The 144179-nt window shown below is 48.1% G+C and overlaps 2 protein-coding genes and 1 long non-coding RNA gene across 4 annotated transcripts; 2 read left to right on the top strand and 1 right to left on the bottom strand.

Annotated features, from left to right (window-relative positions):
• Positions 1-47231: 47231 nt before the first annotated feature.
• Positions 47232-61322, bottom strand: twnk (twinkle mtDNA helicase). 2 transcript variants are annotated; one of them, XM_038822320.1, is made up of 6 exons: positions 60760-61322; positions 56774-58156; positions 55200-55440; positions 51639-51746; positions 49450-49591; positions 47232-49024 (listed from the first exon to the last, which is right to left on the bottom strand). In XM_038822320.1, the coding sequence occupies exons 2-6, from the start codon at positions 58149-58151 to the stop codon at positions 48773-48775; spliced, it is 2121 nt and encodes a 706-aa protein (XP_038678248.1). In that variant the 5' UTR covers positions 58152-58156; positions 60760-61322; the 3' UTR covers positions 47232-48772. The 2 variants fall into 2 exon arrangements, with proteins under 2 accessions (XP_038678248.1, XP_038678249.1); XM_038822321.1 differs by having other exon boundaries at positions 56960-58156; positions 60760-61317.
• A 44-nt stretch (positions 61323-61366) lies between these two features.
• Positions 61367-78294, top strand: mrpl43 (mitochondrial ribosomal protein L43). Its single transcript, XM_038822322.1, has 3 exons — positions 61367-61582; positions 67034-67140; positions 77969-78294. The coding sequence occupies exons 1-3, from the start codon at positions 61452-61454 to the stop codon at positions 78199-78201; spliced, it is 471 nt and encodes a 156-aa protein (XP_038678250.1). The 5' UTR covers positions 61367-61451; the 3' UTR covers positions 78202-78294.
• A 609-nt stretch (positions 78295-78903) lies between these two features.
• LOC119979734 lies at positions 78904-118735 on the top strand. The gene is made up of 3 exons (XR_005463773.1): positions 78904-79883; positions 91375-91427; positions 118409-118735. It is a non-coding gene; the product is annotated as an uncharacterized LOC119979734 (long non-coding RNA).
• Positions 118736-144179: the final 25444 nt, after the last annotated feature.

The following is a 144179-nucleotide window of genomic DNA, read 5'->3' as shown; positions in this document are numbered from 1 at the left end:
GTCCAACAAACAGTAATGGGATGAATGACCAGCTGATGCAAGGTTTCTGTGTTGACTGAGGGAAGAATGTTGGTCAAGCCACTGAGAAATCGTTCTGGGTTTTGTTTCCAAATGGTGCCATGGGATCTTTAAAATCCACCTGAAGCATGGGAAGAGGGTTAATGTCACATCACCCCTCCCTCGGTACTGTGCACTGGGGTGTCGCGCTACATGTTCAATCATGAAGAGAGACCTGAATGTGCCGCCTTCTGGCTCCAAGGCATCAGGGGCTGGTTTAGCACACTGGGCTAAATCGCTGGCTTTTAAAGCAGACCAAGGCAGGCCACCAGCACGGGTCTCAGGTGCTGTGAGGCAGCAGTGCTGACTACTGTGAGTGGTCTAGTCCTGTTCCTAATTTCTTTATGTTCTTGTGCTTGTATCATTTTGCTACGAAATGGCTGCCCCCCCCCCCCTCCCCCCCACCACCCCCAACCCCCTTCCCCAGTTTCTGCCCTTCAAAGAATCACATTGATAAAAAGAGTTTCGGAATGCAATAACGGGTTTGGGATATACAAGCTTTCCTTTGTTAGGCTGAGATATTTCCAGATGCTGCTGAGGAAGAAAAGGGATCTGTGCTCACAGATGCTGAGTCCGCATGTGTCACTGTGTGACCTAAAAAGAACTGAATGTCTGAGACAGGATCACCCAATGGATAAGATGTTTAACGTTATTTTTATGGTGGGTAGGAAAGGCAGGGAGAGAAAATACAATCCTTCCAAAAACAAACAAGTCTAATACCTGGACTGAGATCTTGGTTCCTGGCTCTGCCCAGCCAATGTCTTCTCAAAATGAGCTTAACAGATTTTGGCACCATCATCAAGGCAAACGTTTTTTTTTTCTTTTACAGAAACTGCCTTCTGGAAAATTGTGAATGCAGTGTATAAAAAGGATTTGAAAGCTGGAATCGGCGTGATTTAAACATGAGGCGTTGGCCACTGGCACCATTCGCTTTCCGCTCTGTGTCTTTAACTCATACAGGCCCAGAAAGCTTCCCCGACGGGGACCACCAATATCATTCTGTCATCGCACCCATCCACAGTGATTCATAGCCACAATAACTTCCTAGCTCCTGTGGGCGGCGCGGTAGCACAGTGGTTAGCACTGTTGCTTCACAGCGGCAGGGACCCGAGTTCATTCCCGGCTGGGGTCACCCTCTGTGCGGAGTTCTCCCCGTGTCTGCGTGGGTTTCCTCCGGGTGCTCCGGTTTCCTCCCACAAGTCCCGAAAGACGTGCTGTTCAGCAATTTGGACATTCTGAATTCTCCCTCAGTGTACCCGAACAGGTGCCGGGATGTGGCGACTAGGGGCTTTTCACAGTAACTTCATTGCAGTGTTAATGTAAGCCTATCTGTGACAATCAAGATTATTATTATTATTATTAGGACAAAGACCCTTAAAATTCTGCAGCAAACCTCCAGCTCTCCCATTCCCCGTCCTGTGAGAAACTCGGCAGACCCCCCCCCACCCCGGGAAAAAGTGAAAATTCCAGGGTCAAAACCACTGCATTTCTCACAACAGTGACTTCAAAAATACTTCACCAGCTGTAAAGCCACCCCACGGCTGTTATATATGCTGTATAATGCTGGGCGAGTGGCTCACAAACAGAGATCCACAACCTCTGCGTCTCACTCCGCCTCTTACTGATTATGATAACACCTGCTCCTCAGTAACAGAACGGATAACCATGGGGAGATAAGTGGAGATTAATGACAGTTCCCAGCACTCCCGGGACTCCAATCCTTGTCAGTTGTCCAGAGGTTAATGGTCTTCTATTAGCCAATGGGATAATCATGTTCCGGTCCTTGACTATGGATTCACTCAACATAAAGGCACCACTTTCATAATTATCATGATTTGCCCAAGAATATAAGGAGCTCACTGGAATGGGTCGCAGCTAATGTTTCATTAAGACTTCATTACAAAATTCTCAAGCAATTTTCTCCATTTAGTCTCCATCATGGGGGGAAGGGTGAACAGACGAGTTCCCATTTCAAATTGATTGCAAAGCTCGGAATTGTGAGAATAGAATACGCTTCATTACAGTCTTACAGAAGCCTTGCTATAATGGGAACATAGCTAAGTAGATGAGTGGCTATTTAAAAAAAAATTTAGCGTACCAAATTATTTTTTTCCAATTAAGGAGCAATTTGCTGTGGCCAATCCACCTAACCTGCACATATTTGGGTTGTGGGGGTGAAAGCCACGCAGACAGGGTGAGAATGTGCAAACTCCACACGGACAGTGACCCAGAGCCGGGATCGATACCGGGTACTCAGCGCCGTGAGGCAGCAGAGCTAACCACTGCGCCACCGTGCCACCCAAGATGAGTGGCTATTAACTTCAGGCCCTTCTTCACCATTAGCTCCACTCCACATCACCCCTCCCCTAACCAAGTACCACTTACATACGAACTGGAAAGAAGGATCAAAGGAACAGATCCCCCCCCCCCACCCGCCGGCCTCAACACCCCCGCTTTATCCGTCTAATAGAGTCACAAGGCCTTGTTCGTCACCAGACCCTACTGCCCATGGGGAACAAGCAATCGACCAGGAGAGGCAACAAGACAGATTAAAATCCCAAGGCAATTAGAGGGGAGGAAGTAAAATCAATCAATGTTCATCGCGCGGGCCGGCAACCTGTACAAGAGCTCCAATATATCTCTGGGAACAGATGAAATCTGCAACATCGAAACTTTGCCCAAATATAATCTGTAACAATATCACCCGGAGGAATGTATTACACATACTTCAAGCATTTGGACGTGAAAGTGTGCGCTGAAGATTTCTGGCCTGAAACATTTCAGCCATCTTGCCTATGATACTTCATCCTCCATTTTGAATGACGAAGTGAGTTCTTCAAGATTAGGCTTTTGTGGTCTGAACTCAAAGTCACTTTCTCTGTTGCCTTTTGGACTCTCAGGAGAAAGTTGTATTCAATCACAGATGTATTTAATGCTAATGTTTTCCAGTTGAGACATTAAAAACTGAAGCCCTCCAAAGATGTGCAGGGTAGGTGGATTGGCCACACTAAATTGCCCCTTAATTGGAAAAAATGATTTGGGTACTCTAAATTTAGAAAAAAAAAACGATGCCCAACCTTTTGTTTTTATTTATGGGATGTGGGTGTCGCTGGTTACAGCATTTATTGCCGATCCCTAGTTGCCCTTCAGAAGGTGGTGGAGAGCTGCCTCCTGTCGTGTTAGTGACCCTGGGGTAACACGGACTGCAACTGGATGCAGTTGGACTGGAAAGCAGACACCAAACTTAGACGTTGGTTCAATAAGATTTATTGAACTTCAGAAACAAGGCACGCAGCTTGTTGTGGGTTGACACTCTACTACTCTAAGTATACTAACTCTAAATAACTAGATCAGGCTAGCCCTGAGCCACGTGTAGAAGGTGCGAACTAATATATACACCCTGACTGTCACTACAGTTGTCACCAGTGGAAAGAGGCGGAGTGCTGATGCCTCGTGTGTTTTATAGTAGGAAGCCCCCCCTCTAGTGTTCTGTCTAGTGATTGGTTGTGTTCTGTCCTGTGTGTTGATTGGCTAACCTGGGTGTCTATTACTGCCTGTCTTTACCTCATGATGTGTGTGGATGCATATTATGACACCTCCTTGAACCGCTGCAGTCCTGAGGTGTAGGTATACCCACTGTGCTGTTGGGGAGGGAGTTCCAGGATGTTGTCCCAGTGACAGGAAAGGAACGGTGATATATTTCCAAGTCAGGGTGGTGAGTGACTTGGAGGGACACCTCCAGCTGGTGGGGTTCCCAGGTATCTGCTGCTCTTGTCCTTCTAGATGATGCCGATCGTTGGTTTGGAAGGTGCTCTCTAAGGTTCCTGCAGTGCATCTTGTAGATGGTACACACGGCTGCCACTGTTCGCCGGTGGTGGAAGGTTTGAGTGTTTGTCGAAGGAGGACCAATAAAGCGGGGCTGCTTTTTCCTGGATGGTGTGGAGCTTCTTGAGTGTTGTTGGAGCTGCGCTCATCCAGGCAAGTGCAGAGTATTCCGTTACACTCCCGACCTGTGCCTTGTAGATGGTGATCAGACTTTTGGGAGGATCAGGAGGTGAGTTACTTGCTGCAGGATTCCTAGCCCTGCCCTGGTAGCCACAATATTAAGATAACTAATCCACAGGAAAGTTTTAAAGGTCCCACAGCACAATTTTCAAGAAGAGCAGGGGAGTTTTCCTCATTGCCCCAGACAACATTCACCCCTCAGCCAACATCACTGAAGCAGGTTATTTGAATATTAACTCATTCTTGCCTCTGGGACTCTGGTGTCTGAGTGCAAACAGACTGCCCACTGTACAACGGCAAGGGCACTTCAAAGGTACGCCATTGGCTGTGACGTATTTCGGGATGTTCTGAATTTGCGAAAGGGGTACATAAATCCCTTTTCTTTTGTTTCTCCTTTGTTTGGGTTAAGACTGTACAGGAATATTGAGGGGGTCGATTCTTTGTGTCATTAATTTGAGTGGGGAATATCAGGAAATCCCAATCTTGAAGCTGGATGGTTCAGCTCTCCCCACCACCCTTGCCTATTTCCAATCAGGCGACTGGAATTAGCACTGAATGTGAGGCCGTGTATTCCATCTCCGGGCCTGCCAACTCAAAATCCCTTCTTCACGGAATGCTAGTAAAACATGCTGCGCCCAGACTTCAGAACCAACGCCAAAGAAGGCGCTCCAGACGCCAGCGAATATAGTCACAGGGATCGGATGATCATTATGCTCAGTGTCTATTATACACCAACGTTTACACAATGAATCTGTCAATGCGCAGTTCCAACAATGTTAGCATGAGGACTTTGAAGCTGATGGATTCTCCTGGCTAATTCCTTGTTTGCCTGCATTAGCTGCCAGGCTAACCTATGAGTTCTCGAATTTCCTAAGCAGATGTCACAATTCTCTGGATTTAATTTCACATTCTTTCGCCCTTCCTTCTTTAATTCTCATGTGAAAGCCCATTCTGGTGATGTCCTGTCACTCATTGCCAAACGGAATTCCAGCAGCCTTGGGCTGAGCCAGAATCAGGTTCATGATGTGCTGAATTTGGACCGATCCAAACGCTTCGGAGCCTGAATATGCCGAGTGATTCAACCTGACATGCCCCCACACAGAGCATATCAGATTACTTTCCCGTGCTGCCATCTTATACATGGAAATTCCCAGCCAATGGCTTCAATCAAATTGATTTCTCATCTTTGATTTGTTAGTCCATTTCTAGTCCCCAATGGGGTTACCTAGTATAATGGCCTCCAACATCTGAATAATGTGGGCAGGCGGGAGGCAGGGGGGGTGGGAGCTATCTGCGGCAGAGCCTTTGAAATCCAGCCCAGTGACTCACAGAAAACAGAGCCAAGGGCTGACATTTCAGCCAGAATCTAAAACTAAACATTTAGACGCATCTTTCCTAGTTTCATGAAAATGTACAGCGCATGGAGAGGCCATTTGGTCCATCAGGCCCGTGCTGGCTCTTTGAAAGACTGATCCAATTAGCCCCACTACCTGCACTTTCCTCACAACTTCACAAGGGATGAGTGATAATGGAAACTCCTTTTTTTTTTTCTTTTTTAATAAATTTAGATTAGCCAATTATTTTTTCCAATTAAGGGGCAATTTAGCGTGGCCAATCCACCTACTCTGCACATGTTTGGGTTGTGGGGACGAAACCCACGCAGACACAGGGAGAATGTGCAAACTCCACACGGACAGTGACCCAGAGCCGGGATCGAACCTGGGACCTCAGTGCCGTGAGGCGGTTGTGCTAACCACTAGGCCACCGTGCTGCCCTGGAAACTCCTTCAATCAGTACAGACACTTCTTTGTTGCCAGCCAGTCAATGGAGCACAGGCTCTTGTGAAACCCATTCACAGATAAACCACCAGAGGACATTATACCACCTGCTTCAAATTTGATTGAATTCTTTGAGGATTACAGGGTCAACAGCAGGGTTCTGAGGAATGTGGAGGAACAGAGAGATCTTGGGGTTCATGTCCACAGATCTCTGAAGGTTGCCACTCAAGTGGATAGAGCCGTGAAGAAGGCCTATAGTGTGCTAGCGTGTGTAGCTGAAAGTAGAGCAGTTGATGTCGTATACATGGATTTGACTAAGGCGTTTGATTATGTTCCCCATGGTCGGCTCATGAAGAAAGTAAGGCGGTGTGGGATAGAGGGAAATTTGGCCAATTGGATAAGTAACTGGCTATCATATAGAAGACAGAGGGTGGTGGTGGATGGAAAATTTTCAGACTGGAGACCAGTTACCAGCAGTGTACCACAGGGATCAGTGCTGGGTCCTCTGCTATTTGTGATTTTTATCAATGACTTGGAGGTGGGGGCTGAAGGGTGGGTCAGTAAATTTGCTGATGACACCAAGGTTGGTGGAGTAGTGGATGAGGTGGAGGGCTCTTGTAGGCTGCAAAGAGACATTGATAGGATGCAAAGCTGGGCCGAAAAATGGCAGATGGAGTTTAACCCTGAAAAGTGCGATGTGATTCATTTTGGTAGGAAAAATTTGAATGCGGATTACAGGGTCAACGGCAGGGTTCTGAGGAATGTGGAGAAACAGAAAGATCTTGGGGTTTATGTCCACAGATCTCTGAAGGTTGCCACTCAAGTGGATAGAGCCGTGAAGAAGGCCTATAGTGTGTTAGCGTTTATTAACAGGGGGCTTGAGTTTAAGAGCCGCGGGGTTATGCTGCAACTGTACAGGACCCTGGTGAGACCACATTTGGAGCATTGTGTGCAGTTCTGGTCACTTCATTTTGGGAAGGATGTGGAAGCATTGGAAAGGATGCAAAGGAGATTTACCAGGATGCTGCCTGGATTGGAGGGTAGGTCTTATGAGGAAAGGTTGAGGAACTAGGGCTTTTCTCATTGGAGCGAAGGAGGATGAGAGGCGACTTAATAGAGGTTTATAAGATGATGAGGGGGATCGATAGAGTGGACGTTCAGACTATTTCCTCGGGTGGATGTAGCTGTTACACGGGGGCATAACTATAAGATTCAGGGTGGGAGATATAGGAGGGATGTCCGAGGTAGGTTCTTTACTCAGAGAGTGGTTAGGGTGTGGAATGGACTGCCTGCTGTGATAGTGGAGTCGGACACTTTAGGACCTTTCAAGCGGTTATTGGATAGGCACATGGAGCACACCAGAATGACAGGGAGTGGGATAGCTTGATCTTGGTTTCGGACAAAGCTCGGCACAACATCGAGGGCCGAAGGGCCTGTTCTGTGCTGTACTGTTCTATGTTCTATATTCTATGCTCATTGCACAATCCTGGAACAGACTTGATTCCTCTCAATCAAATCTAATGTCAGACGTTCTTGCCAATGAGGAAAATTACCAGTTAGTCTGAGAGAAACAAGTTCCACACAAGCACATACACACAAATACACTCTCACACTCACAAACACATGTAGATACACACGCACATACACACACATGCACAAACACACACACCACACACATGTACATGCACAAACATACACACACATTCACACACACACACACATACTCACACACACATACACACACTCTCAAGCACACGCATACTCATGCACACAAAGACATGCAGACACACGCGCACATATATGCAAACGCCATATGCATACACATACTCACACATACACAAACACACACTTGCACGCACATGCATGCACACATACATGCACATACACAAGTGCACACACACATGAACACTCACACAGGCACGCACACACACACATACCTACACATACATACATGCACACACGCATAAACGCACGCACACACATCCTCGCATACATATACACACAGACACAATTGCATGCATGTGCACACGTTTATGTGCAGACACACACATGTACACACACATACACATGCATATACACACGCTCCCACACAAACATACATGCACACACGCACACTCGCACACACATGCATGCACACATACACACACATGCACACAAATACACATGCACATTCACATGTGCACACCCATACACGCACACACATGCATACATGCACACAAACATAAACACTCACATACTCACGCACACACATACACACAGACACTCGCACACACACACACATACACGCATGCAAGTACGCACACATACACCCACCCACACATACATACACATACATACATGCACACATTCACACACGCACAGACATGCGCACATGCTCATACACAAGCGCACACACAAATATATGCACAAAAACACAAACACACATGCACATACACAAGCATACACACACAACACACTCTCAAGCACATGCACACTTGCGCACACACGCATATGCATGTGCATGTACATATACCCACATGTACACACACACACATATAGACACACACTCACACACATATTCACACATGCACACACACACATGCACACGCACACACACAAACACACACGCATGCACACACATACACACACACACTTGCACACTCACACATACACACACCTGCACACACACATACATGAACACACATATGCGCACATACACATACACATGCATACATGCACACACAAGCGCACACACACTTGCACACATTCACACACACACATACACACCACACACACTTGTATATACACACACACATATACATGAACACAGGCTCATACACACACATGTGCACACATATGCATGCACACACATACACGCACAAACACGAGCACACATACATGCACATGAAAACTCGTGCACAGGTGCACACACATATGCGCACACACCTACATGCACCCCTACATGAACACACACACGCACATACATGCACATACATACATGCAAACACACACACATGAACACATGTAGACACACTCGGACACGAACATACACGCACAGTCGCACATACCCGAACACACATGCATGCACACCTATACACAGACACGCACCCACACACATACACACACACAAACATGCACACACACGCACACTCACATACATACACACACATGCACAACACATTTGCACATGCACACACATACACACACATACATTCGCACACACACGCACACTCTTGCACATGCGCGCGCCCACACATTCACGCATACCTATGTGCACACACATATACACACTCGCACATGCACACATACATGAACACAAGCACACGCACACACTCATACACACACATGCATATACACACATGCACACACATAAAAGTGCACACACACATACACATGCACATGTACATGCAAACACAAGCACACACATACATGCATACAGACACACATATACATGCATGCACATAAGCACACACATACATGCACACACATACATACACATACACGAATGCAATATACACACCCTCAGGTGCACATGCACACATACATACATGCACACACGAATGTACACACACATGCGGACACACACATAGATGCACACATAGATACCCACACACGCATGCACCCACATATGCACTCGCACACACTTACACACACACACATACACTACACACAAACTGCACGTACACACACGCACACACACACTCACATGACACACATATATATACACAGACACCCTCACATGCACACACACAAACAGACACATACAGTCACACACAGATGTGCACATACAGCCACATACGCACACGCATATATGCATACACATATACATGCACAGATGCACCCGCACAATTACACACACACATACACGCACACAGACACATACAGACACGCTCACACACACACTCTCATGCGCACACATACAAACATGCAAAAAAGGATGTTCCTAATAAGTATAAAATACTCATCTGTTATGAATGAACAGCAATCATTGTGCTTGAACAATCTGGCATGTTCGATGGAAAGTTTTTTTTCTTCGAAAAAGGCTGGAATTATATTGGATCATTACTGATCAACCCTCAGCATTTGGACAGAGTTCATGAGAATTAAAGGAGTTACAGAACATGGATTCTCGAGAGCTGGCATTCCATTTAAAGGGGAAAAAAACACGGTCGTGATTTAACGTCCCCCAAAAAAAGACCCGTTTTGGGCAGCCCTGAGAATGACCCTGCTATCAAACGGGACATTGGTCTCAGCAGGAACGTCCCACCGAGGAATGCCCCGACCTCAATCCCTGCACTGACCAGCTCAGCTCAACAGCGCAGGAAGAGGTCGGGACTGTCACAATATACACACAGGTATATGATGGTGCATAGACAGACACTGACTGACACACTGAATGACCAATCAACACACAGAACACAGCAGCCAATCACCAGACAGGACACGGCCACTATAAAGCCAGAGGGCACTAGTTTTCCCGCTCTCTCGGGATCCAGCCTCTGAGACAGCCAGAGCCCGTAATCAGGGACATGAACATCCACCATGTGCTAGCAGGATAGTCTGGGCAGGTTAGGCATAGGTTTTCAGTCAACTTAACATAGTGTCGACCCACTGTGCAAGTATGTTTAACAGCTCATAGTTAAATAAAATAGAGTTGTACTTCTACAAGTGTTGGTAGCCTGTCTCAATCACTGCTCCAGTAAACGCAGTCCTCACAGACCCAGCATACACAACACATCAGGGACTCCATTTTTAAACACCACCCTGATCTCTCAACCCCCCTCATGCTCCCCACTGTGGCCTGCTCACCCCCCCCCCCCCCAATGTCTCAACTTACCTATTAGGCGATCCTCCAGTACACCCCCCCCCCCCCCCCCAACACCCCAACTCTTAAGGGCAGGGCACTGCAGGGTCCGATACCTGGCACAGGCAACCTGGCACCTGATAGCTTGGCACAATGGCAGTGCCTCTGCCAGCCTGGAAGTGGGCACCTTGGCAGTGCCTGAGTGGCAGTAGCAAGATGCCCAGGTGGGAGCGGGAGTGCCAGCAGACCATCCTCACAGAGCCTGCCCACCCGGGGACACCGATGGCCTGTTAAACCCCCCCCCCCCCCACCCAGTTGCCGTGACGCCAGGCCCACCTTTGAGTGGATCAGTGCTAAACGGCACCGTGGCGAGCTCTCCAGGCGGGGGTTTTCATTCCCCGGCCTCGGAAGAATTAGGTGTTGACATATTTCGATGAGCTTGACAGCTCACTTTAACGTGTTGACCTGGATCCTGCCCAGTGAGGGCCAGATCCAGATCGCTGCGTCTCGCGAGGTCCCGTTATATCCCACGAGGCATTCCGAGCGTCACAAATCTCGCGAGGGGCCTCTTGTTGGATTTAATGGCCTCATCGCATCACTGAGTCGGGTTCCACAACGCCGTTTGATCGTGTCTCATGAGTAAGTGGGCACACAAAGCAAGGTGCCCATCACCTGAGACAGGAGGGTTAACCCTTTGAGCGATACCCTCCACAGTAACTCACATGTAAAATATTAAACCCACTTCAGGGCCAGCGCTCGTCCTCTCGGTTGATGAGGTCATGGATATGCTGCAATATGGGGCTGTATTGTGGGGGTGCTGCGTTGTGCTTTGTGGGAGTGCTGCACTGTGGGAAGCACGCACTGTAGGATTGCTGCACTGTGGGAGAGCTGCATTGTGGGAGTGCTGCGTTGTGGGAGTGCTGCATTGTGGGAGTGCTGCAATGTGGGATTGCTGGACTGTGGGAGTGCTGCACTGTGGGAAGCACGCACTGTGGGATTGCTGCACTGTGGGAAGCACGCACTGTGGGATTGCTGCACTGTGGGAGAGCTGCATTGTGGGAGTGCTGCATTGTGTGGGTGCTTTGTGGGAGTGCTGCACTGTGGGAGTGCTGCATTGTGGGAGTGCTGCACTGTGGGAGTGCTGCGTTGTGGGAGTGCTGCATTGTGGGAGTGCTGCGTTGTGGGAGTGCTGCATTGCGGGAGTGCTGCACTGTGGGATTGCTGGACTGTGGGAGAGCTGCATTGTGCTTTGTGGGAGTGCTGAATTGCGGGAGTGCTGCACTGCGAGAGTGCTGCATTGCGGGAGTGCTGCACTGTGGGAGTGCTGCACTGTGGGAGTGCTGCATTGTGCTTTGTGGGAGTGCTGCATTGCGGGAGTGCTGCATTGTGCTTTGTGGGAGTGCTGCATTGCGGGAGTGCTGCACTGCGAGAGTGCTGCATTGCGGGAGTGCTGCACTGTGGGAGTGCTGCATTGTGGGAGTGCTGCACTGTGGGAGTGCTGCATTGCGGGAGAGCTGCATTGTGCTTTGTGGGAGTGCTGCATTGTGGGAGTGCTGCACTGTGGGAGTGCTGCATTGCGGGAGTGCTGCACTGCGAGAGTGCTGCATTGCGGGAGTGCTGCACTGTGGGAGTGCTGCATTGCGGGAGTGCTGCACTGTGGGAGTGCTGCACTGTGGGAGTGCTGCATTGCGGGAGTGCTGCACTGCGAGAGTGCTGCATTGCGGGAGTGCTGCATTGCGGGAGTGCTGCACTGTGGGAGTGCTGCACTGTGGGAGTGCTGAATTGCGGGAGTGCTGCACTGCAAGAGTGCTGCATTGCGGGAGTGCTGCACTGTGGGATTGCTGCACGGTGGGAGTGCTGCGTTGTGGGAGTGCTGCATTGCGGGAGTGCTGCACTGTGGGATTGCTGGACTGTGGGAGAGCTGCATTGTGCTTTGTGGGAGTGCTGAATTGCGGGAGTGCTGCACTGCGAGAGTGCTGCATTGCGGGAGTGCTGCACTGTGGGAGTGCTGCACTGTGGGAGTGCTGCATTGTGCTTTGTGGGAGTGCTGCATTGCGGGAGTGCTGCATTGTGCTTTGTGGGAGTGCTGCATTGCGGGAGTGCTGCACTGCGAGAGTGCTGCATTGCGGGAGTGCTGCACTGTGGGAGTGCTGCACTGTGGGAGTGCTGCACTGTGGGAGTGCTGCATTGCGGGAGAGCTGCATTGTGCTTTGTGGGAGTGCTGCATTGTGGGAGTGCTGCACTGTGGGAGTGCTGCATTGCGGGAGTGCTGCACTGTGGGAGTGCTGCAATGTGGGATTGCTGCACTGTGGGAGAGCTGCATTGTGCTTTGTGGGAGTGCTGCATTGCGGGAGTGCTGCACTGCGAGAGTGCTGCATTGCGGGAGTGCTGCACTGTGGGAGTGCTGCATTGCGGGAGTGCTGCACTGTGGGAGTGCTGCACTGTGGGAGTGCTGCATTGCGGGAGTGCTGCACTGCGAGAGTGCTGCATTGCGGGAGTGCTGCATTGCGGGAGTGCTGCACTGTGGGAGTGCTGCACTGTGGGAGTGCTGCATTGCGGGAGTGCTGCACTGCAAGAGTGCTGCATTGCGGGAGTGCTGCACTGTGGGATTGCTGCACGGTGGGAGAGCTGCACTGTGGGAGAGCTGCGTTGCGGGAGTGCTGCGTTGTGCTTTGTGGGAGTGCTGCATTGCGGGAGTGCTGCACTGAGAGAGTGCTGCATTGCGGGAGTGCTGCACTGTGGGAGTGCTGCACTGTGGGAATGCTGCATTGCGGGAGTGCTGCACTGTGGGAGTGCTGCACTGTGGGAGTGCTGCGATGTGCTTTGTGGGAGTGCTGCATTGCAGGAGTGCTGCACTGTGGGAGTGCTGCATTGCGGGAGTGCTGCACTGTGGGAGTGCTGCACTGTGGGAGTGCTGCGATGTGCTTTGTGGGAGTGCTGCACTGTGGGAATGCTGCATTGCGGGAGTGCTGCACTGTGGGAGTGCTGCACTGTGGAAGTGCTGCGATGTGCTTTGTGGGAATGCTGCATTGCGGGAGTGCTGCACTGTGGGAGTGCTGCATTGCGCATTGTGGGAGTGCTGCACTGTGGGAGTGCTGCATTGTGGGAGTGCCGCATTGTGGGAGTGCCGCATTGTGGGAGTGCCGCACTGCGGGAGTGCCGCACTGTGGGAGTGCTGCACTGTGGGAGAGCTGCATTGTGCTTTGTGGGGGTGCTGCACTGCGGGAGTGCTGCATTGCGGGAGTGCTGCACTGTGGGAGTGCTGCACTGTGGGAGTGCTGCACTGTTGGAGAGCTGCACTGTGGGAGTGCTGCACTGTGGGAGAGCTGCATTGTGCTTTGTGGGAGTGCTGCACTGTGGGAGTGCTGCGTTGCGGGAGTGCTGCACTGTGGGATTGCTGCACTGTGGGAGTGCTGCACTGTGGGATTGCTGCACTGTGGGATTGCTGCACTGTGGGAGGGCTGCTTTGTGGTTTCCTAAAATAAATAATGTTGGGCTCTTGGTTCCTGTTTCTTCCTTTTACCTTGATCCCTTTTCTCCTGATGCAGAATATCAGGTTGACAAAGAGCAGAACAATCACCTTATTGGGCACCAAATCACAACAGTAAGAGTTTCAGCACATTTCAACACACACACTGGCAGGTTTCCAACCACAGATCACAGCAACGTTAGATAAATGATCATTCATGGCAACCAGCAGTCTGAAATAATGACCATTCAGAACGCCCAAAGCTGCCTCACACAGCGTATTATCAGGAGTTCCTTCATGCTGTTCACCAACTCGTTTAAATATACAGAGGCCAATATTTTAGGCAAATAGTTACAGTCAGCAGTTCTATTGATGTGTGCAGCTGTATTTCAGTAACCTGGACATTAAAAAGCTGTGGTAAAAGAAGTGTTGGCCATTCATTGTGGATTGCATTTTTACCCAACCACGTGACATTTATATGAACTGAGATCACTGCTAAGTGAACTGTGCCTTTGAAGAGTGTGATTTGGCCTTCAGCTTGATGCAGTGCGATCATTAACTGTGCACCCTGTGATACGGGAACATTGGGCCTCTCCGATCCACACTGCTTTGTGGTGCAGTGGTTAGCACTGCTGCTTCACAGCTCCAGGGACCAGGGTTCAATTCCAGCCACTGTCTGCACGTTCTCCCCGTGTCTGCGTGGGTTTCCTCCGGGTGCTCCGGTTTCCTCCCACAGTGCAAAGATGTGCAGGTTAGGTGGGTTGGCCATGATAAAATTGCCCCTTTGTATCCAAACGGTCAGGCGGCGTTACTGGGTTACGGGGATAGGGTGGAGGCGTGGGCTTAAGTAGGGTGCTCTTTCCAAGGGTCGGTGCAGACTCAATGGGCTGAATGGCCTCCTTCTGCACTGTAAATTCTATGACAATGCTCTCTGTACTGATGTATTTATATAATCAATAGTGCTACTACTTACCAATTGCAAAACGTAGTGGAGCTCCGAATCTTAGTCTATTGAGAGTCAATCGTAAAAATGCTGTTTTCTTCTATGGGGCCTACTACCCAGGCCCTAACCTCAGGAAGAATCGAGGATGCGATCTATTTTTGAACAGGACAGGCCATTGTTGCCTGGCTTAGGCCTGTGGCCACAGGTAGCTCTTTGCTACCAAAAAATGGGCACAGGTCTGTGGCAAGGTGTCAGGCCTGTATTGTTTGGGACGGGGGAGGGATTGTCTTATGTGGACATGCAAATGACATGACCCTGAAAACTCAGCTGGGGTCAAGTCAGGAGTAGTGTGCGTTGGGTGGACCCATGTCCTGACCAGCACTCAATCCCCAACTCACATTGCTTTTGTAATCCATTGACAAATCCCATCATTTATTGTGTCCTGTTCCTGTTTTATTGGAGAGAATTTTCAGGGACAGGATATATACCCATTTGGAAACAAATGGACTCATAAGCGATAGATAGCATTGTTTCATGAAGGGGGGGTCGTGCCTCACTAACTTGATCAAGGTTTTTTTTGAGGAGGTGACAAAGATGATTGACGAGGGGAGGGCGGTGGTTGTTGTTTACATGGACTTCAATAAAGCCTTTGACAAGGTGCCTCATGGCAGACTGATACAAAAGGTGAAGTCACACGGGGTCAGAGGTGAGGTAGTAAGATGGATACAGAACTGGCTCGGTCACAGAAGGCAAAGGGTAGCAGGAGAAGGATGTTTTTCTGAATGGAAGGTTGTCGCTAGTGGTGTTCCACAGGGATCTGTGCCGGGGCCTCTGTTGTTTGTAGTGTACATAAACGATTTGGCCGAAAATGTAGCCGGTCTGATTAGTAAATTCGCGGATGACACCAAGATTGGTGGAGTGGCAGATGGTGTTGAGGATTGTCAGAAGATACAGCAGGACAAGAGATAGGTTGGAGACTTGGGCAGAGAAATGGCAAATGGAGTTTAATCCAGACAAATGTGAGGTAATGCATTTTGGTAGGTCAAACATAGAGGGGAAATATACCGTAAATGGCAAAACTCTTAAGAATATAGAAAGTCAGAGAGATCTGGGCGTGCATGTGCACAGATCTTTGAAGGTGGCAACACAAGTGAACAAGATAGTCAAGAAAGCGTACGGAATGCTTGCCTTCATTGGACGGGGCATCGAGTATAAAAACTGGCAAGTCATGCTGCAGTTGTATAGAACCTTGGTGAGGCCATATTTGGAATATTGCGCACAATTCTGGTCGCCACACTACCAGAAGGATGTGGAGGCTTTGGAGAGGGTGCAGAGGAGGTTTCCCAGGATGTTGTTTGGTCTGGAGAGTGTTAGCTATGTGGAGAGGCTGAATAGACTCGGACTGTTTTCATTAGAACGACGGAGGTTGAGGGGTGACCTGATAGAGGTCTACAAGATTATGAGGGGCATGGATAGAGTGGATAGGCAGGCACTCTTTCCCAGGGTGGAGGGGTCAGTCACCAGGGCACATAGGTTTAAGGCCATGGGGGAAAGTTTAGAGGAGACGTGTGAGGCAGGTTTTTTACAAAGAGGGTGATGAGTGCCTGAAACGCGTTGCCGGGGGAGGTTGTGGAAGCAGATACATTAACGGCATTGAAAAGGCATCTTGACAAACACATGCGTATAGAGGGATACGGCACAAGGAAGTGCTGAAGGTTTTGGCAAAGGTTGGTATCATGAACGGTACAGGCCTGGAGGGCCAAAGGGCCTGTTCCTGTGCTTTATTGTTCTTTGTTCTTTGTTCCAAATAGTTTCTATCTAAAACCCCACCGAGAAACCAGAGAAAGAAATATGAAATGGGAGCAGGAATAGTCCATATGGCCCCTCGAACTTACTCTTCCATTCAATGAGATTGTAGCTGATCAACCTCACCTCCCACCCTATCCCCATAGCTCCTTGATTCCCTTAATGTCCAAAAATCTATTCATCTCGGTCTTGGTTATACTCAACAACTGAGCATCAATGTTCCCTCTAAGGTGGGCAGTTGCACAGCAACCTGGAAGGTATAACGCAGTCCGCTTGCAGTGTGGAATGAGCAGGTTGCACACAAGAAAAGAACGGTTAGAGGGAACATTGTCGAGTAAAGAAATGGAAGAGACAGGCTTCCGATTCAGAACTCTTTATGCCGGGCTTCTGGTTAAGCAGTAAGGCGGGGATGAGTAGCAAACCTCAAGAGGACGTAATTCGGGTGAAAAGGGCAGGCGCATAACAGGCGAAAGTTGATGCAGGGGCCCAAGCGTTAGAGAATTTGAATTTGATTTTTAAAATCTGGAAATTTAAAGCTCTAAAATGGCTTCACGAGCCACTCAGTTATATTCAAATGTTCAAGGAGCAGACCACAATCCCAGGGTAATGTCCGATTAATGGGAATATGGAATCCAATTTTATTTGTGGCCCCTGCAAAGCATTTTGGTTTGAACCTAACCAGCCCTCACAAGGCCAACGTGCTTGGTTACTCCCGGCCTGACATATCCGTGTGATGAGGAAACAGAAAGGATATAGAAACAAACATTGGCCTGTTGGCTGTGGCCCTCAATCTCCCTGAAGCTTCGTGCAATTTCTGTTCTAAAATTCAGGTTCCCACAGCCCCAGCTCCAGGAAATATGAACATTCCCTCATCAGTGTCAGTCGTTTCCTGTCGATGATGCAGACCTTCCTCTATTCCCTCAATGGGTTTCCTATGTTTCCAGTCAGATATCCCCGAGAGTGAAAAGGCATTGATACATGTCCGCTCACTGTCAGATTGTTGGGCAGCTTGGTGAGCTATACGGGATTCACAATCACCACGCCCAAGCCAGCTTACCTTATTAACACGCAAGGGTCATTTCCCCAGCAATCTCTGCCCGTCCTGCAAGTTGCAGGTCTGCTACTTTCTTGTTCCGGGAGAAATATGCATTTCCTGGCCTGTTATGTAATATTCCACTTTTTAAAAAATCGAATAGGGAATCAAGAAAGTAAATAAGCAATCAATAATAATGATCTTTATTATTGTCACAAGTAGGCTTACATTAACACTGCAATCAAGTTACTGTGAAAATCCCCCAGTCGCCTCATTCCGCCGCCTGTTCAGGTACACGGAGGGAGAATTCAGAATGTCCAATTCACCTAACAAGCACGTCTTTCGGGACATCCGGGAGGAAACCGGAGGAAACCCACACAGACACGGGGAGAACGTGCAGACTCCGTACAGACAGTGACCCAAGCCGGGAATCGAACCTGGGACCCTTCCGCTGTCAAGCAACAGTGTTAAACACTGTGCTACCGTGCCGCCCCCAGAAAGTAACACCTTTATCCAGAGAATGATAAGAATGTTGGATAGGCACATGGAGCACACCAGAATGGCAGGGAGTGGGATAGCTTGATCTTGGTTTCGGACAATGCTCGGCACAACATCGAGGGCCGAAGGGCCTGTTCTGTGCTGTACTGTTCTATGTTCTATGTTCTAATGTGGAACTCACAGAGCGGCACGGTGGTGCAGTGGTTAGCACCGCTGCCTCACGGTGCTGAGGACCCGGGTTCAATCCGTCCGAGTCACTGTCCGTGTGGAGTTTGCACATTCTCCCCGGGTCTATGTGGGTCTCACCCCCACAACCCAAAAAATGTGCAGGGTAGGTGGATTAGCCACATTAAATTTCCCCTTAAATGGGGAAAAAAGAATTGGGTATTCTAATTTTAAAGTAAGAGAATGTGGAACTCACTATCTCAAGGAGTGATTGAGAGCAGTGGATAGATGCTTCCAATGGGAGGATGGATGGGTGAATCAGGGAGAAGTGAATATAGGGTTATCACTGATAGATCTAGATGAGGAATGATGAGGACCTAGATGAGGACCTAGATGAGGACCTAGATGAGGAATGATGAGGGCCTAGATGAGGAATGATGAGGGCCTAGATGAGTAGCGATGAGGACCTAGATGAGGACCTAGATGAGGAATGATGAGGGCCTAGATGAGGAATGATGAGGGCCTAGATGAGTAGCGATGAGGACCTAGATGAGGACCTAGATGAGGAATGATGAGGGCCTAGATGAGGAATGATGAGGACCTAGATGAGGACCTAGATGAGGAATGATGAGGGCCTAGATGAGGAGCGATGAAGAGCAATGAGGTCCTAGATGAGGAGTGATGAGGGTTCAAATGGAGTACAAACTGGAATCGATTGGTGGGTTGAATGATCCATTCCTGTGCTGGACGATCTATGTAATTCTCCCTCCTCCCTCTCGTTGTCCCAGGCTGACTGAGACTTTATCTTCCTGGACCAGTCTTTCAGAAGAAGGCTAATGATTCCAATTCATTGCTTTAAGAAGCGAGGGCAAAGGGGTTCTCCAGCTGTTCAGTCCAACACCTCCCCACCGCCTTCCCTAATCACTGCCTGATAAAAACAGATTAATTTATCTTGTAGTATTATAATATTATTATAATTATTATAATAGTATTATAATAGTAAATTATTTTTATTATTTCACGCTTTGTGAATATTCTGTAACCTCGAGAGTAGATAGAGATTGAAAGGATCACGTAGACAAAATAAATTGGACAAAGTTGTGCAGAAAGTAAACATCTGAAAAGGAGGTAGTCGCTTGTCTACTGAGTCAGTATGGGTGGAAGTCAGAAACAAGAAAGGAGCAGTTACTTTATTGGGAGTTTTCTATAGACCCCCCAATAGCAGCAGAGAGATAGAGCAACAGATTGGGCGGCAGATCTTGGAAAGGTGCAAAAGTATCAGAGTTGTTGTCATGGGTGACTTCAACTTCCCTAATACTGACTGGAACCTCCTTACTGCAAATGGTTTGGATGGTGCAGATTTTGTCAGGTGTGTACAGGAAGGTTTCCTGACTCAATATGTAGATAGGCCGACTTGGGGGGGGGGAGGCCATATTGGACTTGGTTCACGGCGCCAAGGTCCCAGGTTCGATCCCGGCTCTGGATCGCTGTCCGTGTGGAGTTTGCACATTCTCCCCGTGTTTGCGTGGGTTTCGCCCCCACAACCCAAAGATGTGCACGCTAGGTGGATTGGCCATGCTAAATTGCCCCTTAATTGGAAAAAATGAATTGGGTTACTCTAAAAAAAAAATTTTAATATTGGACTTGGTGCTTGGCAACGAACCAGGCCAGGTGTCAGAAATCTCGGTGGGAGAGCATTTTGGTGACAGTGACCACAACTCCTTGACCTTTACCATAGTCATGGAAAGGGATAGGAACAGACAGGTTGGGAAGGTATTTAGTTGGGGGAGGGGAAATTATACTGCTATTAGACAGGAGCTGAGGAGCATAAAATGGGAACAATTATTCTTGGGGAAATGCACAACACTAATGTGGGGGTTGTTTAAGGAGCACTTGCTGCGAGTGCTGGATAGTTTTTTCCCACTGAGAAGAGGAAGGAATGGTAGAGTGAAGGAGGTTGGATGACAAGAGAAGTTGAGCTTCTAGTCAAGAGGAAGAATGAAGCTTACGTAAGGTTGAGGAAGCAAAGATCTGGCACGACTCTCGAAGGTTACAAGGTAGCCAGGAAGGAACTCAAAAATGGACTGAGGAGAGCTAGAAGGAGGCATGACAAAGCCCTGGGAAGGATCAGGGAAAACCCCAAAGCATTCTACACTTGTGTGAGAAATAAGAGGATGATCAGAGTGAGAGTAGGGCCGATCAGGGATAATGGAGGGAACTTGTGCCTAGAGTCTGAGGAAATAGGGGAGGCCCTAAATGAATATCTTGCTTCAGTATTCACTAGGTTGCCCATGAGAACAGTGTGAACCAGTTTAATAAACTCAAACAGGTTGACATTAAGAAGAAGGATGTTCTGGACATTTTGAAAAGCATCAGGATAGATAAGTCCCCTGGGCCTGACGGAATATACCCAAGGTTACTACGGGAAGCGAAAGAGGAGATTGCTGTGCCATTGGCGATTATCTTTGCGTCCTCACTCTCCACTGGAGTAGTACTGGATGATTGGAGGGAGGCAAATGCCTGGGAATTACAGACCCATCAGTCTTACGTCTGTGGTGAGCAAAATATTGGAAAGGATTCTGAGAGATAGGATTTATGATTATTTAGAAAAACATAGTTTGATTGAAGGTAGTCAGCATGGCTTTGTGAGGGACAGGTCATGCCTCACAAGCCTCACTGAATTCTTTGCAGATGTGATGAGACACATTGATGAAGGTCGGGCAGTGGATGTGGTGTATATAGATTTCAGTAAGGCATTTGATATGGTTCCACATGGTAGGCTCATTCAGAAAGTTAGGGGGCATGGGATACAGGGAAATTTGGCTGCCTGGATACAGATTGGCTGGCCGAAAGAAGACAGCGAGTGGTAGTGGATGGAAAGTATTCCGCCTGGAGGTCAGTTACCATTGGTATCCTGCAGGGATCTGTTCTGGGATCTCTGCCCTTTGTGTTTTTTATAAATGACTTGGATGAGGAAGTGGAAGGGTGGGTTAGTAAGTTTGCTGATGACACAAAGGTTGGGGGAGTTGTAGATAGTGTGGAGGGTTGTTGCAGGTTACAATAGGACATTGACAGGGTGCACAGCTGGGCTGAGAAGTGGCACATGGAATTCAACCTCAATAGATGTGAAGTGATTCCTTTGGAAGGTCGAATTTGAATGCTGAATACAGGGTTAAAGGCAGGATTCTTGGAAGTGTGGAGGAACAGAGGGATCCAGATACATAGATCCCTCAAAGTTGCCACACAGGTTGATAGGGTTGTTAAGAAGGCATATGGTGTGTTGGCTTTCATTAACAGGGGGATTGAGTTTAAGAGCCGCGAGGTTTTGCTGCAGCTTTATAAAACTCTAGTTAGACCACACTTGGAATATTGTGTCCAGTTCTGGTCGCCTCATTATAAGAAGGATGTGGATGCTTTGGAGAGAGTACAGAGGAGATTTACCAGGATGCTGCCTGGACTGGAGGGCATGTCTTATGAAGAAAGGTTGAGGCAGCTAGGGCTTTTCTCACTGGAGCAAAGAAGGCAAAGAGGTGACTTAAGAGAGGTGTACAAGGTGATGAGAGGCATGGATAGAGTGGATAGCCAGAGACTTTTCCCCAGGGCGGAAATGGCTGTCACGAGGGGACATAATTTTATGGTGATTGGAGGAAGGTATAGGGAGATGTCAGAGGTCGGTTCTTTATACAGAGAGTGGTGGGTGTGTGGAATGCACTGCCAGCGGAGGTGGTGGAGTCAGAGTTATTAGGGACATTTAAGCAACTCTTAGACAGGCACATGGACAGCAGTAAATTGAAGGGGTGCAGGTTAGGTTGATCTTAGATTAGGATAAATGGTCGGCACAACATTATGGGCCGAAGAGCCTGTACTGTGCTGTAAAGTTCTATGTTCTATGTGATGGATTTATTCCTTTTGCCCCCTGGTGGCTCGTATTGGTATCTGTTTCCATGGACATTCTCTGACCTGAGTACCTCATAATTTGTTTAATTCTTTCACGGACGTGAGCATCACAGGCAAGGCTAATATTTATTGCCTGTTCCCAATTGTCCTGGAGAAGGTAGTGGTGAGCTACCTTCTTGAACTGCTGCAGTCTGTGTGCTGTCTGTCTCAGTTTGGTTACGGCTTGCTCGGCCATTTCAGAGAGCAGTTCAGAGACTCAGCCACATTGCTGTGTGTGAAATAATGTGTCGGCCACACCAAGTATGGACGGCAGAGCAGATTTGTCCTCCCCCGGAGACCCGAGAGGTTCTAATAATAATTGATGTCAATTTCAGATTTATTAATCAATTGAATTGAAATTCGACCAGCTGCCATGGTGGGATTTGAAATTAACGGGATTGGAGGTGGATAAATCTCCAGGGCCTGATAATCTTCACCCCAGTGCATTTAAGGAAGTGATCCGAGAAATATTCATTTTCCCAAATTCTTTGGACTCTGGAATGGTTCCTACAATTGGAGGGTAGCGAATGTAAGCCCACTATTCAAAAAGGGAGAAAGAGAAAAAACAGAGAACTATAGATCAGTGAGTCTAAGGTCTGTAGTAGGGAAGTTGCTGGAGTCCATTATCAAGGATTTCATAGCACAGCATTTGGAAAGCACAAAGTCAGCGTGGATTTCCGAAAGGGAAATATTGCTTGTTAAATCTACTGGAATTCATTGAAGATGTAACTAGTAGAGTTGACCAGGGAGAACCGGTGGATGTGGTTTATTTAACCTTTCAGGAGGCTTTGAACAAGGTCTCACACAGCAGATTATTATTGTTATGGGAGCGGTGTTTGCAGAACCCCAAAATGTATCATGGAGTTCAACCAACCTCCCCCTTTAATGTATTGTTGCTTTTGAAGCACACAGCTTGGTCTCCAGGTGTGGTATTACAATTATGGACACGTGAGTTTTTAAACACAAAACAATGTTTATTCCATGAATTCAACTTAACCGTTTAAATAAACATTGGATCACTTAACACCTCTTACTTCAAAGATAACCCCGAAAATAATACAACACTAAATAATCCCTCAAAATGTTCCTTCAAACCTCCAAAAACTTAACCCTTAATAACAGAAACACATCAGGTTAAAGACATTACTATTATGAGTTTAAATCACCCAAGTGATTCAGAGATAGTCTTTCATGGCAGAGATCACAGCAGATCCAGCTCACTGCAAACACAGACACACCCAAGCTCTTTTCCTCAAAACTGAAACCAAAAGCAGAAGTGAGCTCAGCTCAGCTCCCCCCACCCTCTGACATCACTTCAGTAATATGAGCTGCTGCATTTCTTAAAGGTACATCACTTAAACATCCATTTCTTAAAGGTACTCTCACATGACACCTCCCCCCAAGAAAAAATAATAAACCATCAACTTCAAGATGGTTTCATTTTTCACTTTTGCACCATCCACTAAGAAATGTACACAGTAAATATACTTTTTCGTTTCAGAAAAAAAAACACACGCAAACAGGCCTAATAATAAAGTCCATCTTTCACGTTCTTCTTCCTCCAACCAAAATCCTTCTCGATTGACAGTCTCTTTGAACAAGAAAGTCAATGCACGATCCATCCATTCCTCTATGCCTCAGCAATTCTCTTTAAAATTCGATACTTCAGTTCAATCTGATCACAGAGTCCCTTGCAATTCTCCAATACAGTGTTGAGATGGATAGAAAGCTGGTTAGCAGACAGGAAGCAAAAAGTTGGAATACACAGGTATTTTACTGATTGGCAGGTAGTGGGGTACTGCAGCGATCTGTACTAGGACCCCAACTGTTCACGTTATATATGAATGATTTGGACAAGGGAACTAAATGTATTATCTCCAGATTTGTAGATGATACAAAGTTGGGTGGGAGGGTGAGCTGTGAGGAGGATGCAGAGATGATTCAGTGTGATTTGGACAGGCTGAGTGAGTGGGCACATGCATGGCAGATGCAGTATAATGTGGATAAATGTGAGGTTATCCACTTCAGTAGCAAAAATAGGAAGGCTGGGTATTTGAATGGGTGTAAATTGAGAGAGGTGGATACTCAGCCAGTATGGTGTCCTCGTGCACAGTCGCTGAAAGTAAACGCACAGGTACATCAGGCAGTAAAGAAGATATGTTGGCCTTCATAGTGAAAGGACTTGAGTACAGGAATAGGGATGTTTTCCTGCAATTGTATAGGGCATTGGTGAGGCCACATCTGGAATATTGTGTGCAGTTTTGGTGTCCTTATCTGAGGAAGAATATTCTTTCTGTCATATGAGGCGAGACTAAGTCGGTCAGGATTATATTCATTGGAGTTTAGATGAGTGAGAGGGGATCTCATAGAAACTTAGAAAACTCTAACAGGATTAGACAGAGTAGATTCAGAAAGAATGTTATTGAAGATGGAGTCCAGAATTAGGAGTCATAGTTTGAGGATAAGGGGTAAACCTTTAAGGACTGAGGTGAGGAGAAATGTCTTCACCCGGAGAGTGGTGAATCTGTGGAATTCACTACCACAGAAAGTCATTGAGGCCAAAACGTTGTGTGTTTTCAAGAAGGAATTGGATACAGCTCTTGGGGCGAAAGGGATCAAGGGATATGGGGGGGAAGGCGGGATCAGGATATTGAATTTGATGATCAGCCATGATCATAATGAATAGCGGAGCAGGCTTGAAGGGCTGAGTGGCCACCTCCTGCTTCTATTTTCTAAGAATGTTTCTATGTATCCCCAGGACATGAGCACTGGCCTCAAGCTTACACATCCAGTGACATGATCACTACACCATCTCCCCCCTTCCTTCATGGGTTAGACAAACAATTTGATGCCAATGTCACTGACAGAGCCAACATTTATTGCCCATCCCTAATTGCCTTTGAACGGGTAGCGGTGAGCCCTATTCTAGAACTGTAGAAGGCCATGTGGTGAAGGGTACACTCACATTGCTATTGGCTAGGGAGATCCAGGATGTCAACTCAGTGAGAATGAAGGAAGAGTGACATTGTTCCAAGTTAGGATAGTGTGTGACTTGGGCAACTTGTAAGTGGAAGTATTCCCTTGTGTCTGCTGCCCTTGTTCTTTTTGGTGATAGAGGTCACGGGTTTGAAAGGTACTGGCAAAGGAAGTTTGGCGAATTCCATCAATGCATTTTGTTGTCCACAGAGAGAGCAATATAACCAACTTAGCTCGCATGAAATACAGTATAGGTACAGAGGAGGAAATTGAGGGTAAAACACCTTTCAGAATCCTAAGGCCATGAGAGGTGCTATATGAAGGCAATTTCTTTATTTTGTTACGACCAGCAAAAATATGTGTCAGGATTTGGTCTTTCTTTCTCACTCCTCTATTGATCGTCGCAGGGTTTCTTTTGTCATTTTTAAGGATGAAGTTTCAATGTCTATGTGTAACCATTTACGTGCTGATTGCAAACAACTCAGCCTACATTTCTTGCATTTAAACACAAAGGGGTTCGCTGTTATTGAGCTAAAATTCCATCGAGGTAAATATATAAATATATTTTAAAAGGTAGACCCACGTCCTAACCTTTGCGATGCACATAGATGCGAAATAATAAGTTATATAGAAAGACGTTACTTCTTCGCCAAATTAATATTTGATGATATAAGATTTTTAAAAAGAGTTGACTGTTTAAGAGTCCTTCTCTGGTATCCATAGCTGAGGCAGAGTTCTCCAGCATGGTCTTAAAGTTCAAGTGGTGTTGAGGCAGTTAGAAATTGCAATTTCTAGACACAGTGGGCGACACCCCCCCCCCCCCCCCCCCCCCCCCGCCCCCAGCCCGGGTCGGAGAATCGCCGGGGGGCGGCATGGATCCCGCCCCCGCCGTCCTCCGAATTCTCCGCCCCCCCAAAAAAAAAATGCCCCAGCGTGAATTGCGCCGACCACCCCGGAGAATGGTCCTGTCGGCGTAAATCAAGGTAGGTCCCTACCACCGAGACCCAGCTCCGTGGGTGGCCTCCAGGGTTCTCGGGGGGGGATCTGGCCCTGGGAGGTGCCCCCACGGTGGCCTGGCCCGCGATCGCGGCCCACCGATCCGCGGGCGGGCCTGTGCCATGGGAGCACTCTATTGTTCCGCACCAGCGGCTGTAGCAGTCCGCCATTGCCGGTACGGAAAAAACGAAGCCCCCTGCGCATGCGCGGGGATGACGCCAGTACACGTGGCGCTCCTGCGCATGCGCCAACTCGCACCGGCCGGCGGAGGCTCTTCGGCGCCGGTTGGCGTGATGCCAAGCGCCTTCCCCGCCGGCCGGCGCGACGCAAACCACTCCAGGGCCAGCCTAGCCCCTGAAGGTGTGGAGGATTCCGCACCTTTGGGGCGGCCTGACACCGGAGTGGTTCATGCTACTCCGTGCCACCGGAGTTGCCCGCCCCGCCGATTACGGAAGAATCCCGCCCCAGTCTCTTTTAAACTGTAATCATCTGTCCCAAACATAGAACATAGAACAGTACAGCACAGAACAGGCCCTTCGGCCCTCGATGTTGTGCCGAGCAATGATCACCCTACTGAAACCCACATATCCACCCTATACCCGTAACCCAACAACCCCCCCCCCCCCAACCTTACTTATTAAGGACACTACGGGCAATTTATCATGGCCAATCCACCTAACCCGCACATCTTTGGACTGTGGGAGGAAACCGGAGCACCCGGAGGAAACCCACGCACACACGGGGAGGACGTGCAGACTCCGCACAGATAGTGACCCAACGTTGATGCAATTGTGCCTGAGCTTCTTTCTGATTGAAATTCTCTATCTCTGTGGTGGGTTCCAAAATGTATCAGAGTTAGGGTCTTGAATTTGAGAGAGCAGGGAAAGAGTTGACGTTATTGTCCCATTGGCGAATTTCTTCTGGACCGTGTTTTTAGAAGCCTGGGTATCATGTTAAAGATATTTCAAAATGGTTATTCTGGTCACTTGATCTCTCTCCCCACCATGATTTCAGAAAGTAATAGATTAGCTCATGTCTGGATAGACTATAGCTATTGTTTTATGGTCTAGGTGATCATATTCTGTAATGTCCCAACAGTAGGTCTAAGTGGACGGTTCTTCTCCGGGCAAACACCTATCTCGCCATTGTTTCAGTAGACTTCCTACTTCTGCATTAAAGGGTAGCTTTACAGAATTTCAAATGAGCCAGTTTAATTTGAGGACATCTCTTAAGTAATTCTTGACATCAGCAGGTATACAATTTAATAGGAGATTGTCTTGGTAAGTCCTAATTGCAATTATCATTGAAAATTTCCAGAAACTGGCTAACGTGTAATACGTTACATGATGTAATACATCAGGTGATCCGTGGCAACCATCTTTTTAAATGTTTTTATTAAGGGGCAATTTAGTGTGGCAAATCCACCTAACCTGCACATCTTTGGGTTGTGGGGGTGAAGCCCATGCAGACACGAGAGGCAACCGTCTTAAGTCAGTGGCTTTGCTGGTTAAAAAATATATTTTTTAAGTAATTCTTTATATTTTATTTTCTTAAAGTATATTTTTTTTAAAGTTTAAATTTAGAGTACCCAATTATTTTTTCCAATTAAGGGGCAATTTGGCGTGGCCAATCCACCTACCCTGCACATCTTTGGGTTGTTGGGGGTGAAACCCATGCAAACACGGGGAGAATGTGCAAACTGCACACGGACAGTGACCCAGGGCCGGGATTTGAACCCGGGTCCTCAGCGCTGTAGGCAGCGGTGCTAACCACTGCGCCACCGTGCTGCCCTTTAAAGTATAATTTTAAAGTAATGGTGCTGGTTTAGCTCACTGGGCTAAATCGTCGGCTTTTAAAGCAGATCAAGCAGGCCAGCAGCACGATTCGATTCCTGTACCAGCCTCCCCGGACAGGCGCCGGAATGTGGCGACTAGGGGCTTTTCACAGTAACTTCATTGAAGCCTACTTGTGACAATAAACGATTTTCATTTCATTTTTCATTTCATTTCATTTTTCATAATTCAGTTTGTATACATATATATATATATATATATATCCCAGCTGATGAAATTAAAAATGAATGTAGACATGCAGTTACATCATTGTGATATTTTTTAGAGTGCGTTTCCCTCTCTGGACTATTGTGGCCAGACTTATCTTCTCAACCCCCTCCCCAGTTGAGATTAGCAAGCGGGAGAACAAGCGTGGGGGCTTGCTTAGTCTGTGTGATTTAGTCCAATGTATTCACCATTTGAGGGTTGAGGTAAGGACATGTTTCTCAGCTTCTTGCTCGCTGCACTTGCACATCGTTTTTAGTTTTTTTTAAAAAATATTATTATTCCAAAAATTTTCAACATTTGAACAATGTGCAACAACCCCACAAACGCCCCAACGCACCAAGCCCCCTTACCTCCACTCCCTCGGCAACCATCGGTAACCCAATTTCCCAAAGTGCCTGAACATCGTTCTTAGCGACACATTACAGTCTCAAGGACATTGATGGATGAACCAAGGCTGTGGGAAGGTGAAGTAATTGATCTCCAGATCGAGTATGTTGATTCAGCGGTGGCAGTGTGTGAGAAAGAGGGGTCTGTGTTTGTCTGCTTATTCCTGACAGGACTATTATTCTGAGAATGTGTCGCGCTGATACTTGAAGACACACAAAATGGAAAGGGGTGATTCATTGTCATCTTAAAAGAAATTCAAACATAAATTTCCCTCAAATACTGTGAAGAAAAAATTATGTGATCAACGCGATCTCTTAAAATTCATCTCTGTACCTGTACTTACAATAAAACCTGACTGCAAATCCTCCAATAATCACCTATTTTTAAGACCAAGTCTATACGCTTTTCTGACTGGAAATACGTGAACTTGGATTGCTGGAGAGGCGGCTCGGGACACCTGAACTGCACCTTATTATCACATAATCTAACGTGTGCAGTGAAGGGTGAAAATAGTCAAATATTGCGCACCAAGTAATTATCTGCATGAAGTCCTGAAGCAGACAATTTCTGGCCTCATGGTTTTGAAAACCCTGGGTTAGAAGTTTGATCATAACACACGAGCGTGATTTTTCATTCAAATAAATCCAGTCGACCAGATTTTCAGCAAACAGCAGATCTCATGGGCCGGGCATTCAGAGTTCTAGAGGTGCGTATGGCATGAGAATGAAGTTTTGGTGCACTTACACAATGAAAACATTTTCCTTATCCATACACCTCAGGGCTGTATGTGGCTCAGTGATTAGCACTGGGACCGCGTCGCTGAGGACTCGGGTTCCAATCCCGGCCCTGTCCGTGTGGAGTTTGCACATTCTCCCCGTGTCTGCGTGGGTTTCACCCCCATAATCCAAAGATCTGCAGGGTAGGTGGATTGGCCACGCTAAATTGCCCCTTAATTGGAAAAGAAAATAATGGGGTACTCGAAATTTATTTTTTAAAAATCAATGCACCGCTAACCAGTTTGCTCCTTCCCTAAAGGATCTACTAACTTTGTTTTTAATTTGTTATTTGTTTATGGGATGTGGGTGTCACTAGTTAGGCCAGCATTTATTGCCCATCCCTAATTTCCCTTCAGAATGTGGTGGTGAGCTGCCTTCATGAACCTCTGCCCTTCCTGAGGTGTAGGTGCACCCATAGTGCTGCTAAGGAAGGAGTTCCAGGATTTTGACCCAGCGACAGTGAAGGAACCAATATTTCCAACTTGGGATGGTGAGTGACTTGGAGGGGAACCTCCAGGTGGTGGCGTTCCCAGGTATTTGCTGCTCTTGTCCTTCTAGATGGAAGTGGTCATGGGTTTGGAAGGTGCTGCCTAATGAGCCTTGGTGACTTACTGCAGTGCATCTTGTAGATGGTACACACGGCTGACGCTGTTCGCTGGTGGTGGAGGGTTTGAATGTTTGTGGAAGGGGGAGCAATCAAGCGGGGCTGCTTTGTCCTGGATGGTGTCGAGCTTCTTGAGTGTTGTTGGGCTGCACTCCTCCAGGTAAGTGGAGACTATTCCATTACACTCCTGACTTGTGCCTTGTAGATGGTGGATAGGCTTTAGGGGTCAGGAGGTGAGTTACTTGCCACAGGATTCCTAGCCTTTGACCTGCCCTGGTAGCCACAGTATTAATATGGCTAGTCCGGTTCAGTTTCTGGTCAATGGTAACTCCCACGATGTTGATTTGTGGGGGATTCAGCGATGGTAATGCCATTGAATGTCAGGGGGCTAAATCCTCTTTTGTAGGAGACAGTCATTGCCTGGCACTTTTGTGTCACGAATGTAACTTGCCACTTGTCAGCACAAGCCTGGATATTGTCCAGATCTTGCTGCATTGGGACATGGACTGCTTCAGTTTCTGAGGAGTCATGAATGGTGTTGAACATGAAATTAAATGAAAAGAAAATCGCTTATTGTCACAATTAGGCTTCAAATGTGAAAAGCCCCTAGTCACCACATTCTGAACATTGTAAGGCATCAGCGAGCATCCCCACTTCTGACCTTATGATGGAAGGAGGTCATTAATGAAACAGCTGAAGATGGTTGGGCCGAGGACACTACCCTGAGGATTCCTGCAGTGATATCCCAGAGCTGAGGTGATTGACATCCTACCACCATTGTCATCTTCCTTTGTGCCAGGTATAACTCCAACCAGCGGAGAGTTTTCCCCCCCCTGATTCCCATTGAATCCAGTTTTGCTCGGGCTCCTTGATGCCATACTCGGTCAAATGCTGCCTTGATGTCAAGGGCAACTACTCTCATCTCACCTCTGGCATTCCGCTCTTTTCTCCATGTTTGAACCAAGGCCGTAATGAGGTCAGGGGCTAAGTGGCCCTGGCAGAACCCAAACTGAGCCAGAACCAGCAGGTGGTGCGGGAACCAACCAGAGAGAAAAACACATTTAACCTTGTGCTCACCTTGCATTTCGAATCCACTGTGACTGTGGATCCTAATTCTGAGCACCCAAAGGGCATGAGGGGGAAGGTTAAGGTGGGGTGGGATATCGAGGCCCAGAAATGGGAAAAACAGCAGGGCCTGTGATATCTCTCCCTGGTCCTGGTGGGCATTCTGAAACTGCTCAGTTTTGAGGCCTGCACACCTGGGCTAACCACAATCTGAGCTCTTTGTGCTCGTTAAGTGGCCCATTAGCTGCTCAAAAAGTATGAAATAAGCATCATTTTCAGAGGCGTCCTGATTGGCCATTTTTCTGTCATTTCCTTCGTCAGGTTCATGTTGCATGAAATCAACTGAGGAAAAGTCAACTGGGCCCCATTGATTTGATTGACAACCATTAAATAGGTCCAAAGGAGAGTCATTAACTCCTCCGAAGAAAAGGAGGAACTCTGCCCCTTTGATGTGCAGTGTGCAATTAAGTCAGCTACAATTACAATTCACTAGAGCTGTGTTTTATTATTCATTAAGAATTATTACAACCATGGCATAAGTCACTTGATGACCGCCTAGCGGAGTAATGTTTGGATTGATATCAGGACAGCTGACCCCCCCCACCCCCCCCCCCCCCCCCCCCCACGCCACACCAAACCTCGCCTATGGATTTCTTCCCCTCATTTAGCTTAGAACGATGGGTGGGGATGAGGGGGAGGGTAACGGATGATTGAGGAAAAGTTGGTTCATAATCAAATTGTCCTTGCCACTCGTGGGAACTAAAAGCAAACGGGCTTGCGTTAGAAGTTCTGAACAAGCGAAGTCCGTGGCTGTCCTTGCTGCTGCTGTTTTGCTCATATCAATTTATTGTCGCCTTAATTTGAAATGAAATGAAATGAAAATCGCTTATTGTCACAAATAGGCTTCAATGAAGTTACTGTGAAAAGCCCCTGCCTAATCTGGTAACTATTAAGTACAAGTTCACCTAAGTGTCCACGGTAACAGAGTAAGGTGTCAAGCTGCCAGCCTGCACATTGGGGCAACGGATAACTAATCTGACTTGGATTAATCCAACAGCAGTGGACCAGAACAGAACCGGGATTGTCAACACAAAACCGCAATTCAGTGTTGACACAAGCAGAGTTCAGCTTTAGCAGCTGGCTTCACTTCTGTGGGGCGTAAAGTAGAAATTAACCCTCCTCTCCCAAAGCAAAATTTAAAATGTGGTCAAATACAAAAGCAATAAGCATTAGTAACGTAGGTTTGGCGTGGAAAGCGTGTGGATTTTGTTATGGGGAGAAAAGTAAAACCAGTCAAACGGGAGTTAAGTGGCGCATTTCAGCTCCTTTATTGCTGCAACATCTTCAGATACAGTCGACTGAAACTATTTCACCGCTGTAGAACTGGAAAAATCTGTCAGCAGACCTCAGGTCTCCAGATGCATACTTCTTCCTTCCACCAAACAACAACCACTATTTACATTTGTCTAGCGCCTGCCAAGTCGTAAAACATTCCAAGGTGCTTCACAGGGGTCTCGTCAAGAAGAATTTGACACGGAGACGCATAAGGAGATATTAGAGACGGTTGCTCAAATGCTTGGTCAAAGAAGTTGTTTTTAAAGATGTCCTAAAGAGAAGAGAGGTAGGGGCGGCACGGTGGGGCAGTGGTTAGCACTGTTGCCTCACGGTGCAGAGGACCCGGGTCAGATCCCGGCCCGGGGTCACTCTCTGTGTGGAGTTTGCACATTCTCCCCGTGTCTGCGTGGGTCTCACGCCCACAACACAATAATAATAATCTTTATTATTGTCACAAGTAGGCTTACATTAACACTGCAATGAGGTTACTGTGAAAAGCCCCTAGTTGCCACATTTTTAAAAAAAAATTTTGTGTACCCAATTCATTTTTTTTCCAATTAAGGGGCAATTTAGTGTGGCCTATACACCTAGCCTGCACATTTTTGGGTTGTGGGGGCGAAACCCACGCAGACACGGGGAGAATATGCAAACTCCACACAGACAGTGACCCAGAGCCGGGATCGAACCTGGGACCTCGGCACCGTGAGGCTGCAGGGCTAACCCACTGCGCCACCGTGCTGCCCGAGTCGCCACATTCCAGCGCCTGTGCGGGTATACAGAGGGAGAATTCAGAATGTCCAATTCACCTAACAGCACGTATTTCGGGACTTGTGGGAAGAAACCGGAGCACTTGGAGGAAACCCCCGCAGACACGGAGAGAATGTGCAGACTCCGCACAGACAGTGACCCAAGCCGGGAATCGAACCTGGGATCCTGGAGCTGTGAAGCAACAGTGCTAACCACTGTGCTACCTTGCTGGGTAGGTGGATTGGCCATGCTAAACTGTTCCTCAATTGGAAAAAAATAAATTGGGCAGGTAAAATTATTTTTTAAAAAGAGGGGAGAGGTGATGCGGAGGAATGGTTTAGGATGAGAATTCCAGGGTTTAGGAAGCTGAGGACATGGCTCCCAATGGTGGAGCGATTAAATTCAGGGATGTACCCTGCAGCGAACGCAACACCACCCATCATAATGGGCCCCTGTTGATCGTTCTTCTTTACAGCCATGACACAGAATTACATTATATCGAGTTTACAGAACAGTAACACGCCAGTTCCCCCAACAGGCTCAATGGGGTGAAGGGTCGAGTGCACCCCTCGTTTCTGGGATACGGACGGCAGGGATGCGCCGGAGCGGGACTGGAAATTCCCGCCATCGTGAACGGCTGGAAAATTCCGGCCCTTATCTTCCACCCCCGCCCCTCGTACACTCCGCGAGTGCTGATGGATCTGACGTCTCCCAGAGTGATTTAGTTCATCTTTCACTACGCCTCACGTAAAACTTCCTTTTTAATCTCAATGAAACATTGACCGTGTGGGGTGACCATCGGTCGGCGGGTGAACCAAGCAAAACATTGGGAGACATAGTGAGATCCCGCCCGCAGCCAATGGCAGGCCACGTCCAACAACAGGCAGGTGTGGGGGTGGCTTACAACAATGGCTTCATGGTCATCATTAGACTTGTAATTCCAGATATTTATCAAATTCAAATTTCACCATCTGCAGTGGTGGGATTTGAACCTGGGTCCCCAGAGCATCACTCTAGGTCTCTGGTTTACTAGTCCAGTGACAATACCACTACGCCACCATCTCCCCATTTTCCCACAATGTCCAGTAACGCTGTTCAGGCTGCAGTCATCAAGCTTCACATGAACCAGAGGACGAGCTTGATGGTGGTACTAAATTACACTTCTGTGAAAGTGCCTTCAGACATCTCCTACTTTAGAAGTGTTATATAAACGGAAGCTGTCATTACTGTGGTTTATTGCACTTTAGGCAGTCATGTCACAGCCAAAGCCTACATTTATCACTTAGGTGAAGATGCTTTAAACTCCAGTACACAACGTCCTACCTCATTGCATGTGGTAATGAGATATTATATAAACAGTTGGCTGGAATTATGCAAATATACCTCCACAGAGACGAGGAAGTGCTTGACAGTGGCAGCTGCCAACGACATAAGTATAAACTGCGACTGAAGGCAGTTTGCGCTGTTTTTCTGAATCAATTTAGCAAATTTGCACGCCTCCGTTTGGACTTCATCGATTTTGTTCGCAGAGAAAGTTGGGGACAGTCTTGTGCTGTCTCTCCAAAATCAACTAAGCACCAAGACATCCACCGGAGATGCAGGTTTGCCACATGGGGATTGATGGGGAGCAGGAGGGGTCACCCACCAGAGGGGTTCACGGCACAACAAAGACACCGAGAGGCTGAAGTTCCTCCACCCCACTCCCCACCATGGATACAGTGGAGCGGGATTGAGTCCTCGTCGCCGACCTGCAATCCTGACCTTTCCTATGTTTCCCGGGTCACAGTGGAATGGCCACACAAACTTGTCGCCTGGCACGTCCGACCTCACGGTGCCCTACACCTTCTTGTGCCTGTTGGAAAGCAGGCAGACTCTTCATTTCACATTTGGATCATTCTCTATTTTTTTTTAAATTTAGAGTACCCAATTTATTTTCCCAATTAAGGGGCAGTTTAGCGTGGCCAATACACCTAACCCTGCACATCTTTTTGAGTTGTGGGGGTGAGTCCCACTCGGACACGGGGAGAATGCGCAAACTCCACACGGACAGTGACCTGGGGTCGGGATCGAACCTGAGTCCTCGGCGCCGTGAGGCAGCAGTGCTAACCACTGCGCCACCGTGCCGCCCTGCGGATCATTCTCGACTGTCGGTTTCATAAAAGAGCCAAAGATGACAGAACAATAAACTCTCTTGTGCACCGAGTGGATCGGGTGTGGAATGCATTGCCCGAGATTCTGGAAAACTGTGGTTTTTGGAAGGAAATTAGATGATTATCCAAGGAGGAAACATTTGGAGGCCTATGGGGAAAAGGCAGGTGACCCGGACTAGCTGAGCTGCTCTTGCAGTGGGGCAGCACCGATATGATGGGCTGAATGGTTGCAGCACAGAGAAAGGCAATTCTATGATTCTACAGTAACTAAACACAAATGTTCAAAGAGTATGGGGGGGAAAAAACACTGTTTTGTTGAATTCCGGCAGTGGCCTGGAGATTAAAATATTGCAGGGTTGGCTACCCAACAAAACCTTAGTGATGTTATCTAAGGTCTGTGCCTAAAGATCTGCTCACGGTGAAGATTACAATCTCCCACAGTGCAATATTAGGGTGTTTAGGACTAAGGGTTAATGTGGGATTGAGTTGTGGGGGTGAGTCCTCTGGGAGTAGAAGAGGGTAGCAGGGAACCTGGTGGAAGTCAGCATTAAGATAGCACCTAGTCAAGACTGTATCTTCTATACATATATATATATATGTATATAGGTATGCGTTATTAATAAAGTTATTGGTCGACCATACCAGCCTCTCTCGACCTCCTCATGAGCCCGCCTAATACCTGGCAATAGTGTCCCTATGGAAATTGATGGGATTGATCACGGACTGTATCTGTGAATACAAACTGGCATGGAATAACTGCTTACAATTGAGCCATTGTCCCTTTACAAAGTGGTTTGCTTTGTGAAGTTATTTCTATGTGCAGAGGGCAACCATTCAGAAGATAGGCAATGAAAGTTAAGATTCTCACTTGTCAGTGTTACTTTGGTCGAGCACTGCATTAACACGAGGAACATCTATATGGTAATAAAGTCCATTAGTAATGAACTTCTGACAAATGGTGCCAACACGTCTCATTGCATATTCCTCTCCTCTCAGTGTTAACGTCCGTGACATTTAAACGCACTCATTATTTTTCCTTTCACCTTCCGGTGACAGATCAAGGAGCTTGGCAATGAGATGGAGAGTGGCTGAAATACTAACCCCGCCCCCTCCCAACCCCACTGGATAAACAGCAAAAACTAATTGCCGAGCAAGTGGGACAGTGGTTAGCACTGCTGCCTCACAGCGCCAGGGACGCAGGTTCAATTCCAGCCTCAGGTGTCTGGCTGTGTGGAGTTTGCACTTTCTCCCCTCGTCTGGGTGGGTTTCCTCCGGGAGCTCTAGTTTCTTCCCACATTCCAACGACGTGCAGTTCCGGTGGATTGGCTGTGCTAAGTTGCCCCTTACTCTCCAAAGACATGCAGGCTAATTGGGGTTACGGGGGTAGGGTGGGGGAGTGGGCCTAGCTAGGCTCATTTGGAGGGTCAGTGCTGACTCAATGGGCTGAATGGCCTCCTTTTTGCATTGCAGGGGTTCCATGGTTCTATGATCTGGTTTTAGGACAATTAACAGGGTCGTGAGAATGGCAAAGTAGCACAGTGGCTATCACTGTTGCCCACAGTGCCAGAGACCCAGGTTCAATTCCAACCTCGGGTGACTGTGCGGAGTTTGCACATTCTCCCCGTGTCTGCGTGGGTTTCCTCCGGGTGCTCCTGTTTCCTCCCACGGTCCAAAGATGTGCAGGTTAGGTGGATTGGCTGTGCAAAATTGCCCCTTATTATCCAAAGGATGGATAGATTTGATTATTGTCATGTGTACTGAGGTACAGTGGAATGTTTTTTTCCACGAGCAGCTCAAGCAGATCCTTTAGTACATGAAAAGAAAGAAAATAAAAATAAAATGCATAATAGGGTAACACAAGGTAGACAATGTAAATAAATAGACACCGGCTTCGGGTGAAGCATAGAAGGGTGTAATATTAATCAGGCCAGTCCATAAGAGGTTGTTAAGTGGGGTTACAGGAATAGTATGGGGGAATGGGCCCAGGAAGCCTGCTCTTTCAGAGTATCGGTGTAGACTCGAAGGGCCGAATGGCTGCCTTCTATGATTCTATGGAACCCGATGATGGTTCATGGATGACAGCTGTGAGCCAGTCACAAAGATCTACTTTTTAATGCAGTTGCTTTATTCATGAACAAAAGTGTAAGGTGGACCAAAGCTCCTCACAGATTGTGTTCATAGAACGATACAGCACAGGGAGCCTTTTGGCCTGTTGTACCCGTGTTGTATCACAGTGACAATTGCCATGTGCAACTATCGGACATATTGAGAAATAGAACTGTTTGAACACAGTGATCGTGCTGGATGCAGACCTTTCAGCGCTGGGAAATAAAGACTGAAAATGGCTAAAACAGGAACAAAATACTGCCGATGCTGGAAATGTGAATTCGAAACAGCAGCCGAGAAGCGAGAAACAGGTTTCACGATTCAGGTCAACAATTTTCCTTTTGAACTTTCCTGAGCCACCTTCTTGGACCCCCGCAGTTCTTGTGATGTAGGCACGTCCACCGTGCTGTTGGCAAAGGGGTGCCGGGGTTTTGACCCAGCGAGGGCGAGAGAACGGTGATTTGTTTTACCAAGTCAGGATGGTGTGCGACTGGGAGGGGAACCTGCATATCACACAGCGTGGCGTTCCCAGGCATCTGCTGCCCTGGTTCTTTTAGTGGGTAGAGGCCACGTGTTTGGAAGATGCTGTCAAAGGAGCTTTGGCGAGTTGCTCGGTGAATCTTGTTGAGGACACACACTGTTGTTCCGCTGATGTGACATTGCAATTGAAGGTATCTCTGACAGTGCAATCATGATCAGAAAACATGAAGGGAAAGATGTATGCCTATATCATCCAGGCCAACTTATAATTTTTTTTAATGGACAGATGGCTGAGCATCCGCCAGTTCTGGAAGTTTCTGAGCAGTTTAAAAAGGGACAAAGGCTCAAACTCCTTGCATTGTATAAACATTCCAGCCGAACCAACAGAGGGGGGGGGGGGGGGGGGGGGGGGGGTAGGAGACAAGGTGTTTGCGCCAACCAGATATGGACAAAGGCTGAGCTATTTGCGACTCCTCATCTCCAACGGTTATAGTAGCGCAGTGGTTAGCACGGTGGCTTCACAGCTCCAGGGTCCCAGCTTCGATTCCCGGCTTGGGTCACTGTCTGTGCAGACTCTGCACATTCTGCGTGGGTTTCCTCCGGGTGCTCCGGTTTCCTCCCACAAGTCCCGAAAGACGTGCTTGTTAGGTGAATTGGACATTCGGAATTCTCCCTCCGTTTACCCGAACAGGCGCCGGAATGTGGCAACTCGGGGATTTTCGTAGTGCTGTTCGTTGCAGTGTTAGTGTAAGCCGACTGGTGACAATAAAGATTATTATTATTAGTTACCTGCTCAAAACACAATGGGTTTTAACGAGGGGATTCATTCATTGAACAGCTCAACGTGTAACCACCAAGTCACATGACCGAGGCGGGAGCCGTTTGAATTGCTTTCATTATACGGCTCTTGCGTTTTCCCTACTGTTAACCAGCGAGGAGAAGGGGACCCCAGACTAGCCGCCTGCCCCTGACCGCCATCTCTCTCAAAGTCTGATCCCCAGAAAGAAACCTGCATTTCACCTACAGAACTAACTCATTTCCAGGACACGGGAATAATTGGCAGCATCTTCAACAGACTCGACCTGCAACCGAGCTCCGAGGATCAAGACCAGGAATTCTGCCAAAGCCACCTGGAAAGAACCGTCATTGGGCGTTGACTTCTTGGACTCTGGCCTAACATGAAATCATAACTTATTTGAATTGTTGTCTTTGGCCTGAATTCCTTTCTTACCCTCATCCCCCATAACTCTTCTATTATACAAACACAAAAAAATGAGGGGACATTGAAACCCCTTCCCACATTTTATGTGTGTTTAAAATAAACTAATCCAAGGAATTCCTACAGAGGCCCTCGATCTGGACCGACCCTTTGAACGAGCACCCTAACCTGAAAAAAAGCCTGGAACCCCCTTGTTAACAGCTGTGGGAGGGGGGGGGGGGGGGGGTGCAGCCATACCAGATGGACTGCAATACAAGGCAGCTCACCCTTCTCAAGGTCAATTAGGGATGGGAAATGAATGCAGGCCTAACCTGCATCGTCCACGTCCCATAATCCAATGACATTTCACACCAACGAGACAGCTTGCGACAATGTACCATCACCCTCTGCAACCAAATTGCACAGTCCCGTCGCAAAGTCGCCATAGTCCCAGGTGACCATTGGCTGATTTCCCCTTTGAGAGGGAGAGCTGACTTCACCTCAAGGTGAGGATCACCACACTTCAGGCGAGGGTGAGGAGGCAGGGCCTTCATGAATAACCTCAGCCGGTACGGGGATTGGACCCGGGCTGTTGGTCTCGCTCCACATCACCAACCAGCCTTCCAGCCAACTGAGCTCCCATCAGAAAACACAAGTGAGTGTACCCTTTTGAGAATTCAATAAAAAAAGTTATTTTGATATTCCACGCCCCATTGATGACACTAAATAATCATTTTGTGAACCACTTTTCCCTTAACGTCTATTTTAATCAAAGTCATGATTGGTATCGCATTCGAATCGTAAACAAAGCAAGATGAGTGTTACCATTTGAAAATGCTGACCACAGCAATTCTGTAACAAATTTTTCTTGACCTTTCCATCTTTAAATGTCGGGTTGCTTCCAATGTTACCTCAAGCACAGCTTGAATGAGCTAATTAGGGCCCTGTTCACATCAAGCAAGAAGTGTATTAAGTCTCCGGGTTCGGTTGTTACAACGTTGAGTGTTAAACAAGGAAACCGTGATTAATTTTTCTATTAACTACATTTTCTGATTGTTATGAATATTTCCCGAGACGCGAGCTCCATGCCTCAGTTGAACTGCATCATCTTTCAAACTGACACAGACGGATTTGAGTGATGTGGTGGAACTGATGGGACATCACGGAGTCGAAATGAAAGACAAGCTGCCGTTCTGTAATGTCAGGAAGTCCGTGCCGTTCATAAGCCTTGGCAACCGCATGACAACAGTTGGGTCAAACCAGAAACGCTTCACTGCAGGGGCCCAATCAGTCCCCGCAATTGCCACACAAAAGGGTGGGGAATGTACGAACGATTCCCCCCCACCGTCATCAGCATTTACCCGACTAACTTAGCCCCATTTGCGAACAGGTCCAAGGTTTTTCCAATGCATCCTGGCACTAAAATGGAGCTGATTATGTCCGACACCTTCAGTTACCACCGCCCCCCACCCCTTCCTCCGCGCCACCAATCTTTTGAGGTGATTTGTCTGATCCCCTTCCTCCGGAGCTGAATCCTAAAGGACCACCTTCGTGTTCCATTGCGCACCCTCTCTACGCACCTGGGAAAACCGTGTCGTTTTTCACGGAACCGTACAGCACAGAAGACGGCCATTTGGCCCATTATGTCGCAGGTGGTTTGCCAATTTGTCCAACTTTCTAAAGGAAATTGAAACATGTTTGAAAAGGAGACATTTTACAGGGTGATAGAAAGAGTATCATAGAATGCAGAAGGGGGCCATGCAGCCCATCAAGTCTGCACTGGCCCCCGGAAAGAGCACATCCTCATTTAAGCCCACAGCTCCACCCTATCGCCGTAACCCCACCTGACCTTATGTGGACACTAAATTAGCCGTGGCCAATCCACCCAACCTGCACATCTTTGGACTGTGGGAGGAAACCGGAGCACCCGGAGGAAACCCACGCAGACACGGGGAGGACGAGAAGTTAACACGGCCGAATACATTCTGAAACAGGAGACGTGACTGCATGTTTCTCTCCTCTTGGCATGTGTTCTCCTTGTGTGATCCCTTCCCTCGCATTCGCGAAACCATGGTTGTGCTGCTTTATTGGTCCCTGGTGAATGGGTTGAATGTTTTTCAGAATGCTTACGCATATTCTTTACTGCGATTCCGCCCCGTTTCAAACAATGGCTCAGTGCGCCCCCTCGTGGAGAAACAGGGTAGTGGGACATTGTGCTTCTGTCGTAAACATAGTAAACAAAAGCTGGTTGATGACAGGTCAGACCGTCAGTTTAGGGAAGGAGCTTTTAATTTAACGAGCTGCTACATGAATTTATTTAACACAAGTACTGCAGTTACTATCAATAAATTATGGTATTTACAATACACAGGTATTGCAGGCCGTGTCACTGGGCACTATATTAATGCAGGTTGTTGAGGTTTGACTCTGTTCAACAGCATCCTTGAGTCTTTAACGCTGACAGCCTCCGGCAGTGCAATGAAATGAAATGAAAATTCCTTATTCTCACCAGTAGGCTTCAATGAAGTTACTGTGAAAAGCCCCTAGTCACCACATTCATGAAACAGAACACCCGGAGGCCCTGTTCATTGTGGCCGGAGACTTCAACAAAGCCAACCTCAAGAGTGTACTGCCAAAATTCCACCAGCACATCTCCTGTACCACCCGGGGCGACAACACTCTTGACCACTGCTACTCAAAAATCAAGGGCGCCTACCGTTCCATCCCCCGACCGCACTTTGGGAAATCAGACCATAAGACTGTGCTCCTTCTCCCGGCTTACAAGCAGAAACTCAAGCGGGAGAATCCAGCTAAGAAGGTTGTGCAGTGCTGGTCTGAGGAGACAGAAGAGCTCTTACGTGACTGCTTGGAGACAGTGGACTGGTCCATATTTAAGAACTCAGCGACTAACTTAAATGAGTATGTCACCACCGTCACAGACTTCATCAGCAAATATGTGGACGACTGCGTGCCAAAGAAAGCAGTACGTACGTTCCCCAACCGGAAACCATGGCTCAACCGCGAGATTGACTCCCTACTGAAGGACAGAGCTGAAGCGTTCAAGGCAGACGACCCTGTCCTATACAAGAAATCCAGGTACGACCTCCGCAAAGCCATCCGAGATGCCAAGAGAGAATATCAAACTAAGCTAGAGTCACAGACAGACTCTCGGCGGTTGTGGCAAGGACTAAGCAACATAACGGGCTACAAAGCGAAGCCGAGCAGTATCTCTGGCAGCAGTGCACCCCTCCCCGATTAACTTAATGCATTCTATGCTCGGTTTGAGCAGGTAACCAACAACCCGCTATCGAGTGCCCCAGCAACCCATAATTCACCCATACCCACCATCACAGTTTCCGAAGTCAGATCGGCCTTCCTGAAAGTGAACCCACGGAAGGCGATGGGCCCGGACGGGATCCCTGGTCGTGCACTCAGAACCTGCGCGGACCAGCTGGCAGAGGTTTTCACAGACATCTTTAACCTATCCCTACTCCACTCCGAGGTCCCCACCTGCTTCAAGAAGACCACCATCATACCGGTACCAAAGAAGAACCAGGCAATGTGCCTCAATGACTACCGCCCGGTGGCCCTGACGTCAGTTGTAATGAAGTGCTTCGAGAGGCTGATCATGAAGCGCATCACCTCCATACTCCCGGAATGCCTTGACCCACTTCAATTCGCATACCGTCGCAACCGGTCCACATCAGATGCCATTTCCCTGGCCTTACACTCATCCCTAGAGCATCTCGAAAACAAGGACTCCTACATCAGACTGCTATTTATTGACTACAGCTCCGCCTTCAACACCATAATCCCAGCCAAGCTCATATCAAAGCTCCAAAACTTAGGACTTGGCTCTCCACTCTGCAACTGGATCCTTGACTTTCTGACCAACAGACCACAGTCAGTAAGAATGAACACCAACACCTCCTCCACAATAGTCCTCAACACCGGTGCCCCGCAAGGCTGCGTACTTAGCCCCCTACTCTACTCCCTGTACACACACGACTGCATGGCAAAACTTGATTCCAACTCCATCTACAAGTTTGCTGACGATACGACCATAGTGGGCCGGATCTCGAACAACGACGAGTCTGAATACAGGAGGGAGATAGAGAACCTAGTGGAGTGGTGCAATGACAACAATCTCTCCCTTAATGCCAGCAAAACTAAAGAGCTGGTCATCGACTTCAGGAAGCAAAGTACTGTACACACCCCTGTCAGCATCAACGGAGCTGAGGTAGAGATGGTGAGCAGCTTCAAATTCCTAGGGGTGCACATCACCAAAAATCTATCCTGGTCCACTCATGTCGACGCTATCACCAAGAAAGCACAACAGCGCCTTTACTTCCTCAGGAAACTAAGGAAATTTGGCATGTCCACATTAACCCTTACCAACTTTTACAGATGCACTATAGAGAGCATCCTCTCGGGCTGCATCACAGCCTGGTATGGCAACTGCTCGGCCCAGGACCGCAAGGAACTTCAGAGAGTCGTGAATACCGCCCAGTCCATCACACGAACCTGCCTCCCATCCATCGATTCCATCTACACCTCCCGCTGCCGGGGGAAAGCAGGCAGCATAATCAAGGATCCCTCCCACCCGGCTTACTCACTTTTCCAACTTCTTCCATCGGGCAGGAGATTCAGAAGTCTGAGAACACGGACGAACAGACTCAAAAACAGCTTCTTCCCCACTGTCACCAGACTCCTAAACGACCCTTTTATGGACTGTCCTCATTAATACTACACCCTGTCTGCTTCATCCGATGCCAATGCTTATGTAGTTACATTGTATATATTGTGTTGCCCTATTATGTATTCTCATGTACTTTCTTGAATTCTGTTCAATTCCCTTTCTTCCAATGTACTGAATGATCTGTTGAGCTGCTTGCAGAAAAATACTTTTCACTGTACCTCGGTACACGTGACAATAAACAAATCCAATCCAATCCAATCCAATTCCAGCACCTGTCCGGGGAGGCTGGTACGGGAATTGAACCGTGCTGCTGGCCTGCTTTCAAAGCCAGCGATTTAGCCAGTGTGCTAAACAATGTCTGAGTTACATTGAGCTCCTCAATGCCCTTTCAGTGGAAGAAAAAAATCCTTTGTTTCTTTAAATTCTTCACTTTATTTGTCTTCTCCAATTGCAACAATGGCCTCTCGATGCTTCTCGTGTCTGCTCTACATTCTCGACAGTCAACAGCTCTGCTGCCAATCTCTCCCATTGAGGAAATTGTATCGAGAAGATGCGACTCTCCCAAAAAGCACACTGCGATGTTTTCCTGTTAAAGGTGCTAAACAGGCACCTTGTTGTTGTTGCACTAAAGTCCAGGAGCGGGATTCTCCAGTCCGCCAGCCTCGTTTTCCGGCACGGATTCTCAGTTCCGACAGCCGGTCAACGGGATTTCCCGTTGTGGCCAACCCCCCCCCCCCTCCCCCGCCGTTGGGAAACCTGCCGGTGGAGCAGAATATCCCGCGGGCTGAGAATTCCGCTGCAGGGCACTCCAAGGCTAAAACATATCTTTCATATCTGGGGGTCAATGCAATGTGTGTGTGTGTGTGTGTGTGGGGGGGGGGGGGGGGGGGCCGGGGACCGGGGACCTATGGCTACTTTCGCCACCTCACCCACCCTCGAGCAAAAGGCCAGTCAGAAAAAAGACTCCATTCCACAGCAATGGACAGGCCGCATCCAACGACCAGGAAAGTGCGGGACGTCCACCCCTCGCTCAGGCGCATGCCAGCTTTGGCCAATCCTGTCATGGTGTGGACAGGGGTTCAATTGGCTTGTTAACAAACTCAACTCACTCTTAATTATTTGTTCACATGTGGCAGGCGGCCTGCCGATTTGGCACCTGCCCACCAATCCCCCCCCATTCCCCCAACCATATCGTGGTGGACAACGCGAGGGAGCCCATCCCTTGTATTTTACATTCCACCCCAGGGCACGAACACGCAATGTAAAATCTGCCCCTCCCCCCTCCGCCAATGAACGGATATAAAAAGATAATCCTCCAAACTCAGGGGACGGGATTCTCCAATCCTGGGGCCAAGTGTTGACGCTGTCGTAAACGCCAGAGCGTTCCTAAGGCAGCAGCACCTGGCCCCGAGGAGCAGGGATCCTGCGCCGCACAGGGGGCCAGCACGTCACTGCAGCGCTTCACGCAGCTCGTTACCGATATGGGCGCCAGCACGGACAACGCGCGGGTCCACGCATGCGCGTCATGGTCGGCCCGAGTTCACGCATGGATTGCCTTGTCCGCGCCGGCCCCCGGGCAACATGGTGGAGCGCTAGAGGCCCCCCCCCCCCGGGATACACTCGCCTGCCGATCAGTAGGCCCCGACTGTGGGGCTAGCCAACGTGGAGGCCTCCCCCCCCCCCCCCCCCAAGAGTCAGATCCTCCCTCTCCCACACCAGGACAGCCCCTGCAGCATGAATGGCGAGGTCCCGCTGGGCAAGACCACACACGAACGGCCCCGCGGGGCTCGGCCAAACTCGGCGGTCAATCGTCCTGTCGAGTGCGGAGAATCTCCGGCCCGGGGGGTGGGGGGGCGCTCTGCCGCGATATGTGCTGATTCTCCGACGACGCATGAGTCCCCCCCCCCCCCCCCCCCCCCCCCCCCGGCGAATCTCTGACCCACCGCAGGGTCGGAGAATCCCGCTCAGGGAGTCTACCCCTGGGGTTACTCGATAGCAAATGATTTGGCACCACCTAGTGGAGAGAGAGCACACTGCATTATATTTTCTACCACACCCAGCAGGCCATTTGCAACCAAGCGGTCAGCGTTGGTGTTTATATCCCACCCAAGCCCGTCTCTCAATCCTCCTCCATCTCCACCTAATCCCATCTGTAGCTCCTCTTTTCCTTTCTCCGTCATCCGGCTTCACCCTGAACGAAGCCACGTTAATTCACCTTCTCCTGGTGATAGTGGGCTCCAGATTCTAATCACTCTTTCAGACAAATACATCCCTCCTGAATTCCCGGTTGAATTTGTGACAAATCATTATAGTCCCAAAGAGACCCAGTTGATTTTGTTTCATTTTATAACAAAAAGTGACATCAGAAATGCATGGACTCCAGTAAAAACTAACTCCTAATAGGCAAGGTAACTTGGTGGTAGAGTTTGTACAGTTAGTTCTAACACTTAGCAGCAAAGTTGAAACAAAACATGATTCCTTTTCTTTAAGTTCAAGGCAAAAATGGTGCATAATTCAGAATGAAGCTGGAAGAAAACATTAACCCTCTGTTCAGAACAGCATGATCATTCGACATGTACACAATCACTGTTGTCGCACGTACCACAGGATTCAGGGTAGAAGCAAAGGTCCAGACTTAAACAGCAACAATAAAGAGCAGCCAACGTGTTCCACAGGATGGGTCGTAACCAGTGCGATAGGAATGGGAAGCAGAATTCGACGCATTACCAGCCACACGGTCAGGGCCAGTCCATTCCTTCAGCAGTAAGCAATGTCCAGACCTCCTACTCTCAATTTTGCTCGAGAGCTGGTCAACAGGATGGACGTTATTTGCAGATCATTTCTCCAACACCAAAAGATATCCCCAGGCTCCAAAAAATGAACATTTGTGTGCTTTGGTAAACATGGAGGTAAATGGTGGGGTCAGAAGGCCCACAGGTACATACGCACACACATTACATATATGGACTGGCACTCGCACTACATACGACACATACACCAGGCGAAACGCGCACACACAGACAGACGTACACACACACACATATACTCAAGGGCTACAGCGGTTCTAGAAGGCAACTCACCACCACCTTCTGAAGGGCAACTGGGGATGGCAATAAATGCTGGCCTAGCCCGCGACCCACATCCCGTAAATGAATAAAAAGCATAGAGACAGGCATATATATATATATATATATACACACACACACATAAACACAGAGGCAGGCATACGCACACACAGATGCACAGTGACATACACGTGCACACAGGCACATATATACACACACACGCGCACACACCCGCAGACGTGTTCGCGCATTGACGGACACACACGCAGACACACATGTGCACAGACACACACATGCGCACAGGCAGACACACGTGCGCATGTGCGCACAAGACATGCGCACACAGACACATACACAGACAGCTAAATGCACAGAGTCAGGCACATACACAGACAAGACACATACACAGACAGCTAAATGCACAGAGTCAGGCACATACACAGACAGACACATACAGACAGCTAAATGCACAGAGTCAGGCACATACACATACAGACAGCTAAGTGCACAGAGTCAGGCACATACACAGACAAGACACATACACAGACAGCTAAATGCACAGAGTCAGGCACATCCACAGAGACAGACACACACAAGCACAACAAAGGGGCACTTCCAGAAAGAGTTCAATTTTCTCTGGAAAACATTTGCCAATTTAGTCGGTTTGTGTGGCGTGAGCAGAAAGTTACTGCTGTATGTCAGTCAATGATCTTTCATACATTCCAGTTCCGGTGGAAAATCATTGACCGGAAACGTTTGCTGGGTTTCACTCTCCGCAGACACTGCCTGACTTGTTGAATGTTTCCCGCAGTTTCTGTGGTCACTGCAAGTTTACAGCATCTGCAATATTTTTCCTCCCGCTCCTCATTTCCAAATGTAATTCTTTCAAAGCTGAAACTGAGGCTGATGGCGATGTAAAGTTATAAAATAACGTAGCCAGCGAAGGCTGTATTCAGTCTTGTAGTTAGGTTCCCATGAATAAAAAAGAGAGATTTAATTTCAAGCATCATCATTGTAGTTTTTTTTCCTACCAGTCAGTCGGCACATGCCAAGTCTGTAAACGTTGAACTCAGTTTTTCTCTCCCATTGTCATGTCAAGGGTCAACCAATAGTATAACAGTGAGTACACTTTGGAAGAACCTCATTGGTTGTAAAGCACTTTGGGATGTCTTGAGGTTGTGAAAGGGGTCAAATAAATGCAGGACCTTTCATTCTTCACTCCAGAGCACCTTCAACTCAACAGGAGAGAACATTTAGGGAGGGTCTTTGGGTAGGTCTGTGGTATAGACTACAGGTTTAGGTTGAACATAGGTAAATAATAGCTGCCATTTAAAGCAATTCCAAGTGTTCTGATTTGTTTTATAAGTTCCAGTTAGTTGATTAACCCGCAAACCCGCAGCAAGTCTTAGATGGTTGCCCCGGGGATAATGTACAAAAGCAACAGAAATCAAAAGCTCCGTGTTCGCACTGAGAAGCAGCTTGGCCTGTCGACAGGCTGCCGAGCCCCTGCCACAATGACAGAGCTGGTTTCAGTGTTAAGGAAACAGGAACCTTAGGGGTCTGAGCTTGTGGTGTCTGCGGGTAGCCCGTGGCGGTTTTGCCACCGCCCCCTGATACCGCCGTGTGCCGGGCAGAACAGGCCCCTCCCACCAATCTCATTTTTTCTCTTTGGCATTGGCGGACTTCCCAGGCTGCTCTGGGGTGGCGGCGTCGTCCTCCTTCACCTTCCGCAGCTTGGCTTTCCCCTTGACGGCCGAGAAGGTGAGCGAGGCCTTCTTGAACTCCAGCGGAAAGATGCCCAGGTCTCCGTCGAAGCGATTCTTCGCCACCTGCAGGTAGCGCTTCCCTTGGCCCGAGGCCAACTTCTTGTCTTGCAGAATGAGCACGTTGTCAGCTTCCTGACTGGCCTGGGCGAGGGAAACAATGCAAAGTGAGCAAGGGTTTCAGCATTTTCTGTCGTTCTCTCCCCTCCCCCAAACACACACAAGCCAACACCCCCCACGCCAGGTAACTCAAAGGGAAGAACATTTGGCTCCAGTGGGGTTAAAGGTCAGGGATGCCTTAAACCACAGAATAGTAACCCAGAATCAAAAGAAATGCTATAGAATTCGGAAAACACTGAGGCGGGGGGAAGGAGGGGGTTTCGCGAGGTAAGCGGGTGGGGGGCAATTTTTTTCACGACACGAATGCCAGCTGTGGCCGGTGAGTTCAGGGGGCGATGGGTGAACGGGACTTGATACCAGGACCTCGAGGTGGAAAGGGGCGCAGTAAGGGAGGGCCACTAGCCTTTGTAAAATTAAATGTTTTTGTTTTTAAGTGACATCCAACTTACCTTGGCTGTTCCAAAGATAGAAGCTGTTTGCAGCTCCTTATCGTCCTCTTCCTTCCTGGGGTGGATGACAAGGGTCACATGACAACTATTGTCCGAAGCAAACTTCCTAAACGTCCCAACAATATAATCCTGTGCGGAAAACCTGGGGTGTGAAAATAGCACTTTAGTTCATTTGGATAGAAACGAACCAGTCAGGGCTCTCTCTTCTCTCTGGTCCCTATTGTGTGTGTGCATGCGTTGGGGGGGGAGGGGGGGGGGGGGGAGGAGGAGGAGGAGGAGGAGGAGGGGGGAGGGGGAGAGAGAGAGAGAGAGAGAGAGGGAGGAGAGAGAGAGGAGAGAGGAGGGAGGAGAGAGAGAGAGAGAGAGAGAGAGAGAGAGAGAGAGAGGAGAGAGAGAGAGAGAGGAGAGAGAGAGAGAGAGAGGAGAGAAGAGAGAGAGGAGAGAGAGAGGAGAGAGAGAGAGAATTAGAGATATATAGTCCCCATAGCACTAACATGCCCGGCTGGGGGGTCAATTGAAAAATTCAAGGCTGGGTTTGAGAGATTTTCTTGTCAGCTGAGAAAGGTGGGGTAAGGTAGTTAAAATGGACTTGAGCTACAGGTCAGCTTTGGTCTACCTGAGTGGCAGGGCAGGTTTGAGGGGCTGAATGGCTTCTCGTCTTCCTGGAAGCGTAGGAAATAAGAGGACTGGGCCATTCAGTCCATCGAGCCAGTTCTGCCATTCATCTAAAAGCGTGGCTGATCTTCTACCTCAGAATGCCATTTTCCCCCGCATTCTGAAAAAATGAAAAATGAAAATCTCTTATTGTTACAAGTAGGCTTCAAATGAAATTACTGTGAAAAGCCCCTAGTCGCCACATTCCGGCGCCTGTTTGGGGAGGCTGGTACAGGAATTGAACCGTGCTGCTAGCCTGCCTGGTCTGCTTTCAAAGCCAGCGATTTAGCCCAGTGTGCTAAACCAGCCCCACTCGATTTCTTCAATTTCTAGAAACCCATCAATCTCAATCGGAAGCATACCCAATGGCTGACCTTCCACTGCCCTCTGGGGCAGAGAATTCCAAAGATTCACCACCCTCCGAATGAGGAAATTTTTCCTCATCCTATAGGTCGTCTATCTGACCGAACTCTTATTCTGAGACTGTGGCCCCTAGTCCTAGACACCCCAGCCAGGGGGAAATATCCTTCCTGCATCCACCCTGCCAAGCCCTGTAAGAATTATGTACGCTGCAATGAGATTATCGCCAGAGAATACAGGTCAAATCTCCTCAATCTCTCCTCGTAGGACACTCCTTCCATCCCAGGGATCAGTCTGGTGAATCTTCAGTGTATTCCCTGCAGGATACTAAAACTGTTTGCAATCCTCAAGGCCCGGTCTCACTGAGGCTTTATACAATTGCAGCAAGTGCTCCTATACTCAAACCTTCCTGCAATAAAGGCCAACATACCTATTGCCTTCCCAATAGATTGCTGCTCCTGCATGTTAGCCTTCAGAGACTTGTGGTCAAGGACGTCTCTTTGGATGTCAACATTTCCCAATCTCTCACCATTTAAGGAATATTCTACATTTCCGTTTTTCCTACCAGAGTGGATAACGTCACATCTTTCCTGGGATGTGTCCCCACATTGACATACTCCGCCTTTCACCAACACCACCCCCTCCCCCGGGAATTCTAGAGAACCAAGGGATTAACGGGAATGAGGAACTGAAAGGAATTAGCGCTAGTAAAAATATAGCACGTTAAAAATATATTGACCAGCATTTGTTGCCCATTGCTCAAAGGCCTGAAGACGGCGTTTCTTGAACGGCTGCAGTCTACCTGGTACAGGCACAGCCAAAAGTGCTATCAGGGGCTGACTAGCACAGTAAGCTTGAGGGGCCAAATGGCCAACGTTAATTCCTTAGGTCCAGATCCAGCAAATCTCTGCACAGGGGGATTTGGGGAGAGAACAGCTGGAGCCTGAGATTGGACCAGTTTGCTGAACCCATGATTGGAGATGTTACATTTTGAACAGGGATGGGGGAATATTTGGGATCTTGGAGACCAAGGAAAATCAATGAAGGGAGCTTCCACCGCATTTAGAAGACATAGAACATTCAGCTCGGCGGATCGCGTGCGATGGGTTGCAAAAATGAGCAAGATAGCATGATCACAACCTGTCCCCCGTGTTTTAGTTAAAAGGAGCAATTACCTGTCGACGGAGAGATGTTCCTGTCCCATCATAAACTGGAGGTTGTCTATCACAATGTGGCTGATGTCGTACATGTACACTGCATGTTGCATGGTGTCGATAACCGACCTGCACAATAAAGGGAAACCTTGTTAAATTCAACACTGATCACCAGGTTATAGAACATAGAACATAGAACAGTACAGCACAGAACAGGCCCTTCGGCCCTCAATGTTGTGCCGAGCCATGATCACCCTACTCAAACCCACATATCCACCCTATACCCGTAACCCAACAACCCCCCCTTTAACCTTACATTTATTAGGACACTACGGGCAATTTAGCATGGCCAATCCACCTAACCCGCACATCTTTGGACTGTGGGAGGAAACCGGAGCACCCGGAGGAAACCCACGCACACAGGGGGAGGACGTGCAGACTCCACACAGACAGTGACCCAGTCGGGAATCGAACCTGGGACCCTGGAGCTGTGAAGCATTTATGGTAACCACCATGCTACCCTGCTGCATCAAATTATAGAAAGCAGGGCTGGACTGAGGGCACCGGCTGGGGCTGGAACGGAAACCATTGCAAACATGAAAACTCCCGTCTCCCAGCACAATCACGTGAAGACTAAAAAAGCTGGGATCGTTCTCCTTGGTTAAGGAGGGATTTGATAAAGGCGTTCAAAATCCTGAAGGGTCTCGTTGGAATTTTACTTTCATTCCTTCATCCAAGGCGTGTGGGCGTGGTTGGCTAGGTCAGCATTTATTACTCATCCCCAATGGAGACGGTTGGTGGTTGTTGAACCGCTGCGGTCCACGTGGTGTAGGTACATCCGCCGTGCTGTTAGGGAGAGCTCTAGGATTTGGACCCACTGACGGTGAAGCAACGGCGATATATTTCCAAGTCGATAAGGAGATATGAACGTCAGTGGACAATAATTTAAGATAAATAACAAAAGAACCAGAGGCGAGATAAGGAGACATCTTTATAAGGAGAGTTTCAGTGATCTGCAATGAGCTGTGTGAAAGGAGATGGAAGCAGATTCAATCGTAACTTTCAAAAGGCAATTGAATAGATACTTGGAATAAAAAATGGTCTATGGGTAAGACTAGGGAACAGGGTCAATTGGATGGCTATTTCAAAGGGCCAGTATAGGGCCAAACAAAGTTATTTTATTTTACAACCCATTTAATTATCGCCTTAACTTAATTATACCCGAGCTGATTCATGGATCTGAAAACACTGGTGCATTAGTTTTTTAAAAAACGTTTCTCTCCACCGAGATAGTAGGAAAGCATTGTGGTCCCATGGACTGCAGGTTCCAAATCTTCTGAGGAGAATCTAGACCAGGGGTGGGCAAACTACGGCCCGCGGGCCGCATGCGGCCCGCCAAAGGTATTTCTGCGGCCCACCAAGTCATTAAAAAAAAAAAAAAAAAATTTTTTTTTAAAGAATTTTTTTTTTTTTTTTTTTTAATTTTTTTTTAAGGTTAATGCGGGGGGGCTGTTGGGTTACTTACTGGTATAGGGTGGATACGTTGACTTGAGTAGGGTGATCATTGCTCGGCACAACGTCGAGGGCCGAAGGGCCTGTTCTGTGCTGTTCTATGTTCTATATGAGGCGCCCAGAATCATAACCGGGTGAAGTAATTATTTTACTTAATATACTATGCGGCCCTTTGTGAATTGTGAATTTCTGAATGTGGCCCTTGCACGGAAAAGTTTGCCCACCCCTGATCTAGACGGTATTAACCCCACATTCAAAGAAACTTATACTCCACCAATTCACGGGATCAACGATGGCGGTTATAGGGGGAGCGGAGCAGAAAGGCCAGAATGGAACAATCCTACAAAGACACTGCCTGACTTGATGGGCCGAATGGCCTTTGCCCACTCCAGCAGCCCAAGTTCCCAATCTGCGATTGTTGGGTTAGGAGGTACATGTTTGTGCCGTGTACCTCTACAAATAAAAGCTTATATAAATTGTGTAAACGTGGGCTCTAGATCGGGTGGCATAGTGGTTAGCTCTGCTGCCTCACAGCGCCAGGGACCCGGGTTCAATTCTGGCCTCGGGTGACTGTGGAGTCTGCACGTTCTCCCCGTGTCTGCGTGGGGTTTCCTCCGGGTGCTCCGGCTTCCTCGCACTCCAAAGATGTGCAGGTTAGGTGAATTGGCCATGATAAATTGACCCTTGGGTGTCCAAAAGGTTAGGTGCAGTTATAGGGATATGGTCGGGATATGGGTCTGGGTAGGGATGCTCCTTCGGAGGGTCAGTGCAGACTCAATGGGCGGAATGGCCTCCTCCTGCGCTGTAGGGATTCTAGGATCCTTAACTGTTTGTTGTGGATTTAATTAGAAGTCAGGTTCACTCTACTGACATCAGCCGATGACCTTGCTGTCGTCCTGTTGCAGAAAGAGCTGCTAACGATAAGTCCAATATCCCAAATCACCAGTAACCTCTGTGTAATCAACATAGCTCTCAATGGTTAAAGGAGACATCATCCTATTTACCATGGCACCTATAAACTCCCCTTTTTGTTAACCTTTTAAGAAAGAAAATAGTTTTAGAACCTGCGATTCAACAATACTCTTTTTGCAAGAAAAACGTGTTAGTGTGAGAACAGAAAGCTTCGTTAGCGGCAGATTTCACAGCGTGTTCTGTAATCCTGCACGTTACTGCCGTTTGCTCCTCCTGATCTGTATGTGCAATGGTGGTTGGGGAAGGGGGGGGGGGGGAAGAATGACACAGAACCTGTCTGTTTAGCAATAGAATGATAAAGCACAGATTTCATTTCACAGAAGGAGGCCATTCGGCCCTCTTTGCCCGTGCTAGCTATCCAATTGGCCCCATTCCCCACTGTCCTTTCCCCAGCAGGCGTTTCCGTTTCAAGCATTTGTGCAATTCTCTTTTGAAAGTTATCAAATTTACTTCCACCCCTTCGAGCAGTAGGTTCAAGATCACAACTTTACGGCAAAAAATTGCTCCTCATTCCCCCCCCCCCCCCCCCCCCCCCAGCTACCCCAGTTTCATTGCCGATTATCAGAAATCTGGTTGGTTACTGACCTTTCCACCACTTCAAACAATTTCTCCCTATTTACTCGATGAAAACCGTCATAATTTCGAACACCTCTATTAAACCCTCCCAGTTCCTACCCTCCTGCTCCAAAATGTGCAGCCCCCCGCGCTGCACGGGCAACAACAGCCTAGCGACAACACCCCAAAGTGAGCCATCCCCGAAGGCCGAGCCTGGGCAATGAGTGTAGGCGGGTAGGATAACTAGCTAGGGAAAGAAGGGTGGGCGCATCTCAGACGGGCGTGATCCTGTCCTTACCCAATGCACAAGCATGGCTACTTTCCGCAATGGGGAACCCATTAGGAGCCGAGAGGGCCCGAAGCCTATAAACACAGGCCAAAGCCACCACGATAGCGCTTACCCTTACTACTCACACCTGGGCTGCCCACCTCTTTCCTATTCTAATATCTCCCAATGTTTGGGCGTAACATTTTGTTTGATAACGCTCTAATGGGGCGACGTAAATATAAGCTGCTGTCTATCTGGATCACCCAATAATTTACTTGATGCTGTGCTGCCCATGAAAGGTCATGAAGAAAAGCGGCAGGTTCTCAAACTTGTCGGCCCACTCATCGTAGTTGTCCAGCTGGTCGTCCAGGCGCTGCATCGCAAACTGAGTCAGCATGATCTTGGCCAGCCGGACGTTGTTGATCTCAAAGCTTCCCCACAGTGTGTTCACCCCTTGGATGCAGAGGTCCAGAGCGCACTCGCTGATAAAGGTCGTCTTCCCGCTGCCTGTAGGACCTGTTTGCGAGAGAAAGATGGCCGTTTATGATGAGCCCCGATCAAAGCCGGCCCTACTGGTTGCCATGGTTACCTGATCCCTACCACACAGAGCCCCGACGGACAAACGCAGCAGCATACTGATCTCAAACTCAACCTCGGACGTGGGTTCGAGTCCCACTCCAAAGAATTCAGCACAAAACTTAAGCTCACAATTTTCAGTGCAGTTCGGAGAGAGCGCTGCACTGTCTATCGGATGGGGCATTAGGGCGGCCCGGTAGCACAGTGGTTAGCACTGCTGCTTCACAGCACCAGGGTACCAGGTTCGATTCCCGGGTTGGATCACTATCTGTGCGGAGTCTGCACCTTCTCCCAGTGTCTGCGTGGGTTTCCTCCGGGTGCTCCGGTTTCCTCCCACAAGTCCCGAAAGATGTGCTTATTAGGTGAATTGCACATTCTAAATTCTCCCTCCGTGTACCCGAACAGGCGCCGGGGTGTGGTGACTAGGGGATTTTCACAATAACTTCATTGCAGGGTTAATGGAAGCCTACTTGTGACATTAATAAAGATTATTATTAAACCCAGGTCCTCGAGGGTCACTGTTGTACAGAATTCTGCATCAAAGCTCCCTGCCAGTTACATAAACTCCAGTGCTTAGGGTGGAAAGCTACAAATCTAATTCAATGGAAATAAAAGCAAAATACTGTGGATTCTGGAAATCAGGGAGATGGGGCCCCAGTTTAACGTAACAGGCAGCACCTCGGGCTGTGCAGCACTCCCTCGGTACTGCACTGAAATGCCCACCTAGGTTACGTGCTTAATTCCCAAAGGGGGCCACGAACCCACAATCGTCTGACTCCAATGGCGGCATTTCCCGCCTTCCCGCGGCCTATTTTCCGGCGGCAGATTTTAGTGCACGTCATCTAAGCTGACAGTCCAGTGCAGGACTGGGTGAGTGGCCCCCTGACAGAGACGAGACTGTAAACCAGGCTCTGTCTGTCCTGTCAGGTTAATGTGTAGGACCCCAAGGCAGTATATTGTCGGAGAGCAGGGGGCAAGGCCCCTGGTGTCCAGGCCAATTTTAATTCCTCAGTCGACAGCACTACAAACAGATTAATTTGGTCGCCATCACTGCCGTTTGGGGGAGCTTGCTGTGCGCAAATTGGCCGCCCCGTTTCCTGAATTACAACATTGACTCTACTTCAAACTTGACTTAATTGGTGGTAAAGGGTTCTGGAGGCTGTGACAAATTGTGTCATAAAGCTGGTTACCAAATTGAAATGGGCATTTATCCGTTTGCCAACAGGGGTGTGACCAAGATTTGCGGCTGCGTTGAGGAGAGTAACCAAACTACCTGTGAAAACGGTGAGCTCCCCTTTACGATGCCCCTTGAGGAGTTTGTTCAAATCGGGGAACCGCTGCCATTTGATGCCGGAGACCTGGTCGACATTGGCCAACTCCCCAAACACGTCGTCTCGCAGCTGGCGGAAGGAGATGATGGACTTGTGACCGGCGGGCACGGCGTTCTTCACAATCTTACCCAGGTTGAGGCCCATGGCCAGAGCCTCCTGGGGGCAGGGCTGTTGGTCACCCGGCCGGACCAGGGAGCAACGCTTCATGTTGAGCTTGCGGGCGAAGATCTTGGAGGCCTCCCAGGAGAGGAGGTCGCTGCCCAGCCAAAGGGTGATCTTCTTAAACTGCTCCAGGTAGGGCAGGAGGGCGGGCGGTAGGCAGCTGACTCCCCTGGGCAAGGAGACGCAGGGTAGGCCAGTGGCGCTGGTCACTGCCAGGCAGTCAGTTTCCTTCCCCGTCAGGACCAGTGTCGTATCCTTCCTCGTTAGGACATGGAGACCAAAGAGGTTGTGGTAGCTGCTGGGCTTTGGCAGGGTATTTGCCACATAGTTGACCTGGCGGCCATTTTGCTCGGCCGAAAGCAGCTTTAACCCTTTCAAACTCAAATCCCTCCAATTAAACCAGGGGAACACCAGACTTTTAGTGGGCTTGAAGTACTTCACACTCAGCTTTTTCAGGATCAGATCAGGGACCTTTGTGATCCCGAACATGGCCTTGACCAGGCGCGTCTCCTCTTCCTCCACATCAGCAAAGGCCATCGCTTTGTTCCAGATCTGTTGCACCTCCTTCAGGTCCATCTCCTGCTCGCTCAGCTCCCAGTCGCTCTCCGGCACCTTCAGCAGCACATCCGGGCCCAGGTTGTCCCGGCCTTCCTTCTGCATCACTTCCAGACAGTCCTGGAAGTCCTGCCAACCCCCCTCTAGCAGAGTCTCCTTGCACAGGAACTGGCCCGTGGTCTTGTCGATGAAGAGCGTGAAGGTCTCCTTCTCCGCCTTGCCCGTGTCAAACACCTTGCCGACGAACAAGCTGGGAACGTGGAGGCAGCTGTACCCGTCATGGAACGGGATGCCCTTAGCCCGCAGGTACTGCCGGATTTCAGTCACCGTCACGGGAGCGAAGGCGGACAAGACGTCAGCTTTTACGTTCTTGCTTTTAACGTTTCCCTTGGCGCAGAAACACAGCGAGGGCGTGGTGCTGAGAGGGGCTGGGTGCGGTGCGCCTCTTAGCCACGCCAACATCAGGCGGGACCTTCCAATTGCAGGGTTAATCGATGGCGCAGTCCGTCGCCTGCGGGTGATACCCGCGATGCTGTACCACCTTCGTGACAGGTTTGATCCCTGCAGGATCCCGTTAACCGCTCTGCAGCCACTGTGGAGCATGTTCTCTGGGGAGAGGAGAGAAAAAGACAGCTGAAAGACCAGCGACAAACTGCATTCCTATAGCACCTTTAAGATAATGAAATGCCCCGACTCGCTTCACCAGAGCGTGCTCAGGCAACACTCAGGGCATGTCAGGGCAGGTGTCCAGAAGCTCGGTCAAGGAGGCGGCTTTTAAGGAGCATCTTTGACCATAAGGCGTAGTAGGAACAGAAGTAGGCCATTCGGCCCACCGAGTCTGCTCCTCCATTCAATGAGATTGTGACGTAAAGGAGGGAATGGTATAGGGAGGAGATTCCGCAGCTTAGATTCTTGGCAGCTGAAGGCAGGGCAGGCAACACTACAGTACAGCAAAAAGGGAGTCCTCAGGGTCTGCAGCGGTTCAAGAAGGAACTCACTGTCACCTTCTGAAGGGCAGCAAATGCTGGCTACATGCCCACAACCCGCACGGTAGCGCAGTGGTTAGCACTGCTGCTTCACAGGGCCAGGGTCCTGGGTTCGATTCCCAGCCCCGGTCACTGTCTGTGCGGAGTCTGCACGTTCTCCCCGTGTCTCCGTGGGTCTCCTCCGGGTGCTCCGGTTTCCTCCCACAAGTCCTGAAAGACGTGCCTGTTAGGTGAATTGGACATTCTGAATTCCCCCTCTGTGTACCTGAACAGGTGCCGGAGTGTGGCAATGAGGGACTTTTCACAGTAACTTCAATGCAGTGTTAATGTGAGCTACTTGAAATTCTGGGATCTTCCTGTGCATTAAAGGCAGTTTTTTTTTAACAGAATTCTACATCAAAGCACTCTGCCTGCTACATAAACTGCGGTGCTGGGGCGGAACGTTGCGAATCTAATTCAACGTAAATAAAAGCAATATACTGCAGATTCTGACAATCACTCGCTCAGCCCACAAGCATGCCCCCAACCTTCCTGTCGCTTGCCATTGTAACTCAGCACCTTGCTCTCTTGCCCACATGTCTGTTCTTGGCGTGCTGTAACGTTCCAGTGGAGACCAATATAAACAGGAGGAGCAACACCGCACCTCCCAATCAGGCCTGTTCCTGTCCTCAGGAATCAACTTTAAGCTGTGATCTTTCACCTCCACCTTGACCATTTTTTGACATCCAAAACATTTCTACGGAAGCTAAAGAAATGTGGCATGTCTGCATCGACTCTCACAAACTTCTACAGATGTGCCGTAGAGAGCAGCCTATCCGGCTGCATCACAGCCTGGTATGGCAACTGCTCGGCCCAAGATCGCAAGAAACTGCAGACTTCGGTGAACTCAGCCCAACACATCACACAAGGTTGCCACCCCCACATTGATTCTGTATCCACCTCCCGCTGCCTCAGGAAGGCAGACAGCATTATCAGAGACGCCTCCCACCCAGGCATTGCCTTCTTCCAGACCCTTCCATCAGGCAGAAGGTACAGAAGTCTGAAGACCCACACATCCAGACATAGGAACAGCTTCTTCCCCACAGCTACAAGACTCCTCAATGACTCCCCCTCGAACTGATCTGTTCCCTGTAAGAACACTATTCACAGCGCCCTATGCTGCTCTTGCTCATGTATTTGCTTTGCTTGGCCCCTTGTTCCGCACTGTAACCAATCACTGTTTGTCGATGTACCATTTGTCAATGTTCTCTGTTGATTATTGTTTTTTTCTACTATATATGTACTGTGTACGTTCCCTCGGCTGCAGAAAAATACTTTTCACTGTACTTCAGTACGTGTGACAATAAATCAAATCAATCAACATTTGTTGTCCCAAAGCAAACCTCCTGCCCCCCTCCCCCACTGGGCCACCTGTCGCTTGTTCCTAAGTCTTACTTTCACTAAGCTCTGACCTTTATTCTCCCATTGACACATTCTGAAATCTTACCTCTATTCAACTACTAGAACCCTCTCCTGCCATTAACCAGATCTGGTGATCTGCACCTTTGTTCCAATCTCTCCTCGCTCTCACCGATCACTGACTTTCTAATCCACTGCTCCACACCCTCTTATACACTTTTTAATCCATCTCATTTCTCCCGCCCTTCAACTCCAAAGAAGTCAGACAGACTCGATAAAAGCAAATTACTGCGGATGCTGGAATCGGAAACCAAAGAGAAAATGCTGGAAAATCTCAGCAGATCTGGCAGCATCTGTAGGGAGAGAAAAGAGCTAACGTTTCGAGTGCAGCTGACCCTTTGTCGAGGGTTTCCCAGATTTTCTTTTTGGTTTCATACAGATTCGAAATGTTAACTCCTTGTTTCTCTCTCCACAGATGCTGCCAGACCTGCTGAGTTTTATTCCAGCATTTTCTGTTATTTTTATGCACATGTCTGGGCAAAGATGTGCAGGTTATTTGGATTGGCCGTGCTAAGTTGCCCCTTAAGAGTGCAAAAGTGTGCAGGGATGGGGGGGGGGGGTGGATGTGTCCAGGTAGGGTGCTCTTTCAGAGGGTCGGTGCAGACTCGATGGGCCGAACGGCTTCCTTCTGCACTGTCGGAATTCTACGGTTCCATCACTACAATAGATCTTAGCAAGTTTATCGATTCAGGACAGCTGTCAGATGCACAATCATGCTGCGCGAATGCACGACTCAAAATCGATCGCATTCGCTCCGTCCACCTTACCTCCAGCTATTTATAACGCCGGACACGCTGAGGTTTCAGCTGGTGCCATTCCTTCAAAGGGGCAGCTCTAGTCGGCTGCTTACTGAAAGCATTGCAAAGACCAAGCACCGGTTCTGCGACCCGAGCACCAAGAGGGAGCCGTTCTCTCACTGCACACACAGCCCACATGTATCTCAAGGTCTGGAGTAAATACACATGTAGCAAAGAGGCAGCGCTGTGTAACAACAACCAGGTCCGGCTGGCGGCGCGTGCTGCCTGGCTTTAGAATGTTGGCCCGGGGATTTGGAATCTTGACCCGGGGATTTTGCAATGTTGGCCCGGGGATTTCGAATGTTGGCCCGGGGATTTCGAATGTTGGCCCGGGGATTAAACAATTTACCAGGCAAGATAGCGAGTGAATCCCCTCGTTCACTGTGCGGATGGCAGGCTGTTTCTCTTGAGCCCCATTGCAACTACCCCGCTCTCCCCTGTATTATTATCACTTGCAATATTTACCAGCCTTTTGTTTCTTTTAATGTTGCATTGCAAAATTTGCAGTGCGGCCCCCAATTTTTTTTAAGTAGTGTGTTTGCTTGCAACGTGAAGGTAAAGGAGGGGATTGCTGTCGGAAGGGTTGGAGTGCTGCACAAATAAATTGCTTCCCGTGACACTGCTTGCTCTGTGTTCTGTTTGTGCGGGAGGGAGAGAGAGAAATGACAGCCAGAGGGACAGCTAATCGCTTCCTGCAGAGTGTCCTGCACAATGGAGTGGGCAGGTACATCTGCCAGCTGAAGCGACTCAGTCTTATCTTCAGTAAAGATGCTCCCAGCAGCAGAGGGGTCAGGTCAGTACCCCTGCCACTTATCCACCTTCCCCATTAAAGGCAATGTGTCCTGCAAAACTTGCATTGGAAAATCCTCCCAGCAGAGTTGGAATAGGTGCTGAGAAGAGCTGTTCAGAGGGGGAGTTATGTGGTCCTTTTGGGAATAAGAATAATGGAAAAGGGGCAATTTTTAAAAAATCATTCACAGGATTTGGGCATTACTGGCATTTATTGCCCATCCCTAATTTCAGGGCAGCATTTGACCAAGTCCAACAGTAAATGCAACATGTGCTTTCGCACATTCAATCTTCATAAAATTACAGTGCAGAAGGAGGCCATTCGGCCCATCGAGACTGCACCATTAAAGGCAATGTGTCCTGGAAAACTAGAGATCTGAGTCACTGTGCTATAACGGGGTTGGTTTAGCACAGGGCTAAATCGTTGGCTTTTAAAGCAGACCAGCAGCACGGTTCAATTCCCGTACGAGCCTCCCCGGACAGGTGCCGGAATGTGGCGACTAGGGGCTTTTCACAGTAACTTCATTGAAGCCTACTTGTGACAATAAGCGATTTTCATTCATTCATTTCACCAGCAACTGGAAAGAGCAACCTACCTCCTTAAGCCCACACCTCCACCCTAGTCCCGTGGCCCTACCTAACCTTTTGTTCACTGAGGGGCAATTTTGCATGGCCAATCCACCAAACCTGCACATCTTTGGACTGTGGGAGGAAACCGGAGCACCCAGAGGAAATCCACGCAGACACAGGGAGAACGTGCAAACTCCGCACAGACAGCGACGTAAGCTGGGAATCGAACCTGGGACCCTGGAACTGTGAAGCAACAGTGCTAACTACTGTGCTACCACGCTGCCTTAATTTATAGCACAATGACTCAGATCTCTAATACAGTGTTTTTCAAACTTTTTTTCCCAGGGCCCATTTTTACCAATCGGTCGACCTTCCATGACCAACACCAGCCGACCTTTGTGACCCACACTGGCTGACCTTCACGATCCACTGTGTTCACTTAATTTAATGTGATTGGTGAGCCTGTTTGGTCCTCACTATCTCACTTGCTTTGTCATTCAATGTTGCATTTCTGCTCAGGACCTCAGCTGATGATTTTATTTCTCACTGCATCCTTTGAAAAAAAATCAAGAGGTTTGTCCTCGAACTCGCCATGTTTAGTCTTCAAATGCCTTTGAAGTTTTGAGAGTTTTAAACTTTCATTTGCCAGTACTTCCCTGCATATAACACACATGAATGTTGCATCCTGATTTGCATTGGCACAATCAATAAACTCATACCTGAAAGAAATAATTTTTATATTATTTTGTTCCCAATTTCAGTTCCTTCTTAATGTGTTCTTCACCGGGCGCCCTGGGACTCTGGATACAGCTCACATGAGCACTGCGGTTTCCTGCTGGGGACTCTCCTGAGAAGCTCTCTCCAGGAGATTCAATTGTGAGATCCTGGCCTGTTTGTGTTTCTGCATCTCCTTCCTTATTACAAAACGATCCACCTCAGTTCTTCACACAGTCCTGTTGCTTGCTTGCTGGCAGCTACAAAATGGAGGAATCTCTCCTCCGTGATTCTGTGCCCAAAGCATGGACCGACAGGCGCGTGACGTCAGTGTATGTGTCGGGTGCATCATCTGCTCTCTGTCACCGCTTCTGGAGGGAAGACTCCAGTCTTCACATTTAAAAGCTGGTCACAGCCGGCATTCTGGAAAGCCAGTCCGGCCCTTGGATGCTCCTCCCGTGATCGGGAACGCTGCGACCGATCGCTCCGTGACCCTCCCGACACCCACCCACAGATCGCGACCCTGTTTGAAAATCCCTGCTCTAATAACCTTGTTTGTCAGCCTTTGAAAAGTTGCTGGCACATTCTTCATACCAAATGGTATAACTTTGAACTGATAAAGCCCATCTGGTGTTACAAAAGCTGATATCCCTCTCGCCCATTCTGATAAGGGTACTTGCCAATATCCTGTCAGCAAGTCAATTTTGGTATTGAAACGTGTCCCATATTCTCAATGCAGCCTTCCAAATGTGGAATAAGAGTCCACTTTTGTCACTGCATTCACTTTTCGATAATCCACTCAGTCATTGTGTTCCATAAGGTTTCTGCACCATCACAGTAGGTGAGCTCCAGTTGCTGCTACCCGACTCTATGATGTCTTTCTGGAGCATGAATTCAATTTCCTTTTGCACTTGTGATAATCTCACTGGATTTAACCTGGAAAAATGTTGTCTTATTGAACCCCACACATCCACATCATGTGTAGCTACAGAAGCTTTTTCCAAGGGCGGAAGAGTCAATTACTAGGGGGCATAGGTTTAAGGTGCAAGGGGCAAGGTTTAGAGGAGTGTACGAGGCAAGTTCTTTACCAGAGAGTAATGGGTGTCTGGAACTCGCTGCCGGAGGAGGTGGTGGAAGCAGGTACGATAGTGATGTTCAAGGGGCGTCTTGACAAATACATCAATAGAATGGGCATTGAGGGAGACAGACCCCGGAAGTGTAGAAGGTTTTAGGTTAGGCAGGCAGCATAGTCGGCGCGGGCTTGGAGGGCCGAAGGGCCTGTTCCTGTGCTGTACTTTTCTTTGTTCTTTGTACATTTTATTCTCATACCTAGCTTTATGCGACTGCAATACCTCTTTCAAATCACTTTCCTTCTGTCTGGAATGTAACTCAGTACTCCATTCAGAATTTTAAGCACTCCCTCATTGTCCAATTCAATTTGAGGAAAGTAAGTGTGTTTTTCTTCCATCTGGAGATCTTATCAAACAATTTACTTCATTTAGTTTCTTTCCAATCTGATAATGCCCACTAAACCTTGCCTTTTATTGTTCATCTGATACTGCAGTCAAAAGTAACACCTCCTTCTCTTCTTCTTCCCCCCCCCCCCCGCCAACAGCAACAAAACCACAAACCTTTTCCCACTTATCTGCTCCCGCCTTCATTGCCTGCCGTGATATTTTTTTAATGTTCTTTAGCTAACTTTTTTTTAATAATCTTTATTGCCACAAGTAGGCTTGCATTAACACTGCAATTAAGTTACTGTGAAAAGCCCCTAGACGCCACATTCCGGCGCCTGTTCGGGTACGCGGAGGGAGAATTCAGAATGTCCAATTCACCTAACAAGCACGTCTTTCGGGACTTGTGGGAGGAAATCGGAGCACCCGGAGGAAACCCACGCAGACACGGGGAGAAGGTGCAGACTCCGCACAGACAGTGACCAGGGCCGGGAATCGAACCTGGGACCCTGGAGCTGTGAAGCAACAGTGCTAACCACTGTGCTACCGTGCTGCCCTTTCATATGCTCTGTTCAATCTCTCTGAATTTTGTCACATAATGCTGGAGAGTAGTCTCTGAATTTTGACTTACTAACCTTTCCTGAATTACTCAGTGTGGTTCTCTCGCATCGTGGCCAGAGACTACTTCAAAAGGACCACACCCTGTTGAGTCATTAGGAGCATTCCTCAATGCAGATGTTAAGAATGGAGCCCCTCAGTCCCAACCTTGTGGGCGATCGTGACTATATACACTCATCGTAGTTTTAAGAGCTTGGTGCCATCTCTTTCTTACGCACCATGTGAATCAGGATGATAAGATGGCTATTTAAACTGTTTATCCCTAATCTGCTCATGGCTTCCTTAAACAACTGGCATGAAATTCAAATCTTAGTCCGACTATATTTCCTTTGGCAAACCGTATCTTGTAAAGAGTCTCGTCAACTCTTCTGCAATCCTCTTTGCTGTGATATTTCTTAACAGTATCGCTTCTCGAAATTTAGACGTACATCCCTGATTGTCAACAAGTACCGCTTTCCACTTCTTTGGCTGGGGGAGGGGACCTGCACAATCTGTTAGGACTCGAGTGATGACTTCCTTCAATGCTGGAATAGGAATTAAAGGGACAGGTTTAATTTCTACTTGAGGTCCCAGATCTCTCCCAACTATGGCGAGATTATCATTAACCCTCATTCACATTCATTTCCATCTCGTTAGCGAGATTGAAGTTGACTTCAATGGCCTTTCGGGAATTAACCGACTCCCCAGCGAGCAATCCCACAGGCATCGTTTAGTACTCCTTTTTTAAAATGTGAAGCTGGGTCAGAGGAATCGGGCTTGTTCGGGTGGAGGGGGGGGTGGGTAGTTGCTGAAGCGTTGCAGGTCGGGGGTCGCCCCTGGGTGGAGGGTGAGGGGCTTTGCGTCTGCGAGGCCTTCAAGCCATCTTTAAATATTGTGGAGACCCAGAGCAGGGGCAACCACAGCTGCAGCCTGTCTGTCCAACCAAACCCTTCCAGGGCAGAACCCTGCTCTGGGTTCTCTGCTGAAGCTCAATTAACTCCCTTTGACTGTGAGCAGCCTCTAGCTTCACAGCGAAAGGCTGTTGCTAAGGAGGAATTGGTCTTGTTCGTTGCAAGAGCGCTTCACCCAGCTGCAGGTTGCGTTTTCTGGTGGCTGCTGGAGGCTGCAAATGCCTGGAGGCTGCTGTTGCCAGAAAGAAGGTCAATTTGTTCTAAAATACCTGGGGCCTGGAATAGCGTGCTCAGGGGGGACCTATAAGTCCAGAAGACAATCTGTTGAAGCAACAGAAGACTGCGGGACCTGGTGCCCGACATTGATCCAAATGGGCCACCTGATGAAGAAATGCTTTTGCAGATTGCTGATGCTTTTGTTGGTGGTGTGGTGAGTGCTGCATGTAACAGGCACGTCACCACGGGTTAAACATGCTAGAAGTCAAGGAAGTTCAACTGCACCTTGAGCGCAGTGGCTGCCAGGATTTGTTTCCGGTGAGATTGGGCCGTGTGGGAGGGGCCTGCACTCTTTCCTTTCCCTCCCATTTCAAACCACTTCCCTCCACACCACCTTCTGAGGCCAGAAAAATCATTTGCCTCACACCTCGCTCCTTATTGGAAAATGAACCATCGACATTCAAAAAGGACACTTCATTTTCTTGAATCCTTTTGCATTCATTACTACTTGTCCATAAATACTCAAGGATTACTTCACAATATTTTTGCTCACACGAGCAAGACCCACATTATTCCCCACCCCTAATCCCTCTTCAGAAACAGCCCCCTTGAACCGCTTGTGGTCCACGTGATGTAGGAAGGGACTTGCAGGATTTTGACTCAGCGACATTGTCGGACTGGCGAAACAGTTCCAGGTCGGACTGTGCCTGTGGGTTTGGAGGGGAACGTGTAGGTGGAGATGTTCCCACACACCTGCTGGCCTGGTCCCTCCATGTGATAAGAGGCCCGGGGTTTGAAAGGTGCCGTCCAAGGAGCCCGTGCTGCATCGCCATCTTGTAACTGGTGCACACTGTTGCTTCATTGCTCTCCTGCGGGAGGGGTTGGATGTTTGATGTGAACTGCCGCGGATGTATTAAGTGTGATGTCACAGAAAATGGATGGAATATGAAATGTTCTAACGTATCTTTTCGCAATGTTCTTTGGTCTGGTCAGAGAGTTCATTGAGGAGGGCGTGGTAGACTTTGCAAAGCAGAATCCTGGCATTGTGGTGTACGTCACAGCAAAGCGGTGTAACGTTCCGAAGCTAGTCGCCGAATACCGTGAGTATTGCTTGCCACGCCGGGGAAACGTGGAACAACAAGTTTGTTCTGTCCCCGGAAAGGTACCGGAGAATAAGGGAGGAAGGTCCGATGGCCGGATTTAGCCCATTCGGAGCGCACGCCTAACCAATATTAATTATTAATCATCCCATCACTTTGCTGCATCTTTACTTTTTAATCTGCTTTCATATCAAGTTGAGGTTTTTTTTTTAATGCAATTATATCCACCAAGGGAGGCCATTCAGCCCATGTCGCCAATGCTAGCTCTTTTTGAATTCCCCTTCCCCAAAGCCTTTCAAACTTTTTCCTTTTTGATCCTTTGCCTAATTCCTGTTTGGAAGTTACTGATGAATCTGCTCCCACCCTTTCAGGCAATTCATTCCAGACAGTCACTGCACCCCCCCCACCCCGAGCTAATCACTGGGGTGGGAATCGAAACCGGAGCTCCTGGCTCGGGGTGGGGGCAGGGGCGCCAACCCACTGTGCCACAAGACCTCCTGCCAGTCCAAATAATAAAACTAAATTTTTATTTTTTTTAATTTAGAGTACTCAATTATTTATTTTTTTCCAATGAAGGGGCAGTTTAGTGTGGCCAATCCACCTACCCTGCACATTTTTTGGACTGTGGGGGTGAAACCCACGCAGATGCGGGGAGAACGTGCAAACTCCACACGGACAGTGACCCAGAGCCGGGATCGAACCTGGGTCCTCAGCGCCGCCGTCCTAGTGCTAACCCACTGCGCCACGTGCCGCCCTATAATAAGACGAAGTTGACTTCATTTGAAGGGTAGGGATGTTGAGGAAAGACGAAGGGCGAGGGTCTGCCATGTCTGGTGCCCACCCCTCCGCATTGCACGAGTTGCCCATTCAACAGGAGGCTTTAAAACTCGTTGGTCACAGTCGGCTGCAGGAGGAAACTGCTGCCAGGAAACGTGCTTGGTGGCTGAGGGTTTGGGCTGCCGAGCGAGCACCAGCTCGTCAAAATCCCGGTGAATGGACGAGCTTCCTGTTTAGTATTCTCGCTTGCCAACAAAGCCAAGTGTCCTCCTCTTGAAGTATCTTGGAGGAGAATGGGTAAAGGGAAGTCAGAATTCTCGTCGGTTCTCTACCTCTTTATGTCTTTCTATCCGCTTCACGCTGATTTTATTCCTCCTCCAATCAAATTCTGGATAGGTAACTACATTTCGTGTGCCCACTGCCCAACTCTCTAACACTGAGTCGATAGGCCCAATAGCCCAGTTATGGATGCAGCTATTATTTCCCAACCAGATTATAAAAATAATAATCTTTATTGTCACAAGTAGGCTTACATTAACACTGCAATTAAGTTACTGTGAAAAGCCCCTAGTCGCCACACTCCGGCGCCTGTTCGGGTACACAGAGGGAGGATTCAGAATGTCTAAATTACCTAACATCACGTCTTTTGGGACTTATGGGAGGAAACCGGAGCACCCGGAGGAAACCCACGTAGACACGGGGAGACCGTGCAGGCTCCGCACAGACAGTGACCCAAGCCGGGAATCGAACCTGGGACCCTGGCGCTGTGAAGCCACAGTGCTAACCACTGTGGTACCGTGCTGCCCATTACAAATCCGGATGGCCAATTTGAAACCCTGACCAGAGATTTAAATAAAGGCAATTGTGAAAATGTACACGATTTGATTTTGGTGTCAAACCCAAGTTTATTTGTTCCAAACAGTGTAGTGCAGCCGTTGGCCACAAGAGGGTGCCCCAAACCTATAGTTTGTTTGTTGCCAAAACTTGAGCCTGCTTAGAACTTACAACAGCACCCACCCAATCAATCCTGGTATTTATCACCCATACGAGCAGTAATACTAAATGTTTCTGTCCACCATAGGAATAGGAGGAGGCCATTCAGCCCCTCGGAAAAGATCGGGCGGATCTGCACCTTAATTCCATTGAGCTGCCATATTCCTCGATACCCCTACCAAATTTTAAATCCTTTCTCCTCGGTATTGAAATTCTCCTCCAGTATTCGCCGCCTTTTTTTTCTGAGGGAGAAAATTTAATTCCAGCGACACGGTGTTTCGCACTGCTGCCTCACAGCTCCAGGGTCCCGGGTTCGATTCCGGCCTCGGGTGACTGTCTGTGCGGAGTATGTCTGCGTGGGTTTCCTCCGGGTGCTCCGGTTTCCTCCCACAGTCCAAAGATGTGCAGGTTGGGTGGATTGGCCATACTAAAATTGCCCCCTAGTGTCAATGGGTTAGAAGGTGTTATGGGGATGGGGCGGGAGGGGTGGGTAAGGGTAGGGTGCTCTTTTGAAGGGTCGGTGCAGACTCAATAGGCCGAATAGCCTCTTTCGGCACTGTAGGGATTCTATGGTTCTATTTCCTGTTCAGCCCTTCATACCAAATTGCCTTACCATCTATCCAAATGAATGTGGTCCCAATTTCTCCAGCCTTCCTTTTGTATTTCTTCAAGCGAGCGCAATAACTTTGAAAGCGGCATTCGAGCTTTCAGTTATTAACTGAGAGCTGATATGTTTAAATGTTTGCTGTAACAAATGACTGAAAAACACCACTGACTAAACACCATTTTCTTGTGTCGGCAATTTGCAAACAATTACAAATCTCGTAGCAAACAGTTCGCAGTTGCTCCCAACTTCCAATGGGCTGCTTCCTTGCTACTTTCCCAGCCAATTAACTTCTACCCATAGAATGTTCTCCCACTGTGAAGGTTACACTGGAGATTTATTCCTCAATCTCCAAGCTAGGCAAATCTTCCAGCCCCGTTTAACTTCTCACACTCTCGCTCTTCAAACTTTGTGTAAGCTCCCACCCGCATTCTGCATGGCGAAGGATAGAGTCAACATTTACTCTGCTTAAGGTGCAGGCTGATCAATCATCTCCTTGTTCGCTACCTCTCAGTTGGCCGCAGAACGCAGAGACAAAGTGATATTTTTGGGTGTACGGGGAAGGCTGTAACCGGACATCAAAATGGCTTCCTCCATCCTCCATGGCAACAGGAAACATATTTGTTTTGTATCCAAGTGGAATTGTCAACCTTTGATCACAATTGACTTTCATCTTCGAAGTAAAAAGATGTGTCCTAGCATGAATGTTTACACATTGACCATGTTTCTGGGACTTGGGGAGACACATTGTAGCTTTTAGTACAGCAGTCAATGTCCCCGAGCGTTAATACCTTGAACCCCCTTCTCAATAAAACAATCTGAGTTTTCTGCTGATCTCCAACAATATAATACCCAGGCAGACGCCAACACATTTAGGTTGGAGGTAATTAGCTATTGTCCTTGAGAGACAGTCTCTCAAGGGCAATAGCTAATTTTCATAGAATCCCTACAGTGCAGAAGGAGGCCGTTCGGCCCATTTGGGTCTGCACCAACCCTCCGAAAGAGCACCCTAGCTAGGCCCACTCCCACACCCTATCCCTGTAACCCCATCTAACTTGCACATTTTTGGACACTAAGGGGCAATTTTAGCATGGCCAATCCATCTATCCTGCCCCAAGACCGGAATTGGTTACGTAGTTTGGGGGTAACCACTACACATCGAGCATGGGACAGGCGAGGAGATGGGTCCCAAGTCTAGAACATAGAACATACAGTGCAGAAGAAGGCCATTCGGCCCATCGAGTCTGCACCGACCCTTAAGCCCTCACTTCCACCCTATCCCTGTAACCCAATAACCCCTCCTAACCTTTTTGGTCACTAAGGGCAATTTATCATGGCCAATCCACCTAATCTGCACGTCTTTGGACTGTGGGGGGACTTTAACCTGGTGTTGTCAGACTTCTTACTGTGCTCACCCCAGTCCAACACCAGCATCTCCACATTATGTAAATACAGGTTTTGTTGCGATTTCACAACATTGCCACAAGGTGTCCTCAGTGATCCAGAAGTACCATTCATTCCATCAAAATTACCGGGTCTTCAGAATCACTTCAGGAATGTTCACTTATTAACACCAACTATTTGAGTGGAGCATAAACACCAGCATGTACTGGTTAGCTCGAATAGCCTATTTCTGTGCTGCATGTTCTATTTATTCGAGTCCAAAGATGTGCAGGTGAGGTGGATTGGCTATGCTAAATTGGCCCTCGGTGTCCATAGATGTGCAGGTGAGGTGGGGTTAGGGTGGGCCCAGGTAGGTTGATCTTTCCGAGGGCCGGTGCAGACTCAATGGGCCGATTAGCCTCCTTCTGCACTGTAAGGATTCTATGATGCTAATCCTATTTTAGGTTATGGAGCAGGGACAGTCTGTGAGTATTATGGGATGTAAAGGGTTCTCGGATGGTTCAAACATCCAGGTAGACATTCCTGTGGGAACAAGGAGCCACAATCTCAGGATACCGGGTAGGCCATGTAGGACTTAGATGGGGAGAACGTTCTTCACTCAGAGGGTGGGGAACCTGTGGAATTCTCGATCACAGGACACAGTGGAGGCCAAATCGCTGAATAGATTTAAGAAGGAAATGGATAGATTTCTAGACTCGGAAGGTGTCAAGGGGAATGGAGGAGCATTAAGGTGGAGGATCAGCCATGGTCATGTTGAATGGCGAAGCAGGCTCGAAGGGCCGAATGGCCTCCTTTTCTAAAGAACAAAGAAAAGTACAGCACAGGAACAGGCCCTTCGGCCCTCCAAGCCTGCGCGACCATGCTGCCCGTCTAAACTAAAACCTTCTGCACTTCCGGGGTCCGTATCCCTCTATTTCCATCCTATTCATGTATTTGTAAAGATGTCCCTTAAACGTCACTATCGTCCCCGCTTCCACCACCTCCTCCGGCAGCGAGTTCCAGGCACCCACTACCCTCTGTGTAAAAAAACTTGCCTCGTACATCTGCTCTAAACCTTGCCCCTCGCACCTTAAAGCTACGCCTCTTAGTAATTGACCCCTCTACCCTGGGAAAAAGTTTCTAACTATCCACTCTGTCTATGCCCCTCATAATTTTGCAAAGAGCAAGGTTGGTGATATTGAGTTGTACAATGAGGCAAAGTATCACAAGAGGCGGGCTTTTGTCTCCAATAATTCTGGCAGATAACCCCGTGTAATAAAGATGGATTTGCCTCATTGCTGTCAATTCCTTGTGGGACGGGTGAAATGTGTGCACAAACGTCAAATTCTTTTTAACACCGCCCTTGCCTTTACAATAGATTGCAAACTTAGTCAGTCAGTCAGTCCACTCACCAGTCCCGTCAAACTGCTTCAGCTGTACTGCAAACCCCTCTCAATGATGCAGTTTTGCTATTGCAGGGGTTTGTGAACTATCAGACTGACGAGCTACTTCTGTATCCCAAATAGTATCCACTGTCAAGGGAATAGTAGCAGAGCGCTATGGTACAGGACTAGTAATCCAGAGGCCTGGGCAAACGCTCATCTGCTACGCTCATCTGCTACGCCGATGTCATCAGGAGGGGAAATCTGCCACCCTTACCCCTGTCTGGCCTACCTTTGACTCCAGATCCACAACCATGTGGTTGGCCCCGAAATGGCCTCTCCAAAGTACTACGCCTCTGCAGATTGAAGCACTTTGGCCCAGACCACACGGGCTGCAATGTTTCAGGAAGGCACCTCCCCATCAGGTTGCCAAGGACGATTAGGGTGGGTAATAAATGCTGACCTTAGTCATAGAGCTTTACAGCACAAAACGAGGCCCTTCGGCCCACCGTTTCTGCGCCGGCCATCAAGCACCTCTCTATTCTGATCCCATTTTCCAGTACTTGGTCCGTGGCCTTGTCTGCTGCGGCCTTTCATCCAGAAGCTTCTTAAATATGGTGAGGGTTCCCACTTCTGCCACCCTTTCAGGCAGCAAAGTTCCAGATTCCCACCGCTCTCCTTGTGGAACAAGTTCTTCCTCAAATCCCCTCTAAATCCCCTATCTATTACCTTAAATGTCTGCCCCTTTGGCTATAGGGGCAGCACGGTAGCACAGTGGTTAGCACTGTTGCATCACAGCTCCAGGGTCCCAGGTGCGATTCCCGGCTTGGGTCACTGTCTGTGCGGAGTCTGCACGTTCTCCCCATGCCTGCGTGGGTTTCCTCCGGGTGCTCCGGTTTCCTCCTACAAGTCCCGAAAGACGGTGAATTGGACATTCTGAATTCTCCCTCCGTGTACCCAAACAGGCGCCGGAATGTGGCGACTAGGAGCTTTCCACAGTAACGTTAGTGGTGATATAAGTTTACTTGTGACAATAAAGACCTCTTCACTAAGGGGAAAAGTTTATTCCTATCTAGCCTATGTCCTCATAATTTTGCATACCTTGATCATTTCCCCCCTCGCTCTTCTCCGCTCCAAGGAAAACAGCCCCAGCGTAACCAGCCTCTCTTTACAGCTGAAACGCTCCAGCCCAACATCCTGGTGAATCTCCTCTGCACCCTCTCGAGTGCAAATACATCTCTCCTGTAGTGTGGCGACCAGCATTGCACACAATACTCTAGCTGTGGCCTAAGTGTTTTACACAGCCACGTCAAAACCTCCCTGCTCTTATATTCTCTGCCTCGGCTAATAGACACAACTATCCCATATTCCTTCTTGGCCACCTTATCTACCTGTCCTGCTGCCTTCGGGAATCTATGGACATGCACCCCAAGGTCCCTCTGGTCATCTGTACTTCCTACCGTTCATTGTGTATTCCCTTGCTTTGTCAGTCATCCTGAAGCACATCACCTCACACTTTTCAGGGTTAAATTCCACTTGCCACTATTCTTACCCTTTGACCAGCTGGCCTACATTGTCCTGTAATCTAAGACTTAGCTCCACTCTATTTACCACACCCCCAATTTTTGTGCCATCTGAAAACTTACTGATCATACCTCCTACTTTCACATATAGATCATTCATGTACTCGTAGAATCCCCTACAGTGCAGAAGCGGGCCATTCAGCCCATCGAGTCTGCACCGAACCTTCGAAAGAGCCACCCTGCCTGGGCCCACCCTATCCCGGTAACCCCACCTCACCGGCACATCTCTGGACCTTGGGAGGAAACCGGAGCACCCCGGAGGAAACTCCCGCGGACACGGAGAGAAAGTGCAAACCCACGGTCGGAATCAAACCCGAGTCCCTGGCGCAGTGAGGCAGCAGTGCTAACCACTGTGCCACCATGCCGCCCATGTAATCCCAAAAGAGTGAATTTTTGCAAATCTAGTTTTGTTTTATTGACTTCTTTGTGGCTGCTTCTCTCTTTATCAGTGACTGCTGGTTGATGTTCACTCCACCGTGGCTGAATTAATCACTGGTGGCCTTGGACATTGCTCCCCTCACAGCCTGACGTTATCCTCCCTCGAACCTCTTCACAAACTCTCCCCTGCCACAAATACCTGGCCTTGGATTCTCGCTTCTGATACTTCCCTGAGCCTCTGTGCTGTAAATGACTCGCCATTCCGGGTACGTTGCCGTCTATCTCTATCCATCTTGCTCGCTCGATCCTCACTGATTCTGCAGGAGCTGGCAGCCCACCATGGAGTTCACCGGCTGCAGGGGAGATAAATGAACTGAAGGCATTCCACTGTTTTACATTTCAACACCGACGGGCACCACCCCGGCCTGTTTTGTTTAGACCATACAGCCCTGGCCTTTTCTGAAGCAGAAAACTGGGCAAAAAAACCTGCACTGTTTCGGGAAAGAACTTCTTCGACAGATCCTAGCTGCAATTAAAGTCTGAGTCACCGCCAGACTTGATAATTCATCAAAGCAGATCCATGAGTATGTTTCATTTGACATGTTCCTGCAGCGCGCGTCTGCTAACTGATATTTGAGCTTTGTCAGGCTTATGGAAATCAAAATCTGACAAGTTTCTTTCTTCCGATGTTGCTATCGGATGACACTTTAACATTTACACGCAAGCTGGCAATGTTGTTGTTTTGCCTCGATGCATGCAAAGATTTCTGGGGCACGGTAAGTGTGCTTTTTATAGGCACGCGTATCTCTCCAGAAGCAAATTTGATGCGAGCAGATATCTCAGTGGAAAAATCGGACACATTTTTACTTTATATTGTCCCTTCCAGAAAGGGGGGAGTCTGATACTGCTGGAACCAAATTGTCAGTCTAAACACATGGTTGAGCAACACCCACACAGGCCCAAGGTTTCCTGGGTTACTTATGCTCAAACTGGCAGCAAATCCAGACTAGGGAAGGTGTGCGGTTAAATGCAGAAATTCATAAGTTACTGCCTGAGACACGCCACTCCACCATAAGTTTTAAGACAGCGTCTCATAGTCTGGTTCTATGTTGAAATGCATTGAACATCCTGAAGCTTCTGGACTTGACTGTTGGTACAAACTAGACTCAGCACAGAAAGTTAGAATTTGTCCATTCTCTTCTGTCAGTGTAATAACGCAATTCGAGTTCATTTCTGCCAGACAGCATCTCCCGCACTGAAAATTAATATTTATAAGTTTGGGGTCTCATTCCTTCAGATTTGACTTGTTTCAGGGTTTTTTTTTTGGCAATATAAGCTTTAAAAAATGTTTTTGTCTCTTTTCTCTCTCTCTCGGTTCAAACTTCTTTTCACTCTCTTTCTCTTTTCTGTACCTGATTTGACATTGAATTGAAAAGGGTGATTTTTGATGGGTAACAGTACTGATCTTTGCCAGCGATGCCTCACGTCCCGCTCTATTTTGTTGGTTCAGATTTTTCACAATCCTTCAGTCTAATTGGTTGAGGAGTTGCACAATTGCTTGTCCTGTTGTTCAGATCCTAAACCTGATCCCCAAATTTTGGTATGAGACAGTTAGCAACCAGTAACCTTATGTTTAAAATAGGCAAAATTTGAGATCCCAGGTACTTACTGAGGGAATAAAGTCACAAGATGCCATGGTTTTTAAACAAAAACAATCTTGTTAAATTGTCTCCCTCGGGGATTCTAGCTCTTCACTTTCTAGTCCCTGAATTACCTCAAAAATGTCTTTGACTTGGTCTTGCTCAAGGACTGTTCATCTCCTGATGGTTTAACCTCTTGCCCTGAGATTGTGTTCCGTGGTCGTCACAGCACCGATTCCCAGGTGTAACTCCAGCTCTTCATCTGTTTTACTGCTGTGATAAATATAGGAATTTCAGGTGTATTTTATTGTAGTTATTTGGTGCAGTAAGGGTTAATAGCCTAGGCTGTGTGTGTGTGTGTGTGTGTGTGTGTGACTGCCGCAGTCATGTTTCAAACAAAATCCTAGTTTGAAAGACAACAAAGCTTTTGGGTGACAGGGGTGCAATTAAAGCATAGTAAAACGATTGGGCTAATGGAATGTTGTTTGGATTAAGGGGATTCCCCGTGATGGTTAATTAGATTTCAGCTTGGTAAAATGATGTTGTTGCTGGGTAGAGCTTCAGACATCAGGCACTTTTTGCAGAAGGCAGTTCAGTTGTGAGCCAAATGAAGAGAGATCTTTTCACACTTCTTTAAAGACAAGATCTGACTCCAGTCAGAACCATGCAGAAACTATGACTGTATACCTTCAGAAGGTGTTTAATTTGGTTTCAGCACCCCTCGTTCACCAGAAGTGAAGCAGTTTTCTCTCACTGCAGTTCAGTTAAAAGAGATTATTAGTTTTTAAAGTAGTGCAGACTTGCCTGAGAACGAGGGGTGCTGAAACCAAATGAAACACCTTCTGAAGGTATACAGTCATAGTTTCTGCATGGTTCTGACTGGAGTCAGACCTTGTCTTTAAACAAGTATGAAAAGGTCTCTTTTTTTTGAAAGAACTTGTGTGTAAAGCAGGTATTCCTATGTGCTGATGGTATTTTAACAGTGGATTGAGAGCTGAGATGGTTTTTGCCTTGTTATTTGAGTGGAAATAAGATAGCAGTTAAGGGTATGATATTGTAAGCTATTTTCTGGTGCGATGTTAAAGACATTTTAATACTGTGTTAGTAATAAAGTGTGTTTCAATATACCATATCCCGATTTCTTCGTGCCATCACTCCTGGAGCTCACAATCTTATAAAATAAAATAAAATATTGGGGTTTCTGTTCAGTATCTGAGCCACTGTTGGGGTCTGGGATTTTAATAGTGCCAGTAGATTGAGTGATAAATATTGGTTGGTGAGCGGTGGGGAGTAGAAAAATCAACACCGGTGTTTGAACGTTGTCAGGTTGTGTCCCCTTCGCCAGTGCCTATCACCAGTAAGAGGCGGGCAACCACCCACAATTCACCTGGGCCTGCCGCTCAGATTTCTCACTCTACCCACAATTCACCTGGGCCTGCCGCTCAAAGTTCTCACTCTACCCACAATTCACCTGCCGCTCAGAGTTCTCACTCTACCCACAATTCACCTGGGCCTGCCGCTCAGAGTTTTCACTCTACCCACAATTCACCTGGGCCTGCCGCTCAAAGTTCGCACTCTACCCACAATTCACCTGGGTCTAGCACCGCTCTCGCCCCAGACACAGGCCACGTTTGGTCGCGCCAAATCTCCAATTTTATAACTTGCAATACATTAAAAGGCGGAAAGCTGGAAACGTTTGGCAGGTCAGGCAGGGTCTGGGGAGAGAGAAACCAAGTTAATATTTTGTGACCTGATGGGCGTTTACCGGTCAATAAGCAAGTACGGGTGGCGGAGAAAAAGACCGTTCTATGGGCAGAGATCAGGAGCTGGATTCCCCGTCCCGCCTCGCCACATCTCTGTTTCACCCCGCCGCCGGTATTCTCCGTTGTGCCGGCCGGTCAATGGGGTTTCCCATTGTGGGGCAGCCCCACGCCGTCGGGGAAACCCACGGGCTAAACGGAGCATCCCAACGCCGGAGAATCCAACAGTTCAACCTGTGGCGTGACACTTTACTGATAGCCTAGTAGCACCTTGAGGTGTTTTCTTTGTTTTTGCAAACATATTGTTTTCTGTCCTGTCTCGTTGCAGTGAATGGAGCAGTGAAGGAAGAGGCCCTCAATCGCAAGACGGCGGATGAAGTCGGCCAGCTTATTCAGAAAATGGTCAATCAATCGGGCCTGGACGTAATCCGCATTCGGAAACCATTTCACACAGACAGCCCAAGCATACAGGGCCAGTGGAATCCATTTACCAACAAATCCAGTGTCCTGAACGTTCAAGCCTTCAAGAAAGAGACAGAGAAGCAGGAGGGCAGCCACTGAGGCAAAGTAATGGACTTGACCAGACCTGAGTGAATTGACTTGAGTTACGTAGACCTAATGTTTTCTATTTAAATAAAGCAAAACTCCCCAACACATTGAGCAGTCAAGTAATGAATTGCAAATGGCTTCTAATATCATGAGGCGCCACTGCTCTGTGAACTTTGAGTGTGGAAATTGTAACAAAGATACAGAAGAAAGTAATGTTCTTTGGCCCTCTGACTGGCTTAGGGCTGAAAGTCACTGTTGGGGGCCAAGGGAGACCCGGGTTCAAATCCTAGTTTGCTGAGTTGAGGAGTAACAGCGGTCTCAGGTTAGGGAACAAAGAAGTCGTCCTGGTCACGACACGGCTATGTTCCCTCTGCAGGATTTGGGCGGGCCTGTGATGCTGCATCTGACCGAATAGCTCTCCATGTGATTTGGGCTCGCGCATCAGAAATGGCGACTTGGCCGAGATAACGAAGGTCGGAGGGGGTCAGGCTGGAGGAATTAAAATGGGGATGGGTATCGCGTTAGGATTTAATTTAATAATTTTTATTTTCACACGTAGGCTTACACCAACACTGCAATGAAGTTACTGTGAAGATCCCGGCGTCGGCACATTCCGGCGCCTGTTCGGCTCCACAGAGGAAGAATTCAGAATGTCCAAATTGCCTAACAAGCACGTCTTTAGGGACTTGTGGGTGGAACCCACGCAGACACGGGGAGAACGTGCAGACTCCGCACAGACAGTGACCCAAGCCGGGAATCGAACCTGGGACCCTGGAGCTGTGAAGCAACAGTGCTAACCACTATGCTACTGTGCCACCCATTTAAATGTTTCCACTGGTTTTGGTGTGTCAATCCAGGGAGAACCTGAGCCACACACACTGGGAAATATTTCCTGGACTGTAGTTAGTGAACCTTCGGCTCCACATTAATGCCTCCGCCCCCCATCCCGCACCATGGTCAAACAGTCCGCCGATTCTTGTGGTCAAGGCCAATGTACGAATTGTAGGCACGTGGACCGGGTGGGGTGGCAGCCACTACCCAGGCAAGCAGGTTGCAGCCAATCATTAGTGTCTTCACTTGGCCCGGCGGGGGGGGGGGGGGATGAAGAAAACGGACACGAAGGGGCCCCTCATCATGTCATTGCTTTCTCAACTTTCAGTCTTTCGCTTCAGTAAGTGTCCTTTCCTTAAACACTGTCTTCCCGTGCCAGCCTCCCCGAACAGGCGCCGGAATGTGGCGACTAGGGGCTTTTCACAGTAACTTCATTCGAAGCCTACTCGTGACAATAAGCGATTTTCATTCCATTTTTCATTTCCTGTCGTGTTGAAAATAACAAGCAGAAAAAGAAGCCCGTGCCCATCCTGTTGTCATTTGCTTGTGAGGATTGAGGTTGGAGTCGCCTCTAAAATGTTCGGCATTCAGACCCACGAGTATCCTCCCCTTATCGAACATTGCGTCCGTTCAAAAATGTCTTTTTAAATAAAAAGCTCCACTGAAACGGTTGATTTTAAACAAACCACGGAAGCAGTGGTGGGTGGATCTGTTCTTGCATGTGCAAGATAGTTTGTTTACCTATAAAAACAGAAATTGGATCCTTCGTGCTTCACACTGTAATTTGCATATTTGGCCTCTTGCTCGGAATGCTTTATCCAAACTCGTCAGTCAGCACCTGTGGGTTCAGGACCTCTGTGTAGGTGGGTATCTATGATAATTCATGTTAATATGTTTCATTGTGAACTCCTTCGCACTGTTGACAGATTTCGAAAGGCACATTTCACTGAAGCGCCTGTGCGTTCTGACCCACTCTTTCTGTAAATGAGCGAGCATCAATGCTTCAGGTGAAGTTGCAAGTTTCAAACTTGATTTGAACAACTCCGTTTGTCCACTGCGTTCCTGTCCCTCCTATTCTACAGCTGCTGTGCTTCCAATTTTCCTGCTTAGACCCCGGAATGTTGGTCTTGTGTATCCATCAGAATTACTTTTGTTTACATCTTTTACGTTTAAACTTCCATTCCCAGTTCTTAAACCTCACCAGCAGTTTCCCTTCACACGAGTACTTTATGCTTTTGAGTAGTAATCATCCCCACTCCCCATTCTTGTGCTTGGCCCTGACCAATAGTCTGTGCCTGTAATATTACGGAGTCATGCTTGCTATCTCATTCCCTGAGTTCCAGGATGGTTTATTTGCCATCCGGGTGCAGCATCGCAGTTGAACAGCACCCGCACATTCCCTGTGGATACTTGCCTGTACCATCGCCTCAGCTATATGAAGGTAAACACCTACAAGGAGGCAATGGTTTTGGAAAGTGAAGGAAGGGGTTAGCAGAGTGTGTGCTTTCCAGTGTTGTATTATGCTTCTTCATGTAGCATAAGCTGCTTCCTTGATGTATATTCTGACAAAGGAAGTTTCAGACTTGGAGATAGCTTTAACACATTTATTGAACAGTTAACAATTCTACTTGGTTTCGACTCTCCTGCTAATCTATCTCTAGTAACTCAGTCTAACTAACCAGTCTGCTCTAAGCCATGCGGTGGGTGTGATGCTTCCCTGACCTGCCCCTGTCTCTCTGAGTGTCGCCTATGGAAAGAGAAAGAGCATGTGTGCCCTGTCCTTTTTTATGGGTAACCCCCTTGTGGTAGTGTCACCGCTGGATGTGTCTTGACTGCCTATTGGTCATGTCCTATCTTACTGACCTATTGGTTGAATGTCTGTGTGTCATGATGTCTCTGGTGCTCCCTCTAGTGTTCACTCAGTCGCAGTGTATCTACATTAACCCCTTGTGTATTTACAGTGATGCATATCACCACACCAGTGGGGGGGGGGGGCTGGAATATCCCACCCTGGTGGGGGGTGGGGTTGGAATATCCCACCCTGTGGGGGGGGGGGCTGGAATATCCCGCCCTGTGGGGGGGGGGGGGGGCTGGAATATCCCACCCTGGTGGGGGGTGGGGTTGGAATATCCCACCCTGAGGGGGGTGGGGCTGGAATATCCCACCCTGTGGGGGGGCTGGAATATCCCACCCTGGTGGGGGGTGGTTGCTGGAATGTCCCACCCTGAGTTGCTAATCCTGGAACACAAATATGCTGCCAGCCTTTTAGTTCGCCAGACATGCAGAAGTCAAAAGAAGAAGACGAGCTAATATAATGTAGAAGATAATGAATGTCTACCATACCAAGTTGCTTCCAGTCAAAGTGCAGAAAACAGTAATTAAGTTCTAAGGTAAACAATCTATATTCCTGCCCTGTGCCATGGTAACACTGATGTCATTAATTAACGCAGCAAAGGTCAGCAAAGCTTCAGCAATCTTCAAAGTTTTAATAACATTTCCCTGCCCTTACCCAAAATAGATTCCCTTGCTAACAACTGCTCCCACCCCCCCCCCCCCCCCCCCACCCCCTTTTCTCTTTCAATGTTTTAAATGTTTGAAGTTTTATTTGAATATTACAAAAGATAGCTCTGGGCATTCAGCTATATCTGGCAGTAATTGGTCACAAATCAAAGATTCATTAAGTGTCAGGACAGACAGTCAGTACAGTGGTACAGATAGGGACTGGAATTCACCAACACAGCACAATATCGACTGGTCTTGTTTACAATTCGTGAAAGTGTGGCTCATCGCCCTGGAGATGTGACACCTTCGGTTTGTTTACGAATACGGACAGACAGGTAAAGACCGACAGGTCCTTGCAGTTTATCCTGTTGGGCCTGTCTAATACGTACACACCCCATGTGATTGCTTGGAAAAAGTGAAAACAAGAACAGCGTGATGCACAATCAATAACTCCAGAAGCGAGATTGGATGACAATTGAAGGCTTTATTGCACTAGATGTTTCCCCCAGCAACGCAGATACAGAAGGCAGCTGCTGGGGAGACACGGGCTCTTATACTCCGCCTTACTGGGCGGAACCAGCAGGCAGGCTTCACCAATGAAACAGCAGTCTCAGGTAACTCCCACACCAATGGTCTTACAGCATTATTTAGAGGTACCGTAATACCTCTAATACCGACTACCTCACAGCGTACAAGCCAAGGTTATTGGGGGGGGGGGGGGTTGGTGAGGGGGAGAAACGGTTTGGACACTTCCTCAGATGTTCTTAGGTGATTTCAACTGGCCTAGGAGACCACCCTGACCTAGGAGTCCACATTGAGCTGGAAGGAATTCAGAGTGAGAGGACAGCGTGTTCTGCGGATTCAATATTTTTTGCAAAAAGAACAATTCCAAATGGCTACCCTGGTTTTACGCCAATATAACTTATACTGTTACCAGAAGAGAGTGCTGACTGCATTCTCTTGTCGTACAGTACCAATTGTTGTTGTTCCTTTACACTGGTATTCTTGCAAAGTGGCCTGGTGAGTGGAAGGCAAGAAGCTTCGACACATCTCTTTTTCCCGGTGAGGCGCCCTCAATTACGGCGCGAGAGCGAGGTCGGCAATCAAAAGGCTTTAATCTACAGAGAACTGAACAGCATCCAAGAGAAGTGTGCTCACCACATGGAGCCTTATCCTATATACTGTTCCCTGGGGGCGTAGCCAGAGGCGGAGTCCCCCAGGGTTCCAAGCATCTTAAAGGGGTAAGGTATTAAAGGTCAGGTACCGTTTACAGCAGTTATTAATACCGTTCATCACACCCAGCAATACTGAATTGAAATTCCAACTACCGCTGTGGTGGGATTTGAACCCACAGCCCCGGCAAATTAACCTGGGCTTCTGGATTACTGATCCGGTGACATTACCACTATTGGCCACGATCGACTCAGCAATCAGCACCTGGGTACGAGGTGGGTGCGAGTGCAATGGGAGCGGCCAAGATCAGGAAAGAGCTGCTACGCATCTCCCCAATAGTTTCTCATCACCCCCGGTCGAGACTCACCCATGAAAGACGGTCGCCTGATGAGAGGGTAGAGATTGGGCATCGCCCATGGAATTTTAACGTTCCCCTGGCACCTTGGGAAGATTGTGGAGGAGGAAATCAAGCAGGGAAAAGCTTTTCAAGGCCTGCTGCATGGATAAGAGGCATTGCATCATCCTATTCTGATGCCGTGCTGACAATTCAAAACTACAGCAGTCCCTGAAGATAGGCTGTGAGAACACACATGGTAGCATAGTGGTTAGCACAAATACTTCACAGCTCCAGGGTCCCAGGTTCGAATCCCGGCTTGGGTCACTGTCTGTGCGGAGTCTGCACGTTCTCCCCGTGTGTGCATGGGTTTCCTCCGGGTGCTCCGGTTTCCTCCCACAGTCCAAAGATGTGCAGGTTAGGTGGATTGGCCATGATAAATTGCCCTCAGGGTCCAAATTGCCCTTAGTGTTGGGTGGGGTTACTGGGTTATGGGGATAGGGTGGAGGTATGGGCTTGGGTAGGGTGCTCTTTCCAAGAGCCGGTGCAGACATGATGGGCCGAATGGCCTCCTTCTGCACTGTAAATTCTATTAAATCTATGAAACAAGTAGATTTCTTTTTTTAAAGGCACACACGTTTTGACTGCACCATGATGAAAAGGACGTTAAACGTAATGGGAACACGGCATAAATTCGTCAACAAGCTTCTGTTTTGGTTGCGTCAGCACCTGTATTCTGCCAACATTTATAAACGAGGTTAACAAACTGATAATGACCAAATAATCTGCTTTCGTGATGTAATTGAGGGATAGACATTGGTTTGGACAACAGGGATAACTGCCCTGCTCTCTCGAAAATAGTTCCTGGACACCATCCAGGACAAAGCAGCCTGTTTGATTTGAACCCCATCCACCACCGTCATCATTCACAACCCCCACTTCCATCGCACATTGGCAACAGTGTGTGCCATTTACAAGATGCACTACAGCAACTTGCTAAGGCTCCTACGACAGTGTTGCAACCTACACGAGACACACGGAGCCAGGCTGATTAAGTTCCCTGTGCGTCTCATGGAATACGGGCTTCCCTGCTGAGGGGCGGAGTGCCCTCATCAACAAAAGAGCAAACCAGGATATAAAACCCCTCAGTCCGAGCGTGGGCTGGGCACGGGTAGTCCCTTCTGGGACCAGTGTCCATCGAGTGTTCGTTCTACCGTAAATAAATCTTTAGTTCCTAACGCTTCCTGTGTGGCTGCTTCCGTGAACGCAACGGACAGCACCTTCCAAATCCGCAATCTCTACCACCTGGAAGGACAGGGGAAGGGGATACATGGGAACACTGCCACCTGGAAATTCCCTTCCAGGTCACACATCCCCCTGACTTGGAACTATAATGCCGTTCCTTCGCTGTCACTGGGTCAAAATCCTCCCTGACAGCACAGTGGGTATTCCTACAAGAGCAGTTCAAGAATATGGCTCACCAGCCACTTCTCAATGGCAATTAGGCATGGGCAATAAATGCTGTTCTAGCCAGCGATGCCAACATCCCATGAACACATTTTTTTAATGTAAGTACCATGGAATCTTTTACATCCATCCGAGCAGCTGGGACCTAGTTTAACCTCTCTCTTCCGAAAGACAGCACTCCCAACAGTATGGCGCACCCGCAGTGCTGCACTGAAATGTCAGCCTCGATTGTCCTGTTCAAGCGCTGGAGTGGGACTTGAAACTAAAATCTTGTTACATCAAGGCAGGTGATCTAACTACTGAGTCTCAACTGATGGCGAACGATGGCAGCAGTGGAAAACTGTAAGTGTTGAGAAGAGACCCGAGATACAATAACAATCTTCCCCTCGGAGCGCAGGAAAGAGATTTAATAGAGTTTTTTTTTTAATTCTGAAAGGTTTTGATGGGGTAAACCATTTTGTGTGGTTGATCGGAAATTGGTGAGGGACCATCAATTTAAAATTGTCACTAAGTGAGTGGGTACGGATGTTATAGGAGAAACATCCGTTATGCAGAAAATGTTGAAGCATGAAATACTTGGCCATCGGGAGGGAGAGACCATTGCAGCTTTTAAAGGAATAATTGACTGAAGCCTAAGGACGATATAAGGCTGTGTAGTGGTGGGGGTTTCTCAGTGAGACTAACCTGGAATGGATCCAGCAAAGGGACAACATGGACGCTGATGGATCTCTGTGTCTATTCGGAGCCCTGGATATGCGTTATCCCTTCTTCGTTCCCAAATAACAGAAATTCAGGCTGCGCTTTTGGTAAAGTTTTGTTGAACTGTATTCGTCAGTTTTAGTGTCTACTGGTAAACTCCTGGTTACAATACAAACTTAGGTCAGATTGATTGTCTTTAGCGACTACAGTGATTGAGTTTAATATACAACTCGTGGTAATTCTTCAAATCATAATTCACGGTACAAAATTACGGATTGATTTAAACAAAAGAAAAAATGGCGATAGCAAAGGCATAGGTTTCAGAAAGTGATAGATTGATTCCGGAATGGATTTTTCCATCCCGACAAGTGATTTTTAAGAAGATCATTATCTTAAAGTTTCGCCTTCTTTACAGCTGTGATTGGCTACAACTAATTTATAATTCACTCACTTCGACCAAACTGTCTGTCTGTCAATTTAAGAGATACAGGTCTTGGTGTAATTTTCCATAGCCTGGTTTGCCAATTATGCCTCTAACATTAATTAGGTTAACACAGTTTTCGAAAAGTCATTATAACCCTGACTGACTGTTACCATGGAAACGCAACTCTCCAGGCCTGGGAATACAACTGCATACGATGAAGTCTTTTGTCACTAGCCTTGGTCTCTGGCCAGTTTCGAGCAACTTTCAAAATGTGAAAATTTAAAGTCTTATCTGATTAGTTCCCAGCTCGTCAGCTTTCCTCACTCTCATGGTTGACATGATTTAGTCAATTAATCTTTTTTTTTTATAAATTTAGAGTAGCCAATTATTTTTCTTTTCCAACTAAGGGGCGATTTAGCCCGGCCAATCCACCTACCCTGCACATCTTTGGGTTTTGGGCAGACATGGGGAGAATGTGCAAACTCCACACGGACAGTGACCCAGGGTCGGGATTCGAACTCCTCGGCGCCGCAGTCCCAGTGCTAACCACCGTGCCACATGCCGCCCGTCAATTACTCTTAATGATTTCTCAATTAAACCTTTTATCTATCTCGTCTATAGCTAAACAGAAAATCTGATTTCTATCAGATGCGATGTGACCTCCATTTCTGCTCTGAAAGTAAATGGCGGGACGGCAAGGTGGCGCAGTGGTTAGCACCTCGCGGCTGCGATCCCGGCCCCGGGTCACTGTCCATGTGGAGTTTGCGCATTCTCACCGTGTTTGCGTGGGTCTCACCCCCACAATCCAAAAAGATGTGCAGGGTATGTGGATTGGCCACACTAACTTACCCCTGAATTGGGAAAAAAGAATTGGGTACTCTAAAAAAAAATTTTCTTAATGAAAGTCAGTGGCTTTTACATTCCTCAGTTTTTCCTTTGCCTTGCAGATTTTTAAACTCCAGGTCTGGTGGCGTGCAGCCAATACTTTCTGAGTTGTCTTGCATCCTCTGACACGATCGGCTTCTGCACTATTGGCTCTTTACCTAAGCTGTTTAGTTAAAACATAAAGATGCAATGAATGGCTTCACATTCTACAGCCCCCCCCATCCATTACTATTATCAGCATTTTCCCCAGTAACACGGGGGGGGGGGGGGGGGGGTTCAGTGTTTGACTCACGGCCGGAGCTCCAGAAGAACTTTGTAACAAAGCTCTGGTCAAGCATCATCTTGTGTTCAACTCATCACCCACGTGATATAAAGATTAACTTCGCTTCAGTACCTTCCCCGTGACACTGGATACTTTGCAGAAGAAATTTGTGGTATTTCACCCGCGCCTTGCACTGCAACTGAGAATTCCCATTCAGGGTTAAGCTGGTGGTTTGTGAATCAGACTGAGTTGGTTCCAATCCCCTGAAGCATTTCCTCAATACGGTAACTCTAATGTGTACTTGAGAGACTTCAATCCATGGAATTTTCCTTCATCTTTGCCTTTCAAGCTGAGGCCTGCACTCACATTAATCCCCACAGCTCTTGAAGTCTCACTAAAAGCCAAACTTTCTAACTACAAAAGGAAAGTTTTGCGGGCGCTGGAAATCTGAAATAGACGCAGAAAACGCTGGCAATCCTCAGCACATCTGACAGTATCCGTGGAGAGAGCAACAGAGTTCATGTTTCAAGTCGATAATCTTTCATCAGAGCTGAGAAAAGTTAGAAATGTTATAATATACACTCGTTTAAAAGTTGAGTTTCTAAGGACTATGTTTTTAGCCAGAAATTAGGGCAATGGTGGGGAGCCTATAGCCCAGGGGCCACACACGGCCCATCTGGGTTCTGAGTGGGGCCCACGAAACATTTCATCGACCACTGCCCACGCGCAGAGTTGCCACGTTCCGCTGATTTCCATCCGTGCCGTTTTTATTCCCACCGGTATGACTGAAATGATTCGCATGTGAAGCGAGGGCTAGTGAAGTGAGGTGTGTGCTGATTGCTCACAACATTGACCACGAGAGCCGCCTCTGCATCCAAAGTGTAAACATTTCTTTTGTTTTTAGCATTTGAAGCTGACGAGAGTTTTATTAACATACAAATGATTAAGTATTTTCTATAACTCGCCATGAAATATTTGGTGTGTATTAAATATATTTAATCTTATTGACGGGGCCATGGTTAGTGAACAAGCCTGATTTTAAATTTGCAACCCACTGAGATGAACGAGGGCCACTGATGCGGCCCACTCACTACCTAGCCCATCACTGAATTAGGGAGCTGACTTTTACAGGAGCGATATTTTCAAGAGGTTGAAATCCACCCGCTCCCATTGTCCCGTTATTGCAGAGTTGCCAGAGAGTGTTCTTATCAATCCCCTCACCAAAACTAACGCAAAAGGAACCAACAAGGAATTTTTATTATTGAATTTTTATTTAAAATTAAGGAGAGTCTTGGTCTCCTGTTGCAATACAATTCGTAAACCTGGTACACCACCACTGAAATTTGCAATGCCTAATTCTTTTCCTTGTTTCAGGGCGAAGGTTAGGGATAGATCCTTGAGAATCTGGAAAAATATTCTGGCGATTTTCTGTGACGTGTTTTGCAACTTTAGTTTCCACCTGCAGCCACCTGCTGGGTTTTCCTTAGTTCGTGCATTTCTTCTCAGGCTTCTGCCTCAGCTATACCTTTACCCAACCCCAAAATAATCATTCAAAGATATTGGTTTAATACGGCGGAGAGATCGCCCGGTGAGTCCGTCACCGATTTTGTATCTCTGCTGTGGAACTTCACCGGGTTTTGTGAGGGTGGAACTGTTTTGTCCGATATGCTCCATGATCGTTTGGTCTGCGGTACTAGTAATACAGAAGCTCAGAAAAAAACTTTGGGTGAAGTTCGCCTAACTTTTCAACAGATGCTACAGATCTCCCTGTCCCAAGAAAATGCAGAACATGGCATCCGAAAGATACAAGGGATGGAGGTAAATGTTTTGGGGTGTTGCCCCTCACATGGTATCCTCACAGCCTGGACCGAATGCCAAAGAGCCCCGGAGCGAAGAGCCAGCCGCTGAAATATGCGCATCCCTAGACTCGGCTCCCCAGACTTGGCTAAAGCTGATTCCGGACCATGTGTGACATATGGACACCAGTCTAGGCACACCCTCAGGCCACAGCAGGGCCAGCGTTCCAGGCTCTCTGGTCAACATAGGCTTCAGCCGTGGGGCCGGGCCTTGCATCTGGATGAAGCAGAATAGGCAAAGAATGAGGCTTGGATGCAGCTGAACTATTTGGCACTGCCCCGTGTGGCCCCTATTCATGTTCCAATACTAGTGAATGATCATATACTCCAAATGGAGCTGGATATGAGAGCGGACGTTTCTGGGGTTTTTTCATGATCTCAGGATTTCCCGTATCATTTTATGGCCAATTTGGCACTTTTCAAGCGTAATCACTGTTGTAATGTAGGAAATTTGACAGCCAATTTGTGCACAGCAAGCTCCCAAAAACAGTAATGCGTGTTAGCCTGCAAGGAAGGAAAATCGAAATGAAAATCGCTTATTGTCACAAGTAGGCTTCAGATGAAGTTACTGTGAAAAGCCCCTAGTCGCCGCATTCCGACGCCTGTTCGGAGAGGCTGGTACAGGAATTGAACCGTGTTGCTGGCCTTCTTTGGTCTGCTTTCAAAGCCAGCGATTTAGCCCTGTGCTAAACAGCCCCTGAGCCCCGGAGAGATAAGAGGGTGAAAAAACAGATAGGAGGGAAAGCAAGATAAATCAAGGAATAATAGGAGACACCAAGGTTAAGTATTAAGGCACAGAATTGTTATGGCGCAAAAGGAGACCATTCTCTCCATCATGTCTGCACTTGCTCTCCGAATGAACAATATGGTCTATTGCCATTTCCTGCACCCCTGCATATTGTTTCTATTCAAATAATCATCTAGCGCCCTCATGAATGCCTCAATTGGTCCTCAATTTCCACCACACTTCCCGTTAGTGCTTCCAGGCACGAACCGCTTGCTGTGTGAAAAAGTTTGTTCCCACATCACATTTGCTTCTTTTTGCAAATCATTTAAAATCTGTGCCCTCTCGTACTTGATCCTTTTACGGGTAGGAGCAGTTTCTCCCCATCTACCCTGTCCAGTCCCCTCATGATTTTGAACGCCTCTATCAAATCTCCTCTTAGCCTTCTTCTCTCCAAGGAGAACAGTCCCAACCTCTCCAATCTATCCTCATAACTGAAATTTCTCATTCCTGATCCCGTTTTTGTAAACCTCCTGATTTGTTGTGAAGATTGGCTGGGAGTCGCAAAGGTCTGCTGCAGTGGATCATGAAGGTCGGCAGGCGTGAGGTGAAAAGGTCAGCCAGCATGGGTCGCAAAGGTCACATGGTTGGTAAAAGTGGGTCCCAGGAAAAATAGTTTGCAAAATACCGCTTTACTTATTTACCCAGGAGTTGGGAAGCCTATAATGCCTCACTGTTTTCTTCATGGTAACACCTCAGCCAATCGAGTCAGCTTGCCAACCAATCATCCCCCTTTCCCCCTGCGATATAAATTGCTGTTGGGGCAGCACGGTGGCACAGTGATTAGCCCTGCTGCCTCACGGCGCTGAGGTCCCAGGTTCGATCCCGGCCCTGGGTCACTGTCCGTGTGGAGTTTGCACATTCTCCCCGTGTCTGCGTGGGTTTCACCCCCACAACCCAAAAACATACGCAGGGTAGGCGAATTGGCCACGCTAAATTGCCCCTTCATTGGAAAAAATGAATTGGGTACTCTAAATTTATTTTTTTAAATTGTTGTGATTGTTTGAATTCTTGTATTTGTCCTGGTGAGTGCAAGGTGAAAAGCTTCAGCAACATTTCTCCCTTTTCAGCAATATTCAAGTTCTGTACTATCAAGTGACTATTGATTCAAGGTCTGTAGACTACAGGAAAAAGAGAGGACCAGGGGTGGGGGGAAGGTGCGGTATTGGGTTTTGAGATTCTGGCAAGAAAAGAGTTTGGGTGGAGTCAGTTGGGACCTATGGGGCGGGATTCTCTGACCACCCGCCGGGTGGCCTGGCCCGCGGTCGGGCCCCACCAATCCACAGGTGGGCCTGTGCTGTGGGGGCACTCTATTGCTACGCGCCGGCCGTGTAGGCCTCCGCAATGGCCAGCGTGAAGGTGACCTCCCCCCTGCGCCATGCGCGGGGTTGACGTCAGCAGACGCTGACGTCCAGCGCATGCGCGGACCCGCGCCAGCCGGTGGAGGCCCTTCGGCCCCAGCTGGCACGGCGGCAAAGGCCTTCCACGCCGGCCGGCGGGGCGTAAACCACTCCTGCACCGTCCTAGCCCCTGAAGGTGAGGAGGATTCCGCACCTTTGGGCCGGCCCTAACGCCGGAGCAGTTCCCGCCACTCCACTGTGCCGTTTCTCCCCGCCCCGCCAATTCCCAGAGAATCCCGCCCATGTTCCTAAAGCTTTATTTATTGGAGATTTTCCTTATCTCATATCTGGACCTGTTGTAGACTAATTAACTGAGATGATTAGCCAACAATTCCATTATGTTTGACCATGTGAATGCCAGGGAGTTGAACAAGATGTACTTTGGTTTCATGTTGCTAAATTAGACTAAAAGAATTGGCACTGGATTAATACCAGAAACAATAGAACCATCTGCTAAATCTCTGACATAAACCTCTGGCAATCACAACAGGAAGTGGCCTGGTGTTGAAATCTCTTGAGGAAGGCTGTGCATCTTCCATTGAAATTGGTACGTCTTTATTTTTTCCAGGTCCTTGAGAAACCTGACAGGTTAAAGGAGGCACTGGGAGCTCTATCCAGCGGGTAAGAGCCTTTACATCACTGCTCTCTCCTAGCCCAACAAACTAATGAGTAAGGACCCACCACCGACAAAATCCCCCCATTGAACCCACCCCAGACCCACCACCACTCTCGCTCACATACCAACAGTAACTGCACATGGAAATATAATTGGCAGTGTAGCACTTTGGTGAACCCCAAAGATTAGAACCAAGACTGGCCACTAAAAATGCCAAATGGAAAAAAAATCCTTCATGAATATATTTCCAGTGTCATGACACACAATTGCTATTAATCTTTAGCGGTGAACTGGTTAATTAGCTGTTAGGTTTGAACCAATAATAGTCAGTTCTCTTTGTAATGTTCTTTTTGCAACTTTGCAATATCAGACACTGGCTCTTTATAACAATGCAGCTTTCAGCAACTGAAGCAACATTAGCACAAATCATTCCCCTTCGGGAAGTGGCGGTACTCCATTCAAAATGCTGCTCGTGAGCAGGACATATACCTCACAAAGGCACATGGCCTGGGAGTCCACAACCTGACACACTTTCATTGTTTGAGCAACACAGAAACCATATTCAGAATGAGACGGAAAGAATTATCAGCAGCAGCACAGATACAACACAAGCTCATTAAATCTAATTAGATCATCCCAGCACCACCACCTACAGCCTCGCCACAATATTCAACGGTGCAAAGGCTCTTAAAAATAACATGTACACACACATTCTCACACACACACTCTCTCATGCGCACACTCATTTTCTCACACATATACACACATTCTCATACTCACAACTTGCCATGCATACACGCTCATGCACACACTCATTTTCTCACACATATAATCACTCTCTCAAGCACATGCTCATATTTTCTAACACAGACTCACACACACGCATACACACTGTCAGCTCTCACACTCATACACTTACACACACACAGACAGACATTCTGATACACAAACACTAATTCTCTTACACAGTCTCATGCACATGTTCATATTTTCTCACACACACACCCTCACACTCACACATTCTCTCACACTCTCATTCACATACAGACATACACGCACGCATATACACTCACAACTCTCTTACACACACAGACAGATGTTCTGATACACAAACACTAATTCTCATACACAGTCTCATGCACATGTTCATATTTTCTTACACACACACCCTCACACTCACATTCTCTCACACTCCCATTCACATACAGACATACACGCACGCATATACACTCACAACTCTCTTACACACACAGACAGATGTTCTGATACACAAACACTAATTCTCATACAGTCTCATGCACATGTTCATATTTTCTCACACATACACACACCCTCACACTCACACATTCTCTCACACTCTCATTCACACACATACATATACTCACGCATATACACTCGCAACTCTCTCACACACACATGCTCACACAGTCACACTCACACATATATTCTAATACACAAACGCTAATTCTCATACTGTTGTAAAACCTTTGTCTGTTCTGTGTTTGCGTTTTAATTCCTGTCCTGGCTGCCTTTAATCTACAATCTTCGTGCAAGCTGTTGCCCAACCAAAAACTCCCCTGGTCCAATGGACTAGCTAGGACCTCTCCTTCAGGTTCTGTGGCAGAGCCCATGATGCCAGTTTGATAGACTGGGCAAGCAGCCAATCAGTGAGGCTGGAATTCTAAGCCATCTCCTGTTTTTGCTCGCGGTTAGTGGAGCCATTCCAGAAGAAAGGTGGGTCATGTGAAGAGCTCCATTTTGTCCTGAGTTCTATGAGAAGATGTAGGCCAGCAAGCAGCAGGATGATCCTCTCTCTCTGCTCTCTCTCTACCAGGGGATTTAAAAGGCTGCTAGTCAGTCTTGTGAAGGCACTCCTGTTTAAAAGACAGACAGCAACCTGAACTGTGACAGGATTTTCTGGAGTGCAAGGCTGCCAGCAATCTCTCACCAGGTCTGCGATTCTTTAATCCTTTGACTGAATGGCTGGGAGGTACCCAAACTGGGAACCCTCTTTACAAGCAGCTGGGGCTTTTGCACAGAGATCATGCAAACAGAAAACACTGTCAAATTCTCAGCTCCAGTAGTATCTCAGGGAAACAGAAGCTCCATCTGATGGTCGGAGGTCAGAGTTGAGGGGGGAGGGAGGGGAGAGGGGGGGGGGGGTTCTGCTCTTAACCAAAGATGATATTGGGAGGAATCTGGTTCCAGACACTTCTGCATTCGTGATTACGCAATGCGATAGAAATAAAGAGGGAGCGTAAAAATAATGTAAAAAATAAAACCGAGTTATTCTTTCCTTCATTAACTACCTATCAGCTCTGTTCTAACTGCACGCAGTCTCATCTCATCTTGGGGAGCAGGTCTTTCCTTACAGAACATACAAATTTGCAATTATAAAGTGTCTTTCACGTGATCAAGTTGTCCCACCATGTTCACAAGCTAATGAAAATAGTTTGGAAGTGAGGTGATTGTGGAGGTGCAAGGGAATGTGGCAGGTAATGTCTACACAGCAAGATCCCACAAACAGCGATAACGTAAACAACAAGATGGGTGGACAGTGCAGAAGGAGGCCATTCGACCCATCGAGTCTGCACTGGCCCTTGGAAAGAGCACCCTACCTAAGCCCACACCTCCACCCTATCCACGGAACCCAGTAACTCCACCTAACCGTTGGACACTAAGGGGCAATTGAGCATGGCCATTCCACCTAACCTGCACACCTTTGGACTTTAGGAGGAAACCGGAGCACCCGGAAGAAACGCACGCAGACACAGGGAGACAGTCACCCGAGGCCGGAATTGGAGTGTGAAGCAGCAGTGCTAACTACAGATAATATGTTAATTGGTTTAGTGATTCTAGTGGAGATATAAATGTTGGGAGTCCAAAAAGTAGATGGGGCCTCGGTTAAATGTCTGACCCAAAATAGGCAGCACCTCGGATAGTGCAGCACACCCCTTGGTAGTGCAGGTAAGGGGCGGCCAGGTCACAGTTCCTGGACCAGGATTTGAAGCTACAATCTTCAGCCTCAGGGGCAACCCTATGAGTCATGATCGACTGACACCATAACAGCCCCAGGGACACATCATCAGCCCCCAATTATCTTTTTATTGATTGTTCTCGGGCTCAGAGCGCATTTGCTACACATCTCCATCAACTGAGAGTGGCTTGCTAGGCCACACCGTGGGGCATTGGAGTCAACTTTGAAGCATAGTTCTCGAGCCACATATAGGCTATAGTGGACACAGGTGGCAGCTTCCCTACCCTGAATGGCAACCATGAATCATCAAAGTTTTTGAAACAATCGGTCAGATTTTATCATCACTTCTTTCTGGTCGGGTGGCACGGTGGTGCAGTGGTTATCACTGCTACCTACGACGTGATGATCTGGGTTTGAACCTGGCCCGGGGCCACTGTCCGTGTGGAGTTTGCACATTCTCCCCGTGTTTGCGTGGGTCTCACCCCCACAACCCAAAGGATGTGCAGGGTAGGTGAATTGGCCACGTTAGATTGCCCCTTAATTGGACAAAAATAATTGGGTATTCTAAATTTATAGAAAGAAAAAAAAATCACTTATTTCTGGTGTTGACGCCACGAATTGACAATTTTATATTCAAGTTACTTTTACAAATTACCGTGCCAGGGTTTTGAACTCATAATAGAACATTACAGCACAGTATAGGCCCTTCGGCCCTCGATGTTGCGCCGTCCTGTGAAACCCCTCTAAAGTCCCTCCACACTAATCCCTTATTGTCCATATGCCTATCCAATGACCATTTGAATGCGTTTAGTGTTGGCGAGCCCACTACTGTCTGTGTTGGTTACTACGCCATTAGAACCACAAGGCAACCAAAACTATATTTACACTACAACAACAAGTTGCATTTGCAGAGCATCTTTAACACAGTAAAGTGTTTCACAGGACTATAATGGCCAAGCTTCAAGCTGGGTCAAAGAGGTTGGTTCTAATGAGAATCTTCGAGAGGTCGGGAGTTTGGGGGAGGAAATGCCATCATTGAGCGTAAAGCCTTGACAGCTGAACTCACAACCACCCATGGTCAGGCAGAGGAAATCAAGCATACACAAGAGGTCAGAACTTGAAGAACAAGAGTTCCCAGTGTCATGTGGGAGTACCTTTAAAAACTGGGTGTTTATCAAATAGCTGCAGTAATGTTAGAGTGTGGGTGGAGCTGGGCTGTCTGTCTTTCACTTTCGCTTTTGAGCAGGCAGCTACAGCGTGTGTTTAGTTTTGTTTTGAGAGCTGGATAGCTGCAGGAAAAGCAAGCAACTGCGTAAGGATCTCTCTGCAATCTAAAGACTGTCTCCAGATCATTTGGGTGATTTCAAAGTGATAACTGCTCTCAGTAGAGAATTTAAACCTGATCTCTGTGTTAAAAATGGTCTTTTGTCTTAGGGATGTTATAAGAAAAGATTACGGGTTACTTATAGAATATTGTATCTGTGGGGATAATTGGTGTTGATAGTTGTTAAGATGTTTATTGTGGGTTTATAAAGTGTTAACTGGTTTCATAAATAAACATTGTTTTAATTTAAAATGACTTTTAGTTCTCTGTTGCATCACCCCTGTAAAGTGGGCCCTTGTGCTCCCCATAACCAAAATCTATTCAAAGTTGTGGGTCAGGTGAACTCCATGATGCACTTTGGGGTTCTCTAAAACCTGGCCCACAACACCAGAGAGTTGTTGAGCTGGAGGATGTTACAGAGGTATAGGGAGAGACAAGGCCTTGGGAAATTTGACTAAAATGATGAGAATTTTTAATTCGAACGAGCTCCATTATCCTGACAGCAGAATGATAGGTTCCAATTTTACTGAGTGTCGGTTGTCAGCGGATTGAGCCTGTCGGAATCCCCAGCCATGGCTGGACTAACAAAGTTTATAGGGTGCTATCACAGGGAAGCATCCGGGTTAATCCCATGGCATTCTTTACCTCTAAACTCCTTGGATAATCCAACAAAAACAGCAAATCCCAGTTGAACCAAATTCTGTTTTTCTCCCCCAGGCAATCATTCCAACGACCATCGGACCTGAAACTGCTGAATTTAAGGCTGCAAGTAGGGAATAGCTTTGTGATGTCGCTTCATATGCCTCTGGGATTAGTCTGCGCCTGTTAGATCTCATTTTACACATTGCCCTGAACGTGGGTCGAATGGGTTAAAGAGGCCAATTAGGCAGGATTGAGATAGTAAAGCAAGGATGTGAATGATATATAAGCTTTTTGAGGTAATAGAGACCGAATTAATTGATCTTCATTTACATTCTGAACAGGATCACTTCTTCCTAATGAGGGACAATATAAACCCCTGTGCCTTATAGGCCAGGTCCCAGGAGAGCTACCCAAATGCTCAGCTCTCTGGCATTCAATGGGGCACTTTACTGAATACTGACTGCAAAATGTTATTTTTAGACATAATACGTGGGCAGTACACATTGTAGAGACAAGTGATGTCATGATGCCCCGAGAGGAAACCATCACAAAGAACAAAGAACAAAGAAAAGTACAGCACGGGAACAGGCCCTTCGGCCCTCCAAGCCCGTGCCGACCATGCTGCCCGACTAAACTAAAATCTTCTACACTTCCTGGGTTCGTATCCCTCTATTCCCATCCTATTCACGTATTTGTCAAGATGCCCCTTAAATGTCACTATCGTCCCTGCTTCCACCACTTCCTCACCAACATTAACATATACATATATATTATATATGCATTATTGTTTTAAATAAATTTAGAGTACCCAATTCTTGTTTTCTCAATTAAGGGGCAATTTATTGTGGTCAATCCACCTATCCTGCACATCTTTGGGTTGTGGGGGTGAAACCCACGCAGACACAGAGAGAATGTGCAAACTCCGCACGGACAGTGACCCGGGGCTGGGACCGAACCCGGGTCCTTGGTGCCGTGAGGCAGCAGCTAACCACTGCACCACTGTGCCGCCCAATATATGCATTGATACATAGGGCGGGATTCTTCAATAATGGGGTTATGCCCCCACGCCGGCGTGAAAAGCAGCGCCGACCACTCCGACATCAATGATCCAAGGGGCTAGGTTGGCGCCGGAGTGGTCCCCGCAGCACCGGCCAGCGCGGAACGGCCCGCGCTATTTCACACATGCGCGGAACGGCCGACGTGATTCTGCGCATGCGTGGGGATTCCTTTCTCTGCGCCAGCCCCCAAGAAACATGGCGGAGCCGTACAGATGCCCGGCACGGAGTAAAATAGGCCCCCACGGAACCAGCCCGCCCACCAATTGGTAGGCCCCGATCGTGGGTCAGGCCACCGTGGGCTCCCCCCCCCCCCCCCCCGGCTCCAGGATTGCCCCCGTAGACTCACTTTGCAGGTTCCGCCGTGTGGGACCTGAGTACCCCATGCTGGCGGGACTTGGCCAAACTCGTCGGCCACTCGGCCGATTGGCGCCCGAAGAATAGCTGGGGGGGGGTGCGCTGTCAACGACCCCCAACTGGCGCGGCGGGAATCCTGCGGGCGCCCGAGAAACGGCGGCGGAGAATGGGGAAGCTAGCGTCGGTTCGGCGGGGCGCAATTCTCACGGCGGGTCGGAGAATCCCAGCACGAATCTCTGCAGCTTTCCAGCTCATAACATGATGGTTTGCGGCTGATGGTCCACTCTTGATGGCACAGGCATGATGGGCTGAATGGCCTCTTTCTGTGTCGTAACATTTCTATGGTTCTATTCGATGGTAACCATCATCTGCTGTGGCTCCGATGCCCCACTCTGCCACATTTCCTGCCGAGAAAGACAACGGATTGAGAAGGTGCACTATTCGCTGGCCTGTTTTCTCGGGGTCCTCTTCTCAGCCAGCTGAGCTTTTATAAGCTCACCTTTCTCTGTGCTCCAGGGGCCGCATCCATCAGCGACTGGCTTCCGGTTGCCTGTGTTGGTGTGCTTCAAACCTCACTGGAGGATGTCCGTGTTAGCCGAGCTGTGGACATTCATCAGGTCAGATCACCTTACGAAAGTTTGTTAGTCCGAGGGTGTGGGGGCTGGGGTGGGAAGAGGGCAGGGACAAATGGGAAAAATGGAGTTTGAGCCAAAATCGGAAAAATCCTTGAATTTACCTACCCCCCCCCCCCCCCCCCCCCCCGAAAAAAATGGAACCTGACAAGAGCATGATAGCGAAGGAGTCAGGCAGCATCTCACCGGTTATATTAAAACACCCTCCAGCAGATGGCAAAATGAACAATATGGCTGAGCACCAATGACATCGTTCACAGATGGACAACATGCTAGAGTGTAAAACATGAGCTGGGACTCTAGCCCATCGATTCTGCAATAATCGCCCTCCAACTCGCAGACAATTTCCATGCAATTATCTCATTATCTACAATGTGTGGGAGCAGGGGGTGGGAGTGAAGGCAAGGGAAACAAAAACATAGAAGATAGCAGCAGGAGGAGACCGTTCGGCCCTTCGAACCTGCTCCGCCATTCATTATGATCACGGCTGATCAACCCACTCAGTAGCCTAATGCCGCTTTCCTTTGATCCCCTTGGCCCCCCAAGTGCCGTTTGTAACGGCTTCTTGAAACCATACAATATTTTGGCCTCAACTACCTCCTGTGGTAACAAATTCCACAGGCCGACCACTCTCTGGGTGAAGAAATTTCTCCTCGTCTCTGTCCTAAATGGTTTACCTCGTATCTTCAGACCATGACCCCTGATTCTGGACACCCCCACCATCGGGAACATCCTTTCGGCGTCTATCCTGTCCAGTCCTGTTCGGATTTTATTGGTTTCTATGAGATCCCCTCCCTCACTCTTCTGAACTCCCGTGAATACAATCCTGACTGATTCAATCTCCCCTCGTGCATCAGTCCCACCATCTCAGGAATCAGTCTGGTAAACCTTTACTGCGCGCCCTCCAGAGCTAGCTCATCCTTCCTTAGATAAAGAGACCGAAACTTCACGCAATATTCCAGGTGCGGCCTCACCAAGGCCCTGTATAATCGCAGCAAGACATCCCTGCTCCTGTACTCAAAAGACAGTCAATAATTTTACAGTTTGAACCTAAAGTCCCGTATTTGTAATGCCAATTTGGCTCATGTTCCATTCGAAATATTCCAGAAGGCAGTAGTTATGCATGAACGCCGCTCGATTTGGGACTATTGTCTTTTGCTTTCATTGCAGTGCAAGGTGCAGCCAGAACGCGGGCTTAATGATTATTTTTTGCCAAGGTGAAATCGTTTTGCATACAGGCAGTGGGTTGTGGTTGGCATTTTTGGAGTTAGGTTGGCCGCACACAATGCAGCAGCTGTGACTCCCAAGTGCAGAGCTGCCGACTGAAATGCAAGCAGACACAAAGGCCTGGGAGAAAAAACATTGCGCATTACAGTAAACTATTGTGACACACTACCGTGGCTTCATTGTGGCAGACTATATATAATTCTCCTGTATCAATCCCTCCATGCCCTGCCCGCAAATGGAATTTTATTTCCTGCCAAAAGCTGTACCTCTCAATTGACATATCTGCAATGTGATTATTGCACTTACCTTATAATTAAGCAGAATGTGTAAGTAATAGATAGTTGCATTTATACCGTTCCTACCTTGATATAGAGGGTGTCACTTCCATTTAAATTGGAGACCTGTTTGTATGTTCGGTTTGTTTTAATGACCCCCATGAGACTTCTTCAAAATAAAAAGGAGCCAGGGGAATTTGCATGTCCTGAAACTCGCAGTTTTGGTCTCCATAACACAAAAGGAATACAGAGCAGTTTAAAATAGAATTTACAGGAATGATACCAGAATTTGAGAGATTATTAGCATCAAGAAAGACTGAACAAGTGGAGATGTGGGGATAAGGGCGATTGCTGGCTCAACCAGCCACTGTAGCCATGAATGTTCTCCTGGGCTACATATTTCTAGGTTCACTCTCCATGCCAGTGGGAGGATGCAAATGGGTCATTAAGGCCCAATTGCATCCTATTCATGGGCCCGACATGATATGTTTCAGGCTCCCGTGATTCTCCAATCCCCTGGCCGGGGATCAACTGGGCGAGAATTGGTGCAGGTCTTGGCAAGCATGTGCCTGACGTGGTCGACCACACGATGGGCCAAGGGGGTAACTCTTTAAGGGAGTTTCCCCAAAGTCCATTGGAGGGCCACCCTGCCATTGCATGGTACAAGACTTGGCCACCCCATTCCGACCAGACCCCCCCCCCCACCACCACCAGAGACCCCCTAATTAAAGATACACCCCAAGACACCCTTCACATTTGAGTGTTTCTGAAGTAATCAGCTGTGAAAGTAACCTCAATGTTTATAAACATCAAATGTTGATTGACAGCTCCTGGACCACATCAAAGATAGTTCAGTTCTTTCTGTTAGTTTCACAGCTGGCTGCTTCAAGTCTCTCAAGCATGAAGAGAGATGAATGGAACAATTCAGACAGCTGGGTGTGTTTGGAAGCTGTCATTCAGAACCTAGTAAATTCAATATCAAAGTGAAATGAATGAAAGGCTTGCAGATCAAAGATCTGAGGAGGTTTAAATCCAGCTGACTGTCTTTCTCTTTCCAGGAATTGACAGGTGCTGCTTCCTTTGCCTCAGCCAGCAGATGTATTGCGCAGATGAGTTAAAGCAGTGATTTTTTTTCACTGCCTCCGTCTGGCATGTTCTCTAGCTTCTAGACAGGAATCTCTCGGCTGGGAGGGGCTTCCAGACAGGGGTCTCCTTTCTGGGGGTGAGGGTGTCACTTTAGTTAGGGGGCATCTGGGAGGTCATTTTAATTAGGGGGTCTCTCTTTAATTAGGGGGGTCTCTGGGTGGGGGCCGGTTTGCTGGGTCGCCCCCATTCTAGGGGGGAGGGGCCAGGAATGACCCAGAAAATCCCGGGGGAAGGGGGCTGAATTGCGTTGCAGGGTGCCCAAGCGCGGGACCTCGCAATTGGACCACCTACTCAAAATGGTGGACCAGAAGTGAGATTCCCACGGGAATCCCTCACAATCCTTGGTAATCACTTCCTGATTTGCACTCCCAGCGTGAGTGCATATTCGATGCAATCTAACTGCAGTGTAAGAACGCATAGGGCTAAATTCTCCGCCGTCGGGATTCTCCATTGCACCAACAGTACGGGGATTTCCTGACGGCGTGGGGCTGCCAACAATGAGAAACACCATTGGCCGGCTGGCGTGACGGAGAATTTCCGGGGCGCACCGCACCAGAAATCATTGCAGCAAGACGGAGAAATCAGCCCATGGTCTCCTAAACAGAGAATCCTGCCCAACATAAAACAATTTCCTAGATTCATCACACACTGGCCTTGGTGAGGCTACACCTGTGTGCAGTTTTGGTCTGCGTATCTGAGGGAGGATGTCTTTGCTTTAGAGGGAACCCAGGGATGGTTTATCAGACTGATTCCTGGGATGGCAGGACTGACGTATGAGGAGAGATTGAATTGGTTAGGATTGTATTCACTGGAGTTTCAGAAGAAGGAGGGGGGATTGCATAGAAACCTATAAAATTCTAACAGCTCCTGGCTCCCCACCTCCCCACCAAAACCACACCAGATGCTCCCAGGGTTTACCACTCCCCATGGGGGAAGAGGGCCATCAAGCGCTGGCAAAATGCCAACACCAGTGGGAAGAGGTCCCTAACAGGCCACCCAGTTGGTCTGTGAGTGGGAGGGTCTATCGCCACCCTCCTCCACCGCTGGCAAAAGGGCCTAGTGATGGGAGGACAAGAGGTCACCCCCGCTTGCTTTACCTCACTATTTGATGATTCTACCCCGCCATCACACACAGCACCCCCCCCCCCCATCATACACAGCACCACCCTCCCCCCCCAATCACACACAGCAGAGTCTCACTGATTTGGAACAGTTTGTACAATCTCACTTAGAAACTGCCACTTATATTTTGATTTGCAACGTAAGTACTCGAGCTGTGTCTGGTTGCACACCCTTGCGTTCTTTCAGGGAAAGAGGAAAAAGTTGCAATTTCGATTTCAGTCTTAAGACCTCTAATGGCTGACATCTCCCACATAAATGAACCATTAATCACCGTTCTTTCAGTTCATAGAGCAGGGCAGTCAAATTGGAGGAGGGCAGTCAAATTGGAGGAGGGGAGCCCCCCCCCCCCCCCCCCCCCCCCGGACTCCACCACCAACCCCCAGCCTACCTTGGAGGGCTGCTAAATTCCATTCCAGCCTGCAGTCTTCCCCCCAGGATGAAGAGAGCTTGGAGAAGGCTCATGTGGCGTGTGACCTGCTGTGCATTCTATCTGGGTACATTCATTTCAATAGACTCCAGAAAACAGGGCCCTCCTCCAATTTGACTGCCCTGCTCTATGAACTGAAAGAACGGTGATTAATGGTTCATTTATGTGGGAGATGTCAGCCATTAGAGGTCTTAAGACTGAAATCGAAATTGCAACTTTTTCCTCTTTCCCTGAAAGAACGCAAGGGTGTGCAACCAGACACAGCTCGCGTACTTACGTTGCAAATCAAAATATAAGTGGCAGTTTCTAAGTGAGATTGCACAAACTGTTCCAAATCAGTGAGACTCTCAAAAAAAATCGCTGGGTCCTCAAAGTAACAAGTTGGTTCCATTCCACCGGATTTTATGACAGAACAATGCTTCAAAAAGCAAAACACATCAAGTGTCCTGCGAGGCGTAACTGAAAAATTGGGCTGTGCAGAACAAGGACTGTGATACCCACAATGGAAACCGTGATAGACACAATGCGAAAGCTCAAGTCAAGTCAGGAACGTGTAGATTCTATTCAATTGAGGGTTCTACTCCACTCATTTGTCCTTCACGGAATAGTTTGTAAGGGCGAAACCACAAAACACAGTCAAGCCAAACTCCACAATATTTACCTACACTCCCAACTCTATTCAAATCATGCAAAGTGCATCGGGGAACAACGTTTGTTTTCGTTGGCGACAAGAGGAAACGTGTGCTGCAGGGTGTTTTTTTTGGAAAATCGAGAGGAATTGAAGGCGTTGCCGCAATCAAGGTTACATTTTACCTGCCCCTGTCTGGCATGTTATTTGGCGGGGTGGGGGGACACGTAACATAAGGCAATGCCTATCCCGTCATCTTCCCCACCCACCCCTGAGCTCACCCTCATAATGCGGGGGTGGGGGATGTTTTATTTAAATGAATAATCAATGGTCAATTAGGCTTGTGTCTCCAAGACCATTGACCCTGATTAGGCACTTCCCATGCCAGTTGGTGCAGGCAGGAGTGGGAAACGAATCCTCAAACGGTGGGAAGGAAAGGAACTACCAACCAATTGGGGTGGCCGACAGCAGCCGAGGGCAGGACTTCCCTCCCCAGTGAGAGGCGGAAATCCCACACTGGCCCCATTTAGCCCCTCCCCGCAGAGCTTGATGGCTGAGGGGTGGGCCAAGGTGGAACAGGTTGGAACCACGTTGGCTTTTACCTACCTGCCCCCATCTCCCCCCCATTTGGCCTTCTGCCATTAAATGAGGTCATGGCCGATCCTTGACTTCAACTACCCTGCACCCCTGAACCTCGTGCCCCTTAATATCCGGGGGGAGGGGGGGGTGGCACGGTGGCGCAGTGGTTAGCACTGCTGCCTCACGGTGCCGACGTCCCAGGTTCGATCCCGGCGCTGGGTCACTGTGTGGAGTTTGGAGTTTGCACATTCTCCCCGTGTTTGTGTGGGTTTCGCCCCCACAACCCAAAAGATGTGCAGGGTAGGTGGATTGGCCGTGCTAAATTGCCCCTCAATTGGAAAAAATAAATTGGGTACTCCAAATTTTAAAAAAGGGACCCAGATTATGGACACGGAGGGCAGCACGGTGGCGCAGTGGTTAGCACTGCTGCCTCACGGCACCGAGGTACCGGGTTCGATCCCGGCCTCTCAGCATCTAAAAGTGAATAAGGATAGAATTAGAAATCTAAAGTTTGACAGGCCTTCAGTTTCCACTCCTAACCAGCCCGTCACTCAGCTCGTTTTTGAATTTATTAATTAATTGGCTCAGTGGAGATTATTTTTTCTCTGTCAAAGGGCGGCACGGTAGCACAGTGGTTAGCACCGTTGCTTCTCAGCCCCAGGGTCCCAGGTTCGACTCCCAGCTTGGGTCACTGTCTGTGCGGAGCCCGCACGTTTTCCCCACGTCTGCGTGGGTTTCCTCCGGGTGCTCCGGTTTTCTCCAACAACCCAAAGATGTGCAGATTAGGTGGATTGGCTCGGTGGGGTTACTGGGTTATGGGGATAGGGTGGAGATGTAGACTTAGGTAGGGTGTTCTTTCCAAGGGCTGGTGCAGACCCGATGGGCCGAATGGCCTCCTTCTGCTCTGTAAATTCTGTGATAATCTATGAAAGTGATCCCATTGTCTGCAATAACCTGCGGAAAAACACATCTTTCTTATTCCTGCGCTCAGTTGACGCTATTCAATTTTAAACCCATCTCTTGTTTTTCCCCCAATTCTTTCAATAGCCAGGCTATTGAATTATTAAACCTCCCAGATCATGTTTCCTCGCAATGTTCTTCCCTCTCAGTAAGATAAGCTCCATTCTCTGTGTAACCCGGGGCGTTGTTGGCTCTATCCCCACCTCTATCGAAATGCTCAAGGGTGAAAAACGACAGCTGCATGGAGATCCTTATTTTCATTTTTTTTTTTTTGTTTCTTATTTTTTTCTTTTTAAGTTTCAAAAGGGTTTTGAATATGGGAACGAGCAGCCACTGCGCAAAGTCAAAATGACATTTCCTGTATTGAGGTGCTTGTGAAAGGGAATGAGGGATCTGGCTAATATGGGGGAGTTTGACAAGAGAATCTGGTCGGGTTGATTGAACATGAGCTGAATTGACCGTACATTGAATGGGATTGTAAATTGCTTTGAAATGATACGGGTGAGTGCAGTTTAATGAGGCGCGGTGTCACTCCTTTCCAAATTATCCCTGAAAATATCCTCACGTCAGTTTCATTGCCAGCTGTGAAACTGGCACTGTTACAGAAATTGACAAGCGGGAAACATGTCCTTGGCTGACAACTGGCCAGGCTCAAAACTGCGCCCCGGGCTGTTCTACGCCTCTCCAGCGTCCCTTCTTTACAAATGATGTGGAGATGCCAGCGTTGGATTGGGGTGAGCACAGTAAGAAGTCTTACAACACCAGGTTAAAGTCCAACAGGTTTGATTCAAACACGAGCTTTCAGAGCGCAGCTCCTTCCTCAGGTGAGTCAGGTTGAATCAAACCTGTTGGACTTTAACCTGGTGTTGTAAGACTTCTTACCTTCTTTACAAAGGAAGTGATTGGATGGAAGATAGTTTCTGCGAGGGGTGTGAAAAACGTGCTACACAGTCTGCAGCAGGATGTTACAGTGTGTCATTGGCTGTCTAACTCGCAATCTCCAGCGCTCGCTGACCTCAATTGGCCGTCCTTCCGTCTGCATCTCGATTTTAACTTGCTCATCCATGTGCTCTGATTACATCTTGGCAGCCTGTTACTGGAATGGTAATCCTCCATCCCAGCGCACCGACTGAATGACAAGAGCAGGGCTATTGGAGCAGGTGATTCCACCTGAATCTCATGCTCAGCAAAGTAACTCACCCGAGTCCACGTGTAACATAAGCATCTCCCTGAGAGGCAGAGACAATTGTATCTCTTATACAAAGCGGCAGGGTAGCACAGTGGTTAGCACTGAGGCTTCACAGCACCAGGGGTCCCGGGCTCGATTCTCGCTTGGGTCACTGCCTGTGCGGAGTCTGCGTGTTCTCCCCATGCCTGCGGGGGTTTCCTCCGGGTGCTCCGGTTTCCTCCCACAAGTCCCTGAAAGACGTGCTTGTTAGGGGAATTGAACATTCTGAATTCTGCCTCAGTGTACCTGGACAGGCGCCGGAGCGTGGCGACTAGGGGCTTTTCACAGTAACTTCATTGCAATGTTAATGCAAACCGACTTGTGATAATGATAAAGGTTATTATAAAAGCAAATTAGTGCGGATAGTGGAATCTGAAACAAAAACAGAAAATACTGGACCATCTCAGCAAGTCTGATAGATGCTACATAATGAAGTGGAGAGAGAACGGAGCTAAGGTTTCGAGTCTGGATGACCCTTAAAGGTTTGACAACGATTAGCACATTCTCCCCGTGTCTGCGTGGGTTTCCTCTGGCTGCTCCAGTTTCCTCCCACAGTCCAAAGATGGTTAGGTGTCCAAAAGGTTAGGAAGGGTTATGAGGATAGGGTGGGGGAATGGGCCTAGGTCGGGTGCTCTTTCAGAGGGTCAGTGCTGACTCTATGGGCCGAATGGCCTCCTTCTGCACTGTAGGGATTCTATGATTCTATGAGTATGCCCAGAATTTTCACTCTGGGTTACTAGTCTAGTAGCATAACCATAATATCACTGCCCTCTCGGACTGCCAATTCAGCTGGCGCACTTTGTAAATTATGTTACAGCAATGCATTTATGCCTATTGCATTTTAGCTTGCAATAAATTTCTGAAAGTTATTATTATCATGTAGTGGATATTATTGCTAATAGGCTAAAAACCTGATGATGTTAGGTAATATTGCTCCGTACACTTTGGCCATACTGCTTGTGTCATGGTCGTGGCTTTAATTGTCTAATATCATAAATCTGACACTTAATTTCTCCATCACTATAGTAAGGGTCCTTCCTGACAATTCCCTTATTTATCCTTTCTTTATTTTTGCCGTGGGCAGCACGGTGGCCTAGTGGTTAGCACAACCGCCTCATGGCGCTGAGGTCCCAGGTTCGATCCCGGCTCTGGGTCACTGTCCGTGTGGAGTTTGCGCATTCTCCCCGTGTCTGCGTGGGTTTCGCCCCCACAACCCAAAAAATGTGCAGAGTAGGTGGATTGGACACGCTAAATTGCCCCTTAATTGGAAAAAATAATTGGGTAATCTAAATTTTAAAAAAAAAAATTTTGCCGTTATGATTTTTGATGCATGGATGCTGAATGGACATGTACCTTTAATGGACATGTACCTTTAATGGACATGTACCTTTAATTCAAGCAGCAGAGAAAATGAGGAATTCAGAAGTTCCAACAATAGTTACCACAGAGAGTGGGAATAAATGGGTCCTTTTCAGAGTGGCAGGCAGTGACTAGTGGGGTACCGCATGGCTCAGTGCTGGGACCCCAGCCATTCACAATATACATTAAATGATTTGGACGCAGGAACTGCATGCAATGTCTCCAAATTTGCAGACGACACTAAGCTGGGTGGCAGTGTGAGCTGTGAGGAGGATACAAAGAGGATGGAGGGTGTCTTGGGGAGGCTGGCTGAGGGGGCGAATAGTTGGCAAACGCAATATAATGTGGGTAAATGTGAGGTTATCCACTTTGGTGGCAAAAAAAGGAAGGCAGACTATTATCTGAATGGTGGCAGTTTAGGAAAAGGGGAAGTGAAACGAGGTCTGGGTGTCATAGTGGAACAGACACTGAAGGTTGGCATCCAGGTACAGCAGGCGGTCAGGAAATCTAATGGCATGGTGGCCTTCAGAGCAAGAGGATTTGAGTATAGGAGTAGGGATGTCTTGTTGCTGTTATACAGGGCCTTGGTGAGGCCATACCTTGAGTATTGTGTGTAATTTTGGTCTCCTCGTTTGAGGAAAGACATTCTTGCTATTGAGGGTGTCCAGCGAAAATTCATCAGACTAATTCCCGGGATGGCAGGACTGACATATGAAGAAAGACTGGATCGGCTGAGCTTGTACTGACTGGAATTTAGGAGGGGTATGGAGAGAAAGTGGGAGTGGGATACTGAATTTTCATGAACAGCCATGATTATATTGAATGGTAGTGCAGGCTCGAAGGGCCAAATGGCCTACTCCTACTCAGGTTAAATCACCACCAATCAGCTCTCCCCCTCAAAGGGGAAAGCAGTCTCTGGTCATCTGGGACTGCAGTGACTTTACCTCACTTTTATACTCTACTAGCTTTGGACAACAGAACTCAGACTTTGTGGCACCCGGATAATGGGACTCGGTTTGATTGGTTGGCTGATGCCCGGTAACAGGTGGTGATTGGATTCTGACTGAGTGGGATGATGTTCAGACACCTAAGGAAAGGAGAGTTGACACCAGGAAACACAGGGATAAGGACCTGCTCCCTCTCTCTATCTCTCTCTCTCTCTTCCACGTGTTTTCTCCCGAAAATCTGTATATCTGTACAGCGACTCTGAATGAATCTACAGTGCAAATCTCAAACTGAAAGTCTGAATCGAAGCAAGATGTGCTACAAACAACCATCTGAAATAAAGACTCTTATCTTTTACTTCCATTATAATTTTTTTACACTCCTCCCCTCACTTCTGTATTAGTCTGCTTGCGTGCGTGTATGTGTGCATAGAGAGTGGGAGAGGTGTAAGTGGGAGGATTATGAATTAGATAATAGTTAACGTATTGTATTTGCTGCATATTTCATTAAAGTTCTTGTTAAAATAAACAGCAACTGTGTTTAAATTTACAAACCTGGTGACTGTAATTCTTGGGTAGCCAAGGGTCAAAGACTTTGGGTATTTTTCTAAGAATTATTGGTTAATTCAATTGCGTTGTGACTCCAGGCCAAGAGTGGCTGGAATTGGGGCTGGTTTAGCACACTGGGCTAAATCGCTGACTTTTAAAGCAGACCAATGCAGGCCAGCAGCACGGTTCAATTCCCGTACCAGCCTCCCCGAACAGGCGCCGGAATGTGGCGACTAGGGGCTTTTCACAGTAACTTCATTTGAAGCCTACTTGTGACAATAAGCGGTTTTCATTTCCAATTGACCGCGCACTAGCCCAGGATGCCGTAACGCTATCTCTGTCATTAAAATGAGTGCAAGACAGTTTGTGGTTTAGCTGCTGTACAGCAGTGCTTTGGAAAACCTGCAGAATAAGCAGAATAGATGTTCCTCTCATGGCTAACAGTTTATTGCATGACTGAAAATGTGGAAACGATGACATGAGGGCCAAAAGGGGGCAAAAAGAGCACTTCTCCAACCTGCAGGCTTGGTGTAACTTCTGGACATCAGCAAAAATGAAAATCCACAAGGGGACTCCGGGTTTATTAACTCTCCAAGAATAGACTATCGAATTGAGATAGTCTGCAACCGTGCAAGTGCATCATGGTCAGTTAGGGCCTTAATGAACTAACCGTCCACTCCTTTGTTCTTGTGGGCCGTAAGGATTTTTATCATAGAATTTACAGTGCAGAAGGAGGCCATTCGGCCCATCAAGTCTGCACCGGCTCTTTGAAAGAGCACCCTACCCCCTACCCAAGGCCACACCTCCACCCTATCCCCATAACCCAGCAACCCCACCCAACACTAAGGGCAATTTTGGTCACAAAGGGCAATTTATCACGGCCAATCCACCTAACCTGCACATCTTTGGACTGTGGGAGGAAACCGGAGCACCCGGAGGAAACCCACGCACACACGGGGAGAACGATTAATCTTAAATGCATAACCATTGGAGCATCCTTTGGTAAGGTTGCAGTTCCCACCACAGCCTTAAGGTGGTTCTGAGAGGCAAATGGTGCAGTCACTGGTGAATGTGGACAAATGGCCATTCAACTGCTGGTGACTATTTCATTCATTTTACACTAGTGCGGGGCAGCACGGTGGCACAGTGGTTAGCATTGCTGCCTACGGCGCTGAGGACCCGGGTTCGTATCCCGGCCCTGGGTCACTGACCGTGTGGAGTTTGCACATTCTCCCCGTGTTTGCGTGGGTTTCACCCCCACAACCCAAAGATCTGCAGGGTAGGTGGATTGGCCATGCTAAATTGCCCCTTAATTGGAAAAAATAATTGGGTACTCTAAATGTATTTAAAAAAAGAATTTAAAAACAAATTTTACACTAGGCTTAGTTTGACTATTTCACATTAAACCATGGAGACTAAAACAAAAACAAATAGACATTTAGCAACACAAGAACAGGAGAAGGCCATTTTGCCCTTTGAGCCTGTTCCACCATTCGGTGAGATTATGGCCAATCTACAGCCTAACTCCCTGTACCTGCATTTACCCCATATTCCACCCCATCACCAGCACCAACAACACATAGAATTATAGAATTTACAGTGCAGAAGGAGGCCATTCGGCCCATCGAGTCTGCATCGGCCCTTGAAAAGAGAACCCCACTCAAGCACACACCTACTCCACCCCATCCCCTTAACCCAGAAATGAAATGGAATGAAATGAAAATCGCTTATTGTCACAAGTAGGCTTCAATGAAGTTACTGTGAAAAGCCCCTAGTCACCACATTCCGGCGCCTGTTCGGGAAGGCTGGTACGGGAATTGAACCGTGCTGCTGGCCTGCCTTGGTCTGCTTTAAAAGCCAGCGATTTAGCCCTGTGCTAAACCAGCTGCTGTAACCCCAGTAACCAGTAACCCCAATTAACCTTTTTGGACACTAAAGGCAATTTAGCACGGCCAATCCACCTAACCTGCACATCTTTGGACTGTGGGAGGAAACCGGAGCGCCCGGAGGAAACCCACGCAGACACGGGGAGAACGTGCAGACTCCACACAGTGACCTAAGTCGGGAATCGAACCTGGGACCCTGGCACTGTGAAGCCACAGTGCTAACCACTGTGTAACCGTGCTGCCCTTTGTTGGTCAACACCATTGACCAACAAACATCTATCCAAAAATAAAGTTAAATACTGCAGGTGCTGGAAATCTGAAATAAAAACCGAGAATGCTGGATAAACTCAGCAGGTCGGCAACATCGGTGGAGGGGGGAACAGAGTTAATGTTTTGGATTTAAATGACCCTTCTACAGAAGGTTCGGTCTATCATTCAAAATCCATCAATCTCAATCTGGCATCAATTGTCATTTGAAGAAGAAAGTTCTAAATATCTACTCCCATTTGCGTGAAGAATTGTTAATTAATTCCATTCCCAAAAGGTCTGGCTCTAATTTTTAGATTGTGCCTCCAAATCCTAGACTCCCTGTGGTGATATGATCTGCATACTCGTCTGCCATTGGGCCAGAACGTCGGCTTACCATTGGCCCTGGTCGGTCATGTGCCTCGCGACTGATTGGCCGAGAGGCTGAGTTAACCACGCCTCTATTAACGAGGTATAAATGGTCAGATGGCTGACGATCGTCCCTTTCCACTGAAAATGAAATGAAAATCGCTTATTGTCACGAGTAGGCTTCTGTAAGAGCTGCGGGAAGAAGGGCCACTACTCCACGGTCTGCCAGGCCAAAACGCTGTCTGCAGCGCTTCTGGAAGCTGCACAGCACTCTTCCCCCCCCCCCCCCCCCCCCCCCCCGCCCCCAGGCCTCTGCGAATGGCGTGTATGCCTCTCTCTCTCCCCCAGGGCCGCCCCAGCCGCTCCCGACTCGCGCCCCGCGGGCCGACAAGCGCACCTCCTCGGCCCCTCCAGGCCTCTGCCGGCCTGCCCTGCACGTTTCTCCCCCCCCCGCCCCCGGGCCCCGGCGCCCGACCGGCTCGCCTCTCCGAGCCCCCCCGGTCCCTGCCTGCCCGCAGCGCGACTCTGCTCCCCCCGCCCCCGGCCCCCCGCACCCGGCCTGCGCGCCTTACCTCCTCCCGCAGCTGATGCACCTAACTCACCTCCTGGAGCCGGCCTGCGCGTCCCCACAGCTGATGCATGTAATTCACCTCATGAGCGTCTTCTTGTTTCCCCCAGGAAGTCGTCCTCCGGATCCCCTCTCCCGACGTGGCTGGCCGCCCCCGGACCCATCTTGCTCCGGAAGCATGTGCGGGTGCACAAGTCCGATCCGTTGGTGGAGCATGTCCAGTTACTCCACGCTAACCCGCAGTACGCGTATGTGGAGTACCCCGACGGTCGGCAGGACGCGGTCTCCCTCCGGGACCTGGCACCCGCCGGCGTGCGGCCCCCCCCCCCCCCCCCACCACAGACCCCCCTCCCCTTTTTCACCCCAGCACCCCACTCAGCTTCCCCATCCCTCATCCATGGCGTCTCCGCGGCCAGCTCAGGTGACGCAGACTACTCTGCTAGTTTCTTTTAATATCTTGGAGCCCCACAACCCTGGAAACAATCCTTGCCTCCCTTTTACTATCGACAAGCAGTTGTTTGCGAATGTAGTTTACTTAGCAACACAGCATAATCACAGCCCGCATTGGTACTGAATATATTGGGGTCTGTGTGCTGAGACTGACTCCCGGACTCCAGGACATCAGCAGGACCATCAGCCAATCCGACGACAACTCCTCCACTGCGGCGCTCGGCCAGGACGTCAAGGACCACCAAAAGACTGATCGAATCCTTCTAGAGTTCTACAGCCCCATGGACTTTCTTTTTGTAAATATCGTTATGACTGGGCCAGTGGGAAGCCCCCAAATTCGATAAGGGTACGGAGAGAAAATTATTCTCCCGACGGCTACTCATATCACCAGTTCTCCCCCCCCCCCCCACCCCACCCCACCCTGGGTCTCGTTCACACCCCCCCCCCCCCCGCCTTCCTTCTCCGTAAGGGGTGAATGTGGTGATATGATCTGCATGCTCGTCTGCCATTGGGCCAGAACGTCGGCTTACCATTGGCCCTGGTCGGTCATGTGCCTCTCGACCGATTGGCCGAGAGGCTGAGTTAACCACGCCTCTATTAACGAGGTATAAATGGTCAGACGCCTGACGATCGTCCCTTTCCACTGTAGACGATCGCAGAGCCGTGTTCTAGTCAATTAAAGCCAGACTTTGGTAAATCACTCGCCTCGCGTACAATTGATGGTACATCACTCCCCAATCGGCAAAGTATTTTTCTCCCGATCTGTTTATTCTTATGCCCATTCCTTCCACAGCCCATCCTATCATGGACTCTGCTCACTTCTTTTAATATCTTGGAGCCCCACAACCCTGGAAACAATCCTTGCCTCCCTTTTACTATCGACAAGCAGTTGTTTGCGAATGTAGTTTACTTAGCAACACAGCATAATCACATCCCGCATTGGTACTGAATGTATTGGGGTCTGTGTGCTGAGACTGAAGGCTCCTGACTCTTGACTCACCAAAGGTGTGCAGGTTAGGTGGATTGGCTACGCTAAATTGTCCCTAGGTGGGGTTACGGGGATAGGGTGGGGAATTGTGTCTCGGTACGGTGCTCTTTCAGAGGGTCAGTGCAGTCTTGATGGGCTGAATGGCCTCCTCCTGCAATGTAGAGATTCCATGATTCTATGACTGTACCTTACTCATTCCAGCGTTGTCTATCTCTGTGGTTTAAGGTTCTGGGCGGGATTCTCCGTAGCGCGACGCCGAAATCGGGATCAGCGATCGGGCGGAGAATGGATTCCGATGCCGATCCGGGCCCGGCAGATACTCGTTTGATGCCGGTTTACGATGCTCCGACCCCTCCAAACCGGCATAACCGGGATGCGCGCCACGCACAGTTGCAAGACTGTTGCTCCAACCCGATAGGCCGAGTTCCCGACGGCGCGGGCCGCCTGTGGTCTCATCAGTCAGGAACCCAGCATGCCGGCTGCTGACAATGTCCAGCGCCGCCACACTCATCCGGGATCCGTGCCGCTGGCCTGGGGGGCTTCGGCTAAGGTGGGGATGATGGAGGATGGATAGGAGGTGGGCTGTGGGGTCGGGGTGGGCGGGTTAGGGCTCTTGCACAGCCGGTGCCATTATTTCCGGCGTGACCGGAGCAGGACGTCAGCCCTGTGCATGCGAGGCCCAGGATCCGGCCATTCTCCAGCCGTTGTCCATGTGGTCCGCGGGGTGGTTGACACAAGCTGGTGCGAGCGCCTCACCGGTACCGGAATTGGTGAGGGGGACCTGCTGATTTTCCTGTCGTGATTCACCCGTGGATTCTCCATTGGTGCCGGCACTTGGCCACTGGACTGGAGAATTCCACCCTCTATCTTTCTCTTAGCACAAGATAATGCACCCGTCCCCACTACCGACACCGTGGTGTTTACACTGTCTCATTGTAACTCCACACCACACACTCCAGCTTTGACTGAAGTTATTTTCCCGCTCGTGTACAATAATGCAAATGAAAGAAGCAACCTTAAAGTTTTAAAATGGAGAAACATTCCGGTGTGTGTTACATCTGAAGCAATCAGGACATCTCAGAATGATTCATTTCATGTTTCCAATTTAATTCCAGGTGAATTATTTTCGAGTCAGTTATACAATGTGATCCCAACACCCCCCACCGGGTCGGAAAATCGGCGAGGGGCGACGTGAATCCCACCCCTGCCGGCTGCCGAATTCTCTGGCGCCGGAGATTTGGTGGGGGCGGGAATCGCGCCGTGCCGGTCGGCGGGGGGGGGGAGTAGCTGGCTCCAGGAGGTGCCCCCATGGTGGCCTGGCCCCCGATTGGGGCCCACCGATTCGCGGGCGGGCCTGTGCCGTGGGGGTACTCTATTCTTCCACGTCAGGAGCTGTGGTCCTCCACAATGGCCGACGCAGAGATGAACCTCCCTGCGCATGAACTGGGATGACGCTCCTGCGCATGCGCAAACTTGTGCCGGCTGGCGGAGGCCCTTCAGCGCCGGTTGGCATGATGCCAAGCCCCTTCCACGCTGGCCGGCGCGGCGCAAACCACTCCAGCGCCGGCCTCGCCACTGAAGGTGTGGAGGATTCCGCACCTTTGGGGCGGCCCAACGGCGGAGTGGTTCACGTCACTCCTTCGCGACGGAGTTGCCCGCCCCGCCGATTCCCGCTGAATCCCGCCCATTGAATCTGGAATCTTCCTTGAGATCACACCCGGTGCCTTTCATCATGAACGTGTAGTTGTGATGTTAGAGATTTTCTAAAGAAAATCTAACCTTTCTTTTAAATGACACAAGGAGCCTTACAGATGGCTGACCTTTTACAACAGCAATGTGGCCAAGCTTCCAGAAGACTCCAGTGGACAGCAGGTAGACATATTCAGACATTTGAAATTAAATACACAAGGGTAGACAGAAACAGAGTGACGATGACTTTCCTGGAAGTGTGAACCGCTCTTTCCCAATCTCTCCAGGCCCTGCTGGAAGAATAAGAACCTTTCGAGTTAATGGCTGAGACATTAGATGGCTAAAAAGACAATGGATAGGATTATTCTGCCCAGACCAGGACTAACCCAAAGCCTGATGTAAAAGCACATTCAACAGTTTGGGATAGCAACCATTTTGTATTTTTGGAATCTGATCCCCACGGCAACTATTGCTGCTCGGGAGATCTCAATGTAAATACCTCGTTGAGAAGGCCTGCTTTGCAGTCTTGACTTTAATGCTTGTAACTCAGCTGTGTCGAAATTCAAGAAATTCAACAATCTAAGGCCAGACAAAGTTCACGGACAAATGCTTAGCACATGTACCGCAGTCCTATGTGTTGTACTTTAACACTCGTGCACAAATAAAGTCTGAGAGTCACCAAAGTATGTGTGTAATAATAACCTTTTATTGTCACAAGTATGGAGTTACTGTGAAAAGCCCCTAGTCACCACATTCCGGCGCCTGTTCGGGTAAGCTAATACAGGAATTGAACCCGCGCTGCTGGCCTTGTTCTGCATCACAAACCAGCTGCCTAACCCACTGAGCTAAACCAGCCCTATATGTCACCTGTTGGAATTTCATCCCTCTAATCTATTTAGTAGAGTTTACTGCTGATCATGATCTCTGAACTTTGGCATTCTGTACCTGTCTGTACCTTTGACAGACAACTCAACTATCGTTTCTTGGTTCAACGTTGTCATGAGAATGTCGCTTTAAGAAATGTTTAGCTGCTCATATTACTGCAGTGATGTCAGAGTGTGGGAGGAGCTGTGCTGTCTATCAGCTTTTTACTTTCATTTTAGGCTGTTTGCTGCAGGGTGTGTTTTAGTTTCGTTTTCAGTGTTGGAGCTGAAGCCAGACAGAGCAGGTGTACTTTGATCTCTCTGCCATGAAAAGACTATCTCTTGATCATTTGTTGAATTCAGAATTATAAATGTTCTCAGTAGTGAATGTAAACCTAATGTGCTTCTGTTAAAAGGTTTTTCTTCTGTCTACTGCATGTTGTTTGGGAAGTTATTAAGGATTACTTAGTGTTGTATTCTTTGGGGGTTGTGTTTGAATTAATGGTTGCTAAGATGTTCACTGTATATTTCAAAAAGGTTAACTTGAGTTCAAAGAATAAACGTTGTTTTGCTTTAAAAATACTTTTCCATTTCTGCTGTACCACACCTGTAGAGTGGGCCGTGTGCCCCCCATACCACAATCTATTAAAAGTTGTGGGTCAGGTGAACTCCATGTTACACTTTGGGGTTCTCTAAACCCTGGCCCATAACAACGTTCAGTGACATCGTCGGTCTGAATTGGCATCATGGAGAAAAATGGGCTAATAAAAATTTTGAGAGCACATTCATGTTAATAGTCTGAACCCCACCAGCCAAGGGCAGGGGGAGTTTATTCCACCTCTACAAGCCTTAATGCCACTAACCATACTGGAGTAATTTAGTTTATGAACTGAAGCCAAGCTGTGGGCCACCCAGACCCCAAGATAGCGGAGGTTTGCCTTGACAAGGCAAAAGCTAACATCCCAGTTGGGCACTCCTCCCAGCGAAGTTGACCAGGAAACACTCACTCTTGCCTAAGTTCAGCTTGTACCCAGAGAAGGAGCCAAAAGTGCTGAGCAACTTCCTTATGTCATCCATGGAGGGTGTAGGGTCTGTAATATAGAGAAATAGGTCGTCGGTGTAAAGAGGCACTGATGCTCCACCCCTCCCCAATTAATCCCCCTCCACTTAAGAGAGGACCTCAAAGCTATTATCAGAACAAACAGGAGTAGGTACATTGGACAGCCCTGCCTCGAGCCCCTATTCAAAGGAAAATAATCAAAGGCGGCAAGTGGCGCAGCGGTTAGCCCTGCTGTCTCACGGCGCTCAGGACCCAGGTTCAATCCCGGCCCCAGGTCACTGTCCGTGTGGAGTTTGCACGTTCTCCCCGTGTCTGCGTGGGTTTCACCCCCATAACCCAAAGATGTGCAGGGTAGGTGGATTGGCCACGGGAGGGTAGGTGGATTGGCCACGCTAAATTACCCCTTCATTGGAAAAAAAATAATTAGATACTCTGAATTTATAAAACAAAAAGGAAAATAATCAGAGTTTATGATATTCGTACAGACATTGGGAGTGGGAGCCTTATACAGTAGACGAATCCAAGAAATACATTTGTCGTCAAGATCATACCTCCTAAGAATCTCAAATAAGTACTCCCACTCCACTCTGTCAAATGCCCTTTCAACATCAAGAAATACAATCACCTCAGGTTCAGGCTCCCAATGACCTACTCATTCCGATCACCAAAGACCATTCTGATTCCAGTGAATCAATCTGATCGTGGTGGCCCAACAAGGCCGCCTCCTCCATATCTTTGTTTGTGGTGGCCTGGGCTTCAACAGTCTGATTAGATTTCTCCAGAGCCACTTGAATGGGGGCCAAGGCCTCCTCAATTGATTTCTTGAGGCCTTCCCAAAGTCATTCATCGATGCTTTTCGAATTTCTTCGCCAAGGTACTAGAAAGCACCTCGGCGGGTGGTGGAGTGGAGGGAGCATCTAAAACTGACTCCGCCATTTCACTTGCCAATTAACTCCGAGAGGCCTCAGACTCCGTCGACGAACGTCTGCTCCCTGCTTTCTTCTCCCTGATTTTATTGGGCATTTCAGTCGTACGCGACCTTTATTACAATAACTACGCGGGTTTGCGAGAGTAAGCAATGTGTGGGACTAAGAAAAGGGGCAAAAAGGTCCAACTGGAGGCGCTTTCTCCTTGTCCTTCCCCCTACATTATGTCACTGGAAGTCAGTCACTTGTTCAAATAACTCTTATCAATGACTGCAGGACCCAATCCCCCTGTCCATCACCTTAACTCAAGGTCATCTTTTAGTTTACCTCACACAGAAAGCATTTGTTAGACACTCGTAAATATAAAAGGTTACGAAACGGTATCTTATTGACTTAGGAGTGTAAACATGGAAGTCTGAAGCAGGGCATTTTTAGGGACTTTTTTCTGGAGCGAGGAGACAACTTTGTATTCCTTAATTTCCCTTGAAATGATTTATCTTGTGCTTGCAGGAAGATGAACATTTTCCACTTTGGTTCTAACTTGACAGAGAGAATCAGGCAAGAAGTTGGCAAACGTCCGGGCTGAGAGCGATGGTAATTAACAAACTAGAGTGATCAGAATGCGCAAGTCCTGGCACAGTGAAGTTAAGACATGGAGCCCCATCAGCGACTTTAACTTCACCGAGCTTTCTGAACAGCCCTATCAATTTCAATCTTTCAGAAGGCATTAGAAGCACGAGATGCTCCTTGAAAAAGATTACTATTTACCGTAGCAATTTAAGAATAACCAGGAGGATTAAAAACAATAATAAATTGATTGTTAAAATGTAAGTCAAACCTAACAAATGTATTGATTTTCTGCCATAATCACTCTAAGTCGCACAAAGCAGAGGATGTCTCTTACAGGAAGTGAAAGCTCCTGGGGTTAAGTGGGATTTGTATAGAGATGACTTCATGCGAGGAGTTACTCGTTGCAGTTGGGATCCAGTGACTATCGATGTTGCCCCAGTACCATCCATGGGAGCCCTAACATGTCTGATTTTTAAGATAAGAACCTTGACAAGGGTTTTGTAAAGAACGTTGCAGCCTTTGTAATAACATGAACAGTGCAAATAGATAGGAGAGATCTACAGAGTTTTTTTTTTTAATTCCAATTAAGGGGCAATTTAGCATGGCCAATCCAGCTACCCGGCACATCTTTGGGTTGTGGGGGTGAAACAAACGCAGACACGGGGCGAATGTGCAAACGCCACACAGACAGTGACCTGGTGTCGGGATTGAACCCAGATCCTCAGCGCCGTGAGGCAGCAGTGCTAACCACAGCGCCACCGCGCCGCTCCGAGATCTACAAAGTTAAATTATGGTTGTTTTCTTTCTTTATGGGATGTGGGCATCACCAGCTTTTTCTGCCCACCCCTAATTGCCCTTCAACTGAATGACTGGCTTGGCCATTTCAGACGTGCTGTTCAGAGCCACCAACATTGCTGTGAGTCTGGAGTTATAGTCGCGTGTAGGCCAGGTAAGGATGGCAGATCTCCTTCCCTCGAGGACATTTGTGAACCAGATGAACTTTTACAAAAATTGTTAATAATTTCATTGTCGCCCTTGCTGTGACTAGCTTTCTATTTCAGATTTATTATTTGAATTTAAATTCTTGAAGCTGCTGAGGTGGGATTTGAACCGTTGTCCACAGCGCATCGGCCTGGGCCTCGGGATTACTCGTCTACTGACATTACCACAGCACCACCATATCTCACCACTATAGTTAATAATTCATGTTAAGTAGTCTGAGGTATTCAAATCTGACGAACACTGGATATCCTAAAGTAAGGAATAGTGTGGATCCTGGAGTGAGGAACACTGGGGTCATGGAATGAGGAAAACTGAATATCTTAAAGTAAGGAACACTGGATATCTGGGAGTGAGGAACACTGTGCAGCCTATAAAGTGAGGAATAGTCGGTGTCCAGGAATGAGTATCACTCAGAATTCCGGGAGTGAGGAACACTAGACCAAGGATCAATGGAATAAAAATGGAAAATGCGCGAAAAGCTCAACTGGTCTGGCAGCATCTGTGGAGAGAGAAACAGAGTTAAAGTTTCACATCTGTGTTTAACTCGGGGCGTGATCTAAGGGAAATGTTTCTAAGTGTGGTCGTGAGCAGGAACAGCTGGGTGTTTTCCCACGGCCGACCCAGCGAGGTTGTCACCAGTATCTAATCTTAATTAGGTCACTTAATGATGCCCCACGGACTTCATGTCGAAAAAACTGTCCCGCCAGCTGATTTGCCAGGACCGCGCTCAGCAGCTCCCCGCTGCGCGGTAGCACAGTGGTTAGCACTGTTGCTTCACAGCGCCAGGGTCCCAGGTTCGATTCCCGGCTTGGGTCACTGTCTGTGCGGAGTCTGCACTTTCTCCCCGTGTCTGCGTGGGTTTCCTCCGGGTGCTCCGGTTTCCTCCCACAAGTCCCGGAAGACATGGTGTTAGGTAATTTGGACATTCTGAATTCTCCCTCTGTTTACCTGAACAGGTGTCGGAGTGTGGCGACTAGGGGTTTGTCACAGCGCAGTGTTAATGTAAGCCTGCTTGTGACACTGATAAAGATTACTATATAATAAGGGGGAGCCGCTCTTAAACTGATCCTGCAGAGCAAACCCCCAGACAGAATGCAGCCAGGCCATCGTGCAGACCAGCTCCTCAATTCAGTGATGCTGACCTGGCCAGACCGATGGATGTGGTAGAGTCCATGCGGGATACCCTGTTCCCCCGAGGGGGTCGGAGGGTTGGCCACAGGTTAGCCTGTGCTGCCTGGGAAACCTCCACTGGACTGCACAGGTGAATTGGTATCGGTCCATGACCCCCCCAACACCCCTTCCCCCTCCAACAACCCAATGCTTGGCACCTACTACCCTTCCCCAAATCCAGCACAATACCGGGCCCATGCCCAACATACCCTGGCAGCCACCAGCACACTCCACGCATGCCCAGCGGCGGGATCCACATTGATTCTTTGCCATGCCCCTCCCTTGAAGCATGCAGCATATGGCTCACGATGCCCTCTCTGTGTCCCCACAGGAGTTGTTGGCCCATAACTGACTAAGTCGGACATCGGAGTCCCCACCCACTACGAGGAATGGACCCTGGAGGTTGAGGGGGCAGCCACGGACAGAGCAGTCACTGATGTCGAGATTGGCCCACGCTGCAGAGGTGAATATCCACCGGCCCCCGCCCAGATGACACGTCACACGTGTGTTGCTCATACCAACATGCTGATTCTACTCTGCCACTGACCACATGTCCAGTCTCGCGCAGGAACTCCAGCCAGCGGTGCCGGCCTATCCAGGATGGCCCCGCAAGCTGCCGCCCAAGAGAACACCTCAGAGGAGAGTTCCGAGGATGCCACCATTGAAGTGTCACAGCTGTCATCCCCACCCCCCACCAGCGCCGAGACACACACCTCGGTGGGCGAAGGTAGTGGACAGGTTTCTGCGGCACAATCTGGTGAGCACCACGCAGTTGCTGATGCACATCAGGCGAAGGCAGGAATGCCCAGGGGAGGCAGCAATCGGAGGTTTGCTGTACCCCAGGACCCAGCTGGGTCCCGGTCAGATGCTGAGCCTCTCCACCAGGTTTACCCGGAGCTGATGCAGATGTTAGGGTACGGCCGTGAAATTCAGAGAGAGATGTCAGCAACACTCTGGCGGGTCCATCGCCCAGAGGCTATGGGCGCGGTAGATTGCGTCAACAAGGCTTGGCACCGGGGTCAACACTGCAAGGGCAGCTACCGCGGCGGAGAGCCTGGTGCACATCAGCACCGTGAAAGGTGGTGCCCAAGGCATTGCTGAGTCAGAGACGGCCATGGCCAAGTGCCTTGACAACATGTCCGAGTCACTGGGGTACATGTCCCTGATGCAGCTGTGCCTTGACGAGGCACTGTGGAGCATGTCCCAGTCTCAGGCGGGCATTGCCAAGGCACTCCAGAGTATGGCACGGTCACAGAGGGGCATCACTGAGGGCATCGACACCATGCTCCAGAAATTGGCGAGCCGCCAGTGCTGGCACAGCCAAATGGCGCAGGGGCATCTGGAGCTCAATCCAGATGCCCCTCCATCCTGAGATGATCCCCAGGGTCCTACGGGCACCGATTTGGAAGAGGGAGCTCTGGAGGCCAACCCGGAGCTGCCCCACAGGGAGACGATGGCGATCACCCGCTCTCCAGATTCTCTGCCCCCCCCCCCCCCCCCCCCCCCACCTGACAACAGCAGGTCTCGGGATCAGCAAGCGGAACAGGGTGGCACGGTGAAGCCAGTGGTATCAGCAAGTCGGGTGGGGACCTCCAGCCCCAGCCCTCCAGAGGAAGTCCGCCAGTGGCATCAAAGACCACAGCACGCGGTAAGCAGGAGACTGCCTCCACCGCTGATGTGCATCTTGGGGACGCACCTAGACATAGCGGCAGAGGGCCAAGCAGACTGAGGGTCACTGAGAGGGCACTGGGGGTAGGGAATGGGTGGCACCATCGGGGGCTAGAATCCCTACAGTGCAGGAGACCATTCAGCCCATCGAGTCTGCACCGGCCCTTGGAAACAACACCCTACTTTAGCCCACGCCTCCACCCTATCCCCATACCCCTTGGACACTGAGGGCAATTTATCGTGGCCAATCCACCTACATCTTTGGACTGTGAGAAGAAATCGGAGCACCCGGAGGAATACAATGGATGGTAGTGTAGTTCTGAGATCCCCATTCATCAACATTTGTGCTGGTGAAAGTCCAGTTGATAGTGGAGTAGCTCTGTAGGGTGAACGGGCAAGATGGACGTCTGACGCAGATTCCACAGCTTTACTAACCAATTGCTTGACGATGTGTACACTCTTCTCTACCTTACCGTTGGACTGTGGGTAGTGAGGACTAGATGTCACATGTGTGAAATTGCACAGTCTTGAGAACTTGGCCCATTCATTGCTGTCAAAACATGGTCCTTTGTCCGACATGACAGTAGTAGGTAAGCCATGTCTTGCAAAAGTTTCTTAGCAGGCTTTTATGAATGATTTGGATGTTAAATCCAGTAGCTTCATGACCTCTGGATAGTTGGAGTAGTAATCAATAATTAATACATAGTCACGACCATTCGAGTGAAATAGGTCAATGTCTACTTTGGGCCAAGGAGAGGTGACTAACTCATGTTGTTTCAGAGTCTCCTTGCATTGTGCAGGTTGGTGTTTCTGACAAGACGTACAGGTTATAACCATGTCAGTTATGTCTCAATTTATTCCTGGCCAATAGGCTGCTTGTCTCGCCGTCTTTTACACTTCTCAATCCCGAGGTGACCCTCATGAATCTGATCAAGTATCATAGATTGAAGACACAGTGGATTTACCATCCGGTCGAGTCTAGAAGTAGTCCATCCACGATCATCAGATCTGCCTGAATGTTTCCGAACTGAGGACACTGCCCTTTTGGCCACCCATTCTCGAGATGGTGAATGATGCGTTGCAGCATAGCACCCTTCTTAGTTTCAGTTCTGATTAAGTTTAACTTCTGATCCGTTGCAGGTAGGTTTTCTGCACAGAGCTGTGCCTGAGCTTCCACATCACGTATGAACTTGAATGGTTCACTTCCAGACGTTATGGAGCGTGATAGCGCATCCGCTATGATTAAATCTTTTCCTGGTGTGTAGATGAGGTTAAAGTCGTACCTTCGTAGCTTCATCAAGATTCTTTGGAGTTGTGGAGTCATGTCATTGAGATCCTTGTCAATTATATGCACCAACGGTCTGTGATCCATCTCTACAGTGAAAATGGGGGGTCTATAGACATAATCATGGAATTGAAGTATTCCTGTCAATAGTCACAGACATTCTTTCTCGATTTGGACATATCGACATTCTGTTGGTGTCATCGCTCCGGATGCATACGCAACAGGAACCCAAGATGAACTTTCATCTCTCTGTAAGAGTCCTGCTCCCATTCCATCCTGACTTGCATCAGTGGATATTTTCATCTCCCTGTTAGGATCAAAAAAAGCTAGTATAGGTGCAGTCATTAGTTGAACTTTTAATTCTTGCCACTCTTTCTGATGGACCTCTGTCCACTCGAAAAGAGGTAGGCTTCTTGATTAAGTGTCTTAAAGTTGTTGTCCATGTTGACAAATTGGAGATGAATTTGCCTAAAAAGTTGACAAAGCCTAAAAATCTTAGTACTGCTCTTTTATCTTCAGGTACTTTCATGCCTTGAATGGCTGAAATTTTCTCATCATCTGGTTGCATACCATGTTCAGATATCGTATCTCCCAAAAACTTAAGCGATGACGTTCCATAGACCGCATTTGGATTGGTTTAATTTGAGGCCATATTTGTTGATGCGCTGAAACACTTGTTTTAGTCGCTCAATAGGCTCTTCCTTTCTCGTAGACCAGATTATGATGTCATCAACACATACCCTAACACCGTCTATTTCTTCCATCATTTGTTCCATGATTCTGTGGAATGTTTCAGATGCAGATATTATACCGAAAGGTATACGATAGAAACAACATTTTCCAAAGGGTGTGTTAAATGTGCAGATATGTGTGGTGAAGTCATCAAGTTGCATTTGCCAAAACCCTTGCGATGCACCTAACTTTGTGACGTTGCGCGCATTTGCTATCTGAACATAGAGCATAGAACATACAGTGCAGAAGGAGGCCATTCGGCCCATCGGGTCTGCACCTCGCTGGTGATCTCCTCTCGCTTTGGAATGAGATAGTGTTCCCTCCTGATGTTTTTATTGAGATCCTTGGGATCAATACAGATGCGTAGACCACCTTACGGTTTCTTCACGCAAACCATCGAACTGACCCAGTCAGTCGCTTTAGTGATTCACGAGATTATCCCTTGGTTCTGAAGTCGCTCTAATTCTTGCTTCAACCTTTCTTGTGATGGAGCAGGAATTCTCCTGGGAGGATGTACCAAAGGTTTGGCAATGTCCTTAATTGGATTTTATATTGGAATAGTAGTGTACCCATGCCTTTGAAAACATCTGGATATTGATTCAAAATGCTCTGGATATCATTATTCAACATGGGTTGAGACGAAGTTGTATTAGGGGTAACTCCTTGCAGGCTGTGCACCTAAGAGTGAAGATTTATCTGTCTTGACAATGTCAAATCTTAGCGTTTTAACAATTTTCTATTGGAGACTTTTAAATGGCATGACCCTATCGAAGAAATTAAATTTCCGTTGTAGTCCTTCAGTCTACAAGCTGCTGGAGGTATCTCAGGGGTGTTTTGAAGCTTGTTGAGTTCCAGCTTTGAGAACAAGTTAGCTGAAGCACCAGTATCCAATTTAAATTGAGTTGGACAGTTGTTAACTTTTACAACTGTGTTCCATTCATTATCAGAATTTACAGAATTAATTTGTTGAGGATTTTTTGTAACTTCATTAGATTCTTCACATTTCTCTATTACCGTGTTTTCCAGTGAGTAGGTATCTGCATCGGATGAAAAATTCCCTTTTTCTTCTTTTTCTTTAGATTTCACACTACGAACATTAATCTGTATAGAAGACTGTTTAGCAGATTTAAATGCGAGTGATGACTGAGCAGCAAAATGGTTTAATTTGCTACACTGTGAGCATTGTTTTCCTTTTGCCGGGCATTTTATTTGGAAGTGGGAGGTTCCACACCTTGAACACGTCATTACGTTGCCGTCATTACGCACGACACTTCTTCACGCATGCGCAGATCGGCTTTCGTCCGTCTCGCATTTTTTCACAAAGTGCGCATGTGCAGGGTTTGAGTGCGTGCGCGCAAGGTGGCTGCCGTCCAAAATGTGCATCGTCTTCAACTGCGACACCGCTTTTACACACTCAACCTCGTGGTGGCTTTTTGCACCTTTTTCACGGATATAATACTCTTGGTACTGATTCTTATATTGCTGATTTTGCAAGGCATTTTTTGATCGCTATTTCTAAATCCTTTTGTCTCAGTAATCTTTCCCTGAGGTGTTCATCATTGATATCAAACACTATTTGGTCCCGAATTAAAGAATCATGCAGGGCTGAAAAATTACAGGATTGTGCCAACAGTTCTAGATCTGTTACAAAGCTGTTAAACGATTCCCCCTGGTTTTGCAATCTTTTATGATAAATGAAGCGTTCAAATGCCTCATTTGTCTGGATCTTACAGTGGCCGTTGAATTTATTTGGAATTACATCAAACTTAGCTTTGTCCTGATCAGCAGAATCTTGAAAAGGGTTGTAAATTTCTATTGCATGTTGACCAGCAATAGTTACAAGCAATGCAATTTTGCGAGCTTCGGTTGCATTAGTTAAATCTGATGCTTCCAGATAAATTTGAAATTGCTGTTTAAACAGCTTCCAGTTTACATTCAAATTACCGGTTATCCTCAGGTGTCAAGGAGCTTGAGCTTGGTCCATCAAGTCGTTTGTCTTCGAAGGTTTTGTTTGCTGCGATGCTTCTCGAGTCGAAGAGCTGCTAAGGCTTTCTTCTTTTTCTCACCTTACTATATTACTCTAGCTAATTTACTGAAGCCAAAACCTGGTACCATATTATATTACTGGAATGAAAAATGAAATGAAAATTGCTTATTGTCACGAGTAGGCTTCAATTAAGTTACTGTGAAAAGCCCCTAGTTGCCACATTCCGGCGCCTGTCCGGGGAGGCTGGTACGGGAATCGAACCGTGCTGCTAGCCTGCTTGGTCTGCTTTAAAAGCCAGCAATTAGCCCAGTGAGCTAAACCAGCCCCTTGTTTGTAATATATTGTTACTCTATGCTTTACTTACAGAATGGTCTGATGGTTAGATTCTAAAGAAACTACCAACCTTTAACTTAAGGCAAAACAGGTTTAATGAATAACAAATTAAATAATGTTGAGTTTGTTCACTCTTACAGAACTATAACTGGTGATAAAGTAATTTAGAATAAGTATTAACTATATTTAACTAAACGTGTTAACAATGCTATTATCTCTCTCTCTAACTGCTGTCTCGTCACTCCTGGCTTGAAGAGACCCAAGATCCTTTGAGTTCATATATTTATACATGAATCTAGTGCTGCCATCTAGTGGTTGTTTTACACTATTATGTAGTCATTAACTCTTTATATACCATCAAATATTCATTTCACTACATGGGTGACCACATGGGCCTCGTTGTATCGGATCTCATAAGAACATAAGAACTAGGAGCAGGGGTAGGCCATAAGACCATAAGACATAGGAGTGGAAGTAAGGCCATTCGGCCCATCGAGTCCACTCCGCCATTCAATCATGGCTGATGGGCATTTCAACTCCACCTCCCAGCATTCTCCCCATAGCCCTTAATTCCTCGCGACATCAAGAATTTATCTATCTCTGCCTTGAAGCCATTTAGCGTCCCGGCCTCCACTGCACTCTGCGGCAATGAATTCCACAGGCCCACCACTCTCTGGCTGAAGAAATGTCTCCGCATTTCTGTTTTGAATTTACCCCCTCTAATTCTAAGGCTGTGCCCACGGGTCCTCGACTCCTCGCCTAACGGAAACAGTTTCTTTGCGTCCATCCTTTCTAAGCCATGTATTATCTTGTAAGTTTCTATTAGATCTCCCCTTAACCTTCTGAACTCCAATGAATACAATCCCAGGAACGCCAGCCGTTCCTCATATGCTAGACCCGCCATTCCAGGGATCATCCGTGTGAATCTCCGCTGGACACGCTCCAGTGCCAGTATGTCCTTCCTGAGATGTGGGGCCCAAAACTGGACACAGTACTCCAAATGGGGCCTAACCAGAGCCTTATAAAGGCTCAGTAGCACATCGCTGCTTTTATATTCCAACCCTCTTGAGATAAATGACAACATAGCATTCGCTTTCTTAATCACGGATTCAACCTGCATGTTTACCTTTAGGGAATCCTCGACTAGCACTCCCAGATCCCTTTGTACTTTGGCATTATGAATTTTCTCACCGTTTAGAAAGTAGTCTATGCTTGGATTCTTTTTTCCAAAGTGCAAGACCTCACATTTTCTCACGTTGAAATGCATCAGCCATTTCCTGCACCACTCTCCCAAACTGTCTAGATCCTTCTGCAGCCTCCCCACTTCCTCAGCACTACCTGCCTGACCACCTAACTTCGTATCATCAGCAAACTTCGCTAGAATGCCCCCAGTCCCTTCATCCAGATCATTAATATATATGGTGAACAGCTGCGGCCCCAACACTGAACCCTGTGGGACACCGCTGGTCACCGGCTGCCATTCCGAAAAAGAACCTTTTATCCCAACTCTCTGCCTTCTGTCAGACAGCCAATCCTCAACCCATGCCAGTAGCTCACCTCGAACACCATGGGCCCTCACCTTACTCAGCAGCCTCCTGTGTGGCACCTTATCAAAGGCCTTTTGGAAATCCAGATAGACCACATCCACTGGGTTTCCCTGGTCTAACCTACTTGTCACCTCCTCAAAGAATTCTAACAGGTTCGTCAGGCACGACCTCCCCTTACTAAATCCATGTTGACTTGTTCTAATCCGACCCTGCTCTTCCAAGAAATTAGAAATCTCATCCTTAACGATCGATTCTAGAATTTTACCAACAACCAAGGTTAGGCTAATTGGCCTATAATTTTCCATCTTTTGTCTTGATCCTTTCTTGAACAAGGGGGTTACAACAGCGATCTTCCAATCGTCCGGGACTTTCCCTGACTCCAGTGATTTTTGAAAGATCTCAACCAACGCTTCCGCTATTTCTTCAGCCACCTCCCTCAGAACTCTAGGATGTAGCCCATCGGGGCCAGGAGATTTGTCAATTTTAAGACCTTTTAGCTTTTTTAGCACCATCTCTTTTGTAATGGCAACCATACTCAACTCAGCCCCCTGACCCTTTATAATTTTTGGGATATTACTAACGTCTTCCACTGTGAAGACAGACGCAAAGTACTTATTAAGTTCTCCAGCCATTTCCTCATCTCCCATCACTAGCCTTCCAGAATCAGTTTGAATTGGCCCAATGTCTACTTTGGCCTGACGTTTGTTTCTTATGTATTGAAAGAAACTTTTACTATCATTTCTTATATTACTGGCTAGCCTGCCTTCATATTTGATCCTCTCCTTCCTTATTTGTCTCTTTGTTAACCTCTGTTTGTTTTTGTAGCCTTCCCAATCTTCTGATTTCCCGGTGCTTTTGGCCACTTTATAGGATCTCTCTTTTTCTTTGATACATTTCCTGACCTCCTTTGTCAGCCATGGCTGTCTAATCCCTCCCTGGATAATCTTTCTTTTCTTGGGGATGAACCTCTGTACAGTGTCCTCAATTATGCATACAAACTCCTGCCATTTTTGCTCTACTGTCTTCCCTGCTAGGGTCTGCTTCCAGTTGATTTTCACCAGTTCCTCTCTCATGCCCTCGTAATTACCTTTATTTAACTGTAACACCATTACATCCGATTTTGCCTTCTCTCTTTCAAACTGCAGACTGAACTCAACCATATTATGATCGCTGCTTCCTAAGTGTTCCCTTACTTTAAGATCTTTAATAAAGTCTGGTTCATTACATAGCACTAGGTCCAGAATAGCCTGCTCCCTTGTGGGCTCCATGACAAGCTGTTCCAAAAAGCCATCTTGTAAGCATTCCATGAATTCCTTTTCTTTGGATCCACTGGCTACATTATTTACCCAATCCACCTGCATATTGAAGTCCCCCATGATCACTGTGACCTTGCCTTTCTGACATGCCTTTTCTATTTCCCGGTACATGTTGCGCCCCTGGTCCTGACCACTGTTAGGCGGTCTGTACATAACTCCCATTATGGTTTTTTTGCCTTTGTGGTTCCTCAATTCTACCCACACAGACTCCACATCATCCGACCCTATGTCGTTTAGTGCCATAGATTTAATTTTGTTCTTAACTAACAAGGCAACCCCACCCCCTCGGCCCACCTCCCTGTCTTTTCGATAGGTTGTATATCCTTGGATGTTTAACTGCCAGTCCTGAACCCCCTGCAGCCATGTCTCTGTGATGCCTACCACATCATAATCATTCACGATGATCTGTGCCATTAGTTCATCTACTTTGTTACAAATGCTATGAGCATTCAGGTAAAGTGCCTTAATGTTAACTTTCTTATCAGTACCATCAGGCCATCTGGCCCTTCGAGCCTGCTCCGCCATTAAATGAGATCATGGCTGATCTTTTGTTGACTCAGCTCCACTTTCCCGCCCCGAACACCATAACCCTTAATCCCTTTATTCTTCAAAAAACTATCTATCTTTATCTTGAAAACATTCAACGAAGGAGCCTCAACTGCTTCACTGGGCAAGGAATTCCATAGATTCACAACCCTTTGGGTGAAGAAGTTCCTCCTAAACTCAGTCCTAAATCTACTTCCCCTTATTTTGAGGCTATGCCCCCTAGTTCTGCGTTCACCCGCCAGTGGAAACAACCTGCCCGCATCTATCCTATCTATTCCCTTCATAATTTTATATGTTTCTATAAGATACCCCCTCATCCTTCTAAAGCCTAATGAGTACAGTCCCAGTCTACTCAGCCTCTCCTTGTAATCCAAATCCCTCAACTGTGGGATTAACCGAGTGAACAACCGGTTATCCTGGAATGTCCATCAAAGACTCCGGGGATCTCCGACTGCCCCAGGATGTGGCTGTCATGCACACTCCTGGTGAATCGTGCACATGTACACAGGTGCATGATCTTGAGGTAGTGGTTGCACACGGGTTGGACGTTCAGGAAATAAAACCCCTTCCTGTTAATGAAGGGCGCCTGGTGCGCGAGGCGACATGCATGCCATCTATTAACCCCCCGAACTGGGACATCCCAGAGATGGCAGAGAATCCTACTGCCTCGCCATCTTGATGCACTTGGTCCTGGTCAAAGTTCATATAGTCGGCAAACAGGGCATCTATGATGTCACAGAGGCGAGCGTGGGCTGTTAGCTGGGATATGTCACAGACGTCCCCCGCTCGAGCCCTGGAATGATACTGAGACGTAACAATTCTGGGCTGCGGAGACGTTTACGGCCACCGGGAACAGGCATCCTCCTCCTCCATGTGGTGCCAAGTCCGCAAGGACATGGCACAGGTGCCGCACCATCTCCTTGTTGAGGCAGAGCCTCCTGCGGCACATGCTGTCCAGCATCTGTTTGAAAGACCAGCAACGCCTGAACACCTTGGACCATTGCTGGCCTCCCCCTCAGGGCGCCTCCCTGGCCTAATGGGCAGTTGGGTCCTCAGGCTGTGGGACGGGCCCCTGCACATGAGCCACCTCCCTGAGCCTCTGTCGATGCTGCTGCTGCTGCCTTCTCTGGCGTCCCACTGCCAACGCCACCCAGAGGGAAACCTGAGGGGTCCACAATACCATCCATAACGTGATATCTGAAAGGAATTGGAGATGGTGAGAAACCGACAATCAGATGTGGCTTCCACCCCAGGACCACTGGTTCCCCCAGGCCTCCCCCACCCTCACATACCTTGCCATCCCTCAGTGGACCATCAACACGCCCTGCACATGCAGCCCCGGCTGCAACAGGGACCCCTGGGCACCGGACCCCAGACACCCGCTGGTAACGTTATCTGGACCGGGCGCTGGTTCCCTCCGTGGTCCACTCACACACCCTCTGGTCGCGGCAATGTCCCCAGTGCTGAGGCCCAGCTCTTGGGTGTTTGAATGTTGGCTGCTGCCTCTGTGGTGTGGAGTAAGGCAAAGTGTCCAGGCCTCACCGTCTGATTGGGATTCTCGGCAGTAGCATTTGTCTGCGATACAGCACGTATACTCACGGGCATCCACTTGGCAGCTGTGAAGTGCTCATATCACTAGAATTGTCAATTCCCTCTTAGCAACAGCCTTCAGCTGTGAGGCCAGCGGTCAGCGAGGGTTAAAGTGACCTCCACTATATTACCGCGGATGGGATCTGTCCTGGGGGTGTTCGGTGGGACGGACAGGCAGCAACTGCAGGTGTCCCCATTATGGGTATCGACAATCTGGGGGGTGACATGCCAGACCCACGAACCTGGACCGCGAACCTCCACTGATGGTGGCCGAAACCCCCCCCCAACCGCCTCCCGCCTCCCAAGAGTGGGCCCGGCCTTTCAGGTTGACTGGCCGTTTACCAAGATGGCTACTCACCTCCTCCAGTCCCCACAGCAGCCAATTTGCGAGCTTCACTTTTGTGAGGGCCACGAAGAATCCAGCACGAGTTTTCAGAATACAAAGAAATAACATTTGTTTACAATAACATATATATATATATATATATATATACAACAGCGGCAGCAACGTCCCTTGCTGCTCACTCCTCTCTCTCCGGTTCCAAACTGGCCAGCTCTATTTATGCAGGGAGTCTGCTAATGATTTCTCCGCCCCCCCCTCATTGGGGAAGCTCATACTCCCACAGGATTGTGGGATTGTCATTAGTCCCCAGCCAATGGTAAGCAGGCAGGTTATAACATTCACATTTTTAAATAGGTGTGCTAAACGGCGCTCGCGCTATCCCTCGCTGTGGGGCCGGTTAGATCACGGGCGACCATTAGATAGGGGATCCATCCCTTTGATTGGATGGAGATTGGTCTTAATTGGTGATTGTTGTTTCCCGCCACGCTACGTCACAATCCAGATCTCGCCAATGGGAGCGGGCCAGTTAGATCGCAAACCGATCGGCGCCTGGCATGGCTCCCGATTTCGGCCTCTCCTGCGATCTAACCGGCAGTTCGATCGCGCCCTCTGTTTCTCTGCCCACAGAAGCTGCTGAGTTCTTTCAGCATTTTTCTGTTTTTATTTCAGATTTCCAGCTTCTGTGCTATTTTGCTTTTATTTTAAGGAACAGCGGACCTGTGCTTGGCGAGTCACCTTCAGCAAAAAGGTATGGAGAAACTTAGCTTTTCTCGGACGTTTTAGCTGGCGTCGCTCAGACTGGTCAATAAACCAGCACGTGCAAGTGAAGCCATGTCAGCTCTTTGTGTGCCGCACATCCACCCCAGCCCATCCCCGAGAAAGCTGTTCAGAAAGGGCCTCTCCTGTATCCGGGTTCAATATGAAGTTGAGCAGCTTGTTGGCCAAGGATCCAGTACTCGATGACTTTGCGATATGAAGACAGACCCTCTTTGCAGAGTACTAATGGTTTGCTTGGGCCTGTGACGCAGAGTGATTCTGTGATCTCAGTAGAGACGGCAATAAGAGGAGGAAAACAAAATTGCAGCGGTTCATTTTTTATTTAACAGCCGAAACCCAATTTAATTCATAAAGTTCTGTCATGGAAACAGCAACATTTTCACTACCGACTGACTCCTGGTTGGGTTCTCATTAGGCTGGTACAGCACTGAACAGCAGGCTTGTTGCTAGGTAACAAGATTCCATATGAGTTTGGGAAACCGAACGAGCAGGCCTCAAGCAGGAAGGATGGGCTGCAGTTATTGATTGTTAAAATATATCATGGCTCCTCTTCCACCGCCAGGAAATCAGGCTTTAATTTCCCCTTTGATCTCAGCATCTCCCCTTTAGCAAAAAAAAGAGAGAATTACTTTGCATTTATATGTCAGACCTACAGGTCTCCAACAAGGAAACTGGGTCAGGAGTTACTGGGGTTTTGGAGGGAAGTACTTCCTTATGTGAAGACCGTCACCTAGACGATAGTCCCAACACATATGATCATCAGGGATTAAATTGGCATCAGGGTCTCACGGGCTATTTCATGTATGGTTATGCCAGTGTGTGGATGAGTCATTCCCCTCAGCAGCTGTTCCAATCGTCCTGGTTTATTTGCACGTTAACCCATCCCTCAGAAGGCATTTGCCAATTTTGTATAAAATAGTGTGATTCAGCTTCAGAGACAAGGTGCTACTCGGAAAGCCAGGCAGTGGACGATGGACTTGGTTGTCTCACACTTCCAAGGTTTTTATTCACAGAACCACCCATTAAATATTGTGCGCCTCCAGTCCAGTTTCGACCTGCTTCCAGGCAAAGATCTGAGTAAACAAAATCAAATGAACTGAGGGACAAATTAAAACAGTCCCTTAAATGGAAACTGCCTTAAACAAAAGGCGAATCACAAATGAGACTTAAATGAGACAAAATGTGATCGATGGAGTTAATAAGATACCTGTGGTTTCCAACGGGCGTTGTGAACACTACGACATCCATCCTGATAATACGAATCACAAGGAACACCACATGGCCTACATGTGACTCCAGACCTACAGGCATGTGGTTGCCTCTTAACTGCTCCTCCGAAATGGCTGAGCAAGTCACCCAGTTCACGGATAATTAGGGATGGGGATCAAAACACTGGCCTTGCCAACGTTGCCCACGTTCCCATGGAAGAATAAGTAAGGATAAAATTTGGGAGGCTACAAAATGGGGATAAAATTTGGGGCGATCTCAAAAGTAAGCTGCTGAAGTAATTGTAGGATTGTTATCGAACCCTTGTGTTTTTTTTAATATCTAGTGCAACCACAGAGAAGGGCCTGATACGGGCTCATCCTTGAACCAGGCCAGGGTGTGGTGACAGCTGATTAGAAACTGCATTTTCTGCAGAATTGGCTCTGCTCATGCTATTTAATCAGATGGACATTTACGTCAGAATTGTTTTTCAGGGCGGCACGGTGGCACAGTGGTTAGCATTGCTGCCTACGGCGCTGAGGACCCGGGTTCGAATCCTGGCCCTGGGTCACTGTCTGTGAGGAGTTTGCACTTTCTCCCCGTGTCTGCGTGGGTTTCACCCCCACAACCCAAAGATGTGCAGGTTAGGTGGATTGGCCACGTTACATTGCCCCTTAATTGGAAAAAATGAATTGGATATTCTAAATTTAAAAAAAAAAAAGAATTGTTTTTCAAAAATCACTTATTTTGGTGAGGTAGTGGTTTGAACCCCAAGAAGAGAAAACAAGACCAGATTTGTGTAATGATGAAATTGTCTGTTCCAGCCCCACTCTCACCTTCTCAGTCATTGGCAATAATTGCGCACTTAGGGCTGTAAGACTGTGAATAAGGTTATAGGTCTGAGTTCCACAAACACTTTGGAGAACTGCTTTGCTTTTCACATCCCCCCCCCCCCCCCCCCCCCCCTCCCCGCCAATTGGTTTGTTTGGAAATAATACCCAAGGCGTTCGACATATTGGGCGGGATTCTCTCCTACCCGGCGGGGCGGGGGGGTCCTGGCGTAGCGGAGTGGCGCCAACCACTCCGGCGTCGGACCTCCCCAAAGGTGCGGAGAATAGGGGCCAAGCCCTCACATTGAGGGGCTAGGCCCGTGCCGGAGCGGTGGGCACCACACCGACTGGCGCCCAAACCGGCTCCAGCGGCCGTTGACGCCCGGCGCTGGGGCAGGCTGAAAGGCCTTCGCCGGTTCGCGCATGCGCCGGTGCGTCAGCTGCCGCTGACATCACCACCAGCGCATACGCGCTGGGGGATTCTCTTCCGCCTCCGCCATGGTGGAGGCTGTGGCGGCGGCGGAAGAAAAAGAATTCCCCCACGGCACTGGCCCGCCCGCCGATCGGTGGGCCCCGATCGCGGGCTTGGCCACCTTGGGGGCACCCCCCGGGGTCCGATCACCCCGTGCCCGCCCAGGACCCCGGGGGCCCGCTCGCGCCGCCGATCCCGCCGCCACCAGAGGTGGTTCAAACCTCGGCGGTGGGAGAGGCCTCCCAGCGGCGGGACTTCGGCCCATCGCGTGCCAGAGAATCGCCGCAGGGGGCTCGCCGATCGGCGGGTGGTGTTTCCCGCCCCCGCCAATTCCCGGGTGGCGGAGAATTTCTGCCACGGCAGGGGCGGGTTTTTCGGCGGCCCGGGCGATTCTCCTACCCTACGGGGGGTCGGAGAATTTCACCCATTGTGTCCAGTCCGCTATGGAGGAGTCAAATGGGTCTATTTGCCCAAAGAAAGGCATTCTGGTGAATGCTTTTTTTCTGACTTTGATTAAAACAGGATACTCACAGGTGAGGGGCTGAAGGCAGAGTCAGGATAATTTATCCTCGTCACCAGATGTAAAGATGCACTTTCACAGAGTTCATTAATGAAAACAAAAGATATTTATTAACAAGAATTGTACAGCAACTACACGACTGTAGCTAGTTTCCAAAATGAGTCTGCCCAGGAGCCTGTCTTACTAGGGGTGATTCCACAATCTAAGTCCTGATTGGTCACACAGGACATGTGACCATTACTCTGCTGTGTTGCCCTTAAAGGGACAATAAGTGTGGAAAAAAAGAGGGAGGAAGCAGAAAAGAGAGTTCACTCTCTCAAGGTATGTTTATTGGGTGCCATTAACATAGTAAAGGCATTTGATGGTGTTGCTCGTTCTGGGTGAGTGTGCTTTACACTCAATTTGGCTCTGTTTTATTCCTTAGCTCTAGAGTCGCCAGGTATCGTTATGATACCGCCCCAAGATTGAAGTTCAAGTTCAGACCAATAACTCAATACACCAGTTAGTAAGTTCAAACACGACACGTTTATTATAATACAGTTATCTACTACTTATGCATATAACACTAAAAGACTAGGCTATTCCTACCACTAACAGGCCAATACTTATCTGGAATAAGGGAACTGCCGGATCAGGGAACAGGCCTCTTGCTTTGTCCTGGATCCGCAGGCTTCCAGTTGGGGTGGACTAAAGGGGTCAGGAGTGTCTACTCTCGTAGCGTGCGTTGTATGACACTTACTTGATGGTGGCTGCTGACCAGGCCTCTCCTTCTCAAGGTCTTCTGCTGCAACGGTGTTCTGCTGGGAGGGCCGGCTGGTCAAGAAGAAAGAATCAGTCCTGGGACCTGACTTTTATAGGTCCCAGGGGCTTCACGCCCTTCTGGGCGGACCCTCTATAAACCTGCAATCGATTGGGTCTCTTCCCAATCGATTGATTTGAATTTCCCCAATAACGGGGCTGTTCCTCGATCACCGAGCGGTTCCTTACACCTTATTGGTGTCCTTTGTCTTAGACTCCACTGGCGCCGGGATGTCTGACCTTCTATAGAATGTAGCGATTGCAGTTAACTGTTGTGTCCATTGTGCCTGGGAATCACCGTGAATCGCTCACTTAATATGCGCAGCTCGTTAGTTACAATTCTGTCTGGTTTCTTTAGCAGCTAGAACACAGGGGATTCTGCAGACTGCTTGTTTCTTTGCCAATGTCCATTTTTCCCTGTAACCTTTGCGTTCTTCCATTTTGTGTGAGGAAGTGGCCAACCCAGGTGGCTACACTGGCAATGTAATCAGACAGGATTTGATACTGGTTTTGGTAAAACAGCTGGACAAATTTGACCAAAGGGGATAGGTTTGAAAAAGCAGGCACCGAGGACCCGGGTTCGAATCCCGTCCCTGGGCCACTGTCGTGTGGAGTTTGCACATTCTCCCCGTGTCTGCGTGGGTTTCACCCCCACAACCCAAAGATGTGCAAGTTAGGTGGGTTGGCCAGGCTAAATTGCCCCTTCAATGGAGAAAAATATAATTGGGTACTCTAAATTTATTTTTAAAAAAGAAAAAGCAACCTAAAGGAGGGAAAATAGAGAGGTGGGGAAGTTTAAACTGGAAAATGTAGAGTTTGGGGTCTATACAGTTGAGGGCATGGTCCAATGGTGCAGCAAAGGGGGATGCAGGATGCATGAGCAGTCAGAGTTTGAGGAATGCAATATCCTTAAAGAATTGTTGGGTTGGAGGAAGTTACAGAGATAGCAAGCAGGGCAGTGATGGGTGAGCAGGACTTGGTTGATCCAATCACAGTTAAATCTGTAAAACATGTTCATTGAGAGGCCGCCAACTTCAAATTGAAAATTGTCACCTCCCCTGATTGGGTTGGCTGCAAAACTCTTGTCCTGTCTTCCTTCGACCCGGAAGAGGGGGTTTGGGATCATAGAACATAGAACAGTACAGCACAGAACAGGCCCTTCGGCCCTCAATGTTGTGCCGAGCCATGATCACCCTACTCAAACCCACGTATCCACCCTATACCCGTAACCCAACAACCTCCCCTTAACCCTACTTTTATTAGGACACTACGGGCAATTTAGCATGGCCAATCCACCTAACCCGCACATCTTTGGACTGTGGGAGGAAACCGGAGCACCCGGAGGAAACCCACGCACACAGGGGGAGGACGTGCAGACTCCACACAGACAGTGACCCAGCCGGGAATCGAACCTGGGACCCTGGAGCTGTGAAGCATTTATGCTAACCACCATGCTACCCTGCTGCCCCTGCTACCCTGCTGCCCCCAGGTTTGAGATCTTCAAAATTGTAACCTCTGGCCAAACCCTGAGCCAGCCTTTTCATAGAATTTACAAAGCAGAAGGAGGCCATTCGGCCCATCAAGTCTGCACCGGCTCTTGGAAAGAGCACCCTACCCAAGGTCAACACCTCCACCCTATCCCCATAATCCAGTAACCCCACCCAACACTAAGGGCAATTTTGGACACTACGGGCAATTTATCTTTGCCAATCCACCTAACCTGCACATCTTTGGACTGTGGGAGGAAACCGGAGCACCCGGAGGAAACCCACGCACACACGGGGAGGATATGCAGACTCCGCACAGACAGTGATCCAAGCCGGAATCGAACCTGGGACCCTGGAGCTGTGAAGCAATTGTGCGATCCACAATGCGACCGTGCTGCCTTTTATGAGTGTTGCAGTCCAGTGGCTTTGGCCTTTGCAATGCTCACTTGCATAACAGCGATAAAAAAACCAGCAGGAAAATGCCTTGAATTAGTCGAGTTTAATTGTGGGATGGATTCAGAATGTCGAAACAGCAATCCATGGGAATCTGGAATGTGTGCAATTTTAACAAAGCTGTGGACACATCTTTAAAACAATGTCGCACAAAGTCTAGAAAGCATGGTTTCTTAAAAATAGGTCAGATTATATATACATGTGTCAAGACTATAATAGTCAAGTTAACCAGTAACAAACACAAATCACAGTAAGAGGAAACTTGATCATTACAAGGATGACGTCAATGCATCCCCTAACTGTGTAATGTTGTTGAAATGTTCTATTAAAACACGGCTCTCGCTGTTAATAAAGACTGACCTGCATATGGAAAGTTAGAAGCATTAGAGTGTTGACCTTTCCGTCCTTCGATCATTTGCGATGATACCAAACTTACATAGACCCTCCTCAACCCTCCCAAAGGTCCGCGCAGTTTAGCACTGGCAGTCTGCCTAACCTGCACATCTTTGGACTGTGGGAGGAAACCGGAGCACCCAGAGGAAAGCCACCCAGATAGGGTGAGAATGTGCATACTCCACACAGTCACCCGAGGCCGGAATTTAACCCGGATCCCTGGTGCTGTGAGGCAACAGTGCTAACCACTGCACCACTGTACTGCCCAAGTAGGTGGTGGGGGGGCAGATGGGAAAGTTTCAACCACAATCAGATCAACATGATCTTAGTGAATGGTGGAGCAGGCTAGAAGGGACAAATAGCCTACTCCTTCTTCAAAGTCCTATTTTCCTATGTTGCTATGTTCCAGTTGTTCACAAAGCTGCCATGCAACATTCTTGCTACTTAACACTGGCATTCACTCTCCAAAGAGGCACAGCCACCCTCGACTGCTTCAATACTTCCTCAAGTGACTTGGTGTCAAATTTTGTTTTCTAACAATCTTGTGAAGCACCTTGGGATGTTAAAGGGGCCATAAAAAGGAAGGTTGCTGCCGTTGTTCCGGCCTGACCTTACCCTGCCTTTAGGGAAGAGCCATAACCAGGGAACACGCTTGACCTCTTTGCAAATACGGAGGGCGGGATTTTCTGCCGGCGGGATTCTCCGTTTTGCCGCCGCCCGGGGGTTTCCCGACGGCGTGGGCCTGTGCCACAATGGGAAACCCCATTGACCGGCCGGCGTAATGGAGCATCCCGCCGGCGGGGTGAGGCAGAAATGTGGCGTGGTGGAGAATCCAGCCCTGAGAGTTTAGGCTGTGGGTGAGCACCAATAGGTTGTAACTGTGGCTGGTGTTGCCAACTCTAGTTGGGCATATATTCCAGGAGGCTGCACCCCATGATCTTTGTCCTCCAACACCCGCACCCTTACACATTTGCCACCCATCTCTGAAAACGTCCATCCTCGTGGCGTTCCCCTTTCCCAACCAATCGGAGACAAGCTGCATCACTCAATTGATTGTGTCAAACTACCTTTGTTCCAATCTGCCAATATTTATATCATTAATGAAAAGGCAGTGTTGGAAGAAAATTATGAATAAAACAAATGCCCCAGTGATTTTTCTCCTCCTGCAGTGTCCCAGAGATTAATCTTTAATTTCTGGTGACTCCACAGTAACGTTGGAGGTTTGACAACTGCTAATTGCAGCAACTTAGCTCAGGAGATGGCAGCATATCCAAGGATATAGGCGGATGATTCAGTAGTCACCAGAGAATAACGGTTTTAACTACAACCACAGTTCAGCATACGTCTACCCATTTTTAAACAGCGTTCATGAATCAAGGACGTTCGTGTGAGAGTTTAGACTGGTTCCTCTGCAGCTCGATGAAAAACCAATGTGTAAGCTGACATCTACAAGGATGTTCAGCATGGAAAGCATTAGCAGGACAGGGCTACACTGCGCACATTGTTGCATGGCTCAGTCTTTGATGATATGCAGTTTTATCTCTCGAATCTCAGGCTCAATGCTAAGTGGAAGCCTGCCCCCAGAAAGAGAAACAACGTCTAACAGAAGCCCCATTCTAAAATTTCCATTGGAGCGTGCGGTTGTTTGGTGATCAGGCGTGATTCAAGCCCATTCGACAGGCAGCCCATGAGAGCACAGTATCATTGGCTGCTTACACCGTACCTCGCTCCCACTTGAGTATATCTCACTTCTGAGCACGGCTTGTATCTAATCAGGTCCCAGAGTAAGCAAACGGTTGCACAATGGAAACTGGAATTATTTTGAGTCGTACTGCGATTGCCCAGGGCAATTCAGAGTCAACCTGACTCCCATTCACTCACCTAAGCACGCTTGCCCGCACCTCAAAACACCCTCACTCCCCAACCCCCCACCCCACCCACCTCGCCAAACTTCATTAGCTCTTTGTGCACCGACAAGTTGATTTCAGGAAGTTTTGAAATCCCTCTGCTCTCTCCTCCCTCAAACCATCTCCACCAGTCGGTTGTTGTGTTCTGCTTCTTCATGTAGCATAAGCTGCTTCCTTGATGTATGCTCTGACAAAGGATGGTTCAGACTTGGAGATAGATTGAACACATTTATTGAACAGTTAACAATTCTCCTACTTGGGTTCGACTCTCCTGCTAATCTTGCTATAGTAACTCAATCTAACTAACTAGTCTGCTCTAAGCCATGCGGTGGGTGTGATGCTTCCCTGATCTGCCCCTGTCTCTCTGAGTGTCGCCTATGGAAAGAGAAAGAGCATGTGTGCCCTGTCCTTTTATATGGGTAACCCCCTTGTGGTAGTGTCATCTCTGGGTGTATCTTGAATGCCCATTGGTCATGTCCTATCTTACTGACCTATTGGTTGAATGTCTGTGTGTCATGATGTCTCTGGTGCTCCCTCTAGTGTTTATTTAGTTCTAGTGTATCTACATTAACCCCTTGTGTATTTACAGTGATGCATATCACCACGTCGGTCATCACCAGCTCACCATCTGACACCTTTTCCTTGTCCTCTATCCTTTAACATTGTCGGTTTCTCTTTCACATCCCCGCCCTGGAATTCTATCCCCAAATTCCTTCACCTTAGACCCCTCTCTTACTACTTTCCGAAAGCTCCTATACCTTTGACCCTCCTGCCCAGTTTTCTGTGTCACTGCTTATGCTTTGCGTTCACACCATCCTACCATCCCTAATTCTGTCAGGTGTCTGGCAGTTTGGCAGGACAGTTCTTTCGGTTTCCTGGGCTACAATCCTTCAACCAGCATTATTAATATAAACATCTGATTCATCTTACCGCTTGCTCTGTTGTGGGCAGACTGTGGTGATCATCATGTAGTGGTGATATCATTGGGCTGGTAATCCAGAGCCCAATCCCAGGCTAATGCTTCAGGGGACTTTGGTCCAAAACCCACCACAGCCATTGGTGAAATTTTAACTGAGTTAACAAATCTGGAAAATCAACTTATTCTCATTTGTGGTGACCATAAAACTCTCATCGATTGTCATTAAAAACCCATCTGGTTCTCGAATGTCCTTCAGGGAAGGAAATCTGCCGTCCTTACCTGGTCTGGCCGACAGAGTTTCATGGCTTGCATTGGAGTTTAGAGGTGCTGTTGTTGGATTTGGGGAAGTGGGCATTTGGAGGCAGGGAGCTCATTTTCTGGGGGTGCCAGACTACCCCGGGGGCGCGCATCAAAAGGCCTTGCAGATGCACTCAGGAGATGTACTGCTGTATTGTAGGGGTTCTATGTGACTCCAGGTCCACAAAAACATGGGTAGGCCCTTAACAGCCCGAGCAAGACACTCAGTTCAAGGGCAACTGAGGATGGGCAACAAATGCTGACCTTGCCAGTCACATCCACAACCAAGAAAAAGAATAAACCCCCTCGTACACAACTTGACTGCCACATTGACCTATCTGCCTGTGCTTACATGGAAAATAATTGGCTGATTTGATTTGATAAAAATAATAATAATAATCGCATATTGTCACAAGTAGGCTTCAAATGAAGTTACTGTGAAAAGCCCCTAGTTGACACATTTGGGCGCCTGTTCGGGGATGCTCGTACGGGAATTGAACCCTCGCTGCTGGCCTGCCATGGTCTGCTTTAAAAGCCAGCTATTTAGCCCAATGCTAAACCAGCCCCTTTCCGCCACATTCCGGCGCCTGTTCAGGGAGGCCATTTGATTTGATTTATTATTGTCACATGTATTAGTATACAATGAAAAGTATTGTTTCTTGCATGCTGTACAAACAATGCATACCGTACATAGGGAAGGAAGGAGAGACGACAAAATGAAATGTTACAGTTATAACTAGGATGTAGAGAAAAGATCAACTTAATACGAGGTAGGTCCATTCAAAAGTCTGAAGGCAGTAGGGAAGAAGCTGTTCTTGAGTCGGTTGGTACGTGACCTCAAACTTTGGTATTTTTTTTCCTGACGGAAGAAGGTGGAAGAGAGTATGTCCGAGGTGCGTGGGGTCCTTAATTATGCTGGCTGCCTTTCTGAGGCAGCGGGAATTGTAGATAGAGTCAATGGATGGGAGGCTGGTTTGTGTGATGGACTGGGCTACATTCACAACCTTTTGTAGTTTCCTGCGGTCTTGGGCAGAGCAGGCTCCATACCAAGCTGTGATACAACCAGAAAGAATGCTTTCTATGGTGCATCTGTAGAAGTTGGTGAGAATCGTAGCTGACATGCCAAATTTCCTTAGTCTTCCGAGAAAGTAGAGTCGTTGGTGGGCTTTCTTAACTATAGTGTCAGCATGGGGGGGACCGGTATGAAGAGACATGGAGGACAGGCTGTTGGTGATCTGGACACCTAAAGCCATGAAGCTCTCGACCCTTTCTACTTAGTTTCCTTTGATGTAGACGGGGCATGTTCTCCACTACACTTCCTGAAATCGATGGCACTCACCTTCGTTTTGTTGACATTGATTTGAAAACACTTTGGAATATATATACTTAAAAAGGAAAACTTATGTTAGATTATTTCTTTTATGATCTCAGAACCTCCAAAATAAGTCTACAGCCATTTTGTAAATGTTTTGAAGTGTAGTCACTGATGTAATGGGTAGGAAAGATGGCAACCAATATACACACAGCCAGGTCACAGAAACAGCAATGTGACAATGACCAAATTAGTGATGTTGGTTTGAGGGAGAAATACTGGCCAAGACATTGAAGAGAACTTCCCTGCTCTTCAAAATTGTGCCTTGGGATATTTTATGTCCACCTGAGTGGTTAGATAGGGCCTCAATTCAACGTCTAATCCAAGAAGTGGAACCCTGACCAGTCCTGTTCTCCATCAGTACTGGAGGCCACAGTCTTCTGACTCAGAATCATAAGTGCTAACGCTGAACCACAACAGAAGGTAGTAGAACATTCTTCCCTGTCACATATGCAGCAATCAGCGTCTTTTTCTCATCGTGGATGCCCAACGCTGGCATTCTGTCTCCTCAAAGTTGATCAGCCTGACTCAACAGCTAATGGGCATGTCATCGGGAAAGGTCATAAAACTGGGAGAGCTGACAGGAACAACTTGAGCCGCTTCATGTCATTGGTTCAGCTGGGACTTCAACCTCCAAGCCCAGTAACGTCCTGAAATTTTTAATACTTTGCTGACACCTTGCACGCTTCAATGACAGGCCCCAGTCACTCAGATTTAATGTAATCAATTTCCATACGGTCATGTTTATTGAAGAAGCATAC

Source organism: Scyliorhinus canicula, chromosome 16 (assembly GCF_902713615.1).
Source record: "Scyliorhinus canicula chromosome 16, sScyCan1.1, whole genome shotgun sequence".
Lineage (NCBI taxonomy): Eukaryota > Metazoa > Chordata > Chondrichthyes > Carcharhiniformes > Scyliorhinidae > Scyliorhinus > Scyliorhinus canicula.
Note: the sequence above shows the minus strand (reverse complement) of the source record. Positions and strands in the feature narration are given on the sequence as shown.

What these genes read in the sequence shown, in the direction of transcription:
- mrpl43 (XM_038822322.1), top strand. Translation starts at nt 61,452, where the DNA reads ATGACAGCCAGAGGGACAGCTAATCGCTTCCTGCAGAGTGTCCTGCAC. An exon ending in CCCAGCAGCAGAGGGGTCAG is followed by an intron (nt 61,583 to 67,033) that starts GTCAGTACCCCT and finishes TGGTCTGGTCAG; the next exon opens with AGAGTTCATTGAGGAGGGCG. An exon ending in GAAGCTAGTCGCCGAATACC is followed by an intron (nt 67,141 to 77,968) that starts GTGAGTATTGCT and finishes GTCTCGTTGCAG; the next exon opens with TGAATGGAGCAGTGAAGGAA.
- twnk (XM_038822320.1), bottom strand. Translation starts at nt 58,151, where the DNA reads ATGCTCCACAGTGGCTGCAGAGCGGTTAACGGGATCCTGCAGGGATCA. An exon ending in CATGGGCAGCACAGCATCAA is followed by an intron (nt 51,747 to 55,199) that starts GTAAATTATTGG and finishes TTTATTGTGCAG; the next exon opens with GTCGGTTATCGACACCATGC. An exon ending in GAACATCTCTCCGTCGACAG is followed by an intron (nt 49,592 to 51,638) that starts GTAATTGCTCCT and finishes TTCACACCCCAG; the next exon opens with GTTTTCCGCACAGGATTATA.